Source organism: Zea mays, chromosome 1 (assembly GCF_902167145.1).
Source record: "Zea mays cultivar B73 chromosome 1, Zm-B73-REFERENCE-NAM-5.0, whole genome shotgun sequence".
NCBI lineage: Eukaryota > Viridiplantae > Streptophyta > Magnoliopsida > Poales > Poaceae > Zea > Zea mays.
The window spans coordinates 181,927,823-182,072,001 of NC_050096.1; the positions used below are offsets into that span (position 1 = coordinate 181,927,823).

A 144,179-nucleotide genomic window follows, 5' to 3' on the forward strand; every position below is an offset into this window, starting at 1 on the left:
TTCCTGACCTATAAATTTTGTTCTTTGGCGGTTAATAAATAAAAGTGCGCGCGCGCCAGTAGAAATATAAAAAATACCAACAACAAATATGTTTTCTGTACTAGTATGCTGAAATTATTTTGACAAAATTAATTACCTCTAATATGAAGCTTCGTGCACAGACCAGATCCTCCAAATTAAGTTAGGCAATAACGCAACGGTAGGCGGCGTGATTGGCTGCCGTCGTATCCACAAAATTCTATATTAAACGCAGTGGTGGAATTCAGTACGTAGAATTCTACGCGACATGGAAATCAAATCCTAAGCTACAAGGCCAGACTGAAGGACAGCATTGGCAGCACATCAATATTAATTACACAAGTGCTTATTTGACTGTTAAGAGCCCTGAGCTTCTAATAACTAGAGGAAGCCCAGGTCAAACCGTGCAAACCGGTCGAGCCGAACCAGGTTCGGACGTATATAAAACAAGACCCGGAGTGCTAGGGTTCAGTTTTTCACGCCCTATCCTGATTCATTAGCGATAGCGCATGCGACGACGGCGGTTGCCCGAGAACGTGCGCTGCGATGGCCATGGCTCCCTGACCTCGACGCGCAGTGGTGGCGGTTTCTCGATCCGAAGTAGTGGCGGCGGTTCCCAGGTCGGTGGCGGTGGCTCCCCGATCCAGAGGGCGAGCGACGGCGGGGCCCTTGTGCGGGCAAGCGGCGGCGTCTCCGGGGCCTCGAGGCGGCGGCACTCGATGTGCGAGTAGCGACGGCGACGCACGAGGCGCGAGGTTCGAGTGGCGTCATGTAAGGCGCGAGGTGCACTCAACGATGATTTCGCGTGATATCCTCCGTTGCGGCGCAGTTTGGGCAATCCGAGTGACGACCTACATCTGTGCTTGTGTCGTCGATGACCTCTGACGACGACTACCTCCTCCGATTCGTGTTTTCTTTTCGATTATTGTGTTTTATGCCTAACACATTTATTATTTACGCTAAAAATTGTACGATTTTGTGCTTGAACACGGAGTTCGTATGTCAGTTTACTGCATGCATATTTTTTACATGCACATTGGAAAGACAATTCCTTGATTTATGTTGTTCATAATGGGGGCCTTCGTCTTTCGAAGGTCCTCAAAAACAAGACTAATATGTTTTCCATGTATAATACATGTACAGGTACCTTCGGACATAGGATGAAATCGTACATGATATGAAGAACGCGGTTCGGGAGAAGGATGAACTAGTGTCGAAGCTACCTGTGAAAAAGCTTCGACTCAGCGATGAAAAGTGAAACCGACTTAAAGGGGAAAAGGCTGTCTAGTCCTCGATAGATTATTCTTAAGTCAATAGCAAATGTCAAGGGCATGAATATAATTCTACACAGGCTGCGTCCTGTGCCTATAAATAGATGAACAGTGACACCGTACTGTTCACGCTGACTGACATTCATTCTCACGTCACGCTTGTACTTTTGCCTTCTGTCGAGACGAAGGTATAAATGTAATTCGATACCGTTCATGTTGACTTATAAAAATGTTCTGGTAATGTGATATGATCATTCATGTTATTTCCTATATTTCATATGTTTTTACCGGCTTTACTATATACTAAAATTATGAAGGTACGTTCTTCATGACCTTCGTCTGAAGATCATTATATCCTAAGGGAGATAATGCTTCAAAGGACGAAGGTCTTTAACCATTGACATTTTGTGTTGTCTTATTCTTAATTCATATCATTTGAGAACAAGTCCCCAACAATAATTACCATAAAAAATCAAATCATTTATGTTCATAAATGACAGATTTGTATGTCTGCCATAAAACTATCCCTAATTCCTGTATATTCGTAATTATTATAAAAAATCAAATCAAATCACTTATGTTCGTAAATGCCAGATTTTTATGCCTGCCATAAAACCGTTCCTAATTTCCGCTGTCGTTCTTAGTTGGACCGATATATTATGCTACACAGTGTAAGTATTTATGCGACTTTGTATAAGAATTTATGCACTATGTGACTCATGTCATCCAATTTTTTGCGCGCGTGAACTGGAAAGAAAAATATAATCCAAAATTTGTATGCATGCAATGGAAACTCCCATGATTTGACATAATTTTTGGATCTATATAAAAATAGAAACCGCGTGCATGCGACTGTCATATTTTTTGGATCTGCCATAAAAATAGGATCGTAATAACAACCTACTAGAACTATCAACCTCTCACATTGGCTCGATATTTACGGTTATAACTGAGGGGTTTTATGCTCAAAATTTAAGGTTTTTACGCTCGAACCTGGAGATGCGTCCACCAGTGAACAACATGTCAGATTTTTTACACAATATACCGCATTGTATAAATACTTACATCGTGCAACATAATTTATATAAGTATATATCATAAACTAGTCTAACGTGCCTAATTGCATGGTTGTTGGAGCGATCCTATATTTATGGAGAAAATAAAGCATTTAAATAAGTTTTTTTGTTTCCATGCATGCCAATCGATTTCATTTCATCGCAAATCTTGCCATTCTAAATTTGTGCGCATGCAGCAGGAAACAAATTTTTACGCAGTGTACCGAATTGCATAAATATCTACACCGTGTAGTATAATTAGTATCAGTATATATCATAAATTAGTTCTAACGAGTTTAGTTGAATGGCTGTTGGAGGGATCCTATATTTATGGAGAAAATAAAACATTAAATACGATTTTTTTTTATTTCTATGCATGATAATTCATTTCCTTTCACTGCACATTCTTTCTATCACAAGTTTGTGCGCATGCAGTGGCTAACAGATTTTTACACAATATAGCGAATTGCATAATTATCTACACAGTGTAGCATATTTAGTATCGGTATATATCATAAAATGGTCCTTACGAGCCTAGCTGCATGACTGTTGCAGCGATCCTATATTTATGTAGAAAATAAAACATTTAAAAATAGAAACTGCCACACATCTCTTTCCTAAATTTACGTGTATGCAAGGGAATGTGTTTGACTCATGCATGCATTCTTTTTTTTGCACGCACAGACGTGGGACGGGTGGCGCACCCGACAGCCTGCTTGAGTCAGCGCGTCGGGTTGAACCAGGTTGCAGATAGATGGATATAAAATAGCATGTCTAGTAGTTGATTTAATATGGTATTACTACATAGTGTATATATACACTACTAGAACTAGCATTATTATTGTTGACTTATCCCATTATTCTATTACACATCAATATAATACTTACAAAACTACTAGAACTAGCATTATTATCACTGAACTTTTGTTAGCTTCAGGTTATATTATATTACCCGTTGATTTTTTTCTAAAACTTTGACCACTTATCTTATTTAAAATATTTATTTGAAAATATAAAATTTCAAGTCACACTAAAACAATCTTAAGTGATAAAACAAACCACAATAAAATAAATGATAACTCATTAAATTTTTAGAAAAAGATGAATGGCCAAAGTTTTAGAAAAAAAGTTAACGACGTCATATATTTATATGAATGGAGGTAGTATTTTTTATATATTTTTTGAAATATACATTTATGCACATGACAAAATAGCCTTCAATTTCAGCTTGTGGTCGTTCTGTAGTCTTCGTGATAAGATGTCTAATATATGTAGAACATGTGTAGAAAAAACTGACCTAATTGTGGAGAAATACATGGCAATCGGACCTAACATGCATACACTAGTCAAATAACCCCCAAAAGTTTAAGTTGACAAAAAACAAGGTCATATCTCTACCGGCTTCTACTTTTTCTACAGTGTTTTTGTCTCTATGGATTACAGATGCATCAATCCAAACAACCTCTACTAATATCAAACTCCTTGGAGGATAGACTGATAGATCTATGAACTTGCTACTAGATTTACTTAATGATGCACTCCCTAAGGGTTCAACATTACCTAAGAGATTTTATGAAGCTAATAAATTGGTGAAATCTATAGGAATTGGATACAATTGTATTTATTCATGTGAAAATGATTGCATTCTTTATTCGAAGGATTATGCAAAATTAAATTCATGTCCAAATTGTACGGTTTCGTGTTGGAAATCAATAAGGAGTCTAGATGGGAAACATATATACAAGGTTCCTAGAAAGGTTCTCAGCTACATTCCGATAACAAAAATGCTCCAAAGGCCATTCATGACCCCTAAAGTAGCAGGTCTAGCAAGATGGCATGATGAAGACCGGATAAAAGATGGTTTGCTAAGGCATCCTGTAGATTCACCTTTATGGCAAGACTTTGATACAAAACATCCAGAGTTTGCAGCAGATAGCCGAAATATTCGTCTAGCATTTGCAACTGATGGCTTTAATCCATTTAGGAGCATGAATGTTAGCTATAGTGTTTGGCCCAGCATTTGTATTCCATATAATTTCCCCCCTTCAATGTGCATGAAGCAATCAAATTTTATCCTTTCTTTGTTGATTCCTGGCCGAAATAGTCCTGGTAGTGACATGGATGTCTATTACCAGCCACTTGTTGATGATTTGTTAGATATGTTTGTTAATGGAGTAAGAACCTATGATGCTTCAAAGGGTGAGTTTTTCCAGCTTTAAGCTACAGTAATATGGACTATTACAGATTTCCTTAGCCTAGGATATGCATATGGATTTGTCACATTAGGTGAAGTAGCATGTCCTAATTGCCATTACTACACAATTTCACTTAGGCTTGGAAATGGTAGCAAGAATTGCTATATGGACCATCGCAGATTTTTGGATGAAAACCACCCATTTAGAATTGATGTTGACAAATTTGGTTGTACAGAGTTTAGGCCAGGACCTAGTCCACTATCTGGAGAGAAAATATTGGAGTGCATTAAACATCTTAATCCAATTGTTAGCAAGGACCCATCTAGGAAAAAACCAACAAGCAAGAGACCCAAGAAAGGGGAACCATTAGTCATTTTCAAAAGGAGATCTTTTGGTTCCACTACCATATTGGAAAGATTTAATGTGGCGACATAATTTTGACTTCATGCACATAGGGAAGGAATGTGAGCAAAAGCTTAGTTAATACATTCATGGGCATCGATGGGAAATCAAAGGATAACTTGAATTCTCGGTTGGACCTTCAAGCTTTAGGTATTAGAAGTGATCTTCATCCTATTAAAGTTGAAGACCAATTTTATTTACCACCTGCACCTTACTCAATGAGTTCCGACGAGAGGAAATTATTTTGTCAAGACTTAACGGTGTGAAGTTTTCTGAGGGTTATGCATCTGATATACGTCATAATGTACATGTTAATGAGAAAAGGATAATTGGGTTGAAGATTTATGAGAACCATATTATTCTACAACACTTGTTCATCGTTCGCCGGTGCTCATCACGTGCAGAAGGTGACCTGGTAGTTGTTGTTGTCGTTGCAAGCATGGGTCTTGGTATTGTCGCTCGGATACTGGTAAGCGCCGGGGCACTGGTGGGCGTACGTGCACAAGATCTCAACGCCATGGGCAAGTTATAGCCGCTGACCACCGAGATGTCGTAGTAGTCATGTGCATCGCCGCCATCAAGCGTGTACTCTGCCAGTGTCGTCGGTGGATCCCCGGAGAGAGTGTGCAGGAGAGCACACCAGCGCAGTCGTCAGTGTCACAGTGGCCACTCTCGCCGTTGAATGAACAACCTGTGTGTCCCCAGAACCTGCCACTAGTGCCGGCCGGGCACGTCGACGGTCCATGTCTGGCCTACAGTTGGTCCAGCTGCGTGCCGCCGCCGATGGGAATGCCCGCTGGCCACACCATACGTGTAGTCACAGTTGTTCGTTATGGTGAAAGTGCCTACGCTTGCACCAGCATAGAACGCGCCGAGGAGGAGGACCCAGAGGACGGGCATGGCTGCCTTATGTCTTAGAGACTTCGATCTAGCGCATTTACACCTGAGGCGAGGACGTGTTCTTGCGTGCAGGGGCAAAAGACGGTGTGGCTGTCGCGTCGTGAAGGGTGCGGCGTGGCATGCCCGCCGCCAAGCGCATCTATTATGGGGCGGGGAACCAGAGCAGGAAGCCCTACAATGCTGGTCGACCTTCGAAGGTGAGTTCTTCCGATTGTGTTGCAGGTGGGTCAATGTTTCTATCGAAGTCTAAGCCGTGGAAAGGGCCTTTGCCTCGGCCGCCACCTCAATGGACGATCAATGATGTGTTTGATTTTATTTTGGGGTCTTCCGGTGATGATTGCAGCGAGCGACCACCTAGCTCCCCCAGATCCGATTTTTTCACCAGATTTGTTGTCAGTGCTGAATTCAAATTCATTTGGATTGGAACCGGTCCAGTGCAGGCCCATGTCCTTTTCTCGGGACGGGCTACCTCTTTTCTCCAAGGGTCGGTCTCTGGAATCATTCAGAAGCCGCAACGTAGGTCTCAGACTCCTTTCTCACCGTCTCTTCGTCAGACCTATTCGCAAACCAAGATTGCCCCTGCTCACGCTGCCTCCACAAGCCACCGAGATCCCTAGGCACTCATACGCTGAGGTGCTTATGGATGGTGTAAGTGATGGGGGAAACGGAGGCGCACATTCCCCAGTTTGGAGGCAGGCGGACCGTCGTAGTCAAGTTAATCCAAACTGCGGTCCAAATCGCGTCCACGCTAGGGGAACACCCTTTCTTTAGTGGTCGGGGGCCTAGGCAAGACCGAGGTCGTGGAGTATGGTGTGGCCGTGGTGGCCGTTCTTGTTGGCACTCATCTCAGGATTCGAACAGAGCAGCTGATCGAGAGGTGCCTGAAACAAGCAAGGCTCGTTCGTTCGAAGATGCTGAAAAGAAGCGATTGACTGACACAACCATCATTCGCTTGGCTGATGACACAGGCAAGAGACGACGGGAGGAGCTCTGCTGTGAGATTTGTGAGGATGATCACATGCCGATGGACTGCCCGGTATATAATGGCCCTAAACCTCATGCTATTCTTTGCGGTTTTGCGGGTGGGGACTCCGGATTCTTTTAGATTTCATCTTTTGGCTCAAAGGGATTGATCCCAAAGAAAGAAACTTCAACGGCATTTATCACAGCAAAGGAAGGTACCATCACTTTGGAATTAGTTAAATCTGAATTGGCTCGCCTCATTCCGGTGAGATGGACTTGGTCTGTCTAGAGCCATTCAAATGGTTTTGTGGTACCTTTCCCATCCAAAGTTGAACTGCAGCGGATGGTGGCCATGAAATAAGTTCATACAACAGATGGTAATAGTATAATGTTTATTCAAGAATTAGACCAGAAGATAGAGCCTGCTCATCATCTGCAGAAGGCATGGGTGAACATTTATGGGGTGTCATTTGAGATACGTTCTTTTCTTCCTTTGTGGGCTATGGGCACTATTATTGGAGCTACTCAAAAAGTTGTTCTGAGATATACAAAAAGGATGGGTGTTGTTAGGTTGCCGATAGGCGTAACAAACGTTGATAAGATACCAGAATCGATGGACATTGTGGTGGGCGACGGCTTATATGAAATTTTCTTTAAAGTTGATAAGGTGTGCAAAGATGGAGTCTAGTTAGATTTTAATGATCCCTCTGATAAGAATGACGAAGAAGAAAATGACTCCAAGGGCGAAGAGTATGATGGGCTCGATGACTTTCAGAATAATCGTGAGGCTACCGGTGAAGATGCATTAATGGATGATGTATCTGGTAACAATGTTGACAATCCTTCTAATGTCATACAGGCCTCACAGCAGGTCCAGGAATTTTCTAAGACCGATTTGACACTTGACAACTTAGATGCTGTTGTGCTCTCCCAGACTACGACTCCTGTTTTTTTCTATAATCAGGGTTCGAATTTAGCCTTGGGATATGCAGCTTCAAAAGGTGATGAACTTGATGCAGGGGCTATTGATGCCCATGTGGAGATAGAGAACGTTAATGTTAGTGCCCTTGAGAGTGCGTGTGTTGGTGTGGCTGATAAAATGACAGTGGCTTTGGCGCACATGCAGGCTGCTACTCCCAATGCGTTAGAGTTGGGGAGTGATCAAACTTTGGCTCAGCATTCTTACAGGCTGCTGCAAATGTGTGTGTGGGTTTGGTCAATTTTTCCATGGGTCCTGACCACACATCTGTTGAAGGTGATGATTTTGTTAATCCTTCTCTAGGGCCCACTAAACATACTTATTCTCGTTCACTCATAAACGTGGAAGCTGATCCATTTATTCCTGAATTAAATATTTCAGGGCAGGGATACTTAAATACAATGCCATTTTCTCTGGTCCAAAGTGGTGGCACCTCAGATATCTCATTTTCTTTTTCAGAGGTACCTCGAGCTACATTACAACATTTATGCAAGCTGTTCAAAATTAAAGCTAAAATGAAAAATGATGAAATGGTACAGGCTCTACAACATTTGTAAGAGATAGACAATCACGTCTTGGTTGCTCTTCAAGACTGGTTTACATCAAACTCTCTTTCTCAAAGACCGACTGCTGTAGAAGCAGTTACTCGTGCCTCCAGCAAGAGAGTGGCTTCTGATGAGGATACTATGAGCAAGGCTCAGCGCCTAGCAGCAAAGCACAATATGGAAATAAGTGAGTGCTCCTTTGTATCTTTTAAGCCAAAAATTATTACTACCAATTTAAATAATGTTGGGATTCGCTTAAGCAGAAATGATAATGAGGTTCTTAAATCGGTCGAAGCAATTAAGAATATGGAGGTTGATAGACTTATTATTTCTACCAATTCATCTTCTTCTGTTCATTGTATTGACTTAGATAAAGAAGAAGAGGATGAAATTGATACTCACATTTCAAATGCTTCTAAAAGATGGGATGATAACTCTGACCAAGACGGTCTAGAGTGGGGCTATGATCTTAGTGTTGTTTCACGTCGTAAAAAGGCGAATCATTTTACTTCGGTAAGGAGGGCTTCTCGTCCTTCTCAAAAACCAGTCACCCTGTCTAAAGATAGTTTAAAATGAAGGGTATTTTTTGGAATAACAGAGGTCTTGCAGACTTGGCTAAACATAATTATCTTTCGACCTTAGCTAAAGATCATCGTCTCGACTTCTTAGCGATATTTGAGACGGACAGGGACATTTTCTCAGGCTCCACTTTGCGGCATATAAATGGTGGGATTGATTTTCTCTGGCACACTGTGCCACCAAGAGGTAGATCCGGAGGAATGATTTTAGGAATAATTCCGGCAGTTTTTTGACATTGGAGCTATTGATGAGGGGAATTTTTACATGAAATTTCTTCTTAGAAATAAATCAGATGATTTTAAATGGGCCCTGTATGCGGTATATGGCCCAGCTCAGGATGACCTTAAGAATGTCTTCGTAGCAGAAATGGCTAGTGTAGTTGGTGCAGAGTCCCACCCTTTTATTATCGGGGGGATTTCAATATAATGAGAAGGGCCGAGGATAAAAACAAAAATAACTTCAATTTTCGTTGGCCTAATTTATTTAATGCCGTCATAGAGAGCCTTGAGATGAAAGAGATTTACCTAAAGGGTTGTCATTTTACTTGGTCCAATAATTTAGATCCACCAACCTTTGAAAAACTTGACAGAGTTTTTATGAGTATCGATTGGGAATTAGAATTCCCTAATGTCTCTGTCATAGCACTTCGTAGATCTCGCTCGGACCACACACCGTTACTGCTCAACGCCATGGTTACCTCTCAGCTCAGCACCCACACCCAGTTTAAATTTGAGTTAGGATGGCTTATTAGTGATGGGTTCCATGATATGGTTGCCACGATCACTACTACAGTAAACCTCTGTACAGGCGGTCCGGTTAGCCTCTACACAGGCGGTTCCAGGAACCGCTTGTGGTGCACCGACTGTGATGTAAAACAACATCACAGGCGGTCAATCAAAAACCGCTTGTGATAGACACACATCACAGGAGGTCCGGTTTAAAAGAACCGCCTGTGATAGACACACATCCCAGGCGGTCCAGTTTAAAAGAACCGCCTGTGATAGACACACATCACAGGCGGTTTCTAATCCTAGCCGCTTGTGTTAGCCACACATCACAGGCGGTTTCAAATATAAGTCCGACTGTATTTCAATATACAGATTCCAGATTCATATTTAGATTCCAGATTCATATACAGAATTAATAACAGAATCAAACACAGATTCAAACACATATTCCATACACAGATTCCATACACAGATTTATACCTATCAAGTTCCATAACAGGTTCCATACACAGATTCATCCACATATCAAGTTCCATCATACACAGATTTATACACATATCAAGTTGCATAACAACTCAACATCTCAAAGTTCCATAGACAACTAAACATCTAAAGTTCCTAACTAAAGATCTAAACACTGTGTGATATCGTGTACAAATTTAGTTCTGGGAATTGTTGCAAATTTCCATTTGTATTGTAGAATAGCCCTTGTTGATGAAGAACTTCACGGCGCATAAAGTAAAGCAAGTCTTTTACAACCTTAGCCACGCCGACGGAAACCATATCTCTTTCTAACCATTCAGCATTGATCTTGGATTTAGGAACCTGCAATGAAAGCAAAAAGCAAGCAGTGCTAAGAGTAATGTGATGAGCAACAATATAACATAAAAATTGCAACATAGACAATGATAGCGAACTTACATCCTCACGATTGACCATGTAATGAAAGGTGACACGACACCATTCGCATACATAATAACCGCACAGGACAGTACCCGGAGGTTGTTTGTCACCATATGGAAATAATGATATTGACAAATTAGGCTTGTCCTCTGGATGTTCGCCGCCAAGACCTTTCCAATAAAAACGGTATGCACTGCATATAAGAATAGCATTGTGAGATTAAGAATACATTTGTTAAGTTGTAATAAGTACAAGTGTGCAATAATAATCATACTTATCTAAAATCTTCAAGAAGTCATTATACGTAGCCTTTTCCATTCTCAGTGAGTCGAAGACCACGACTTTACCATGCTTTGGAAAGATCATGATACAAATGTAGTGGTCACTATATAGACATAGACGAAAACACATGTTAAGATCACGATTGCCATAATTTATAGTTCAAAACCATGTCGAGAACTTACTTAAAGTGGTGCGGAGCTATTATTAAGTCCTTGCCATGTTGTACATGATTATACATGGCTCGTCCAATGTATGCAGCCATTACCTTCATTTTCTTTCTCTGATTCTGTTTGACGGCTTTCTCCAATTCAGCATCATCCAAGTCTTTGTATTCTTCTCCATGTCTCCGATCAACTTCTTTGTAGCGAGCTTGGGATATCATCAACGGGTCAAGAAACCCTGTCTTAAGTTGTTTCTTCTTATCATCCATGTATTGCATCCTACGTGTAAAAGTGTTAATCGTTAGACTCTCGTTTATGTGTGCGTGTACAAAACCAACAAATATGAAAGTTTAGAGGTACTTACAAGCAAAAGAGGGTTAAGTAGTTGGTTTCCATCCTTTGTCGGTGGTACAACGACTAGAGATCGTCAAAGAATAAATGCCGCATAGGATCTATATTATCATTGCTCCAAAATGCATCTTCTGGCACAACAAATGTGAAGTCCTCGAGTTTGTATTTGTTGCTAGCCACCATGTACCACTCATGCATTCTAATCTCAGGAGTCGACAACTTAGAAACTTGCACCGTCGTCAAGAACGGCCTCCCATTCACAAATTTAGGAGGAACATCCTCCTTCTTGTATATCGAGATATTGGTTTTAAGACGTAATGATTCTCGAGTATGAATCATTCCATCTTCTTCCCATACTTCGAAATTGTCTATTTGGGACCGTGTGCGTACTCCATGAGATGCTAATTCCGCTTTTGATTGATTTGTCATAACTCTCCGCAATTTATGCAGGTAGCGTGCCACTGATTCTGACGGTTTCTTGACATCGTCAGTGGCGATTCGCTGATGAATTTTCTTTGAAATAGTTGGCCCTTCAACATTGGTGTCAATCTTTGCTTCCTTTTTGATGTTTGCGTTGACATTCTGAGGAACAATTTTGTCTACGTCCCCCTCGTCCAGTTCCTTAGCAAGAGGTGATATGATTGTTTCAACGATTTTTGTGGAGGTCGGTGTCATATTTTCTTGCACCATGGGGTATGGAATGATCGAACTATCTTTCTGTTGCATTGGTGTTGAATTCGGCGTTGGTGACTTATGACGCGATACACGACTTAAGATCGGCTCATCACCCAACTTGATGTCGCGTCGATGCCAAAGGACCAACTCGTTCATTGCCTCCTGCAAAGTTATGATCCCCTCATCTGGAAAGTCTATCTCCCAATCTTCACAACCAATGTCTGTGATCTCTAGAACTTGGACCACATCATAGTATGGCGGGACAGGATTATCCTTGTAGTTAACAAGTCCTGGTTTTACCAAACCAGTAGCAGCTTGTTTTGTTTTTGTCCCAGATCGATTGATTGGAATATGAAGAAAGCAAGGCTTGTCCTCAACAATATCGTCTACAGGGTACTTGGTGAAGTCTTGCATAGATCCTACGCTGCTAGGGACTATAGGTGGACTCATGTGGCCTGGCTTGAGTTCAAATGATATGCATTCTGTTTTCTTCATTTTGTTCATCACGTTATTAATAGTCTTTTGTACCCTTTCATCAATAGTCTCTTCAAGGGCCCTTTTCGACTTCTCGTGTTTCCTATATGACGACGCATACTCTGGAAACGCCTCTCTCCAGGAAATCTTAGAAGAGATTCCCCGAGCCCGTCCAGTGTGTTCAGGATTGCCTAGTGCTGCAGTTAGTATGTCATTCTCCCTTCGAGGCTTAAATTCGCCCTTCTTTCTCTTATCTGCATATTCTTGAATTTTTGTCGAAACTTCGCCTACCAATTCTGGATGCAAAAGTTTGCCGTCCTCACTCAAACCTGCCCGACCTAAGATCCAACGAATAGCTCGCTCATCGATATCTTTTAATATTGGGTCCAAAGTGCCATTAGCTATAGCTTCCTCGATTATCCTGTTCCACTGCACAACTTTATGGTGATATCCGGTTGACCCCATGCGATGGGGGTGTTTGTTCATCTTCACTCTCTGAGAATTAGTTTCGCCCAGTTCTTTGGCCTTCAGTTCGGTCTTCTGACGAACAAATTCCTCCCACTGAGCTTGAGTGATTTTCCCCATTTTCTTGGGCGGAGGAACCTTATTCTTCTTAACAAATTCCCTATTCATCTCGGCCTTCCACCCACGAAACATCTTGGCCATAGCAGAGAGCATCGACTTCCTTACTGCATCCTCTATGCCTTTTGGGACCTTGAATGACTCAGACAACTTAGCCCATAGCTTATTGCGGGTGTCTTCATCTAAATCCTTCCATTTTTGAAGTGTGATTGGCACTATATATCTAACAGTAGACCCGCAGGAATTTTGAAACTTTGTAACCACGTCAAGTGGTTCTTCAGGAAACCCCTCTGCATTTAGTTGTGTTACGTACATAACTGCACCTTCTTTCATCTGATTGGGACCTCGTCGCCCTCGTTTCCGCTTATGTGAAACGGATGATTCAGGCATCGGAGCATCCTCCGTGTTTCGTATAGAACATGCATACTCTTTCTTCTCTTCATTTGAAATCTATATATTGAAACAAATATTGGCCTTTCATATATGAACATTATTTTAGAATATAGTCGGCATATTTCTATTTACCTCTTCATCGTTGGGAATATAGTCGGCATCAAGCTCATCTGATGTTTTTTTCTTCCTTGGAGGTATAGGAGGACAAGGATTGTCGTTACTAGAACTATCCTCCCCGCTCCCTTCACCGGAGCTGCTCGTTGTCTGCCATTCAAGTTTGGTCGCGTCTTCATCAACTTTGTTAGACGCACCGGTGCAGACCACATCCATCCTAGTAGGTACCTAGTGCACAGCTGGTTCCATCAATAAAGGGATATATTGTTAGTCTGATATACTGGTTCCATCAATAAGGGAACTTGGAGAAAAGGTGATTCAAAAGAAATCGAGCCCAAACCCGCCTCCATGTCCCTCCTTTCCTCCCCAAACAGAAAGCCTAAACCCGCCTCCGGAGCAGGATCGGGCCGGGAAGCACGGAGCAGATAGAAGTGCACTTTCCAATGCAGTTAGACAGAGAAGGAATGGCTGTGATGTTATAATGCTGAAGGACCCCAAGAAGAGATTATGGCCTATTGTCCACCACCACTGCCCGTTATTTGTGGGCTTCACCGAGGGCTGGAAACATTTGGTGACAGCAAACGACCTTCAGACTGGGGACGTCTGCGAGATTGTTAAGGGGCCAGACGATGGTGAGCCTATGTACTCTGTCCGGATGTGTGGTCACAAAATTTAAAGCCGCCCCGGCTTCATCTGTGCACTTCTCTTCTCTTATGTCGGCTACTAAGATCACTTAGCAGCCCACCTAAGAGAAGAGAAGCACACACATGAAGCCGGGGCGGCTTTAAATTTTGTGACCACACATCCGGACATAGTACACCGGCTCACCATCGTCTGGCCCCTTAACAAGCTTGCAGACGTCCCCAGCCCGAAGGTCGTTTGCTGTCACCAAATGTTTCCAGCCCTCGGTGAAGCCCACAAATAACGGGCAGTGGTGGTGGATGACAGGCCATAATCTCTTCTTGGTGTCCTTCAGCATTATAACATCACAGCCATGCCTTCTTTGTCTAACTGCATTGGAAAGTGCACTTCTATCTGCTCCGTGCTTCCCGACCCGATTCAGGCATTCAGCCGATGCCATTCTCCATATAAGTCCCAAACAGAGAATAGGGATGAGGTAGTCAAGATTGTACGCGCTAGTGCTCAACTACTAGCATCTATAGATATGGACACAAGTCCAAATTTGGTGCTACTCGGCACCATCGATATCACTAGGGAAAACAAATACATCAAAGAGATCCACTTCCCAATAGTACTCGAAGATAGTTCATTGACTTGACACTCTCTAAGAGGTTCATACAAAATACATTATCTCAAAGAGTGAAACCTACGATACTCATATCGTGTTGTTTAGGACTAAACATCAACAACCCCTTGACTGGTCGCTATCATACTCAATTCCAAAATATTTTTCCAATATGTCGGCTTGAGTAAGGAGATCTGGGCTTGGGAGTTCCTCCAAATCATCTGCAGCTTCATCATCTTCAGCATATTGCAGGGCTTCATCTTGAATAATTTTAGCCCTCTTGGAGTCAGCATACTTTTTGATGGACAGAGCACACTTCTCAAGCATGTCGCATACATCTCCAATTTGAAACAAAGTGTCTTAAGTGTGTACACTGATTCCGGTTCACTAGTATCCACAACCCCATCAGTCACTAGACTGCGAATGATGTAAACATGTGTCTCGATGACTCGAACTGAGCTCTCAACCATGTCAAGTGGCTCTTTTTCCATCTCTGAAACTAAAAATGACCAAGTCTCACAATCAAAATTGAGATCGCAACAAAGGCAGGGATCAGAGGGAAAACAAGGATGTGGCTTATAGGGCAAAAGAGGGGTCCAAATAACATTGTCATGGCTATGAACAAGTCAAAGATGGGAGATAAGAACAAGTCTTATAACATAGGGTTGGGAAGCAAAGATAGGTAGTCAAAAAACAAAGAAGGGAGATAAGGACAAGTCTTATAACATAGGGAGATAATAACATTGTCATGGCTATGTACTTCCATGATGTATGTGGCCATAAGCACATTTGCCCTAATGATTATCAAACAAAGATAGGTAGTCAAAAAACACTAAAAATAGACTTGTTGCCCCAATCACTATGAAGATTTTCTACCAAGAAGGGGTCCTAGTAGTTGCATCAACTATCCATGACAAGATCAAACAACTGACATCGATGGAGGGACACAAAATTCTTCATTCGAAGGATACTAACACCTTAATGGTATACAAACATTTAATCAGAAGGGATAAAAGAAATAAAAAAACTGATACCTGAGAAGTAATTGACAACCAAGCAATAAGCATACACAGCTAGAAGTATCTTATAACTGACTGGCAACAAGCTACTAAAGCAAAAATGGTGACCTTAACAAAATATGTAAGTGAAAACACCAACAGTAATTAATCTAAGCACTAATAATCAGGGATAGCCATTGATTAACCTAAGCATTTGATTAACCATTTCTTTTCTGGATAACCATTTTATCCACGAGTCATAGTGGCCAAACCAGGGATGTTGTTTAGACGAATAATTAATCTAAGCACTGATAATCAGGGGAACAATACAGTAACAACACAAAGTCTGTAACAAGTAATCTGCCATCAATTAACTTCTGAAATTTGGAAAGCTATGATTCAAACACATATATATCCAACTGTGTATTCAAACACATATATGATTCAAACACAAGTAATCTGCCATCAATTAACATATATGATTCAAACACATATATGATTCAAACACATATAGGAAATTCGAGCCATGAACTTAGAAGAAATGGAACCTGAACTTCGACCTTACTACGAGAGGAAGAAGAAAGAGCTTATTGAGTACCTCACGAGCCTAATGACCAACAGTTCTTGAGTACCTCAGGGATGGCGGCGCTTCGGGCTCGGGGACGGGGACGGCGGCGCTTGGGCTCAGGGACGGCGGCGCACTCGGTGCTCGGGCTCGGGGACTCGGCGCTCGAGCTCGGGGACGGGGACGGCGGCGCTTGGGCTTAGGGACGGCGGCGCTCGGGCTCGGGGACGGCGGCGCTCGGGCTCGGGGACGGCGGCGCTCGGGCTCGGGGACGGGGACGGCGGCGCTTAGGCTCGGGGACGGGGACGACGGCGCTCGGGCTCGGGCTCGGGGACGAGGACAGCGGCAGCCTGGCGGCACAACTGTGTCAGCTCGGGCGGGACGAGTTAGGGTTCCTGCCGGAACCAACAAGCCTTTTATATTGTAAACAATCACAGACGGATATTTAGAAAAACCGCCTGTGATAGATAACATCACAGGCGGTTTTTTATTCCGACCGCCTGTGATAGATTAACTTCACAGGCGGTCGGAATAAAAAACCGCTTGTGATGTTATCTATCACATGCGGTTTTTTCTAAATATCCGCCTGTGATGTGTGTACACTATAAAAGGACTAGCCCACGGGTTCCAGAACCCTATCTCCCAGAACATTCACAGCACTGTAGCGGCGGCGGGTATTTTTTGAGATCTACAGGGAGAAGGTTTTGTTTTTGAGTTTATTGATTGATTTCAATAGTTTATGCATATATATGATCTCCATTTGTTTTCTTTCTCATTTTGATGCGATTTTTTGCCTCAATTTTGTAATATAGACCGGATTTGAAGAAAAACTTAGGAATTCCAAGATTTGGACTTGTAGTAGTTGATCTAGTTTAAAGATTCTTTAGAAACACAGTTGTCTCACCTCAAGGTACCTATTGCTGCAATGTTTGTTTCATTTTCATGCACATCAATTCGTTTCATGTTTTATGGATGAATTCAATTAATTAATGATTTTATTGATGTTAATCAATATAGGGATATGTAATGGACCGAGGTTGGATGTACAATGTGCCAAGACCACATCCGTCGTACATTCGAAATTTGAGAAGCTTTATTGAAGCGGCCAACAAGCACACGAATTTGCGAAAGAGCAAGGAGATATTATGTCTGTGCATCGATTGTGATAATAAGATAGCTTGGAGAGATACAGGAGTAATCCAATCACATCTGCTAAAAAGAGGGTTTAAAAACAATTACACGATATGGTCAGAACATGGTGAGTTGGATCCGTGTGAAGTGCCTGGTAATGACGAGAGAGTTGCCGGAATTTTAGATCTTAAAGTTGATGGTAAAGTGGATAATGTGGATGCTAATCAAGATTTTGAAGAATTTGATTGTGAAGAGATGTTGCGCCATATGGAACCAGAAATGTTGAGTTCTGTGGGATCGCAGAAAGGGCTATCTAAAATGGAGGGACTGGAAAGTGCCTCAAAAGAACCTTTATATGATGAATCAAAGGGTTGTGACAAAGAGTTTACTACACTGCGTACAGTTCTAGAACTTCTTAAGTTGAAGGCTAGCGCCGGATGGTCTGATACTAGCTTCACAGATCTTTTGAATTTTCTGTCCCAATTACTACCAAAACCCAACAAACTACCAACAAGCACTTATAAAGCGAAGAAGCTTATATTTCCCATAGCTCTGGGTGTGCAAAAAATTCATGCATGTCCGAACCATTGTATTCTGTATCGTGGCGATTTTGAGAACGCATCAAGATGCCCAGTTTGCAATGTCAGTCGATACAAGAAGAGCTACAATCAAGACTGTGTAAAAAAATTCCCGAAGAAAAATAAAAACAAGAAATCCACTATTGGGCCTGAAAGTGACAATGACACTTTTGATGACATGGATGGGAAAAGGAAGTCAAAGATCCCAGCTTTGGTGATGTGGTATCTTCCAGTAATTGATCGCTTAAAACGTTTGTTCTCAAATCCTAGGGAGGCTGAGCTTATGTGTTGGCATGCTGAAAATCACAAGCAGAATAACAAACAGATTCGACACCCTGCTGATGCATCACAATGGAAAAATTTCGATCTTATCTATCTTGAGTTTGCCAAAGAAACCAGAAATGTAAGATTTGCTTTGGGTATAGACGGAATGAATCCATTTGGTGAAAAAAGAAGTGTACATAGCACCTGGCCCGTGACTTTAACGATGTACAACCTTCCATCATGGCTGTGTCACAAAAAAGTACATTATGTTGACTATTCTTATTCAAGGTCCAAAAAATCAGCTGGTGTTGATATTGATGTGTTCCTAGAACCTCTTATGGAAGATATGACAAAGCTCTGGAATGAAGGAGTTAGAATATGGGATGAGTATTGCCATGAGTATTTCAACTTAAGAGCAATTATATTTGTTACCATCCATGATTCTCCCGGTGGCACCACACTATCAGGGCAAAAGACTAAAGGAAAGAATGGTTGTGTAGTGTGCGTCGATGGAACTGCTTCCATGTACCTTAAATCATCCAAGAAGTTGGTGTTCATGGGACACAAACGGTTCTTGATGAAGCAGCATAAGTACCGAAAGATGAAAGAGGAATTTAACAATGAACTGGAAAGTGAAGGTGCACCAAAGCCTTATAGTGGGAAACTTGTTTTTGAAATTGTAAAGAACATTCATGTTGTATTCGGAAAGGGAAAAAACAAAGGAGAAAAGAGAAAGAGAACTGACCCTTCAACTTACACAACTTTCAAGAAGCAATCAATTTTTTTCAAGTACCTCCCATACTGGAAGGATATGGAAATTTGCCACAGCATTGATTTGATGCATGTAACAAAAAATGTTTTTGACAGCATCATTGGAACCTTGCTGGGCATGCCGAGTAAGACAAAGGACGGACTTAAATCACGCAATGATCTAGTAGATCTTCAAATCAGACCGGAACTTCATCCAGTGGATAGTGGCAAAGGGAAGCCTTACCTCCCCCCAGCTAGCTACAACTTGTCAATTGAGGAGAGAACAAAGATTTGCAAATGTTTGCATGGGGTCAAAGTGCCCACAGGTTTCTCATCCAATATTAGCAAACTAGTCAGGATGAAGGACTTGTCTCTATTTGGCTACAACTCTCATGACTGCCATGTGATGTTGATGGTGTTCCTCCCAATTGCGGTAAGAGCCCTCGAAACAAAGCATGTCAAAGTTGTCATCACACGCTTGTGTTACTTTTTCAATACGGTTTCACAAAAAGTAATAGCTTTAGAAGACTTGGACTATCTAAAGGCATACATCATCGAGACTATGTGCAAGCTTGAAATGTGTTTTCCTCCATCATTTTTTGATATGCAAGTACACCTAATCATACATCTCGTGGATCAGATAAAAATATTAGGGCCACTATATTTACATCATATTTTCAGTTGGAGCGATACCTGGGAGTATTAAAAGGTTATGTGCGAAATCGCGCTCACCCAGAGGGTAAACTATGTGGGAGAGGGAGAATGGGCAAGAAAACTTTTCGCGTTGAGGATTACAAGCTAGTACATTGTGCTCATGGTAGTGTACTACAACATCTCACGATAGCCGAGCCTTACATAGAGGAACACCTCGATGAGCTTCGTAAAGAAAATTAGAACCGCACAGAGGACTGGATCATGAGGGAGCACAAACATCGTTTCAGCGAATGGTTAATGGACAAAAACATCCCATTCGGAGACTCTTTGGAAGAGAAAACAATGAAGAATTTGGCTTCTGGGCCATCGTGTTTTGTGACATCATGGCAAGCATATGACATCAATGGGTACACATTCTACACTAAATCAAAAGACATGAAAAGTGTTGCACAAAATAGCGGTGTTCGTATCGATGCTTTTGACCTACATGGACAGAACACCACATATTTTGGATTCATAGAGGAAATATGAGAACTTGATTATGGCCCAAGCATGAAAATACCCTTATTTAAGTGCCAATGGGTACAACATCCCATGAGGGTGATAGTGGATAACTACGGACTCACACTGGTAGACTTAAAGAAAGTAGGATATAAAGATGACCCATGGGTTCTCGCCGAATGTGTTGCACAAGTGTTCTATGTACTCGATCCAGCAGAAGATGCATGTAGTTATTTTTGGAAAGCAAAAAATTGTTGGAGTTGAGAATGTGGGAGACCAAGATGAGGAATACAATAAGTATGAAGAGATGTTCGTCTTTAACAGTCCAGAGAGAATCAAGCGTGTGGAAAAGAAAATTGATAAGAACTTAAAGCCATACATGCGGAAAAATGGTAGTTCATGAAAAATTGTATGAATCAAATTGTATTTGTTATCATGTATGATCGACTATGCATTGTGGTTGCCAATTAATTTAAAATCTCTCTAGTTATCTATGTGTGCTATTAAAATTCATTTAAATTGTATTTGCATATTTATGTTAAAAATTAAATATTAATTCATTTAAATTGTATTTGCATATTTCTGTTAAAAATTAAAATATTAATTCATTTAAATTGTATTTTCATATTTCTGTTAAAAATTAAAATATTAATATGGTAATCAAATCACAATCACAGGCGGTTTTTTATTAGGGTCCGTTTGTGAAAAGAATAGAGCACCACAGGCGGTCCTAAACAAAAACCGCTTGTGATACTAATACATCATAGGCGGTTCGAGTAGCCTGGGACATCCCAGGCGGTTTTCTAACCGAACCGCATGTGATGTAAAAAGCCTACCGCTTGTATAGAGCCAAATTGTACTAGTGGATCTGGCAGCAACAAACAAGGGGAATCACGGCAATACTGTCGGCGTTTCGAGACCGGGGGGTCCCTGAGCCGACGAGTGAGTGTGCCGCGTGCCCCAGCCCAGATGGGTCGAGCGCGTGGGCGAGCGCGAAGGGGGGAGAAGCGAGGTGGCCGGAGACGGGCGTGAGAGAGGTGGAGATCCCGCGGCCTTCGTGTTCGTCCCGCGCCCAGGTCGGGTGCGCTTGCAGTAGGGGGTTACAAGCGTCCACGCGGGTGAGGGAAGCGAGCGGCCCCGAGAGAGCGCCTGTCCCGTCCTCGTCCCCGCGCGGCCAACCTTCTCTATGAAGGCCCTGGTCCTTCCTTTTATAGGCGTAAGGAGAGGATCCAGGTGTACAATGGGGGTGTAGCAGAGTGCTACGTGTCTAGCGGAGGGAGAGCTAGCGCCCTAAGTACAAGCCAATGTGGCAGCCGGAGAGATCTTGGCACCCTGCTGGCGTGATGTCGTGGCTGTCGGAGGAGCAACGAAGCCTGGCGGAGGGACAGCTGTCGGAGCGGTCGAGTCCTTGCTGACGTCCCCCTGCTTCCGTAAGAGAGCTGAGAGCCGCCGTCGTCACAGAGCTTGTGGGGCGCCATCATTGCCCATCTGGCGGAGCTAGCCAGATGGGACACCGGTCTTGTTCTCTTTGACCCGAGTCGGCTCGGGGTAGGATGATGATGGCTCTTTCCGTTGACGTGGCGGGCCTGTGCCCTAGGTCGGGCGACGTGGGGGCTCCTCCGAAGCCGAGGTCGAGTCTGTCTTCCGTGGCCGAGGCCGAGCCCGAGCCCCTGGGTCGAGCGAGGCGGAGATCGTTCGGCAGAGGCCAGAGCGGAGTCCGAGCCCTGGGGTCGGGCGAGGCGGAGTTCGTCGTCTTCCGGGGCCGAGCCCGAGTCCGAGCCCTGGGTCGGGCGGAGCGGAGTTCGCCGTCTTCCGGGTCTTAGCCCGAGTCCGAGCCCTGGGTCGGGCGGAACGGTGCTCGCCGTCTTCCGGGTCTTAGCCCGAGTCCGAGCCCTGGGTCGGGCGGAGCGGAGTTCGCCGTCTTCCGGGTCTTAGCCCGAGTCCGAGCCCTGGGTCGGGCGGAGCGGAGTTCGCCGTCTTCCGGGTCTTAGCCCGAGTCCGAGCCCTGGGTCGGGCGGAGCGGAGTTCGCCGTCTTCCGGGGCTTAGCCCGAGTCCGAGCCCTGGGTCGGGCGGAGCGGAGCTTCCTATGGCGCCTTTGGCAAGGCCTGACTGCCTGTCAGACTCACTCTGTCGAGTGGCACTGCAGTCGGAGTGGCGCAGGCGGCGCTGTCCTTCTGTCAGACCGGTCAGTGGAGCGGCGGAGTGACGGCGGTCACTTCGGCTCTGCCGGGGGGCGCGCGTCAGGATAGAGGTGTCAGGCCACCTTTGCGTTAAATGCTCCTGCAACTCGGTCAGTCGGTGCGGCGATTTAGTCAGGGTTGCTTCTTAGCGAAGCCAAGGCCTCGGGCGAGCCGGAGATGTGTCCGCCGTTAAAAGGGGGGCCTCGGGCGAGACGGAAGTCCCTCGAGGTCGGCTGCCCTTGTCCGAGGCTAGGCTCGGGTGAAGCGTGATTGAGTCACTCGTATGGACTGATCCCTGACTTAATCGCACCCATCAGGCCTCTGCAGCTTTATGCTGATGGGGGTTACCAGCTGAGAATTAGGCGTCTTGAGGGTACCCCTAATTATGGTCCCCGATAGTAGCCCCGAGCCTCGAAGGGAGTGTTAGCACTCGCTTGGAGGCTTTCGTCGCACTTTTTTGCAAGGGGACGAGCCTTTCTCGGTTGCATTTTGTTCCGGTGGGTGCGCGCGAGCGCACCCGACGGGTGTAGCCCCCGAGGCCTCGGAGGAGTGGTTTCACTCCTTCGAGGTCTTAATGCCTTGCGTAATGCTTCGGCTGGTTTGGTTGTTCCCTCATGCGAACTGGTCGTAGCCCGGGTGCACGGTCGGGGCCCAAGCTCTCGGGCTGGTATGTTGACGCTGTCAACGGTTTGGCTGGAGCCGGGTTTGCGAGAGCAGCCCCCGAGCCTCCGCACAGGGCGAGAGGACGATCAGGGACAGACTCGGCTTTTTTATATACGCCCCTGCGTCGCCTTTTCGCAAGGAGGAGGGGAGAGAGCGCCATGTTACCCTCGATGGGCACCGAACATGGTGTCTCCGGTGAGCTGCAAGCGGGTGATCCGAGTGGACGTCCGTGCCCCGTTCGTTGGGGGTCGGCTAGGGGCCCAAAGGCACGCCCAAAAGTACCTGCGGGTGATCTGCTGGACCCGGTCCCCTGGCGACGGGGTCCGAGGGCTTGATGCCTCCCTCCGATGGGATTCCGTTACAAGATCGTTCCCGCTGGTCTCGGAAATGTCCTAGGGTACCTCGGGAGCGCAGCCCGAGCCTCGGTTATGTATCGAACGTACCCCTGGTCATCCCTCGCTCGGCGTCTGAGGCGACTGTGAACCCTTCGGGGGCCAGCCTTCGAACCCCTGATCAGTAATGGGCACGGAGCCCGAGTAGCCTGAGGCGGCCATGGAGCCCTTCGGGGGGCTGGCCTTCGAACCCCTGACCAGTAGTGGGTGTCGGGCCCACGCGATCTGAGGCGACTGTTGAACCCTTCGGAGGGCCAGCCTTCGAACCTCTGATCAGTAGGGGGGGCTCGGAGCCCGGTTCCTTCACAGAGAAGGATCCTTTTCGGGGTATCCCCCTTTCCCGGTCCCTGTTGCAAGAGATAGAGAAAGAGGAAAAAGGAAAAGGATACGAAAATCGGCTCGGGGTACCTTTTTTGGCGCGGTTATTACGGCGAAGGCGAAGCGTCGCCCGCTTCTCCTGCCAGAGGCGCCGCCTGTCCCGCCGCGGAGTTAATGCGACGGGGCGAGCGGTTGGCGGGGCGGCCGTTGCGCGTGCGCGAGCCGTTCGAGGAACGGATCACGGGCGCACCGTCTTCACGCCGTGGGAGGAGGCTCTCTTGCTGTCCCTGGAGGGGACGTGAGCCTGGCTGACGACGTGACTGCTGCTCCCGCTCGCCTGCCACCGTCATTACTGCCGGCCCACTTTCGGCCGCATTGACCGTCGCGCCAGACTGGCGCTGCTGGGTCGTGCGCTGGGTCGCCTCGAGTCGCGGCATAGGTTCCGCAACCGAAGAGGTGCGACGGTGGCGCAAGTGGCGGTGCGGTTGCTTGCATGCAGCAACTGGCGCGCTGGTTGCGTGACGCGTGGGCCTGGGCCTCCAAGCTGGTGTGTCAGAAGTCGGAGAAGCGCGTCCACCTGGCGCGGTTGCATGCCGCCTGCATGGCTGCCCGCCCCTTCCGCCCGTTGGTCTGGGCAAAAGTGGGGGGTCGCTTGTAACCGCTGGGCGGTTGTGTGCACCACGCGCGGCGGTTTGGCTTCTTCTGCTCTGAGCCGGTTTGCATGACATGCGGGACCCAGCCCCCGAGCCGCCGAGGAGGGCCTTGGAGCGTGTTGGAGAAGACTCAGCCCGTGGCATTTGGGGGCGCACGTAGGGAGAGTTGCCTTTAAAAGGAGGGCGACCCCTTTCGGAAGGCAACCATGTCTTCTTCCTCCCTTATGCGTCGTGTCTTTCCATCTTCCAAGCCCCCGGATGGGGGGTATCCACCGTCTTTCCGCCTCCTCGCTGGAGGAACGCAACTCCGTGGGAGTTGGTACCTTTCAGCCATCGTTCGGATTCAAGGATTTTCATCAGCCGGCCCGGCTGCACCCCCACGCCGGCGGTCACCCAAGATGGTGACCACCAGTTCCTGGGTGGGGAGGAGCAAGCCGGGCTGCGATCTTGGTCCCACCCTCAGCTTCAAGGATGTTCATCATCCTCGCTGGGATGGGGACCGGGCTGAGCCGGCGCTCTACCTCCCGTGCGGGTCCGCGGGTCACCCTCTCCCGCGGCGTTCGAGGGAGAAGGCGCTCACTGGCCCTGCGGGCGGCGCGGACTTAGACAACGTGGGGCTGATCGACGGCGGGCGTCGTCACCTCCAGCGTGTTGGAGTCGTCGGCTTGGCTCCCGGCGGTCCCTCCTGCCGGAGGGCGGCTGCCGCGCCGTGTGCACGGGAGGACCACCCACGATGCCGCGCGCTGCTAGGGCGGCGTTCGTGTTCTGGGGTGGCCCTGCTTTTGCACCGGGATGGCGCCCTCGCGCAGAGGCCGGTGCCCCACTCGTTTGGGAGGATTTGAGTGGGGATCTGCCGGGGGGCTGGTGGCCCCCGCCATCAGCGCCGAGGCGGAGGCGGCTCGAGAAGTCCCCGTCGCCGACGGGATCACTGCCACCATCCGCGCCCCGGGCCTCCGGTTCTTCGTACTTGTCCTCGCCCCTCGAGCGTCAGCGTGGGCGAGGGCAAGATTGCAGCAGCGCCCACCCTGAGGCCTGCACTGCTGCGGCTCGGCCATCCGGAGCGGGGGTCGTTGTCGTCGTAGTCAGAGCGGGCGGCGGCGAGCCGCTCATCAGTCTTCTGTTGCTCCGCAGGCCTTCCCCATGGAGTGGGGTTGTTCGTACCTGCGGAGGGGGAACCGGAGTTCCGTTTGTAATGGCACTTCGAATGCCAGTGTTTTTGTTCATTGTGGCTGTCGAGGCCTGAACATGTATGTAATTTCGGCACGGAGCCGTGTTTTTTCCTCATTTTCGAGCACTAAGTCTCGCCTGTTGATTATCTGAACCGCTTCACCAAGCATGAGTCGCCCCGTGTCAAGGTGACGAGTGAGGTATCCGTATCCCGGAGGCGTAGGAGTCCCTCGGCTCGATCGGCCTTGTTGTCTGAGGCTTCTCTAGCTTAGTTAAGGGGACCCCTTGGCCGCTCTTCGATGAGCCGAGGCCAGGGGTAGCGATATCAGTACGAACAGAGGCGGAGTTGGCTCGAAAATGGGAACCTGGTTGGCCGGAGCCTAGCCGGGTTGCCCGTCAGCGGGGCCGACGTCGGAGTCGATCAGCCGAGGCCTCGGGTCGGGCTGGCGCCCTTGGAAGATGGTTGGCCGAGGCCCCAGGGGTAACCGGCCGAGCCGCCTGCTCGGGCCGGATTCCCGGAGAAGTCCCTGGATCGTGTCGCCGTCCGAGGCTGGGTCGGACCTCGCTGAAGGCGTCGTCGATGCCGAGGGTGCTACAGCCCCCTTCAGCGTGAAGACCCGAGCCTGCAGGATCAGATTGTCTTGTAGCGTGTGCCTTCTGCGGCCGCCGAGGCCAGAAAACACACCCTCGCTGCGTTGTAAAGCCGCGTCTCCTTTCCTCTTATTTCGAGCATCTGGACTTTCCGTCGGTAACAGGGATGTTTGCGTGGGCGAGAGTTGCTTCTCGCGGAAGGTGATGAGTGAGGTATCCGTATCCCAGAGGCGTGGGAGTCCCTCGGCTCGGTCGGCCTTGCCGCTTACGCGTACTTTCGCCCGTCCATGAGGCCCTGTCACCGATTCAGTCGAGAAGGCTTGAAGGACCGCCTCGGCAGAAGAGCTTCCGAACGTGAAGACTTGTTCGGTCCGCGGAATCACTTTATCCGAACGCGAGTTACATATCGCAGAAGGTGATGAGTGAGGTATCCGTATCCCGGAGGCGTAGGAGTCCCTCGGCTCGGTCAGCCTTGGCTGCTTATGTGTACTCCGTCGTTTCCAGGATCCGCTTTTCGAAGTAGTCAAAAAGCACGAAAGAAATTCTGCTAAAAAGAGATCCTTTTTCGAGGAAAATTTCGACGCAGAGGGGGTCTCCCCCCTTTTAGCCCCCGAGGGAGGGTCGGGCTTTGCCGAGGCGAGGCCGACCCTTCCTTGATGACTAAACTTTGCGTGGGTGCGAGGTATATGAACAACTTGAAAATATCTTAAGGGTAGAAGCGACGTAGTTGTTTGATGTTCCAAGCGTTGTCGTAGATCTCGCCTTGATTGTTGGCCAGCTTGTATGTTCCGGGCTTCAGAACTTTGGCGATGACGAATGGCCCCTCCCAGGGGGGCATGAGTTTGTGCCTCCCTCGGGCGTCTTGCCGCAGCCGAAGCACCAGGTCGCCCACATGGAGGTCTCGGGGCCGGACCCCTCGGGCGTGGTAGCGTCGCAGGGTCTGCTGGTACCGCGCCGAGTGTAGTAAGGCCTTGTCCCGAGCCTCTTCCAGCTGGTCCAGCGATTCTTCTCGGCTAGCTTGGTTGCTTTGATCGTTGTAGGCCCTCGTCCTCGGGGAGCCGTATTCCAGGTCAGTGGGCAAGATGGCCTCGGCCCCGTAGACCAGGAAGAACGGCGTGAAACCCGTGGCTCGGCTCGGCGTCGTCCTCAGGCTCCAGACCACCGAGGGGAGTTCCTTCATCCATCGCTTGCCGAACTTGTTGAGGCCGTTGTGAATCCGGGGCTTGAGCCCTTGTAGAATCATGCCGTTGGCACGCTCTACTTGCCCATTCGACATGGGATGAGCCACGGTGGCCCAGTCCACCCGGATGTGGTGATCCTCGCAAAAATCCAAGAATTTTTTGTCGGTGAACTGGGTACCGTTGTCGGTGATGATGGAGTTTGGGACCCCGAAGCGATGGATGATGTTGGTGAAGAACGCCACCGCCTGCTCGGACCTGATGCTGTTCAGGGGTCGGACCTCGATCCACTTGGAGAATTTGTCGATGGCGACCAGCAGGTGCGTGTAGCCCCCGGGCGCCTTCTGCAAGGGACCGACGAGGTCCAGACCCCATACAGTAAAGGGCCAGGTGATGGGTATCGTCTACAGAGCCTGAGTGGGCAGGTGGGTCTGCTTCGCATAGAATTGGCACCCTTCGCAGGTGCGGACAATTCTAGTGGCGTCAGCCACCGCCGTTGGCCAGTAGAAGCCTTGCCGGAAAGCATTCCCGACAAGGGCTCGAGGCGCTGCATGATGGCCGCAAGCCCCCGAGTGTATTTCTTGCAGGAGTTCCTGACCTTCGGCGATGGAGATGCATCGCTGGAGGATGCCCGAGGGGCTCCGGTGGTAGAGCTCCTCCTCATCGCCCAGCAAGACGAACGACTTGGCGCGTCGAGCTACCCGCCGAGCCTCGGCTTGGTCGAGGGGTAGCTCTCCCTGGCGGAGATATCGCAGGTACGGGGCCTGCCAATTTCGATCAGGCGTGGCCCCGCTCTGCTCCTCCTCGACGTTCAGTGCCTCGGCTTCGGGGGCCGAGGGTACCTTGGGCTGAACCGAGGACGCCCCGGGCCGAGCCGAGGGTGCCTCGGGCCGTGCCGAGGTTGCCTCGGGCTCGGGCGAGTCGTCGATCTTGACGGAGGGTTGATGCAGATCCCGGGAGAAGACGTCCGGGGGAACCGTTGTTCGCCCCGAGGCTATTTCAGCCAGCTCGTCCGCAGTCTCGTTGTAGCGCCGAGCGATGTGGTTGAGCTCGAGCCCGAAGAACTTGTCTTCCAGGCGCCGAACCTCATCGCAGTAGGCCTCCATCTTCGGGTCGCGGCAGTGGGAGTTCTTCATGACTTGGTCGATGACGAGCTGCGAGTCACCGCGGGCGTCGAGGCGTCTGACCCCTAGCTCGATGGCGATCCGCAACCCGTTGACCAGAGCCTCGTACTCAGCCACATTGTTGGACGCCGGGAAATGGAGGCGTAGCACGTAGCGTAGGTGCTTCCCGAGGGGCGAGATGAAGAGCAGGCCCGCGCCGGCTCCCGTCTTCATCAGCGACCCGTCGAAAAACATGGTCCAGAGCTCCGGTTGGATCGGAGCCGTCGGTAGCTGGGTGTCGACCCATTCGGCTACGAAGTCCGCCAACACCTGGGACTTGATGGCCTTCCGAGGGGCGAACGAGATTGTTTCGCCCATGATTTCCACCGCCCACTTTGCGATCCTGCCCGAGGCCTCTCGGCACTGGATGATCTCCCCCAGGGGGAAGGATGACACCATAGTTACCGGATGAGACTCGAAGTAGTGTCGTAACTTCCGCCTCGTCAGGATCACAGCATACAGCAGCTTCTGAACTTGTGGGTAGCGGATCTTGGTCTCGGACAGTACCTCGCTGACGAAGTAGATTGGCCTCTGAACGGGCAATGCATGCCCTTCCTCTTGCCTCTCGACCACAATCGCGGCGCTAACCACCTGAGTGGTAGCGGCGACGTAGACCAAGAGGGCTTCTCCATCAGCTGGGGGCACCAAGACAGGCGCCTTTGTAAGGAGCGCCTTCAGGTTCCCGAGGGCTTCCTCGGCCTCAGGGGTCCAAGCGAAACACTCGGTCTTCCTTAAGAGGCGGTACAGAGGTAGACCTCTTTTGCCGAGGCGTGAGATGAAGCGGCTCAGGGCCGCGAGACATCCCATGACCCTCTGTACGCCTTTTAAGTCCTTGATGGGTCCCATGCTGGTGATAGCTGCGATCTTCTCTGGGTTGGCTTCGATGCCTCGCTCTGAGACGATGAACCCCAGGAGCATGCCCCGGGGCACCCCGAAGACACACTTCTCAGGATTGAGCTTGACTCCTTTCGCCTTGAGACATCGGAATGTCACTTCAAGGTCGAAGAGGAGGTCGGAAGCCTTCCTTGTCTTGACTACGATGTCATCGACGTAGGCCTCGACTGTGCGACCGATGTGTTCGTCGAACACATGGTTCATGCACCGCTGGTACGTCGCGCCCGCATTCCTCAAACCGAACGGCATGGTGACATAGCAGTACATGCCGAACGGCGTGATGAAAGAAGTCGCGAGTTGGTCGGACTCTTTCATCCGGATCTGGTGATACCCTGAGTAGGCATCGAGGAAGGACAGGGTTTCGCACCCAGCAGTGGAATCCACGATTTGATCGATGCGAGGCAGAGGGTAGGGAACCTTCGGACATGCTTTGTTGAGACCGGTGTAGTCTACACACATCCGCCATTTCCCCCCTTTCTTCCTTACAAGCACAGGGTTGGCAAGCCATTCGGGATGGAATACCTCTTTGATGAACCCTACTGCCATTAGCTTGTGGATCTCCTCGCCTATCACTCTGCGCTTCTCCTCGTCGAATCGGCGCAGAGGCTGCCTGACGGGTCGGGCTCCGGCCCGAATATCCAGCGAGTGCTCGGCGACATCCCTCGGTATGCCGGGCATGTCCGAGGGACTCCACGCAAAGACGTCGGCGTTTGCGCGGAGAAAGTCGACGAGCACTGCTTCCTATTTGGGGTCGAGCCCGGAACCAATCCGGATCTGCTTGGAGGTGTCGCCACTGGGGTCGAGAGGGACGGCCTTAACCGTCTCCGCTGGCTCGAAGTTGCTGGCATGACGCTTCACGTCCGGCACCTCTTTGGAGGGGTTCTTCAGGTCGGCGATGAGGGCCTCGGACTCAGCGAGGGCCTCGGCGCACTCCACGCACTCCACGTCGCATTCGAACGCGTGTTTGTACGTGGGGCCAACGGTGATGACCCCGTTGGGGCCCGGCATCTTGAGCTTCAGGTAGGTGTAGTTGGGGACGGCCATGAACTTCGCGTAGCATGGCCTCCCCAGTACAGCGTGGTAGGTTCCTCGGAACCCGACCACCTCGAACGTCAAGGTCTCCCTTTGGAAGTTGGTGGGCGTTCCGAAGCAAACGGGAAGGTCAAGCCGTCCGAGGGGCTGGACGCGCTTCCCAGGGATGATCCCGTGGAAGGGCGCAGCGCCTGCCCGGACGGAGGACAGATCGACGCGCAGGAGCCTGAGGGTCTCGGCGTAGATGATGTTGAGGCAGCTGCCCCCATCCATCAGGACCTTGGTGAGCCTGACATTGCCGATGATGGGGTCGACGACGAGCGGGTATTTCCCCGGGCTCGGCACGTGGTCGGGGTGGTCGGCCTGGTCGAAGGTGATGGGCTTGTCGGACCAGTCTAGGTAGACTGGCGCCGCCACCTTCACCGAGCAGACCTCCCGGCGCTCTTGCTTGCGATGCCGAGCCGAGGCATTCGCCGTATGCCCACCGTAGATCATGAAGCAGTCGCGGACCTCGGGGAACTCTCCTGCTTGGTGATCTTCGTTCTTGTCGTCGTCGCGGGCCCTGCCACCCTCTGCGGGTGGCCCGGCCCTGTGGAAGTGGCGCCGAAGCATGACGCACTCCTCAAGGGTGTGCTTGACGGGCCCCTGATGGTAGGGGCACGGCTCCTTGAGCATCTTGTCGAAGAGGTTAGCACCTCCGGGGGGCTTCCGAGGGTTCTTGTACTCGGCGGCGGCGACAAGGTCCGTGTCAGCGGCGTCGCGTTTCGATTGCGACTTCTTCTTGCCCTTCTTCTTGGCGCCGCGCGGAGTAGACGCCTCGGGAGCCTCTTCCGATGGGCGGCCCTGGGGCTGCTTGTCCTTTCGGAAGATAGCCTCAACCGCGTCCTGGCCAGAGGCGAACTTGGTGGCGATGTCCATCAGCTCGCTCGCCCTGGTGGGGGTCTTGCGACCCAACTTACTCACCAGGTCGCGGCAGGTGGTGCCGGCAAGGAACGCGCCGATGACATCCGAGTCGGTGATGTTGGGCAGCTCGGTGCGCTGCTTCGAGAATCGCCAGATGTAGTCCCGGAGAGACTCTCCCGGCTGTTGCCGGCAGCTCCGGAGGTCCCAGGAATTCCCGGGGCGCACGTACGTGCCCTGGAAATTGCCGGCGAAGGCTTGGACCAAGTCGTCCCAGTTGGAGACCTGTCCCGGAGGCAGGTGCTCCAACCAGGCGCGAGCAGTGTCGGAGAGGAACAGGGGAAGGTTGCGGATGATGAGGTTGTCGTCGTCCGTTCCTCCCAGTTGGCAGGCCAGGCGGTAGTCCGCGAGCCACAGTTCCGGCCTCGTTTCCCCCGAGTACTTTGTGATAGTAGTCGGGGGTCGGAACCGGGTCGGGAACGGCGCCCGTCGGATGGCCCGACTGAAGGCCTGCGGACCGGGTGGTTCGGGCGAGGGACTCTGATCCTCCCCGCTGTCGTAGCGCCCCCCACGCCTGGGGTGGTAGCCTCGGCGCACCCTTTCGTCGAGGTGGGCCCGACGGTCGCGACGGTGGTGCTCGTTGCCGAGGCGGCCCGGGGCCGCAGGCGCGGTGTTGCGCGTGCGCCCGGTGTAGACCGAGGCTTCCCACATGAATCGGGAAGTCGCGGCGTGAGGTTCCGAGGGGTATCCCTGCCTCCGGGAGGCAGTGCTCTCGGCCCGTCGGGCCGCAGCGCCTTCCAGGAGATTCTTGAGCTCTCCCTGGATTCGCCGACCCTCGGTGATTGATGACTCCGGCATCGCGCGGAGGAGCATCGCTGCGGCTGCCAGGTTCTGACCAACCCCGCTGGATGCGGGCGGCGGCCTGACCCTGACATCGTTGGCGACGCGGTGCTGGAGACCCTGGGGCAGGTGACGTATTTCTCTGGCCGGGGGTTGGCCCGCCCGTACCTGCCCGACGTCCCGGCGGATCGTCTCAAGCGCCCCTGTTCCCTCGTCGAGCCTGGCCTGCGCCCCGCGGACTTGCTCGAGCTGTGGGTCGTGACCCCCCGCCGGAACGGGGACCACAGCTAGCTCCCGCGGGATGTCGGCGCGAGGCACCGGCCTAGGAAAATCACCATCCTCTGGCATGCCAAGATGGTTTCCTTTGGAGGGATCCCCTAGCTCGACGTGGAAACATTCGTGGCTTGGGCCGCAGTCCTCGTCGTCAAGGCTGCGGCTTCCGTCGGAACAGTCGGAGAGGCAGTAGTCACATGCGGTCATGAAGTCCCGCATGGTACTGGGGTTGCCAAATCCAGAGAAATCCCAACAGATGCTGGGATCGTCATCTTCCTCGGACCCAGAGGGCCCGTAGGTCGAGACGTCCGTCAATCGGTCCCAAGGCGACCGCATACGAAACCCCAGTGGGGTTGCACTCGCCTCAATGAGAGCGCCCGCCAAAGCGTGGTCGCTTGGCGGGTTGAGGCCGAGTCGAAAAGACGTAGGATGGGAATTAGTCAGTACCTTTTGGTCGACGCGGAGCAACGTAGTCACATCGGGGACTGGTTGCACCGTCATCTCAGGTACGAGGGCGACGTCCTGCAAGCTCTCCGCGAGTGCGCCGGCGTCGTCCACTTGCTCGGGATTGGCGTGTCGCGGGGGGACGGCGCTCGCCTTCGTCCCGAACGCGAGGTCGACGCCCGGCGTGCCTTCCGTCGGGGCGCTGGGGACGTCGATTCGCTCGACAGCCGATGAAGCGCGGCCTCCCGCTTGGCCTTGGTTGCCCCGCCTCCTCCTCCGTTGGCGGGGGAGAGGACGGGGCGAGCTCGAATGTTGTTCTTCCATCGCGCGGGGAAGATGTCGTCGGTTCCGCCGCCGGCGGGCGGGATGTCGGCCGCCATTGTCGTTGTCGCGTGGCGGTGGAAGGAGTATCATGTCGTAGCTGCCGTCGAAGGACATGAACTCAAGACTCCCGAAACGGAGCACCGTCCCGGGCCGGAGAGGATGCTGGAGATTGCCCATCTGGAGCTTGACAGGAAGCTGTTCGTCAGCACGCAGCAGGCCCCTACCTGGCGCGCCAACTGTCGGCGTTTCGAGACCGGGGGGTCCCTGAGCCGACGAGTGAGTGTGCCGCGTGCCCCCAGCCCAGATGGGTCGAGCGCGTGGGCGAGCGCGAAGGGGGGAGAAGCGAGGTGGCCGGAGACGGGCGTGAGAGAGGTGGAGATCCCGCGGCCTTCGTGTTCGTCCCGCGCCCAGGTCGGGTGCGCTTGCAGTAGGGGGTTGCAAGCGTCCACGCGGGTGAGGGAAGCGAGCGGCCCCGAGAGAGCGCCTGTCCCGTCCTCGTCCCCGCGCGGCCAACCTTCTCTAAGAAGGCCCTGGTCCTTCCTTTTATAGGCGTAAGGAGAGGATCCAGGTGTACAATGGGGGTGTAGCTGAGTGCTACGTGTCTAGCGGAGGGAGAGCTAGCGCCCTAAGTACATGCCAATGTGGCAGCCGGAGAGATCTTGGCACCCTGCTGGCGTGATGTCGTGGCTGTCGGAGGAGCAACGGAGCCTGGCGGAGGGACAGCTGTCGGAGCGGTCGAGTCCTTGCTGACGTCCCCCTGCTTCCGTAAGAGAGCTGAGAGCCGCCGTCGTCACAGAGCTTGTGGGGCGCCATCATTGCCCATCTGGCGGAGCTAGCCAGATGGGACACCGGTCTTGTTCTCTGTGACCCGAGTCGGCTCGGGGTAGGATGATGATGGCGCTTTCCGTTGACGTGGCGGGCCTGTGCCCTAGGTCGGGCGACGTGGGGGCTCCTCCGAAGCCGAGGTCGAGTCTGTCTTCCGTGGCCGAGGCCGAGGCCGAGCCCCTTGGTCGGGCGAGGCGGAGATCGTTCGGCAGAGGCCAGAGCGGAGTCCGAGCCCTGGGGTCGGGCGAGGCGGAGTTCGTCGTCTTCCGGGGCCGAGCCCGAGTCTGAGCCCTGGGTCGGGCGGAGCGGAGTTCGCCGTCTTCCGGGTCTTAGCCCAAGTCCGAGCCCTGGGTCGGGCGGAACGGTGCTCGCCGTCTTCCGGGTCTTAGCCCGAGTCCGAGCCCTGGGTTGGGCGGAGCGGAGTTCGCCGTCTTCCGGGTCTTAGCCCGAGTCCGAGCCCTGGGTCGGGCGGAGCGGAGTTCGCCGTCTTCCGGGGCTTAGCCCGAGTCCGAGCCCTGGGTCGGGCGGAGCGGAGTTCGCCGTCTTCCGGGTCTTAGCCTGAGTCCGAGCCCTGGGTCGTGCGGAGCGGAGTTCGCCGTCTTCCGGGACTTAGCCCGAGTCCGAGCCCTGGGTCGGGCGGAGCGGAGCTTCCTATGGCGCCTTTGGCAAGGCCTGACTGCCTGTCAGACTCACTCTGTCGAGTGGCACTGCAGTCGGAGTGGCGCAGGCGGCGCTGTCCTTCTGTCAGACCGGTCAGTGGAGCGGCGGAGTGACGACGGTCACTTCGGCTCTGCCGGGGGGCGCGCGTCAGGATAGAGGTGTCAGGCCACCTTTGCGTTAAATGCTCCTGCAACTCGGTCAGTCGGTGCGGCGATTTAGTCAGGGTTGCTTCTTAATGAAGCCAAGGCCTCGGGCGAGCCGGAGATGTGTCCGCCGTTAAAAGGGGGGCCTCGGGCGAGACGGAAGTCCCTCGAGGTCGGCTGCCCTTGTCCGAGGCTAGGCTCGGGCGAAGCGTGATCGAGTCACTCGTATGGACTGATCCCTGACTTAATCGCACCCATCAGGCCTCTGCAGCTTTATGCTGATGGGGGTTACCAGCTGAGAATTAGGCGTCTTGAGGGTACCCCTAATTATGGTCCCCGACAAATACAGAAATGACAATGTAAGATAAGAGCCTTGCGTCAACACCTTCGAGGTTGGGCCAAGAACACAGATGGATCACGTCGAAGGGAGAAGTCTCGACTCACTCAAAAACTTGACGAGTTAGATAAAAAGGCAGAGACATCTCAACTTTCGCCAAATGAGCTAGCACTAAAAATATATATATTGATGAAAGACTTGCTACTATCTTAAGAGAAGAGGAAATTTGTTTCTTTCAGTGAGTGAAAGTTAAACATCTTCTTGAAGGGGACAATAACACTAAATACTTTCAGTCAGTTGTCAATAGCAAACATCAAAAACAAAGAATTTATAGCCTTGAGGACAATGACGGGACTCGTATTGAAGAGGTTGACCTCAAAAGCCATATCACTAATTTCTATAAAGGCATGTTTGGGAAGCCGAATCAAAACTCAATATCGCTGGAGGAATCGATTACTCACAATATCTCCCAGGTTTCAGATATCGAAAATGCAATTTTGATGGCGCCCTTCATTGTTGATGAGGTCCGTGAGGCTATTTTTCACATGGAACATAATAAAGCTCCTCGACCATATGGTTTTTCGGCTGAGTTTTACCAGGTGTTTTAGGAAATAATAAAAGATGATTTACTAGCCTTGTTCATGGAATTTCACAATGGCACTCTCCCTGTCTATAGTCTTAATTTTGGGATTATTACTCTTTTACCTAAGAAATGTAATGCCTAAAAAAAACAAGATTATCGGCACATTTGCTTCTTAATGTTAGTTTTAACATAATTACTAAAGTCCTGACGAACAGAATTGGAGTGGTTGCAGACAAGATTATTAATCCCTCGCAAACTGCTTTTATGCCTGGTCGCAATATTCTTGAAGGCGTAATTGTACTTCACAAGACTATTCATGAAATTCATAGGAAAAAATGAATGGAGTGATTCTAAAGTTGGATTTGGAAAAAGCTTATGATAAGGTAAAATTGTCCTTCCTCCAACAAGCTATGCGAATGAAAGGTTTCTCGCAGAAATGGTGTGATTGGGTTCAGTCAATTGTCTCTGGCGGACATGTGGGGGTTAAAGTTAATGATGAAATTGGCCCTTTCTTTTCTACTCATAAGGGTCTCCGTAAAGGTGATCCTCTCTCTCCAATCCTCTTTAATATAGTTGCGGACATGTTGCCAATTCTATTTTTAAGCAAAGGAAAATAACCAATTCACGGATGTGGTTCCTCATCTAGTGGATGGTGGACTTTCTATCCTCCAGTATGCGGATGATACTGTTGTTTTTTTGGATCATAACTTGGATCAAGCACGAAATGTGAAACTTCTCCTAACGGCTTTTGAGTAGATGTAAGGTTTGAAAATCAACTTTTACAAAAGTGAGCTTTTTTTGCTATGGGTTAGCTAAGGATCATGAAATGGATTATTCTTGTCTTTTTGGTTGTGGGATTGGTTCTTTTCCTCTCAAATACCTTGGAATTCCTATGACCCATCGCAGGTTACGAAATAGTGAGTGGCAGTGTGTTATTGATAGATTCGAAAAATGATTAGCTATGTGGAAAGGTAAATTACTTTCTTCCGACGGTCGTCTAGTGCTCATTAATTCAGTCTTAAGCAGCCTCCCTATTTTCATGATGTCCTTTTTTGAGGTGCCTATCGGGGTGTTAAAAAAACTAGATGCCACCCGCTCTCGGTTCTATTGGCAAAATGGCCAATTTAAAAAGAAATATAGACTTGCAAAATGGAATATTATTTGTCAACCTAAGGAGGTTGGTAGCTTGGGGGTAGCTAATCTAGCCACTAAGAACATTTGTTTACTCAGCAAGTGGCTCTTTAAGTTATTGAATCAAGACGGTACATGGCAACACCTTCTAAAAATAAATATTTAGGATCCAAATCACTTACTCAAGCTGTGAGAAAATCAGGAGACTCTCATTTCTTGGCCGGTCTCATGAATATTAAGCAAGAATTCTTGAGGTGGGGGAGGTTTCGAGTAGGTGACGGTCACACAATTAGGTTCTGGGATGACAGATGGATACTAGATAGACCGCTTAAGGTCATTTATCCAAACCTTTTTTAATATCGTGCGAAAAAGAAAGGTTTTAGTCAAAGATGTTATGAATGGAAATTTACCCAACCTTTCTTTTCGCAGAGCTATTGTAGGGGTGAAGCGGGTCGAGTGGCATAATTTATCAATTTTACTCGCATCTGTTCCTTTGGGACATTCGAAGGACAAATTCTTATGGGGACCTCACCGAAATGGAGTTTTCTCAGTCCAATCAATGTACCGCCTTTTAATGAATACTCCCACTTTAACCCATAATATGTTGCTTTGGAAACTAAAACTCCCTCTCAAAATTAAAAAACTCTTGTGGTACTTAGTGAGAGGAGTTATTCTCAATAAAGTAAATTTAGCTAAACGTGGGTGGACAGGGAGTATGAAATGCTGCTTTTGTAATCAGAATGAGACTATTCAACATATTTTTTGGATTGTTATCTTATCAGGAACATTTGGAGTATTATTTACTTTGCTTTCAACATAGAGAGACCCATCAATATTAATCATATAATTAAGAATTGGGCTACTAACAAGGGAATAGCTCATTGGAAAAAACTTTTAATTGGAGTGGCGGCAATGTTTTGGTCTATTTGGTTGTGCCGCAATGATGTGGCCTTTAATTTTAAACCAATACCATCAATTTTGCAGGTTCTTTTCAGGGGGACGTATTGCTCAGACTCTAGAGATTATTGCAGAAACAAGATGCTCACCAAGAGATTCTTGTGGTATGTCAATCCTTAGAGATGGTGGCAATGGAGATCCTTGCAAAACATGGTTGGAGTTCTAATGCTAGATTAAAGGACGCTTGATTCGAGAACAGGTTCTTGTCAAGAATGTTATTTTTTTAATGATGCATGTTTTATTAATTTTCATTCTGCAATGCCGTATGTAGGAAACTACAAAAGGCTGGAACATTTTTGTTTCCATTATCAAAAAAATGTCTAAGAGACTTGCAGTGCGGTATTGGAGCTAAATCTCTATCTCTACTACTTATTAAGGCTGCAAGAGTAGTCTGTCATTCTGTGTTCTGCCACCATTCCCATTCCTTGTTCTGCGTTTTTCATTCCCATGTTCTGTCATTCTCATTCTTTGTTTTGCCTTTCTCATTCCTCCCTCCCCGCAAAGCCCATTCCCCCGTACAGCCCACATCTATGTAAAATTAAAAAACACAAATGTCCTCAATGGGATTTGAACCCGTGACCTCTCAAGAAAAGGCCAAGAGTAGCTACCGTTATACCACATGTGTGTTTATGTCTGCATCTATGACAAGAAACACATCTACTACATCTCTCACCAAGCCCACTTGCTACCCTTACACAATGCGTAGTAGTAGATAAGTATCACCGAGATTCTTGAATTATATTTTTGGATGGAGGTAATATTATTTAAAGAAGAGCTTTGCATGCAATTTTTTTTGAACAATGTTTTATACTGTCGGGGACCATAATTAGGGGTACCCTCAAGACGCCTAATTCTCAGCTGGTAACCCCCATCAGCATAAAGCTGCAGAGGCCTGATGGGTGCGATTAAGTCAGGGATCAGTCCATACGAGTGACTCGATCACGCTTCACCCGAGCCTAGCCTCGGACAAGGGCAGCCGACCTCGAGGGACTTCCGTCTCGCCCGAGGCCCCCCTTTTAACGGCGGACACATCTCCGGCTCGCCCGAGCCCTTGGCTTCGCTAAGAAGCAACCCTGACTAAATCGCCGCACCGACTGACCGAGTTGCAGGAGCATTTAACGCAAAGGTGGCCTGACACCTCTATCCTGACGCGCGCCCCCCGGCAGAGCCGAAGTGACTGCCGTCACTCCGCCGCTCCACTGACCGGTCTGACAGAAGGACAGCGCCGCCTGCGCCACTCCGACTGCAGTGCCACTCGACAGAGTGAGTCTGACAGGCAGTCAGGCCTTGCCAAAGGCGCCATAGGAAGCTCCGCTCCGCCCGACCCAGGGCTCGGACTCGGGCTAAGCCCCGGAAGACGGCGAACTCCGCTCCGCCCGACCCAGGGCTCGGACTCGGGCTAAGACCCGGAAGACGAAAGAACTCCGCTCCGCCCGACCCAGGGCTCGGACTCGGGCTAAGCCCCGGAAGACGGCGAACTCCGCTCCGCCCGACCCAAGGCTCGGACTCGGGCTAAGACCAGGAAGACGGCGAACTCCGCTCCGCCCGACCCAGGGCTCGGACTCGGGCTAAGACCCGGAAGACGGCGAGCATCGTTCCGCCCGACCCAGGGCTCGGACTCGGGCTAAGACCCGGAAGACGGCGAACTACGCTCCGCCCGACCCAGGGCTCGGACTCGGGCTCGGCCCCGGAAGACGACGAACTCCGCCTCGCCCGACCCCAGGGCTCGGACTCCGCTCTGGCCTCTGCCGAACGATCTCCGCCTCGCCCGACCCAGGGGCTCAGGCTCGGCCTCGGCCACGGAAGACAGACTCGACCTCGGCTTCGGAGGAGCCCCCACGTCGCCCGACCTAGGGCACAGGCCCGCCACGTCAACGGAAAGTGCCATCATCATCCTACCCCGAGCCGACTCGGGTCACAGAGAACAAGACCGGTGTCCCATCTGGCTAGCTCCGCCAGATGGGCAATGATGGCGCCCCACAAGCTCTGTGACGACGGCGGCTCTCAGCTCTCTTACGGAAGCAGGGGGACGTCAGCAAGGACTCGACCGCTCCGACAGCTGTCCCTCCGCCAGGCTCCGTTGCTCCTCCGACAGCCACGACATCACGCCAGCAGGGTGCCAAGATCTCTCCGGCTGCCACATTGGCATGTACTTAGGGCGCTAGCTCTCCCTCCGCTAGACACGTAGCACTCTGCTACACCCCCATTGTACACCTGGATCCTCTCCTTACGCCTATAAAAGGAAGGACCAGGGCCTTCTTAGAAGAGGTTGGCCGCGCGGGGACGAGGACGGGACAGGCGCTCTCTCGGGGCCGCTCGCTTCCCTCACCCACGTGGACGCTTGTAACCCCCTACTGCAAGCGCACCCGACCTGGGCGCGGGATGAACACGAAGGCCGCGGGATCTCCACCTCTCTCACGCCCGTCTCCGGCCACCTCGCTTCTCCCCCCTTCGCGCTCGCCCACGCGCTCGACCCATCTGGGCTGGGGCACGCGGCACACTCACTCGTCGGCTCAGGGACCCCCCGGTCTCGAAACGCCGACAGTTGGCGCGCCAGGTAGGGGCACGCTGCGTGCTGACGAACAGCTTCCCGTCAAGCTCCAGATGGGCAGTCTCCAACAACCTCTCCGGCCCGGGACGGTGCTCCGTTTCGGGAGTCTTGAGTTCATGTCCTTCGACGGCAGCTACGACATGATACTCCTTCCACCGCCGCGCGACAACGACAATGGCGGCCGACATCCCGCCCGCCGGCGGCGGAACCGACGACATCTTCCCCGCGCGGTGGAAGAACAACATTCGAGCTCGCCCCGTCCTCTCCCCCGCCAACGGAGGAGGAGGCGGGGCAACCAAGGCCAAGCGGGAGGCCGCGCTTCGTCGGCTGTCGAGCGAATCGACATCCCCAGCGCCCCGACGGAAGGCACGCCGGGCGTCGACCTCGCGTTCGAGACGAAGGCGAGCGCCGTCCCCCCGCGACACGCCAATCCCGAGCAAGTGGACGACGCCGGCGCACTCGCGGAGAGCTTGCAGGACGTCGCCCTCGTACCTGAGATGACGGTGCAACCAGTCCCCGATGTGACTACGTCGCTCCGCGTCGACCAAAAGGTACTGACTAATTCCCATCCTACGTCTTTTCGACTCGGCCTCAACCCGCCAAGCGACCACGCTTTGGCGGGCGCTCTCATTGAGGCGAGTGCAACCGCACTGGGGTTTCGTATGCGGTCGCCTTGGGACCGATTGACGGACGTCTCGACCTACGGGCCCTCTGGGTCCAAGGAAGATGACGATCCCAGCATATGTTGGGATTTCTCTGGATTTGGCAACCCCAGTGCCATGCGGGACTTCATGACCGCATGTGACTACTGCCTCTCCGACTGCTCCGACGGAAGCCGCAACCTTGACGACGAGGACTGCGGCCCAAGCCGCGAATGTTTCCACGTCGAGCTAGGGGATCCCTCCGAAGGCAACCATCTTGGCATGCCGGAGGATGGTGATTTTCCTAGGCCGGTGCCTCGCGCCGACATCCCGCGGGAGCTAGCTGTGGTCCCCGTTCCGGCGGGGGGTCACGACCCACAGCTCGAGCAAGTCCGCGGGGCGCAGGCCAAGCTCGACGAGGGAACAGGGGCGCTTGAGACGATCCGCCGGGACGTCGGGCAGGTATGGGCGGGCCAACCCTCGGCCGGAGAAATACGTCACCTGCCCCAGGGTCTCCAGCACCGCGTCGCCAACGATGTCAGGGTCAGGCCGCCGCCCGCATCCAGCGGGGTTGGTCAGAACCTGGCAGCCGCAGCGATGCTCCTCCGCGCGATGCCGGAGTCATCAACCACCGAGGGTCGGCGAATCCAGGGAGAGCTCAAGAATCTCCTGGAAGGCGCTGTGGCCCGACGGGCCGAGAGCACTGCCTCCGGGAGGCAGGGATACCCCTCGGAACCTCACGCCGCGACTTCCCGATTCATGCGGGGAGCCTCGATCTACACCGGGCGCACGCGCAACACCGCGCCTGCGGCCCCGGGCCACCTCGGCAACGAGCACCACCGTCGCGACCGTCGGGCCCACCTCGACGAAAAGGGTGCGCCGAGGCTACCACCCCAGGCGTGGGGGGCGCTACGACAGCGGGGAGGATCGGAGTCCCTCGCCCGAACCACCCGGTGCGCAGGCCTTCAGTCGGGCCATCCGGCGGGCGCCGTTCCCGACCAGGTTCCGACCCCCGACTACTATCACAAAGTACTCGGGGGAAACAAGGCCGGAACTGTGGCTCGCGGACTACCGCCTGGCCTGCCAACTGGGAGGAACGGACGACGACAACCTCATCATCCGCAACCTTCCCCTGTTCCTCTCCGACACTGCTCACGCCTGGTTGGAGCACCTACCTCCGGGACGGGTCTCCAACTGGGACGACTTGGTCCGAGCCTTCGCCGGCAATTTCCAGGGCACGTACGTGCGCCCCGGGAATTCCTGGGACCTCCGGAGCTGCCGGCAACAGCCGGGAGAGTCTCTCCGGGACTACATCCGGCGATTCTCGAAGCAGCGCACCGAGCTGCCCAACATCACCGACTCGGATGTCATCGGCGCGTTCCTTGCCGGCACCACCTGCCGCGACCTGGTGAGTAAGTTGGGTCGCAAGACCCCCACCAGGGCGAGCGAGCTGATGGACATCGCCACCAAGTTCGCCTCTGGCCAGGAGGCGGTTGAGGCTATCTTCCGAAAGGACAAGCAGCCCCAGGGCCACCCATCGGAAGAGGCTCCTGAGGCGTCTACTCCGCGCGGCACCAAGAAGAAGAGCAAGAAGAAGTCGCAATCGAAACGCGACGCCGCTGACGCGGACCTTGTCGCCGCCGCCGAGTACAAGAACCCTCGGAAGCCCCCCGGAGGTGCTAACCTCTTCGACAAGATGCTCAAGGAGCCGTGCCCCTACCATCAGGGGCCCGTCAAGCACACCCTCGAGGAGTGCGTCATGCTTCGGCGCCACTTCCACAGGGCTGGGCCACCCGCAGAGGGTGGCAGGGCCCGCGACGACGACAAGAACGAAGATCACCAAGCAGGAGAGTTCCCCGAGGTCCGCGACTACTTCATGATCTACGATGGGCATACGACGAATGCCTCTGCTCGGCATCGCAAGCAAGAGCGCCGGGAGGTCTGCTCGGTGAAGGTGGCGGCGCCAGTCTACCTAGACTGGTCCGACAAGCCCATCACCTTCGACCAGGCCGACCACCCCGACCACGTGCCGAGCCCGGGGAAATACCCGCTCGTCGTCGACCCCATCATCGGCGACGTCAGGCTCACCAAGGTCCTGATGGATGGGGGCAGCTGCCTCAACATCATCTACGCCGAGACCCTCAGGCTCCTGCGCGTCGATCTGTCCTCCGTCTGGGCAGGCGCTGCGCCCTTCCACGGGATCATCCCTGGGAAGCGCGTCCAGCCCCTCGGACGGCTCGACCTTCCCGTCTGCTTCGGAACGCCCTCCAACTTCCGAAGGGAGACCTTGACGTTCGAGGTGGTCGGGTTCCGAGGAACCTACCACGCGGTACTGGGGAGGCCATGCTACGCGAAGTTCATGGCCGTCCCCAACTACACCTACCTGAAGCTCAAGATGCCGGGCCCCAACGGGGTCATCACCATCGGCCCCACGTACAAACACGCGTTCGAATGCGACGTGGAGTGCGTGGAGTGCGCCGAGGCCCTCGCCGAGTCCGAGGCCCTCATTGCCGACCTGGAGAACCTCTCCAAAGAGGTGCTAGATGTGAAGCGTCATGCCGGCAACTTCGAGCCAGCGGAGACGGTTAAGGTCGTCCCTCTCAGCCCCGGTGGTGACGCCTCCAAGCAGATCCGGATCGGTTCCGGGCTCGACCCCAAATAGAAAGCAGTGCTCGCCGACTTTCTCCGCGCAAACGCCGACGTCTTTGCGTGGAGTCCCTCGGACATGCCCGGCATACCGAGGGACGCCGCCGAGCACTCGCTGGATATTCGGGCCTGAGTCCGACCCGTCAGGCAGCCTCTGCGCCTCGGTCATCAAGGAAGGGTCGGCCTCGCCTCGGCAGAGCCCGACCCTCCCTCGGGGGCTAAAAAGGGGGAACCCCTCTGCGTCGAAATTGGGTGTACTTCTCCGCATCAAAAATTTTCAATCAAAAAAGGGGCCTTTTGCGTTCTCCCGGCTATGTCAAAAGCAGGGTCCCGAGGAGCGAACGTGGGTACATGTAAATGGCGAGGCCGACTGAGCCGAGGAACTCCTGTGCCTCCGGGTTAGGGATACCTCACTCATCACCTGCCACGAAGAATGACCCAACTCGGGAAGCCACCCTATTATTGACAAGCTAGGACGGACACGCAAATGGAAAGAAAGGAGAGTACGACTTCATGCAAGAAAGACAAAGTGTTCAGGCCTCAGCGGCCGCGGTGAGACGCACATCCAACAAGAAATTGTTCCAACAAGAATTAGGCGCCGCCTTGGGAAGGAGCCGCGCCCTCAGCTCCGTCCCCGCCGTCGGTAAGGTCCATCTCGGCCTCCGGTGACGGCGCAGGGGGAAGGATCTCCGCCTCAAAGGTGGTCGCCAGCGTCGCGCTCGGACCCGCGGCGACCGCGTCGAGCCGCTGGACTTCTGCCAGGGCAGCTTCGTCTTCGTCAGGAAGACAGTACCCCTCACTAACCCGTTCCAGGTCCACAACGTAGTGGGAAGCGAGCACGGCGAAGGCCCGCCTGACGCCGTGGTGTAGCGCCTCGCGGACTCTGCCGCGCGCGTGATCACCCAAGGCTTGAAGGCGGCTTTGAGGGGAGCTTCCTGAAGGGACGTCGCCGGAGCCGAGGATACGATAAATGTCCGAGACGGCCTCGGACATGGCCGCGAGGTCAGCTTCCCTCTGCTCGGCAGCTCCGGCAAGCGCCTCGGCGAGCGCCTTGGCGGACTCGTCAAGGGCGGACTCGAGCTTTGCGAACAACCAGGAGAAAGACCTCAAGCACAAGCAGAGGAAACAGACAAGAACAAGAACCGGAGAGGGCCAAGGCGTACCTCCGGCTCGGGCACGCTGCCCCGAGGCCGCGACCTGGGCCGCGGCTAGGTCGGCCGCGAGGGTCTCAGCTCGGCTTTCGGCCTCGGCAGCCCGGCCCCGAGATTGGTCCCGCTCCTCGACGACCTGGACGAACTCCGATCGCTGCCATTGCGCCTCCGCACGCGCTGCCGCCGCCTCGGCTCTCAGGTCAGCGCAGAGCAACTGAAGGTCCGCTACCTTGGCATCCTGCTGAGAGAGGCGCGCAGTAGCCCCGGCGAGCGAGGTCCTCAGGGATCACAGCGAGCCCCAGACATCGACCTCGCGGCGGATTAACGACGACTTGGCGGCGCTCCGGTCCGTCAGATCCTAGGGGAAGGAAACAGGGCGTCACGGCGAATGTCTCGCTCACAGAAGGAAAAAGGTATGCCTGAAACCGCTACCTGGAGGATTTTGGGGACGTCTCTGCAGAAAACCTCCAGCGACGACCGGAGCGACCCCACCGTTGCTTCAGCACGCTCGCGGAGCTCGTCCCAGGACTGGTCCTCCTGTTCATCGTCGAGAACGAAGACAGGGTCCGAGGCCTCGCGGGTCCGGAATCGGAGCAACGGGCGCCGGGCCTCGGGGCTCCGCCGCACAGCGATGAGGCTGCCACCCGGCTGGACGGATCGCGCGTCCACGCCCACCTCTTCTGAGGCACTGGGCGCCGACGCATCAGCCATCCCGACGCTGGCAACAACCGGTCGCTCCCCGACAGGGACAGCGGCAACTTCGGCGGTGGCGGGCGCCAGCATGGCCGGCACGACAGGCGGGCTCGGGACCACGTCGGCGTCAGCCGCCTCCCCAACCACGATGGCCGCCTCGGCAGAAGAGCCGGCCTCGGGAGCCCGCTCCCCAGAGACAGGCGACGCCCGAGCCCCCTGCGGTGAAATACCCCGCGAAAGGGTCGGCTGAACGACAAGGCCCGGGGCAGCACTGGCCGCACAGTCCAGCGCCGTCTTAAGGGCCTTCCGGGGTGCCAGGTCGGTCTGGCCATGGCTTCGCTTGCTGGATATAAAAAAAGGGAGAGAAAAGGAAAATCACGGCCAAGACATATGGATGGGAAGCCAAGACGAAGACATTCCGAGATACTCACCCACTCCGGGCCATTATCCACCGCGCCTGGGGGGAGGTCTCTTGGATCCTGGCTCCCAAAACAGCCGCCGAGGTCCGCCTCGCTGGCAACTTCGGCGCCACCCTTGCTTTAGGCGCCCGGGGAGCAGATTGCCCGGGCGCAGTCGCGATGACCTGAGGGTCACCCCCATGCGCTGCCGGTACGAGCGGCGGCCCCTGGGGAGCAGACGCCCTGACCTGGCCCTCCGGAGCCACCTCAGCTCCTCCGGCCGAGGGGTCAGGTGACCTCTCGGGTCGCCCCCGTGCCTCGGGCCGGGACCCCGACACCCCAACTCCGGGGACTGATGGTGTCGGCCCGCTCGGGGGCTGGCTCGACGGCTCCTGGCCACACCCCAAGCCGGGGCTGAGGCCGAGACGGGCGGCCATGTCGTCCTCCTCCTCATCATCATCGTCATCGTCGTCGTCGGGCGTCTCCAGCGACAGCTCCCTCGGGAGTCCTTCCCTCTCCTGCTGGCGACGACGCTTCTCCAAGGTGTCCCGAGCCCGCCTCCGCTCGCGGGCCCAGGCCTTCTCCGCGTCCTTCTTCTTCTTCTTCTCCTCCGCGGTGACCCGCCGCGCTGCACGGTCCACCACGTCCTCCGGGACCCGTGGCAGGGAGGGCTTGTGCCACCCCACCTCCTAAAAGAAGGGGAGAAAGAAACCCGATCATAAGAACCCGGAGCAACCCGATGTATGAAGAAGGAAGGAGCGAACACTCACCAAAGTTACACACCCCTGGTCGGGGCGCATCCGAAGCTGGGAGTAGGCGTGGGGGTCCGGCTTCCCCATCGCAGCCGACACCCGCCATTGGAGGGCGTCGAAGGGAAGAGGATCAGGGGACATTCGCGAGCCCTCCCAGTCAGCCTCCGAGGTCATCTCCCAAAGCGGCAGCCGCCGCTCCGCCAAGGGAAGCACCCTCCGACGGTGGATGGCGGCAACCACTCCCGCAGCGGTGAGTCCCCCCTCCCGCGACGCCTTTAGAGCCTGGAGAAGGGGTTCGAGGTTCTTCTGTCTCTCGTGGGGGGTCCCGTGACACCAGGCGTCGGTGGCGGCGGTGACTACACGCTGGGAGAACGGCGGGAGCAACTCACCGTCATTCCGGAGGTAGAACCACCGGCGCTGCCACCCCTTGTTCGAGGACGCGAGGATGGCAGGAATGTACTGTGACGCCCGCGACTGCCTCAGCAAGAGAGTGCAGCCGCCGGCCCGCACCGCCGCACGGACCCTCCTCTCTCCCGTCGGCAAGGCAAAAGGCTCGGCGAGGAAGAGATGAGTCCACAAATCCCAATGGGGGGCGATCCCCAAATACCCTTCGCACACCGCTACGAAGATAGCGGCCTGCGAGATGGAGTTGGGGGTGAGGTTATGCAACTCCACCCCATAGTGGAACAGGATCGCCCGCATAAAGCGGCCCGTCGGCACGCCGAATCCCCGCTAGTGGAAGGAAGCGAAGCTCACAACGTACCCCGGCGGTGGGGATGGAGTGACTCCGCCCACGGGAGGAATCCACTCTGGTCGCTGCTTATCGGTGAGAGGGCGAAGCAAACCCTCGCCGACCAGCTCCTCCAGATCGCTCGCCGTCACCGTGGAAAAGGGCCACGGATCGCGCGGGGAGATTATGGTCACCCGATCAGCCATCACCAAAATGGAAGGGATGGCGGCGCAAGGGGCAGGAAGGGCGGTTTTTTTCTCTTCTCCGACTAAAGTTTCTCGGGTTGCGAAAACCTAAAGGAAGAGGCAGGAAGCGGAGCGAAGAACCGTCACCGGACCCCCTCTCGAGTATATGAAGGCCAGGGCGAAACCGTTTCCAGCGCTCCGCCCGGACCGGACGCGGGATTCAAAAAACGCGAAGCGGAACAGCCGTTCCTCGAACGGCTCGCGCACGCGCAACGGCCGCCCCGCCAACCACTCGCCCCGTCGCATTAACTCCGCGGCGGGACAGGCGGCGCCTCTGGTAGGAGAAGCGGGCGACGCTTCGCCTTCGCCGTAATAACCGCGCCAAAAAGGTACGCCGCGTCATTCGATTTCGTATCCTTTTCCTTTTTCCTCTTTCTCTATCTCTTGCAACAGGGACCGGGAAAGGGGGATACCCCGAAAAGGATCCTTCTCTGTGAAGGAACCGGGCTCCGAGCCCCCCTACTGATCAGAGGTTCGAAGGCTGGCCCTCCGAAGGGTTCAACAGTCGCCTCAGATCGCGTGGGCCCGACACCCACTACTGGTCAGGGGTTCGAAGGCCAGCCCCCCGAAGGGCTCCATGGCCGCCTCAGGCTACTCGGGCTCCGCGCCCATTACTGATCAGGGGTTCGAAGGCTGGCCCCCGAAGGGTTCACAGTCGCCTCAGACGCCGAGCGAGGGATGACCAGGGGTACGTTCGATACATAACCGAGGCTCAGGCTGCGCTCCCGAGGTACCCTAGGACATTTCCGAGACCAGCGGGAACGATCTTGTAACGGAATCCCATCGGAGGGAGGCATCGAGCCCTCGGACCCCGTCGCCAGGGGACCGGGTCCGGCAGATCACCCGCAGGTACTTTTGGGCGTGCCTCTGGGCCCCTAGCCGACCCCCAACGAACGGGGCACGGACGTCCACTCGGATCACCCGCTTGCAGCTCACCGGAGACACCATGTTCGGTGCCCATCGAGGGTAACATGGCGCTCTCCCCCCCTCCTCCTTGCGAAAAGTCAACGCAGGGGCGTATGTAAAAAAGCCAAGTCTGTCCCTGATCGTCCTCTCGCCCTGTGCGGAGGCTCGGGGGCTGCTCTCGCAAACCCGGCTCCGGCCAAACCGTTGACAGCGTCAACATACCAGCCCGAGAGCTTGGGCCCCGACCGTGCACCCGAGCTACGACCAGTTCGCATGAGGGAACAACCAGACCAGCCGAAGCATTACGCAAGGTATTAAGACCTCGAAGGAGTGAAACCACTCCTCCGAGGCCTCGGGGGCTACACCCGGCGGGTGCGCTCGCGCGCACCCACCGGAACAAAATGCAACCGAGAAAGGCTGGTCCCCTTGCAAAAAAGTGCGACGAAAGCCTCCAAGCGAGTGCTAACACTCCCTTCGAGGCTCGGGGGCTACTGTCGGGGACCATAATTAGGGGTACCCTCAAGACGCCTAATTCTCAGCTGGTAACCCCCATCAGCATAAAGCTGCAGAGGCCTGATGGGTGCGATTAAGTCAGGGATCAGTCCATACGAGTGACTTGATCAAGCTTCGCTCGAGCCTAGCCTCGGACAAGGGCAGCCGACCTCGAGGGACTTCCGTCTCGCCCGAGGCCCCCCTTTTAACGGCGGACACATCTCCGGCTCGCCCGAGGCCTTGGCTTCGCTAAGAAGCAACCCTGACTAAATCGCCGCACCGACTGACCGAGTTGCAGGAGCATTTAACGCAAAGGTGGCCTGACACCTCTATCCTGACGCGCGCCCACCGGCAGAGCCGAAGTGACCGCCGTCACTCCACCTCTCCACTGACCGGTCTGACAGAAGGACAGCGCCGCCTGCGCCACTCCGACTGCAGTGCCACTCGACAGAGTGAGTCTGACAGGCAGTCAGGCCTTGCCAAAGGCGCCATAGGAAGCTCCGCTCCGCCTGACCCAGGGCTCGGACTCGGGCTAAGCCCCGGAAGACGGCGAACTCCGCTCCGCCCGACCTAGGGCTCGGACTCGGGCTAAGACCCGGAAGACGAAAGAACTCCGCTCCGCCCGACCCAGGGCTCGGACTCGGGCTAAGCCCCGGAAGACGGCGAACTCCGCTCCGCCCGACCCAGGGCTCGGACTCGGGCTAAGACCCGGAAGACGGTGAACTCCGCTCCGCCCGACCCAGGGCTCGGACTCGGGCTAAGACCCGGAAGACGGCGAGCACCGTTCCGCCCGACCCAGGGCTTGGACTCGGGCTAAGACCCGGAAGACGGCGAAATCCGCTCCGCCCGACCCAGGGCTCGGACTCGGGCTCGGCCCCGGAAGACGACGAACTCCGCCTCGCCCGACCCCAGGGCTCGGACTCCGCTCTGGCCTCTGCCGAACGATCTCTGCCTCGCCCGACCCAGGGGCTCGGGCTCGGCCTCGGCCACGGAAGACAGACTCGACCTCGGCTTCGGAGGAGCCCCCACGTCGCCCGACCTAGGGCACAGGCCCGCCATGTCAACGGAAAGCGCCATCATCATCCTACCCCGAGCCGACTCGGGTCACAGAGAACAAGACCGGTGTCCCATCAGGCTAGCTCCGCCAGATGGGCAATGATGGCGCCCCACAAGCTCTGTGACGACGGCGGCTCTCAGCTCTCTTACGGAAGCAGGGGGACGTCAGCAAGGACTCGACCGCTCCGACAGCTGTCCCTCCGCCAGGCTCCGTTGCTCCTCCGACAGCCACGACATCACGCCAGCAGGGTGCCAAGATCTCTCCGGCTGCCACATTGGCATGTACTTAGGGCGCTAGCTCTCCCTCCGCTAGACACGTAGCACTCTGCTACACCCCCATTGTACACCTGGATCCTCTCCTTACGCCTATAAAAGGAAGGACCAGGGCCTTCTTAGAGGAGGTTGGCCGCGCGGGGACGAGGACGGGACAGGCGCTCTCTCGGGGCCGCTCGCTTCCCTCACCCGCGTGGACGCTTGTAACCCCCTACTGCAAGCGCACCCGACCTGGGCGCGGGACGAACACGAAGGCCACGGGATCTCCACCTCTCTCACGCCCGTCTCCGGCCACCTCGCTTCTCCCCCCTTCGCGCTCGCCCACGCGCTCGACCCATCTAGGCTGGGGCACGTGGCACACTCACTCGTCGGCTCAGGGACCCCCCGGTCTCGAAACGCCGACATATACTTAAATTCCTTTTTTGCATGTGTGACATTTATTCTTCTTAATATTTTTTCAATGGATCAGACTTGTGAGTCATTTTCATAAACCAACGTCAAGCATGAATCCATGTTTCTTACTTGAAACCCTGAACAAACACCATTAGCAGGAGGCACTCGCATTGGTGTCGCTCATCGATGACGAGAAGAAGCTTAGCGACTGCCAGTTCGACCTCTAGAAGCAGTCCTACGTGGTCGCATGCGCTGCTGTGTACGACAAGCTCCCACGAAGCCACCGCTTGGATGCGGTCCAGAGCAGCTGCACCGCACTATCCATTATTAAGCAGGTTGGGCCTCAATGTTAAGCACACGGTCTAGAGCAGCTGCACGACTCTCGGGTTGTTCTAGACACCGCATCTGACGACGACGCCATCACGCCGTCCAGCTCATCGTCCACCTGAAGCCCAACCTGCCATGTAAGTCGCTACTGACCGAACATGAATTCTTGTGCGCTGGGATGATGGCCGTTGCTGACGTTGTGTGAGTGTCCTCGAACATGATGTATGTAGTGGAGTAAAGCATCCTGTGGTGCAACGGCCAGACGTACTACCTCGCTGATGAGCCCGGGGTGCACTTCGTTTGACAGTCCAACCAAGAGTCATCGGTACTCGTCATATCGCGCGCGTTCGACGACTACTATATCGAGGACTATGACGTCATCTTGGTGCCGAAGGTGACGCAGAGGTGGATCGACAACAGTGACCAGTTCGTCATCGTCGCCACCGTCAGGATAGCTTTTGTGCCGGCCTACCTTTAATTTTCTTCGCAAACACACACACTTGCCTTTTTGTTTAAGGAAGAGCGTATGGTGGTGCGTGTCTGATGACTAACGATGTATGAGGGAATTTTTTCTGGCATGTGTAGAACATGCTCTCTAATGATGAGACCATACAAATCGTGGCATATATCGAAGTCTGCATCACTACCGGAATCCGGGCCTTTGCCGAGTGTCTGACTCTTTGCCGAGTGCATTTTATCGGGCACTCGGCAAATCAGGCTTTGCCGAGTGCCGCACTCGGCAAAGTCCTGCTCTCGGTAAAGAGCTCGTGTACCGAGTGCGGAACACTCGGTACAGAAAGACACTCGTCAAAGACGGATTTGCCGAGTGGCAACACTCGGCAAAGGCTGCGCTCGGCAAAGGGCCGTCAGCGACCGTCTAAAGCTGACGGCCGTCAGCCTTTGCCGAGGGCCGAAGGCCGGCACTCGGCAAAAAGGATTCTTTGCCGAGTGCCATATATCTGGCACTCGGCAAATAAGGTCTTTAACGAGTGTCTTCTTTGGACACTCGGCAAAGCATATTTTTATTGTTTTCAATTTTGGCCACCAAACTTTTTGTGGTATGTTCCTACACTATGTAGACCTACATGTATCATTTTGGGACAATTCTAACAGTGTTTTCAATAGCTAGTAGATTTAGTTCGTTTATTTGAATTTCTTCAGAACATTTAGATTTGAACTGTAAGTCACTCGAAACTTGGATAATCGTGCATGCAAAAATGATACACATGCTATTTAGCACAAGTTACGACTGATTTCAGGAGCGGACCAGAAACTTCGAGCAACATGCTCACTAAACATGGTCGTGCACTTGCCATCCACATGTTTAAAAATTGTATAAAACACAAACAAAGTCAAAAAATCATGAAACTTGTCCACATGTCATGATATCATATGTAGAGGCTGTGATAAAAATTTGAAAAAGTTTCGAGAAAACTGTGACACACTATGTGTAGAAACCTAATTGAACTACACATGAAATCATAGAGTTTCAATGTAGTTCTCCTAGGTTTCTACACATAGTACGTCACAACTTTCTCAAAACATTCTCAAATTTTTATCACAGCCTCTACATATGATATCATGACACGTGGACAAGTTTCATGATTTTTTGACTTTGTTTGTGTTTTATACAATTTTTAAACTGCTGGATGGCAAGTTCACAGCCATGTTGAATGAGCATGGTGCTCGAAGTTTCCGGTCCGCTCATGAAATCGGTCGTAACTTATGCTAAATAGCATGTGTATTATTTTTGCATGCACGATTTTCCAAGTTTTGAGTGACTTGCAGTTCAAATGTGAATTTTCCGAAGAAATTCAAATAAACGAACTAAATCTACTAGCTATAGAAAACACTTTTCTAATTGTCCTAAAATGGTACATGTAGGTCTACATAGTGTAGGAGCATATCACAAAAAGTTTGGTTGGGAAAATAAAAAAAATGTAATTTGCCGAGTGTCAGAGGGTGACACTCGGCAAAGTAAGCTTTACCGAGTGTCAGACGGCAGACACTCGATAAAGTATTTTCGAAAACCCTAAATCCGACCTTTGTCGAGTGCCTGTCAGATGGCACTCGACAAAGAACATTTTAAAATTTAAAAAAAACTTTGCCGAGTGCTAGATGGCAGGCACTCGGCAAAGAGGGTGAAATTAACAGACCGCGACCGCCGCTCCTTCTCCTTCTATTCTCATTCTCCTTTCACTCACCGCCACCGCCTCCTCCTCCCTCACCCGCCGCCGCCGCCTCCTCCCTCATCCGCCGCCGCTGAGCATGCCTCCCTCGCGCGCCTGTCTGTCCTCCACCGCTCTCCACCGCAACCCTTCTGTCCTCCACCGCTCTCCACCGCCGCCCGCTCTCCACCGCCGCAAGCGGCCTCCTCCGCCGGTCGTGCCCTCCGTCGGCCACCCTCTGTCACCAGTAATTAAGGTAATAAACTTATTGAATTGTACTTATTGAATTTAGGTAATAAACTTATTTAATGTACTTATTGAATTGCAAGCTTTGTTGATTGACCAGCAAAAGAATTTAGTGAGACTATTGTTTTAGCCCATCAAGTCCATAACTATGTTCAGGTTATTGAAAAGAAGGTGCTTACTTCTAGAACAACTCTGCTAATATTATTGAAAAGAAATTAGTTGCACTATTGTTTTAATAAAAATGTAGTTTGCATGTAATATTACAAATGTAGTTTGCATGTAGTCGGCCACCCTCTGTCGCTGGTAATATTATAGTTTCCATGTAGTATATATAATAAAAATGTATTTTTCATATAGTTATGTAGTTTTGTTGTACTATCTCTCATGGATTGAATATATGTAGATGTGATTGTCGGCCATTGTGCCGTTGAATTATGCGTGGATGTCAGCCATCGTGCTGTTACTTATATTTGCAGGCTTTGGAAACCTCCCCGTGCATGGGAGGTGCTACCAAATTTTTTGGTTGACATACTTCTTTATATCTGTTAGAGGATGGAGGACCGTGAGTGGATGTACACGGGCCGTAGCGGAAGGAACGATGTCACCACTGAATGGATTAGAAAGACCGATGATTTCGTGGAACGAGCATATGACGAAGCTGCTAAAGGAGCGAGTCTAGTCCCATTCCCATGCAGCAAATGTGCCAACCGAAAAAGAAAACTAAAGAAGGCCATGGTAGAACATATTTGGAAGAATGGATTTACGCCGGGCTATACTCGGTGGATCTTTCATGGTGAAGCGCATCGTACAAGAGAGGAGGTGCTGAGACAACGTGTCGAGGATTATGACGCGGATGCGGGGGTAGCGGATATGTTGAACGACTATCAGGAGGCAAAGTACATGGGAGGATGTATGGATGACGAGCCAGAGCCAACTTCAAAGGCGTTCTACGACATGATTGACGCGGCACAGAAGCCCCTTCATGACCAGACAAAGGTTTCTCAACTGGAAGCCATTGGGCGTATAATGGCGTTCAAGTCGCAGTACAACATGAGTAGAGACGCATTCGATGGCTTGTTGACGGTTATTGGGAGCCTGCTTCTGGATGATCACGTTCTGCCAAAGAGCATGTACGAGGCACAGAAACTCCTTCGTGCACTCAAGATGACGTATGAGTAGATTCATGCTTGTTCGAAGGGCTGTGTGCTATTTAGGAAGGAATACGCAGAGGCAAAGTACTGTCCCAAGTGTAAATCGTCTAGGTTAATGGAGGTAGACTATGGTGATGGACAGAAGAGGGAGCTCGACATCCCCTTGACAATCCTACGGCACCTTCCGTTCATACTGAGGATCCAGCGTCTGTACATGACAGAGGAATCCGCAAAACAGATGACATGGCACAAAAATGGAAAATGATACAGTCCTGACAAGATGGTGCACGCATCCGATGGTGAAGCATGGAAACACTTTGATGCCATTCACCGTGAGAAAGCCGAAGAGGCTCGTAATGTACGTGTTGCGTTGGCCACAGATGGGTTCAATCCCTATGGAATGAGCGCTGTCCCATACACATGTTGGCCCGTGTTTGTTATCCCAATCAATCTCCCCCCTGGTGTGTGCTTTCAAAGGCAGAATATATTCGTGTCGTTGATAATCCCGGACACCCGGGGAATAAAATGGGTGTGTACATGGAGCCTTTGATCAATGAACTGGTACATGCCTAGGAGGAAGGGGTATGGACGTATGACCGAGGTACGAAGACAAACTTCAGAATGCATGTTTGGTACCAGTACTCCATGCATGACTTACCGGCGTATGGGCTATTCTGCACCTAGTGTGTTCACGACAAGTTCCCATGCCCAGTTTGCAAGAAAGCTCTCAGGTTCATTTGGTTGAAAAAGGGTGGCAAATATTCGTCCTTTGATAAACATCGACAATTTCTCCCTCCTGACCATCCATTCCGCCTAGACATCAAGAACTTTATGAAAGGTGTCGTAGTGACAGACCACCCACCTGCAACGATGACTGGCGCCGAAATTCGTCAACAGATAGATGGGCTCGTGGCCAATACAGAAGGTGGTTTTGTGGGATATGGTGAGCAGCATATGTGGACACATAAGTCTGGCTTGACTTGGCTCCCCTATTATGACGACCTGCTCCTTCCACACAACATTGACGTGATGCACACTGAAAAGAATGTTGTTGAGGCACTATGGGCAACAAATATGGACATTCCTGATAAGTCAAAGTATAACGTAAAGGCAAGAGTGGATCTGGCAATGTTATGTGATAGACCAAACCAAGAGATGAAGCCGCCAAGTGGTGGAAAGACATGGAGAAGGCCTAAGGCCGATTTCGTCCTAAGCAGGGCCTAGAGGAAGGAAGTACTTCAGTGGATCAAGATGTTGATGTTCCCTGATGGGTATGCAGCTAACCTGAGTAGGGGGGTGAACTTATCTACTATGCGAGTCTTAGGGATGAAGAGTCATGACTTCCACATATGCATTGAACGGATTCTTCCTGCGATGGTTTAAGGCTATGTCCCAGAGCATGTCTGGCTAGCGCTTTCAGAGTTGAGCTATTTCTTCCGTCAGCTTTGTGCAAAAGAGTTATCTCGGACCGTGGTTGCAGACATGGAAAGATTGGCACCCGTGTTACTGCGTAAGCTTGAGAAGATATTTCTACCTGGCTTCTTCAATCCAATGCAGCATTTGATTCTTCATCTCCCCTATGAGGCACGAATGGGGGGCCCGTGCAGGGACGTTGGTGCTATCCAATCGAGAAATGTCTAAAGACTATTCGAAAGAAATGTAGAAATAAATGCAAAATCGAGGCTTCCATTGCAGAGGCATACATTCTAGAGGAGGTGTCAAACTTCACAACAACTTATTATGGTGACAAACTGCCGAGCGTGCATAATCCACCCCCTCGTTACAATGATGGCGACAATGAATCGAACCTTAGCATATTTCGAGGCCAACTCGGTAGCGCAAGTGGCTCGACCACCAAGATCCTGACACATGAAGAGTGGCGGCATATCATGCTATATGTATTGACCAACCTTGAAGAGGTGACGCCATACATGGAACAATTTCTTCATGAATTCTGGCGTCGATCAAGGGACCCCACTCCACAGGAATATGACACTCTTCTTAGAAAGGGTGCGAGAAATGGGTTGCCCGATTTCATTTCCTGGTTCAAATGTAAGGTACATGTTTAGTTTGTCAAAGAGATCCGTCTATGAACTCAATTTAATGTCTTTTAACTTGCGAATACTTGCAGGGCCAAAGAGATCCGTTTATGAGTGCCGAGTTGAGACAAGTAGCCAACGGCTTTGCTTATAGGGTCAAGAAATATTCTGGGTATGACGTCAATGGATACCGTTTTTGCACAACAAACTACGACAAAAGTTGGCCCAATCGGAAAACAACGTGTTTTGGAGTCTTTACGCCCGGCCTTGACGATGTCGATTATTTTGGATGAATCGAAGAAATATGTAACACAACTGGTGTTACTGCCACTAAAACTTGAGCATAACATCATAAGCATTGGCATATCATGTGTTTGTCACACCTAGAGTGCATTCACTAGGTAAAAATTTCAAATAAGTTGTATTGATGTGACATCTCATGAGGGAAACCCTAGGGTACAGTGCTTGACCCTAAACTGGGCTCAGAAGAATAAACAAAGCCTAATAAGAGAAAACTTCAAATCTCATTATAAATGGTCATAAAATATCACCATGTGTGGACTTAAGTAGCATCAAAACCCTAGAAGTACCAGAAACCCTAAATAGACCCCTGTAAAACCCTGGAATGAAACCCTAGGGGTTATCTGTAAAAGTGTGCACATTTTGGACCTAAGTGCAAAAATCAAGGCATTAGGGTACCTTAAGTCATATGGTTCACATAATTGGGGATTCCCAAGTCAAAAGATGTGAATTGGACTTATTTGTAAAAAGCCCTATTTGAACCCTATGGGGTTAAGTCTGATTTTCAGTACATTTGGCTCAACTTTGGGGCCATATATCTTCCAAATTATGAAGATTTTGCCCTAGGTCACCACATCAAGTTTGTAGGGCTTTAATAGGGGAACAACTTCGCTATAGAGATTAAGCCCTGGTACTATGAAAGGTTTTGAGAAAATTGGACCCAAAGATGGGCTGTCAGACTGTCTTAGGTCTGAATTCAGGCTGACAGTGTGATTGGACAATCTTTGGACTTTAATTCGACTATAATCCAGTCAGAGTTTGGCTATGGTTGCTATTGTAAGTTTGTAGCTGAATCATTAGGCTACAACTTTGCTGCAGAATGTTGGTCTAGTTGCCATATGAAATCAGGAGAAAATTCGTCCCCAACTTGGTCTGTCAGGCCGACTGAATGAACTTCGCGATGGTACAGTGACCGGATTGGGCCGCTAGCGCAGAGACCTCGCCGTCGGCAATCTCCGCGGTTGGATTCACGCCGCCGTTAGGATTCGTGCTCACCGGTACCGGATAGCGCTCCCAGGTGAAAGATCCTGGCAACGGATAAACTTGGACCCGATCGACGGGGAGTTCACCGCACCCGCTCGGATTACAGTCGGCCGGATTGGTCCTCGCCAGCGTTAGCCGTTTACCGACCATGCGCCACGTGCCCGAGCATCTTACCATGTCGCAGTTAGTCGTGTTAAGCGTATCCGGTGATCACCAGAGAGCTTGCCACGGTAATAGACACCAATCACGCGCGCTAGTGACCTCCTATTCCTCCGACCGCCGCGCGTCTTCGTCCAATTCCCTGGCCACCGCTCATGCCTACTATAAATTGAGCACGTCGTGAGCTCCATTGGGTAATCACCCATCCATAGCACCAACGCTTGTCTTCAATTGTCCACCAGAGACCGCGAATCGCTCATTCCCCCAATTATGTTTCCGCCGCCGTGGTAGAACCCTTGTCGTGGCCAGCGCATCTCAGGTCCATTCATACCCTCTGAGTTCTCGTTTCAGTGTTCTTGGATGCTCCGGATACTCTCTGACCCATCCAATTGAGCTAGAGTCCCTAGGATCGTCGGGAACACGTTTGAATGTCCGCGATGCCCGCTGTCACCGTGGACAGAGTAGGTTAGATCGCCGTTCGTGAAATTAGTTGAGGGGAAACGATGGTTAGGACTTGAATTCGGTTTCGGCCAAAGCAGAGCACCAGTCCTCAAGTAATCTAGCCGGTACAAGCTCGCCGGAGCGCGGCCCAGCGCCGTTCGCCGTCGTGGGCTTCAGACTGTGAAGAAATAGAAGTGTAGGGATCTTTTCGCAAGTGTCAGTGACCTAGTTAAATAGTGCACATGAATCTTCCTTAGTTATTCAAACCGATGGGGGGATTTCTGCAAAAATGGTAGAGCGGCGTGCGCGCGGGCGCTTTCCTCCAGTGATGGGCCGACTTGGGCCGGTTGCGGTCCAGAACTGTTCATTATTTTTCTTTTTCCTTTTCTACCAGAGCTAAAAAAATTCTAGAAAATTACAGAAAAATGCTAAAAATACCAAATCAATTTTTCTAGGCTTCTAATTTTCTATAGTATTTAATTAAAATAGTTTTATGATTTTTAGTTCCAATAGGGAATTTTGGGACATTTAAAATAGCCAAAAACCATGCTTCTGGATTTTTAGGGAATAAATAATAAATCCAAAATTCACTAAACTTTTAGAGTAAACTCTAAATAATATTTTGAAGCCTTAGGTAAAGTTTGGTATGATTTGGACCATGTTTGATACTTAGAACCCAAAACCCTAGCCTCTACCCTATGAACTTCACTATAGACTCCGAAAACCCTAGTTTCTTGGAGATCCGTGAAGGAAAGTTGTATTCAAGACTTTAGATAATAAACTTTTATTATCTTTGCATCCTCATGAGCATTACATGAACATTCATGTGGCTATATTTAGAAAACAAGGAGGAAGTAGAGGTCGAAGAAGCGAGGACTTCACCACCACCACCTGAAGAACATCAGGCAGGAAACTGTTTTTATTTTGATATCTGCAAAGCAGAGCCTGATTCACCAGTAACACAAGGCAAGCCCCGGTGCATTTGCCACCTCCTTGTTATTTTGAAATCTTTCTCACTTACTTGATGCATTAAGTGATAGGAGTTGTGTGCTAAACCAATTGTTGCATTTCCTTCCTTGAAGTTGATTACCTTAGTCCCCTGTTTTACTAAAAGGTTTTTCTTATGCTTAGCATTGCTTTAGAAAAACAAAATGTTTTGTTTTCACAAAAGATGATGCTTCAAAGTGGGTGGGATGTTTTCGAAAATAAAACCTGATGGTGAATCCATCATGGCCATGATGGGTTCAACATCGAAAAAGATGTACCTCTGCTAGGTACTAAACTTTGGGTTGAAATGATAAAGTTGAGACCGGGCGGGTGACTTGCACGAGAAGAGGGTCTCGATGTAGTGTCTCCGTCTGAGTCGATTAAGGACCTTCTCGATGTAGGCTTGCTGATCGAGGACCCTTTAACTGGTCACATGCCTCATCATGGGTAAGCTTTGCCTCGGGCAGACTAATACCAGAATAAGATAACACGCAATGGGAGTGGAGAGATGGCGAGAGTAGCGTGTACCCTCCGTGGCAAGAGGCTGGACGGTGGTGTATCTATGCTCTCGGTTGGCGTGAACCTGATCTGGTCTTAAGAACCCCGGTGGCGAGTTGACATATGCAAGGGTTAAGTGCTACATATGTCGTGTGATCGGAGATCCTCAGCTGAGTATAATCGATTCGGATCGCCATAACTTCGCGGATATGAAGACTTGGTCACTGCCCTACATGTAGCAATCCAGTGAAGATAAAGGGGTGATAAGAAATTGGCTAGTTTAGATCAAGCGATTAAACTAGGGTAGAAATAACTCTAGTTGTAGGTAACTTCACTTAACATGACAAGTAAAATTTGATTTTTAAGGACCCACTGTTAGTAAGCATTTCTGCAAATAGAGTCTTTGATTATTGACAAGCCATACCTTGACTCCCAAAGACCAGCATATCCTTGAGAGTCTTTTATGTTGACGGGTAAGTCTTGCGAAAGTACACTTCGTACTCAGGGCTTTGTCCCATGATGTTTTAGGTGAGGAAGCAGCAAACTTTTGCTGCTTTTGTTCAAAGATGGTGCCCAAAGAAGAAAACGAGGAGTAAAGCTTCGGGAGGAAAGGTTCCTCCATTAAAACTTTTGTTTGATATTTATCGGGAGGGGTTTTTGGCTCCCAGTAATGTAATAATAATACTTCAACACTCTTATCTTTTAGCCCTGGTCTATAATAAATACTACTCTTTCTTACTTTTCAATAAAGTAAACTGTTGTAACTGCTTCCGCATTGTCGTACCTCCAATGTATTGTAATGTCTGCGTGATGGGTGAAACGCTCTTGGGAAAGGTAAGGAATGCAGATATCGAACTTATCAAGTGATTCAGGGGCACCTGCAGGGTTGTCTGAGGTCCGTTGGACAAGTACAACTGTAGGTGGGCCTAATGACTTGGGAGGTTCCGTCACAAAATATATGAGCTCAATTTTTATGGTTCCAAACCTCTTACTCCAGTGATATTCAAATGTCATTGGTTTGACCCTCAAGTGATGAGACGGATACATTCTAATCTTGGGATAGTCAAAATTCGACAAGATTCCGCCTTACCAGGAGACGATGTCTATATCTTTGCCCAACAGGCCACACAAGTGTATTATCTCCCATATGTGTGCCAAACGAAAGAACATCTTAAGGGTTGGGATGTTGTGTATAAGGTATCGCCGCACGGGAGGTTACCTGTTCCTAACGATGAAGATTATAACTTAGACTCGGATACATATGATGAAGAGTTCTTCCAAGAAGATGGGCTAGAAGGGCGATTTGATATAGATTTAACCGAAGCTATCAGAATGGACGTAGATATTGAAATGGCTGTTGATGAGGAGGATGATGAGGTGCAAAATGATAATGACTTAGTAATCCTTGAAGGTAATGACATTAATGACGAACTTGCGTCTTCCGATGGTGTTGAGATTGAAATGGTTGATAGTGATGATGAGAGTTATGATCCGGCTAACCCCGACACATATGAAGATTATTTTTAACGTAATGCTATATGACTTTTTATTCCGCACCTGTTTTTAAATATATCTTTTTATATGTGCTTATTTGTTTACTCTTAATTGCAGTTTTTTGGAAAAAAATGGTGGGCGGTTGGCTGAGGAGGAGGAGGGGGAGGAGGAGCAGGACGGCGGACGAGGCAGAGCAGGACGAGGCACAGCAGGCGGCGCAGCAGGATGACCTTGTCCAGCAGCAGGCGGCGCAGCAGGACGACGACGACCAGCAGCAGACCGCCTCAGGTTCTGGCGCCTCAGGTTCGAGGAGCATCTACCTGTGAGGTCCCGCGAGTCTCCCTCAGCATCCCATACTTCGGGACAGGCGGCCGCTGATTCGGCCGGATGGGGAGAGGCATGTAACTTTATGTTCTTCATTCTTGTTCATATTATGTGTTCAAAATCATAATATAAACTAATACTTTTTATTTATCACTTGGACAGTTCTTGGACGGTTGTGGATTATGTTGGGGGTCATCGTCGCCTCCCCAATGGCATCCTCGGCCTGCTGTGCAGGGAACACTTCCCTGGACTGGTTGAGTACGCTGGAGTGACGAGTCCAGCCTACAGCTTCGACCACTACGCCGTCGCCCTCGATGCAGTAGACCGGGACGACCGGGAATTCAATAACAAGGCGGAGCGGGTGAAGCAAAAGCTGTGGGTAAGTCTTAGTATAATATAAAATATGTCGCATTCGTTGCAAATTCTTGAAATAATGTATGGATACATCGTTTTGGTATGCAGGATTTCTTCATATGCTAGGCTGGATACGAGGCTAGGGTGGATGTGGTGTCCACCACGAGCTGTAAGAAGCTCGTCATAGACATGCAGTATGAGGCCCGAATCCAGGCCATCGTCACCTACCATGGCTCCGTCCTTGGGGAGAAGGTGACCAAGCAGCAAGCCCGAACCATGTTGTTGACCAGGGACCAGTACCTGCAGGTAAAGTCATCCATGTTTGGTACCAGTACTCCATGCATGAATTTTATTTTATCTTCTGATATGCACTTTACATGTTTACTTTGTAGATGATTCCGCATTGGTGCGCCGCACATCCTCTGTGCTGAGAGCAGATGGTGGATAGGTGGTGTTCGACTGAGTGGGACGAGGCGCACAACGCTAGCCAGGAACGGCGTATGATGATGCAAGGTCCCTCCCACCACCAAGGCAGCCGGAGCCTGGGCCCAGAAGCATGGGTAAGCCCTCTTTTTTATTTAGGTATATAACACTGGATTAGATATTATTTCTAACTATCTCGTTGGTTTTCTTGCAGTCGGCGTCACATGGTGGCTGGCCTTGCTCCATCTTCTCGGCCTATGCTATGGCCTACAAGGGCAAGGCGACGTCCGACGTCACCTATAACCCGGATGATGGGCCCGAGGCCTACACCAACCCCACCGTCTACAACCGCCTTCATGACTACACCGCCGTGGCGCAGGAGGTCCATGGCCCAAAATATGATCCGAGCACCAAGCAGATCGACCCCGATGTGCTCATGAGGGTCGGAGGAGGCAAGAGACATGGGCGGTACTGGATTGCCGATGGGGCAATTGACTCGTCCTCCACTCCCACTCTGTCTCAGGTGCGAGCAAGGAGAATGGGCTCGAGTCCAGCCATACGACCTCAGCACGACTGCTCACAGCATCGCATACAACAACTCGAGGTTAGTGCTTCTGTAACTCGTCCTTCCTTGAGTTATATACCTTCTTTTTGAGTTACTATAGCGTTGGCTTGTAATATTACAGACCCAACTAGAAGAAGAGAGGAGGGAACGTCAAGAGATGGAGGCGAGGATAATGGCGGAGCAGGAGGCTTGCCTGGCGGCTGATCAAAGGATGGCAGAGATGTTCCAGTACATGCAGAGTCTTGGCGCCGCACAGGGTTTCGCTCTGCCACCTCCATTGTTCCCTGCAGTTGACCCTGCTCTGTTCCATACTCCTATGAGTATCAAAATTGTAGTTACATGTTGGTAATGCATCTGGTATAACACATGCAATCTCTTCTCTGTGCAGGGCCAATCTGGGGCAGCATCCAACAACCCTCATGAAGGGTACAGCCCAACGCAGCACCAGTCCAACTGCCCACCTCCATGAGAGTTATGTTTTTAGTGTTTCGAACACAAAACTTATGTTGAATACTTGTCAGAGCTTGTGAACTTGTGTTGATACTTCTGAATTTCTGTTAATATTGTTTGTGTTGAGAACCTCACAACTTATGTTGAATACTTATGTCAGAATTTGTGTTAATACTGTTTGTGTTGGCTATATATGTCTGTGATGATCTATGATGTATATATGTGATATCTATGAAATATCTTTTGTTTGTTTGGATGGAATAGGGAAAACAAATAAAAAAGGTGTGTACTGGTCACTTTGCCGAGTGTAACACTCGGCAAAGCACCTCTTTGCCGAGTATAATGGCTCTGGCACTCGACAAAGAAGCACGCTTTGCCGAGTGCCATACCAAGCACTCGGCAAAGTACCTGACATGGGACCCCTCTGGCAGATTCTTTGCCGAGTGCTGCCAGGCAGACACTCGGCAAAGGTAACTCCTTTGCCAAGTGTCACCTAGGACACTCGACAAAGACGCCGTCTCCGTCACCCGGTGCCGTAACGACTGCTTTTCTTTGCCGAGTGTTCTCTAGCACTCGGCAAACCACTTTACTGAGTGCCCAAGAAAAAGTACTCGCCAAAGAAGGCTTTGCTGATGCACTGTGTGCCGAGCCCTCTTTGCCGAGTGCGACACTCGGCAAAGTCTTTGCCGAGTGTTTTTAAGGCTTTGCCGAGTGCTTCAGACACTCGGCAAAGCCGTCGATTCCGGTAGTGTATGATACTAATGGTTGCAATGTGGTGGTAAAACAACTAGATTAAAATAACAAAATTTATGTATGGCTAGGATCACAAATTGATTATGAAACCTTTTCTCATAACAGTATAACACACATTTTGTATATAAGTAGTATACTGGTATTATATATTCCTGTTGCAACGCACGGGCACTCAGCTAGTGAGTTATAAAGATTGCAGTGGGGTGAGTTGGGAGGAAGGGGCATTTGTATTTATAGGCGCGCATCCAGGGTTGAGAGCATGCGTCTTCTAGAGAAATCAATGGCCTCGACATATTTGAAGGGTACACACACTACAGTAAATGAAGTTACTTCCGACGGCCCAAGCCGTCGGACATAAGCCTTAAACCGTCGGACATAAATTATGTCCGACGGTTTCTGGTTATGTCTGACGGTTTCTAGCCACCGGACTTAACGCGTCGGAAATAAGGTTATGTCCGACGGCCGCCACCCACCGTCGGAGCTAACGTTTCACAACCGTTTTACCTGTCGTCTATGGGACCCACAGCAGTTATGTCCGACGGCTCGCGCTAGACCGTCGGACATAACAAACCCTTATGTCCGACGGCCTAGTAAACCGTCGGACATAACAAACACTTATGTTCGACGGCTTACTCTAGGCCGTCGGAAATAACAAATTCCAGAAATTGCACAAAATACTATATTTTAAAAAATCTGACATTTGCAAAATCAAAATAGATTTCATGCACATATACACATTCACAATCACAAATATACTCACATAAGTATTCACAATCACAAATATACTCACATGTATAGTATTCACATTCACAAATTTAACATAACGACATATATAGTTCCAAATGGTTGCAACAAGTGTTTAAAATCAACATATAGGTCCAAAATCCAAACTGACATAGTGTTCGACGGATAGTCTTTCACATGAAAGGTTGCAACAAGTGTTTTGCATCACTATCACTCACAATCACAAATATACTCACATATATAGTGTTTTGCAACAAGTGTTTTAAAATCAACAAGGTTTCAAGTTTGCATACCAAAATCGGTATTTGTTGCTCAAGCTTCTCCATCATCTCTTTCTTTATTTCTTTAGCACATAGATGTCTATAAAAGTAGCTTAGCTCCGCTAAAGCTTTCCAGACATCATTTTTTACAAAACCTCGAAACATAACAGGAAGGAGTCTTTCCATTATTATGTGGTAGTCATGACTCTTCAACCCAGAAAACTTTCCCGTCTTCAAATTCACAGACCTTCTAAAGCCCGCGGCGTAACCATCTGGGAAGTTTAAGTTTTTCAACCATTTCATCAATTGTTTCTTCCTTTTAGGTTTAATACTGAAAGGAGCACGTGGCTTCTTCTAGTTCTCTCCTATCTCCATAGTTGGTCTTATACAAATTAAGGCCAAGTCTTTTCTAGCCTTAGGGTTGTCTTTTGTTTTGTCAGTGATATTCATGCAAGTGCTGATAATGCTTTCACCCATATTTCGTTCCTGGTGCATCACATCAATGTTATGCATTAGAATCAAGGCTTTCATATAAGGGAGTTCCCATAGACCACATTTGTGAGTCCAATTATGCTCAGTTCCATAACCTTCAAAACGATTTCCATGTTCGTTTAGTTTCAAATCATTAAGTCTCGCGAGAATCTCTAGACCACTATGACGCTTGGGTGGTCCCCTCGTCACAATCGTGTCCTTTTTAAAAGCGTTCCTATCGAACCTGAACGAGTGATCCTCTGGCAAAAAACATCTATGGCAATCGAAGTAACATATCTTTCCACCAAACTTTAGTCGAAAGCATAAAGTGTCTTCAACGCATATCGGACATGTCAAAATCCCATGGCAACTCCATCCAGCAAAGATACCGTAAGCCATAAAATCATGAATAGACCACAAAAACGCGGCTCTCAGGTTGAACTTTTGTTTCTTGTAACAATCGTACGCCTCGACTCCTTCCCATAAAATTTTCAATTCTTCAATCAGGGGTCTCATCATCACATCGATCTTTGTTCCAGGATGATCTGGACCAGGTATTACAAGACACAAGAAAATAAATTCATATTTCATGCAAAGAGCTAGTGGAAGGTTGTATGGAACAGCAAAGACGGGCCAACATGAGTAGGACGTTGCAGTTAGATTGAAAGGCGAGAAACCATCTGTTGCCAAACCGAAGCGGACATTGCGCACTTCATCAGCAAAGCTGGAATCAAAAGCATCTAGTGCCTTCCATGCATCTGTATCAGCTGGGTGCGCCATGACATTTGGATTCTCACGTACCCCTTCTTTGTGCCACCTCATGTGTCTGGCTGTATTCTTGGAGATAAACAAACGTTTCAACCGAGGTATAAGAGGCATGTAACGAAGCTGCTTACGTGCAATATTCGTCGTAACGGTCAAACCATCGTCGTTTTCAACCTCAACGAATCTACGCTCACCACATACAGTACACTTCTTCTCACCCGCGGTCTCCTTCCAAAAAAACATACAATTATTATCACAGACATCGATTTTTTCGTAGTCCATACCGAGCCCAGAGAGCAACTTTTTGGACTGATACATGTCCTTTGGCATCTTGTGATTCTCCGGAAGTACATCACTGATCAAGTTCAAAAGCTCCTTGTAGCAGTTGTTTGAGAATGGAAACTTAGACTTAATAGCCATAAGTCGAGTCACAAATACAAGGACGGTCACTTTCGTGTGCTTATGCAATGGCTCTTCGGCAGCTTTAAGGAGCTCAAAGAACTTCTGAACCTCAGGTGTAGCTGGATCCTCATAATCGGTGGGTTGATCGGGGTTCTCCGAATCGACGGTTAGAAGCTCATGGCGTACATCGTCAAGCATCTCTTCCATCCTATCATAGTCCCCCTCTTCATGTGACTGAACTTCCGACACAATACGAGGAGGTGGGTCCTCACCGTGGTGCACCCACACCTCATAGCCTGGCATATAACCGTTCTTGCAAAGATCTATCGACATAGTCCTCCTGTCAAGGAAATAAATGTTCCGACACTTGCTACAAGGGCACCTTACATCGGTTCCAGTCTCTGACCGAGCAAAAGCACGGTCGAGAAAAGCATCAGTCTTGGCAACCCACTCACTTGATAGAGCACCTCTTTTCTTTCAACCTTCATACATCCATCGACGATCCTCCTCCATACTAGATACGAGATTTTAACTTGATTAGTTAAGTAAATCACGCCCCTAATCTAATAAACCACACTAATACAAGGAAAATCATTTCACGAGACCCTAAATCATATAAAATGACCTTATTTCCGAGGGCATTATAATTACCCTCGGAATTTAAAGTTTAAATCATATAGGAACCACTACATAACATTGTCACGGGTGACAAATCATATAAAATGATCTTATTTCCGAGGGCATTATAATTACCCTCGGAAATTAAAAGTTTAAATTATCTAAACACCACTAAGTAGACGAAAACAAATTAAATTAATTACATAATCAAATTTCGGCCATCACACACAATAAATTAAACAATATTTAACATAATAATTATTTAACAACAAAAATTGTAACTACAAAACAATATTAACATATACAAAATAATACTTTAACTACTCACTTGAGAGTGCGGGGCGGGGCGGGCGGGACTCCGGCGTGGGCGGGGCTGCGATCGGCGGCGACGGGGCAGCACGGCGGTGACGGAGATGACTGCGCGGGCGACCGGCGTGGGTGTGGCAGCACGACGGTGGCTGTGGCGGTGTGGCTACACGACAGCGGGCAGCACAGCGGGCGGGGCGGGCAGCGCGACGATTGTAATACGGGCAGCGCGACGGGCGGGGCGGCCGCGGGCTGCATGGCGGGCGGGGTGGGCAGCGCGGCGGCGTGTGTGGCGACGGGCGGGGCAGGCAGCGCGGGCAGCACGGCGGGGCGCAGCATGGTGGCCGGTAGGGCCGTGGCGGTGGCGGGCAGCACGGGGACGACGGTGGCGCGGGCTGGGAAGATGGAAAATGAAATAGTGTTCCCTGGCCGCGCGGTTAAATCGCTTTATCTCCGATGGCTATAATACGGGCCGTCGGAGATAACCTTATGTTCGACGGCCCTCTGACAGCCGTCGGAGATAGGGCGTTATGTCCGACGGCCAGCTCAGGCGCTCGGACATAAGGCTACCTCCGACGGTCTCCTGCGTGGGCGTTGGAGATGTTTGTTTTTACTGTAGTGACATCGGACGTGCATGCATCTAGTTAAATTAGCTCATTGAAAAGTTTGAGGTAAGAAATTTAGACAATATTGTTTAGGGAGACTATATGCATGTGGGCCGGGTCCCCATAGAAACTTATACAATATTGTTTAGGGCGACAATATTGTTTAGTGCGACTATATTCAAGTTTTAGTTAGTCTCCGAACTTGGTATGCTATGTTGTTTGGATCCTCCAAACTTGATATATTTTAAATAGTAAAATAGTAATTTCCATATATATGTTTAAGTTACATATTTTAAATCAGTAAAATAAATATATTATTAATATAATATAGAAAATAGATTACTCTTGTGTAGTAATCTCACACAACATAAACGAATCAAATAGTCATCTATTTGATATTGACACTACATGCTAATTAGAATTTTATATAATAACAAATTATTATTAAATTGAGCCACGAGCCAGCTCGTAAGCGGGACCGTTGGCGCGTTCTAAGCATTGAGCCATGCTGACCCACAGCGAGACCGAGCCAGCTCGTCAAGTTTGAGCTTTTTTTACAGGCCTACATGCATAAACGGAAAGTTCTCAGACACATACACATCCTCTATGTTTTGCAAGCACATATATATAGATCAAACTCATCGAAGTTACATAATCTATGGGGTGAACATCATCGTCTTATTCGATTGTCTACTTTTTTAATTTCTCCACTAATAACAAACTAGGACAAACAACATACTTATTATTTGCAAAGAAAGAAGTTGGCTGGAGCATGCATTGCATATTGCATCGTCGTCCGGCCACACTGCCGCCTGCCTCGCACGCGCGATCTCACGGGCAGAAGGTGACCTGGTAGTTGCTGTTGCCGCTGCAGGCATGGGTCTTGGTGTTGTCGCTGGGAAACAGGTAGGCGTCTGGGCAGCTGGGCCCGCCGCAGTTGAGGGTCACGCCGGTGCTGCACGAGAAGAGCATGGCCAGGTTGTAGCCGTCGATCACCGAGATGTCGTAGAAGTCCTGGCTGCCGCCGCCGCCGATGGTGAACTCGGCCAGCGTCATGGGAGGCTGCCCCGAGAGCGTGCAGGAGAGTGCGCCGCCGCAGTCGCCCGTCTGGCAGCTCCCGCTGCCGCCGTTGAAGGAGCACCCCGTGCGCCCCCACACCCTGCCGGACTGGGTCCCCGCCGGCACGTCCACGGTCCACGTCTGCCCGGGGTCAAGCTGCGTGCCGCCGCCCACCGGGGTGGCCGCCGGCCACACCGTCGAGCCGCAGTTGTTGGTGATGGTGAATGTGGCCGCCCTCGCACTGGTGGCCACCAAGGCCGCGACGAGGAGCAAGAGGGCCGAGGAAGCAGCAGCCCCGGACGCCATGGATGCTATTCCTAGCTAATTGCGTTGTCTACGATGTGTGGGTACGTGGCTAGGGCTAGCTAAGAGCTTAATGCGTTTGTAGTGTGGAGGAGTTTAGGGAGGATGCATGCGATATTTATAGCTGCCGGGAGAAGAAAAGTATACGGCCAATACGGGGATGAAGGAATGACAAAATTACCCTTGAATCGATCATATCGCCAGTTTTGGGTGACATTGAGATTGGGCTGTTCCTTTCTTTCCTTTCCCGACCTATTTCAGACAGTTAATTTCCTGTGTAGGATGCAACAGTAAAATTAAAAATATTTCCTGACCTATAAATTTTGTTCTTTGGCGGTTAATAAATAAAAGCGCGCGCGCGCCAGTAGAAATATAAAAAAAATACCAACAACAAATATGTTTTCTGTACTAGTATGCTGAAATTATTATGACAAAATTAATTACCTCTAATATGAAGCTTCGTGCACAAACCAACCATGTCCTCCAAATTAAGTTAGGCAGTAACGCAACGGTAGGCGGCGTGATTGGCTGCGGTATCATCCACAAAATTCTATACGTACGTAGAATTCTACGCGCCGTGGAAATCCAAATCCTACGCTACAAGGCCAGACTAAACGACAGCATTGGCAGCACATCAATATTAATTACACAAGTGCTTATTCGACTGCTAATATATATATATATATATATATATATATATATATATATATATATTTATTTATTTATTTATTTATTTATAACGGAAGCTCTGGCCTTCCGATAGTCATGGGAAGCCTTAGTGGTCACGCACATCAGGATGGTGGTCACGCACGTGGTTAGATTGGGCCAGTGGGTTGCGTGTGTTCGCGCGATTGTGGGGCACGTTTATGCATGTGTAAACATGTGTTATGTTTTGCGTAAACAGAAAGTGCACACGTAGTGGGGTCGAGTTGGGATGGACGAAAGTGGGCCAGCGTCGTGTTTGCTGGTCGGGTAGTTGGTTCCTACTCGTGTTTATGCTAGCATATTTAATGGTTCAGACTTGCATAACTGGAGAGCGGCAACAAACTTTTCATTGGTTCGTTTATGTGGGTCCACACACCACCGTAATTAGCGCGCCAACGAAGCCGGAAGTAACCGTATATATGGGAACAGAAAATATGGAGCCAATCGTGCGTAGGAGCTCAGACGGATTTTAGCGTAAAACGTGAACCAAAACAGCGTAAATGGGTATGAATTTTTGTGTAAATCATCGATCTATTTCATACCGAAAACATGCATGGAAACAAAAAAAATCTGATTTAAATGCTTTATTTTATCCATAAATATAGGATCTCTCCAACATCCATGCATCAAGGCTCGTTACAACCAGTTTATGATATATACTGATACTAATTATACTACACGATGAAGTTATTTATGCACTATAGTAGACTGCGTAAAAATATATTTTATACTGCATGTGCACAAATTTAGTATGACAAGAATGTGAGTTGAAAAGGAAATGGATCGGCATACGCGAGATTTATGGAATCGTGGCAAATGACCTCATTTCTTATAGCAGTTACCTTTTTCTAAATTTCTATTTTGTTGCGTAAATGTGTGGGTCGTAAATATATCTTATACATATGGCATAAATGGTAGGAACCCAATACACATTGGATTAAGTAAATGAGATAATGCATAAAATCAATAAATCATTTGCATAAAATGTGAATAGAAATATCATAAATAGGCAAAAAGATGGAAGCGGAGCCATAACTGAATTATAGGTCGTAAAAAACTATTGACATTGACAAAAATATGTATACAAAATAGTATAAAAATAGGACCGCCGCCCTACGGAACCGTCGCCTCGCATCTCGGATGCGCCACCACTTCGTGCCTAGGGGAGGCTGCCGTATTCGCTCGCGCCTAGGGAAGTCCGCCATCGCCGCTCCCACCTCACCGTCGTACGCAACTCAAGGGGTCGCTGCCACGTGCATCGCAGGGAGACCCTGTCGCGCTCGTGCCCCCCAGGATCCACCGTCGCGGTCGATGCCACCTCACCGTCGTGCACATCTCATGGGGCAACCGTCGCGTGCGTGCCCTCGGGATCCGATGCCGCAACCGCTCCCACCTCGCCACCGTGCGCGCCTCAGGAGGGCCATCGTCGTGCGCTAGCCTCAGGGATCCGCCGTCGCGAGCGTGTCCCCCCAGATCAGCCGCATATGCCTCTCGGGGGTGGGGGCGTAACTATCGACGTCGCTAAAACTAAACCCTAGAGATATGGAGCTTCTTTTATAGACGCTTCGGACCTGGTGCGATTGAACCGGCTGACAACATCAGGTCAGAGCTTTCGCCAAGTTATTAGAAGCACAGGGCTTCATATATATATATATATATATATATATATATATATATATATTACTACATAGTGTATATATACACTACTAGAACTAGCATTATTGTCGCTGAACTTTTGTTAGCTTCACGTTATATTATATTACCCGTTGATTTTTTCTAAAACTTTACCCACTTGTCTTATTCAAAATATTTATTTGAAAATATAAAATTTCAAGTCACACTAAAACAATCTTAAGTGATAAAACAAACCACAATAAAATAAATGATAACACATTAAATTTTTTGAATAAGATGAATGGCCAAAGTTTTAGAAAAAAAGTTAACGGTGTCATATATTTATATGAATGGAGGTAGTAATTTTATTAATTTTTTGAAATATACATTTATACACATGACAAAATAGCCTTCAATTTCAGCTTGTGGTCGTTCTGTAGTCTTCGTGATAAGATATCTAATATATGTAGAACATGTGTAGAAAAAACTGACCTAATTGTGGAGAAATACATGGCAATCGTACCTAACATGCATACAGTATTCAAATAACCCCCAAAAGTTTAAGTTGACAAAAAAGCATGGTCATATCTCTATCGACTTCTACTTTTTCTAAAGTGTTTTTTTTTTGTCTTTATGGATTGCAGCTGCATCAATCCAAACAACCTCTACTAATATAAAGCGGGAGTTTCTCTCTTCGTGTGTTGCTACTTTCCTATCCCGCGCGGAATATAAAAAAGTGGTGTGTGTGTGTGTGTTTGGGGGAGGGAGGATTCGAAAATAGCTCGCTCAGTATAAAACACTCAGTTTCTACCATTGCAACTCATGTCTATTTGTGTTATCGTCTAAATTGTTGTCGCACCCTTTTTGGGCCAGGCCACTTTCTTAGTAGTCCTGTCCTAGTTTTTATTTCTAGGTAGTGGCGATACCTATCGTCCAGTGTACATGTAGCGACGTGGACCCATTGTTTAGCAAAGATCCATGACACGTTGTTTAGCAAAAAATGACACACATTTAGACAACAACTTAAATGGGTTCGGGCAAACATTTCTTGTAGTCGTATCTATGTCATGGATTATTAGCAAGGTTTTAAATAGCCAGTTGTAGCGGTCGATATATATTATGATATAGCCTTTTTAGCAGCAAAAACTTAAGCTATATCCTGATATATCCCGCTATATCTTGATATATCCGATACTTACACTTTTAAGAAGCCTGAGGATAGATTACGTATCCCGCTATTTAAAACATTGATTATTAGGCTTCCACTCAATCTCCGGTCACCGTTTCAGTCGTTGAGGAGGTCGTCCTCAAGCGACGGACTCATGGTAGTTGTTGACGTGTTTGGCTTCCATGCATGGTCGTAGAAGATTTATGCGAAAGTAATTCCAACGTGCTAGTAGTAAGGTTGCCTCCAACAGATCACAAATACCCAAAATGAGTAAACACAACTATTCATCCATCCAGCAGGACTATCTCCAGCAGACTCCCTATCCCACTCCATATTTAAAACTCCACTCTGCAAATAGTCCAAAACAGTACTTTGCACGACCGTTTACACGGTCTGCTGGAGATGGCCGAACCACACCAGCCGTTCGCAGCCCGCTCATCGCACTATTGACACTGATCTGGGCGCCAAACACCGGAGATGAACTGTTGGTTGTGCTCTTTGTGGAGGCACGAATGGTCCACGACCTAGGCATAGGAGCAGCTCCTTCTCTGTGTACATCTGGACGGTCCGTGCCTGTGGCTCGGATGGTCCATGATGGCGCAGAGGATTGTCTTCTTTGCAGCAGACCTAGATCTCGCCTCCCGGGATGGACTCCATCGGAGAGGAGAGATACTAGGGTGTGTCTTGGCATCGGCAGGCCATCCAAAACGCCTCTAGTCGATGTAGAGCCGAGGAGAGGTGAAGATTTAAGGTAGAATAAGGCTAAACTAGGGCTACTCCTAATGCATAAGGTAAAAATGATAAGTAGAATTGATTGAATCGATTTTGGGGGAGGGGTCCAATCGGCCATAACCCTTCATCTATATAAAGTGAGGAGGTCTGGACCCGTTACAAGTTGGTTCCCGTGTTAATCCTGTAGGTTTTTCTAATAAATCCCGCTAGAAATTTGCAACACGAACCAATTCTGCGCACACACGGACCATTCGCATTGCCGAACCGTCCGGACCACGGACTGTCCGCCCTATAGGACTAGACCGTTCGGTAGAACTTTTAGTGCTCAACATATTCCCCTCCCTTTTGGTGGAAGTTGACGATGCATATTCACTGCCAGCACCCTTTAGGAAACAATTGATCTCACCAGTCATTTTGTTCCCAAAGTAAGAACTAAGCATGATGCAAGTCACTGGCTTTTCAATCCAATAGGGTGCATTCAATAGAGCTCTAATGCATAAAGGCCATTTCAGATTGCATCTTTCTTAGCCATGACCATCTGTTCAATGGATCAAAAGGTATAGAATGAAGGTGCCCCAACCTAAATAGGCAAAAGGACTATGCATATACCATGGGTTCATCATCATACCATTCCACATTTGAACAAGAGAGACGGGTGGAAAATATCCTGGCATCACAGGATGAATAGACAATGCTTGTTGTGTCGCCTTTTGGGCCATTTTTATTCAGATGTATTGCCTTTGTGGGTGACCGAAGCTGCTTTGTTGGTCGATTGCAAGGTACGACCTTTTCAAAAGCAGGGATGACTTTCACTAGCCAACCAGAAGTTCTAGATGATTTTCTTCGACATACCTGTCTATGGTCCTCGATGCTTGAAAGCGTGTGGACGTTGTGACCTCTAGTTGCTCTCGGACCATTTGGTTGAGTTAGCCGGACTGCCAACATTGGCTCCAGACTATCTGGGCATAGACGTCGGACCGTCCGCGATGCATGAGACATGGAGCTTTGATCGGCTATCCGATCACCCTTGCCCTCGGTGCCTCTGGTCTTATTAGTCTTCTTGCCCAGAGCCTTTTGAGCGACCACTCCTCGTGACAGATTTGTCATGCGAGGATCACTAATGATGATTCCATTGCCTTTGTCCTTATCAGCTACTTCAAGCCGAACTAAGACTTTTTTATTTGTTAGTTCTATTATATTGACATGAAATTGCTATGTGTCCATTTGCATCTCCTGAAAACTCAACCTACCATCATTTATGGTCGATAGTATCTATCGACAAAAAACATTACAATCATTGGTAGCATGGGAAAAAGATTTATGTCACTTGCAGTAAGCATGTCTCTTTAATTCATCTAGAGGAGGAAGAGTATGGGTTACTTTAATGTTGCCACTTTTTACTAGTTCGTAAAATATTTTATCACACTTGGCAACATTAAAGTAAATTTAACTTCTTCTTGTCAATTCTCTTGAACCGACTGTAAAGAAGAACAAGGTGAAGATTTGGCCTTTGTTGGCCAAACAAGTTCAACGGTACATATTTCTGCGGATTCGTCATCCGAATTATCATATTCCACTAGACGTATAGTATGGCCAACCGATTTTGATGTCTCTTCACATCGGCTTTCACAGGCCAAAGCCTGCTAATGTAGCTACGCTATCGAGAAGAACTGGATGCCACCTAATTTTTCTCTTAAGTAGGATCGCAACCCATTAAAAGTCAGCCTTGCTAACTATTTGTTCGCGACATGGATTTGGAAGCATCAGTTTCTAGTGTCACGGAACCTCTGGACATAGTCATTAACCGATTCCCCATTCCCCTATCGGACTGAAGCCAGATCAGCTAATGATTGAAAGGGAAATGTACCTTTGGGCCATTTATATAAATGTTTTGGTGATTAGATGCTCAACACATATTGTTTTGTGCTAAGTGTCAAAGAGATGCAAATGGAAAAGCAAGGTATGACTCTAGCCTTAGTAAATTATTTTTGGTACTAACATATTCTTCTAAGTGGTAGGAACCTTGTCAAATCAAAAGAAATCGGATTGGAGAAGTCTGGCTACGCCCAGCCAAACTTGCACCAGCCCGCGGTGCACCGGACAGTCTGGTGTGCAGTCCGGTGTGCACCGGATAGTGTCTGGTGCCTAGGCTGGTGTGCCCGACGAACAGGCCGCTCTCGGGAAAAACTCAGCGCGTCGTGACTATAATTCATCGGATTGTCCGGTGTGCGACCAGACTGTCCGTTGTGCCACGGGGCCGGTGGCTGCAATGGTCAGCTTCGCCAGAAAAGGAAGGAAATCACGCACTGTTCACTGTCCGGTGGTGCACCGAACTGTCCGGTGCGCCCACGGACAGAAAGCAACTATGGCTTTCCAAATGGAGTTCCAACGGCTCCTAGCTGCCTTGGGGCTATAAAAGGGACCCCTAGGCGCATGGAGCAATACACTAAGCACCCATTGAACATCCTAAGACGCCGAGACTTCGCATACACACATTTGATTCATCATGTTAGAGATTCGAGCACTTTTCTGAGCTGTAACTCTGTTGTGCTATTTTGTGTGCTCGTTCTTGTCTTGCGTGCGTGTTGTTGCTATAACTCTCGTGCTCTTGTGTGTGTTTATATCCCCCCTTACTCTTGTGCTTATTCAAGATCATCTTTATAAGGCATGAGAGACTCCAAAGTGTGGAGATTCCTCACAAAGGGATATACTTGAGATAAAGAGAACCGTGGTATTCAAGTTGAACTTTGGATCACTTGAAATGGGTTGAGTGCAACCCTCGACCGTTGGGACGCCACAATGTGGAGTAGGCAAGTATTCTACTTGGCCGAACCACGGGATAAAAATCACTGTGTCACTTGTCTTTATTCTTGTGCGATTCTCTCTACCTCTATTCACTTCACTTACCTAATTGCTCTAAGTTTAATACTCACTTTGTGAAGAGAAATTAAGTGAAGAAGTTTACTCCGCTAGCACTTCTCTCTCGAACTTGGTTTTCACTAATCTAATATTAGTCCAAGTTTTTTTTGTTAAGCTATTTTTATAGGATCACCTATTCACCCCCCCTCTAGGTGCTCTCAATAATAACTCATGCTCTCCGGAGAAAAAGTGTTCATGGAATTTCTACTCTAATTCTTCCCAAGAGTTGATAGAGTTAGGCGATAGCGCCGCGCACCATACGAATGTGGTACCAGTAAGGGACAATGAGAATAAACGGAGACGGTAGGCTTTCTTATCAGCCAATTCTCCTAGGTGTGCTAAGAACTAGCTTAGGTGCTTGTTCGTGCTTTTCCCGCTTTCACTGGAAAATTTAGAGAAATCTGGTATCTTGGTACCTTGCGGATATGGCATGGTGTCGAATTGGTGATTATAAGGTTTCCGATATGAAAGCATCTAGGCCCCTGGTTGGTTTTAGTTATTAATGACAACATAATGTTATATGTGACTAACGTGTGTTTTGCAGAGACAAATGGTAAGTTAGGTCGCATTATAGGTAGAAGTACTACAACGGTGAAAACAATCCCGGAGATAAGAACTCGAAGCGACGGCTAAAACGATGAAACAAAAGGTGAAGGACTACGGAGTCCGAGTGTCAAGGAGATGTGGACACTCGTGATTTAGTTAGGTCTTTTATTCTCTTTTAGTCGTACTATAAAGAGGGGTTGTCGCTGAGTAGTTTGACCAAGAGAGTTCTAGTGTAGTGTTGGTGCACATTCACACTCACATATAGTGCTAGGTGTCACTCTAGAACTCACTCACACGTTAGAACGAAAACCGATTTGAAAAACAACATATAAAAGAAAATAGGGTTTTTGGTCATGGGGCACCGGACTGTCCGGTGTGCACCGGACTGTCCGGTGTGCACCATCTGCCAGGTGGGGCCAAGCTGGCCCTAGGGAAGAGTTTTCCCCCGAAGAAACCTGAGAGCGTCAGTTTCAGAAATGAATTTTAGTGGCGCACCGGACAGTGCACCGGACTGTCCGGTGTGCACCGGACAGTGACTGTTCACTGTCCGGTGTGCCATCAGCCCAACGGCTAACTGTCAGAACTAGCCGTTGGAGTCGACCGTTGGCGCACCGGTGGCGCACCGGACTGTCCGGTGCGCCCATGCACAGAAGAATGCTGGTAACAGCTAGTTGGTGGGTGTGGGCTATTTATACCCCTCTACCCACCATATTCAATGTCTTGCTGCCCTAATTAATTCCAGCACATTGCTAGAGCATTGCAAGCAACAAAAGCCTAGTGAGGAGATTAGAGAATCTTAATCTCGCATTTGTTCCTCATCAGCGCTAGCGAGAGCCACCTAGAGCACACACCACTTGCATTAGGCTTCTCTTGGTCAAGCGAAAGTCTACGGCTTGTTACTCTTGGTGATCGACATCACCTAGACGTCTTGGTGGCGTTGGGAGATCGGTGATCACCGTGAAGATCTTGTTGGTGACCCGACTCAAGTTTGTAAGCGGTCTCGAGGGATCCACCGCGCCGGAGTGGCAAAGGATCATCTCGTAGTGAGCACTTGGTTCTTGCGAGAACCAAGGGGGAGCGATACCCTTGCGCGGGTGCTCCAACGAGGACTAGTGGAGAGTGCCGACTCTTCGATACCTCGGGATAAATTGGAGGAGTCTTCTAAACCTTGCTTTACATTCCGCACTTAATTCAAGCACTTTACATTGTGTATTTGTTTAGCAAGTATTTGAAGTATTGTCTTAGCATTGTTGTATTTCTAGTATTATTATCTTAGTGCTATTTGTTGGGGTGAAGTTGGGCTCTTGCTTAGGTTTTAATTAGTGTTGATTTTTAGAAAAGCCCAATTCACCCCCCTCTTGGGCATCGTGATCCTTTCAATTGGTATCAGAGCCTTGTTGCTCTTAGATTAGCTTAACCGCTAGAGTTACGATGTCCGGTGGGGATGGACCTCCTCCCATTTTTGATGGTGACGATTTTCCATATTGGAAAATTCGTATGGAAGCATATTTAGAGGCTATAGACATTGGTGTCTATAAAGCCGCCACACAAGGATTCCCTGAACCTAGAGATCCCACAAATCTTGTAGGTGATGAGTTTAATTATGAGAAATGGAATGCTAAGGCCAAAAACACCCTTTTTAGAGGCCTTTGCAAAGATGTGTGGATGGACATTTGTGCTCATAAAAATGCTCATGATTTGTGGATGGACATTTGTGCTGTACATGAAGGAACTAGAAGTGAGCGTGAGGAAGATATCACATTGCTATGAGAAAGTTAAATTCTTTTGAAATGCTTGCTAATGAAAATGCAAATGCTATGTACTCACGTCTCAATATTCTTGTAGAGGAAGTAAATGGATTGGGGCTTACTCAAATCTCACAACCGGATGTTGTGAGGAAGATTCTCAGTGTCCTCCCAATAGACAAATATGGACACATTGTCACTATGCTACATCAAATGGATCTTTCAGTTACCACACCTACACAGATATTGGGAAAGATCAATGCTCATGAGATGTACATGCACATCAATGACAAAGATGAGTCATCTTCCAAGAGAAAGGATTTGGCTCTCAAAGCAAATCAAGAAAGAAAAGGAAAAGCTAAAATACAAATTGAGGAAGAATCCTCAAGTGATGATGACCTTGATGCTAACATTGCCTTGATGGTAAGGAAGACCACCAAGATGTTAAAGAAGCTCAATAGAGAAGGCATCAAATTTGATTCAAGAAAGAAGAAATTCTTTTCCAACAAAAGAAAGCCCATTTCTGAGATGGATTGCTACAACTGTGGAGAGCTTGGTCATCTTGCTCATCAATGTAACAAGCCCAAGAAGAACAAGTTCAAGGGCAAGAAAGAAGATGACAACGATGATGAGAAGAAGGAAAGAGATTCTTCAAAAGGAAGGATGGGAAGCAAAAGAGGTTCCACAAAAAGAAAAATGGAAAGGCATATATTGTTGGTGACTGGCTCACTGACATTGAGTCATCAAGTGGATCTTCTTCAAGTGAATAAGAGAATGATGAAAAAGTTGCCGCGATCGTCGGGGACTTCTCTTCACCACCACCATCGCCATCATCGACTTTCTCACCTATGCCTCATGGCTAGAGGTGAACGAAAGGTACAAAATGATATTGATATTACTGATGATAGTGATAGTGATGAGGAATTTGCTTCACTTCATATGATGAACTAGCTGACTTGCTTAAAGAATATACTTGTCGGGGACCATAATTAGGGGTACCCTCAAGGCTCCTAATTCTCAGCTGGTAACCCCCATCAGCATAAAGCTGCAAAGGCCTGATGGGTGCGATTAATTCAGCGATCAGTCCATTCGAGGGACTCGATCACGCCACGTCCGAGCCTAGCCTCGGACAAGGGCAGCCGACCCCGGAGGATCTCCGTCTTGCCCGAGGCCCCCCTCCAGCGGCGAACATATTTTCGGCTCGCCTGAGGCCCTGTCTTCGCCAAGAAGCAACCCTGAACAAATCGCCGCACCGACCGACCAAATCGTAGGAGCATTTAATGCAAAGGTGGCCTGACACCTTTTGTAATACCCAAAAGTGTAAATAAAGAAAATAGAGATGATTTCCTTATATGATTTGCCTCTATTATTTTGAACATGGGAATAACCACATTTTAAAAAATGAATAATTAAAAAAAATGACATATAAATAACCTGTGCATCATGCTGGAGTTTAAATGTTTGTGCATTCACTCATAGTGATAATGATAATAGAAATATGCTAATGATGAAAGAGGCTTTTAACCTAATTTAGAAATTAAGATGTAGAGAAAAGAAGCAAAAATACCCTACAAAATAAAGAGAATAAATATACAAACAAATATATATATACTTTTATTACAAGATTTGAAGTGGTACATTTGATACATGTGCAAGTTCACAACTAAATTTAAATTTAAAATTCAAAATCAACAAATTGAGAAAAGAAAATAAAAAGAAAAATGCACCACCTGCGCATTGGGCCCAAAACCACCTCTTCGGCCCATTTCCAAACTTCACCCCGCCAGCCCATACTCCTATGCGCTCGCAACCCCTCTCTGCTTTCACTACGTGGCTCGCCTGACTACAACCACCGTTCAATGCCGACAAGTGGGCTCCACTCGTCATATTCACGCGGACGTCTTCGTGGTCATCTGCGCGCCGGGTTGCCACTGGCATGTGGCCCCCCGCAGATCGGGCTTCTCCTCTCATTTCGGGTCACTTACCTGTGGGCCACCATGTCAGGCCCATCTCCCACGCGAGCTCCAACTGAGCTCCGCTGGTTTGTCGCCCGCGGGTGCGCCGCGCAAATCGCCGCGCCGCTCGGAGATCCACAACCGAATGCATGGCGGAATTGCGGGGGTTGTTGGCTCTAACCCTAGGTATAAGATCCGGCCCCACAGCTCTCCCCTCTGGGACCGACCGAAGTGATTGCGTTGAGCCGCCATGAATCCTAGGAGGAAAGGATCCGGTCCGCCACCCTCCCACACCCCCGATTGGCGATAAAGTAAGAGCCGTAGTAGTAACTTGTATGTTGGGGTTCGCCCGGACCTGCCAATTGGAGACAAAGAACTTTCGGGCGCGTGAATTCATCGATCGGAACTTCGCCGTGGACTCTGTGCTGCTAACGGGCCACCGCTCCCATCGCCGTGGAGCTCTGTGCGTCGATTTCCGGTAAGAAACACCCCATTGAGTTCGTCTGATGCTTCTCTGCGCACAACATTGATACGGTGTGGTTTGGGGCGCCTGGCGAGGCTTTGGTGCGCTCCGGTGAGCCTTGCCGCCATGGGCGAAATCCATGGTAGGTGTCGTTCGGGGTCGGTAATGGGGCCGAGTAGTTTCGCAGTGTCGCAAGGAATGATGTGTTCCTCCTCACCCGACGGAATCGGAGGTTTGGGTGGGCCAATTTCTCGCCGCCGTAGAGATTCCGCCGTGAAGTCATTCGTGCCGTGGTCAAGCATTTCGGCCACACCATTATCGGATAGGTCTTCTCCGTTTGGTTCGCCTTATCTCGCTGTGCATTGAAGTTAAAGTAATTTGGGTGTGGTGCTCCGGCGTTCGGGCGCGGCCCTCACCGGCAGGGCGCCACCGCGCCCATGCATGCGCCGTGGTCTGGACTTAGAGCTGTGCGATTCCCGGTATTACACCCACCATTTCGCTCGCCTGGTTATCCACTTCGTATAGCGCCGGCCGAATTGAGAGCTTGAGGCTAGAACAGGGCGGCGGGGTTCCCTGGCAATGGCTCGGCCGTGGGATTGGGGCTGCGCCGCCGCGGCGTGTTGTTGGGGAAGAAGGTAGCGCCCTTGCTGTCCGAACTGTTGATCGGTTGGGGAAGGGCTGCGATTTGATCTTAGTACGGATTCAGCTAGGGCTCCTCACGACCGTAGATTCAATGATGAACGGGTAATCGGGTGTGTGGGATACTTTTGATCCCGACCCTAGGATTAGGATCTAGCGGTCAGTAACACGTACTGGTTTATCATGTGAGCTGATCAAATCATAGCCATCAGATATAATCCAACGGCTCATCTCCACCGATACCCCTTCGCGGGCACAGATTTGCACATAGGCCCCTAAAGTATTTAGGTATTAACCCGCGGTCCTGGCTACTGGGTCTGAGTCTTGGACCCCTTTTGCGCTCTAGCCCCTGGAGTTTCTGTTAATAATACGCCAAGTCCAGAGACCAATAAAAATAGAAAATTAAGTATAGAAAATGATTTTTAATACAAAAACAATACTAGAAACTTGTATAATTCATATATAATTCATTTTAGCTCCAAATTGAGTCATTCCAGTTGGAATAATTTTGTATTAATATTTTCTACCAACTAGTAATACTGTCTAGCAGTGAAACTTGAATTAAAATTATTCATTTGGATTAATCTATTCTAAGCACTAAATGATTTCTGAAATTCATAACTTGGTAACCACAACTCCGAATTTAGTGGTTCTTGTTTCTACGATATCATAACGTCACATAGATTATTTTATTTTAGTTTGTTCTTATGTTTGGTGTAATGTTAATTTTTCATATACCATGTTTGTCTGTATTGCTACGACTAGCAGCGAGGTCACGAGTCACTTGAAGAGCAAGTTGGTACCTGGAATCTCAAGTCCCAGGAAAGTTGTGCCCTTGATCACTTCTTTTTACCCACTCATGTTCTAATTAATCATAATGATCTGCATAGGTTAATTTTGATGGGACCCAATAGGTTACCCTAGTTTGATTATCTTTATACCTTGTTTACCACTGAACTTTTTGGGTAGTACTTGCTAGTGCTTTATGTGGTTTTGGGTATGAAGATACATTATTCATGATTATACTTTTGTTACCCGTTGTTATTTACTGTTCATGATAAGATCATTATGTTAATTGGAACATGGAGCGACCACCCGGGAAAACAGTGCTACCACAAGGGTTTATGGACGCCCTTGGCTGATTAATTAGGAAAGCTAGTGGAGGACTACCTTACCCGAAAGGGGCAAGGGCAGTAGGGGAGTGGTCAGTGTAGGGAGGTCCTTGGTTGATTTTGCTGCGATGGCGGTCAGGCAAGAACCCTGCATTGGAGCTTCCCATAAACTGTAGCGGGTTTTCTGAAGCTAGTGGAATTTCTAAAGGCCTCGTAGTGTTACCCTGCCTCGCCTCCTCGGTAGAGGTGTATGGGAAGTCGCGATCCCTTGGCAGATGGGTAACATGACTTGTGGGTAAAGATGCGCCACCTCTGCAGAGTGTAAAACTGGTATACTAGCCGTGCTCACGGTCATGAGCAGCTCGGACCCTCACATGATTAATTTATGGAACTAAATTCAATTTGTCATATGCATTGCATCGCAGGTGATGTTGTTACTTCTGTTCTACTATTTAATTGGGTTGGTATTTACTTATACTTAGTAATTGCTAATAAAATTTTGACCAACTTTAAAAGCAATGCTCAGCTTCAACCATCCTCTTTGGTAAGCCTTACACTTCATGAGCTCCCACCTTTGGCGGGTTCATGCACATTATTCCCCACAACTTGTTGAGCGATGAACGTATGTGAGCTCACTCTTGCTGTCTCACACCCCCCACAGGTCATGAACAGGTACCTCAGGATAAGGCGCATGGAGGATGCTGTGCGAGTTCGCGAGAGGTCTAGGTCGTCGTCTCCCAGTCAACTTTGGGTTGCTGGACCGTTGTCTCCTTATAATGTAATTATTTATTTATTTTGTATAGAACTCCTATTATATAGTAAAGTTGTGACATTCGATCCTGTGCCATGATTCATCATATGTGTGAGACTTGGTCCCAGCACACCTGGTGATTATGTTTGCGCCCGGGTCTTGGTGCCCCGAAACCCGGGTGTGACACCTTTATCCTGACGCGCGCCCCCCAGCTGACAGAGCCGAAGTGACCGCCGTCACTTCGCCGCTCCACTGACCGGTCTGACAGAAAGACAGCGTCGCCTGCGCCGCTCCAACTGCGGTGCCACTTGACAGAGTGAGGCTGACAGGCAGTCAGGCCCGGCCGCAGGCACCATAGGAAGCTCCGCTTCGCCCGACCCAGGGCTCGGACTCGGGCTAAGCCTCGGAAGACGGCGAACTCCGCTCCGCCCGACCCAGGGCTCGGACTCGGGCTAAGCCCCGGAAGACGGTGAACTCCGCTCCGCCCGACCCAGGGCTCGGACTCGGGCTAAGCCCCGGAAGACGGCGAACTCCGCTCCGCCCGACCCAGGGCTCGGACTCGGGCTAAGCCCCGAAAGACGGCGAACTCCGCTCCGCCCGACCCAGGGCTTGAACTTGGGCTCAGCCCCAGAAGACGACGAACTCCGCTCCGCCCAACCCCAGGGCTCGGACTCCGCCCTGGCCTCAGCCGACGGTCTCCGCCTCGCCCGAACCAGGGGCTCGGACTCGACCTCGGCCACGGAAGACAGACTCGACCTCGGCTTTGGAGGAGCTTCCACATCGCCCAACCTAGGGCACAGACCTGCCACGTCAACAGGAGGCGCCATCATCACCCTACCCCAAGCTAACTCGGGCCACGGGGAACAAGACCGGCGTCCCATCTGGCTCGCTCCGCCAGATAGGCAATGATGGCGCCCCGCATACTCTGTGACGACGGCGGCTCTCAGCCCCCTTACGGAAGCAAGAGGACGTCAGCAAGGACTCAACAGCTCCGACAGCTGTCCCTCCGCCAGGCTCTAGCGCTCCTCCGACGGCCACGACATCACACCAGCAGGGTGCCAAAATCTCTCCGGCTGCCACAACGGCATGTACTTAGGGCGCTAGCTCGCCCCCGCTAGACACGTAGCACTCCGCTACACCCCCCATTGTACACCTGGATCCTCTCCTTACGCCTATAAAAGGAAGGACCAGGGCCCTCTTAGAGAGGGTTGGCCGCGCGGGGACGAGGACGAGACAGGCGCTCGCGTGAGGCCGCTCGCTCCCTCTCCCGCGTGGACGCTTGTAACCCCCTACTGCAAGCGCACCCGACCTGGGCGCGGGACGAACACGAAGGCCGAGGGATTTCCACCTCTCTCACGCCCATCTCCGGCCACCTCACTTCCCCCCTTCGCGCTCGGCCTCGCGCCGACCCACCTGGGCTGGGGCACGCGGCGACATTTCACTCGTCGGCTTAGGGACCCCCCGGTCTCGGAACGCCGACAGTTGGCGCGCCAGGTAGGGGCCTGCTGCGTGTTGACGAACAGCTTCCCGTCAAGCTCCAGATGGGCAGTCTCCAGCAACCTCTCCAACCCGGGACGGTGCTCCGTTTCGGGAGCCTTGAGTTCATGTCCCTCGACGGCGGCTACGACATGATACTCATTCCACCGCTGGGCGACAGCAGCAATGGCGGCCGACAGTCCGCCCGTCGGCGGCGGAATCGACGACGCCTTCCCCGCGTGGTGGAAAAACATCCTTCGAGCTCGCCCCGCCCTCTTCCCCGCCGACGGAGGGGAAGGCGGGGCAACCAAGGCCAAGCAGGAGGCAGCGCCTTGTCGGCTGTCGAGCGAGTCGACAGCGCCAGCACCTCAACGGGGGGCGCGCCGGGCATCGACCTCGCTCTTGAGATGAAGACGAGCGCTATCTCTCCGTGACACGCCAATCCCGAGCAAGCGGACGACGCCAGCACGCTCGCGGAAGGCTTGCTGGGTGTCACCCTCGTACCTGAGACGACGGTGCAGTCAGTCCCCGATGTGACTTCATCACCGCCCGTCGACCAAGAGGTATCGACCGATTCCCATCCCACGTCTTTCGGATTCAGCCTCGACCCGCCTAGCGGCTTCGCTTTGGCGGGCGCTCTCGTAGAGGCGAGTCCAAACCCTCTGGGGTTTTGTATGCGGTCACCTTGGGACCGGCTGACGGACGTCACGACCTACGGGCCCTCTGGGTCCGAGGAAGACGACGAGCCCAGCTTCTGTTGGGATTTCTCTGGACTTGGCAACCCCAGTGCCATGCGGGACTTCATGACCGCATGCGACTACTGCCTTTTCGACTGTTCCGACGGTAGCCGTAGCCTCGGCGACGAGGACTGCGGCCCAAGCCGCGAATGTTTCCACGTCGATCTAGGGGCTCCCTCCGAAGGCAACCATCTCGGCATGCCGGAGGACGGTGATCTCCCTAGGCCGGCGCCTCGCGTTGACATCCAACGGGAGCTAGCTGTGGTCCCCGTTCAGGCGGGGGGCCGTGACCCACAGCTCGAGCAAATCCGCGGGGTGCAGGCCAGGCTCGACGAGGGAGCAGGAGCGCTTGAGCCAATCCGCCGGGACGTCGGGCAGGCATGGGCGGCCCAACCTCTAGCCGGAGAAATACGTCATCTGCCCCAGGGCTTCCAGCACCGCATCGCTGACGATGTCAGGGTCAGGCCGCCACCCGCATCCAGTGGGGTTGGCCAGAACCTGGCTGCTGCAGCAATGCTCCTCCGCGCGATGCCGGAGCCATCAACCACCGAGGGGCGGCGAATCCAGGGAGAGCTCAAGAATCTCCTGGAAGGCGCCGCGGTCCGACGGGCCGAGAGCTCCGCCTCCCGAAGGCAGGGGTACCCCTCAGAACCTCATGCCGCGACTTCCCGATTCATGCGGGAAGCCTCGGTCTACACCGGGCGCACGCGCAACACAGCGCCTGCGGCCCCGGGTCGCCTCGGCAACGAGCACCATCACCGCGACCGTCGGGCCCACCTCGACGAGAGGGTGCGCCGAGGCTACCACCCCAGGCGTGGGGGACGCTACAACAGCGGGGAGGATCGGAGTCCCTCGCCCGAACCACCCGGTCTGCAGGCCTTCAGCCGGGCCATATGACGAGCGTCGTTCCCGACCCGGTTCCGACCCCCGACTACTATCACAAAGTACTCGAGGGAGACGAGACCGGAACTGTGGCTCGCGGACTACCGTCTGGCCTGCCAACTGGGTGGAACGGACGATGACAACCTCATCATCCGCAACCTCCCCCTGTTTCTCTCCGACACCGCCCGCGCCTGGTTGGAGCACCTGCCTCCGGGGCAGATCTCCAACTGGGACGACCTAGTCCAAGCTTTCGCCAGCAACTTCCAGGGCACGTACGTGCGCCCCGGGAATTCCTGGGACCTCCGAGGCTGCCGACAGCAGCCGGGAGAGTCTCTCCGGGACTACATCCGGCGATTCTCGAAGCAGCGCACCGAGCTGCCCAACATCACCGACTCGGATGTCATCGGCGCGTTCCTCGCTGGCACCACCTGCCGCGACCTGGTGAGCAAGCTGGGTCGCAAGACCCCCACCAGGGCGAGCGAGCTGATGGACATCGCCACCAAGTTCGCCTCCGGCCAGGAGGCGGTCGAGGCTATCTTCCGGAAGGACAAGCAGCCCAGGGCCGCCCATCGGAAGATGCCCCCGAGGCGTCAACTCAGCGTGGCGCCAAGAAGAAGGGCAAGAAGAAGTCGCAAGCGAAACGCGACGCCGTCGACGCGGACCTTGTCGCCGCCGCCGAGTACAAGAACCCTCAGAAACCCCCAGGAGGTGCCAACCTCTTCGACAAGATGCTCAAGGAGTCGTGCCCCTATCACCAGGGGCCCGTCAAGCACACCCTTGAGGAGTGCGTCATACTTCGGCGCCACATCCACAGGGCCGGGCCACCCGCGGAGGGTGGCAGGGCCCGCGACGACGACAAGAAGGAAGATCACCAAGCAGGAGAGTTCCCCGAGGTCCGCGACTGCTTCATGATCTACGGTGGGAAAGCGGCGAACGCCTCGGCTCGGCACCGCAAGCAAGAGCACCGGGAGGTCTGTTCGGTGAAGGTGGCGGCGCCAGTCTACCTAGACTGGTCCGACAAGCCCATCACCTTCGACCACGCTGACCACCCCGACCATGTGCCGAGCCCGGGGAAATACCCGCTCGTCGTCGACCCCGTCATCGGCGACGTCAGGCTCACCAAGGTCCTCATGGACGGAGGCAGCAGCCTCAACATCATCTACGTCGAGACCCTCGGGCTCCTGCGTGTCGATATGTCCTCCGTCCGGGCAGGCGCTGCGCCCTTCCATGGGATCATTCCTGGGAAGCGCGTCCAGCCCCTCGGACAACTTGACCTTCTCGTCTGCTTCGGAACGCCCTCCAACTTCCGAAGGGAGACCCTGACGTTCGAGGTGGTCGGGTTCCGAGGAACCTACCACGCGGTACTGGGAAGACCATGCTACGCGAAGTTCATGGCCGTCCCCAACTACACCTACCTGAAGCTCAAGATGCCGGGCCCCAACGGGGTCATCATCGTCGGCCCCACGTACAAACACGCGTTCGAATGCGACGTGGAGTGCATGGAGTACGCCGAGGCCCTCGCCAAGTTCGAGGCCCTCATCGCCGACCTGGAGAGCCTCTCTAAGGAGGTGCCAAACGTGAAGCGTCATGCCGGCAACTTTGAGCCAGCGGAGATGGTAACGGCCGTCCCCCTCGACCCCAGCAGCGACGCCTCCAAGCAGATCCGGATCAGCTCCGGGCTCGATCCCAAATAGGAAGCAGTGCTCGTCGACTTTCTCCGTGCGAACGCCGACGTCTTCGCGTGGAGTCCCTCGGACATGCCCGACATATTGAGGGATGTCGCCGAGCACTCGCTGGACATCCGAGCCGGAGCCCGACCCGTCAAGCAGCCTCTGCGCCGATTCGATGAGGAGAAGCGCAGAGCCATAGGCGAGGAGATCCACAAGCTAATGGCGGCAGGGTTCATCAAAGAGGTATTCCATCCCGAATGGCTTGCCAACCCTGTGCTTGTGAGAAAGAAAGGGGGGAAATGGCGGATGTGTGTAGACTACACTGGTCTGAACAAAGCATGTCCGAAGGTTCCCTACCCTCTGCCTCGCATCGATCAAATCGTGGATTCCATTGCTGGGTGCGAAACCCTGTCTTTCCTCGATACCTACTCAGGGTATCACCAAATCAGGATGAAAGAGTCCGACCAGCTCGCGACTTCTTTCATCACACCCTTCGGCATGTACTGCTATGTCACCATGCCGTTCGGCTTAAGGAATGCGGGCGCGACGTACCAGCGGTGCATGAACCATGTGTTCGGCGAACACATTGGCCGCACGGTCGAGGCCTACGTCGATGACATCGTAGTCAAGACGAGGAAAGCCTCCGACCTCCTTTCCGACCTTGAAGTGACATTCCGATGTCTCAAGGCGAAAGGCGTCAAGCTCAATCCCGAAAAGTGTGTCTTCGGGGTGCCCCGAGGCATGCTCTTGGGGTTCATCGTCTTCGAGCGGGGCATCGAAGCCAACCCGGAGAAGATCGCAGCCATCACCAGCATGGGGCCCATCAAGGACTTGAAAGGCGTACAGAGGGTCATGGGATGTCTCGCGGCTCTGAGCCGCTTCATCTCATGCCTCGGCGAAAGAGGTCTACCTCTGTACCGCCTCTTGAGGAAGGCCGAGTGCTTCACTTGGACCCCTGAGGCCGAGGAAGCCCTCGGGAACCTGAAGGCGCTCCTCACGAAGGCGCCTATCTTGGTGCCCCCAGCTGCCGGAGAAGCCCTCTTGGTCTACGTCGCCGCAACCACTTAGGTGGTTAGTGCCGCGATTGTGGTCGAGAGGCAAGAAGAGGGGCATGCATTGCCCGTTCAGAGGCCAGTCTACTTCGTCAGCGAGGTACTGTCCGAAACCAAGATCCGCTACCCACAAGTTCAGAAGCTGCTGTATGCGGTGATCCTGACACGGCGGAAGTTGCGACACTACTTCGAGTCTCATCCGGTAACTGTGGTGTCATCCTTCCCCCTGGGGGAGATCATCCAGTGCCGGGAGGCCTCGGGGAGGATTGCGAAGTGGGCGGTGGAAATCATGGGTGAGACAATCTCGTTCACCCCTCGGAAGGCCATCAAGTCCCAGGTCTTGGCGGACTTCGTGGCCGAATGGGTCGACACCCAGCTACCAACGGCTCCGATCCAACCGGAGCTCTGGACCATGTTCTTCGACGGGTCGTTGATGAAGACAGGAGTCGGCGCAGGCCTACTCTTCATCTCGCCCCTCGATAAGCACATACGCTATGCGCTACGCCTCCATTTCCCGGCGTCCAACAATGTGGCCGAGTATGAGGCTCTGGTCAACGGGTTGTGAATCGCTATCGAGCTAGGGGTCCGACACCTCGACGCTCGCGGTGACTCGCAGCTCGTCATCGACCAAGTCATGAAGAACTCCCACTGCCGTGACCCGAAGATGGAGGCCTACTGCGATGAGGTTCTGCGCCTGGAAGACAAGTTCTACGGGCTCGAGCTCAACCACATCGCTCGGCGCTACAACGAGACTGTGGACGAGCTGGCTAAAATAGCCTCGGGGCGAACAACAGTTCCCCCGGACGTCTTCTCCCGAGATCTGCATCAACCCTCCGTCAAGATCGACGACACGCCCGAGCCTGAGGCACCCTCGGCACAGTCCGAGGCACCCTCGGCTCGGCCCGAGGCACCCTCGGTTCGGCCCGAGGTACCCTCGGCCCCCGAGGGCGAGACGTTGCGCGTCGAGGGGGAGCAAAGTGGGGTCATGCCTGATCAAAACTGGCAGACCCTGTACCTGCAATATCTCCACCAAGGAGAACTACCCCTCGACCGAGCCGAAGCTCAGCGGTTGGCGCGGCCGCCAAGTCGTTCGTCTTGCTGGGAGATGGGAAGGAGCTCTACCACCGCAGCCCCTCTGGCATCCTCCAGCGATGCATCTCCATCACCGAAGGTCAGGAACTCCTTCGGGAGATACACTCGGGGGCTTGCGGCCATCACACAGCACCTCGAGCCCTTGTCGGAAATGCTTTCCGACAAGGTTTCTACTGGCCGACGACGGTGGCCGATGCCACTAGAATTGTCCGCACCTGCGAAGGGTGTCAGTTCTACGCAAGGCAGACCCACCTGCCCGCTCAGGCTCTGCAGACGATACCCATCACCTGGCCTTTTGCTGTGTGGGGTCTGGACCTCGTCGGCCCCTTGCAGAAGGCACCCGGGGGCTACACGCACCTGTTGGTCGCCATCGACAAATTCTCCAAGTGGATCGAGGTCCGACCCCTAAACAGCATCAGGTCCGAGCAGGCGGTGGCGTTCTTCACCAACATCATCCATCGTTTCGGGGTCCCGAACTCCATCATCACCGACAACGGCACCCAGTTCACCGGCAGAAAGTTCCTGAACTTCTGCGAGGATCACCACATCCGGGTGGGCTGGGCCGCCGTGGCTCACCCCATGTCAAATGGGCAAGTAGAGCGTGCCAACGACATGATTCTACAAGGGCTCAAGCCTCAGATCTACAACGACCTCAACAAGTTCGGCAAGCGATGGATGAAGGAACTCCCCTCGGTGGTCTGGAGTCTGAGGACAACACCGAGCCGAGCCACGGGCTTCACGCCGTTCTTTCTAGTCTATGGGGCCGAGGCCATCTTGCCCACAGACTTATAATACGGTTCCCCGAGGACGAGGGCCTACACCGACCAAAGCAACCAAGCTAGTCGAGAGGACTCGTTGGACCAGCTGGAGGAGGCTCGGGACAAGGCCTTACTACACTCGGCGCGGTACCAGTAGTCCCTGCGACGCTACCACGCCCGAGGGGTCCGGTCCCGAGACCTCCAGGTGGGCGACCTGGTGCTTCGGCTGCGACAAGACGCCCGAGGGCGGCACAAGCTCACGCCCCCCTGGGAGGGGCCATTCGTCATCGCCAAAGTTCTGAAGCCCGGAACGTACAAGCTAGCCAACTGTCAAGGCGAGGTCTACGACAACGCTTGGAACATCCAACAGCTACGTCGCTTCTACCCTTAAGATGTTTTCAAGTTGTTCATATACCTCGCTCCCACGCAAAGTTTAGTCATCAAGGAAGGGTCGGCCTCGCCTCGGCAAAGCCCGACCCTCCCTCGGGGGCTAAAAGGGGGGAACCCCCTCTGCGTCGAATTTTTTCCTCGAAAAAAGATCCTTTCTGCCAGAATGTCTTTCGTGCCTTTTGACTACTTCGAAAGTGGATCCTGAAAACGACGGAGTACACGTAAGCAGCAAAGGCTGACCGAGCCGAGGGACTCCTACGCCTCCAGGATATGGATACCTCACTCATCACCTTCTGCGATAAGTAACTCACGTTCGGATAAGTGATTCCGCGGACCGAACAAGTCTTCACGTTCGGAAGCTCTTCTGCCGAAGCGATTCTTCGAGCCTTCTCAACTGCGTCCGTGACAGAACCCCATGGACGGGTAAGAGTGCACGTAAGCGGCAAGGCCGACTGAGCCGAGGAACTCCTACGCCTCCGGGATACGGATACCTCACTCATCACCTTCCGCGAGAAGCAACTCTCGCTCGCACAAACATTTCTGTTACCGACAAAAAGGTCCAGATACTCGGAATAAGAGGAAAAGAGACACAACTTTACAACACGGCGAGGGTGTGTGTTGGCCTCGGCGGCCGCAGAAAACACACGCTACAAGATGATCCGATCCTGCAGGCTCGGATCTTGACGCTTGAAGGGAGCAGCAGCACCCTCAGCGTTGACAACACCTTCGGCGAGGTCCGACCTGGCCTCGGACGGCGACACGGTCCAAGGGTCTCCGCTCTGAAGGACAACATCATCGCCACGCCCGGGCCATCGCCGCCAGGGTCTTCTCCGAGAATCCGGCTCGGGCAGGCGGCTCGGCTGGCCACCCCGAGGCCTCGGCCAGCTGTCCCCCGAGGACACCAGCCCGACCCGAGGCCTCGGCAGGTCAATTCCGGCGTCGGTCCCGCTAACGGACGACCCGGCTAGGATCCGGCCGACCAGATCTTCTTTTCGAGCCAACTCCGCCTCTGTTCGTGCTGACACCGCTACCCCTGGCCTCGGCTCATCGAAGAGCGGCCGAGGGGTTCCTCTAACTAAGCAAGGGAAGCCTCGGACAACAAGGCTGACCGAGCCGAGGGACTCCTATGCCTCTGGGATACGGATACCTCACTCGTCACCTTCACACGGGGCGACCCACGCTTGGTGAAGCGGTTCAGACAACCAACAGGCGAGTCTTAGTGCCCGAAAATGAGGAAAAACACGGCTCCGTGCCGAAATTACATACATGTTCAGGCCTCGACAGCCACAATGAACAAAAACACTGGCATTCGAAGTGCCATTACAGACGGAACTCCGGTTCCACCTCCGCAGGTGCGAACAACCCCACTCGACGGGGGGGCCCGCGGAGCAACAGAAGACTGACGGGCGGCTCTCCGTCGCCCGCTCCGGCAGCAGCAACAACGACTCCCGCTCCGGGTGGCCAAACTACAACAGCGAGGGCCTCAGGGCGGATGCTGCTGCAATCTTGCCCTCGCCCACGCCGATGCTCGAGGGGCGAGGACAAGTACAAAGAGCCGGAGGCCCGAAGCGCGGATGGTGGCGGTGATCCCGTCGGCAACAGGGACTTCTCGAGCCGCCTCCACCTCGACACCGACGACAGGGGCCGTCAGCCCTCCGGCAGATCCCCACTCAGATCCTCCCGGACGAGTGGGGCGCCGACCTCCGCGCGGAGGCGCCGTACCGGTGCAAAGGCAGGACCGCCCCAGAACACGAACGCCGCCCTAGCAGCTCGCGACATCTTGGGCGGTCCTCCCGTGCACACGGCGCGGCAGCCGCCTTCCGGCAGGAGGGGCACCGGGAGCCAAGCCGACGAGCCCAACGCGCTGAGGCTGACGACGCCCGCCGTCGACCAGCCCCGCGTTGTCGAAGTCCGGCCCGCCCGCAGGGCCAGTGAGCGCCCTCTCCCTCGAACACCGAAGGAGAGGCCGACCCACAAACCCGCGCGGGAGGTAGAGCTCCGGCTGAGCCTGGCCTCCACCCTAGCGAGGATGACGAACATCCTTGAAGCCGAGGGTGGGACCAAGATCGCAGCTCGGCTTGCTTCTCCCCACCCAGGGGCTGGTGGTCACCGTCTCGGGTGACCGCCGGCGGAGGGGTACAGCCGGGCTGGCTGATGAAAATCCTTGAAGCCAAACGATGGCTGAAAGGTACCAACTCCCACGGAGTTGCGTTCCCCCAACGACAAGGCGGAAAGACGGCGGGTATCCCCCATCCGGGGGCTTGGAAGGTGGAAAGACACGATGCATAAGGAAGCGCGAAGACATGGTCGCCTTCTAAGGGGGTCACCCTCCTTTTAAAGGCGACTTTCCTTACTTGCGTCCCCAGCCGTCGCGGGCTGAGTCTTCTCCAACACGCTCCAAGGCCCTCCTCCTACGGCGCGGGGGCTGGGTCCCACACGTCATGCAAGCCGGCTCAAAACAGAAGAAGCCAAACCGCCGTGCGCGATGCGTACAACCGCCCAGCGGTTACAAGCGGCTCTCCACTTTTGCCCAGACCAGCGGGCGAAAGGGCGGGCAGCCATGCAGGCGGCATCCAACCGCGCCAAGTGGGCACACTTCTCCGACTCCCAACACGCCCAGCATGGAGGCCCAGGCCCACGCGTCATGCAACCGGCGCGCCGAATGCTTCGTGCATGCAGCTACACCGCCACTTGCGCCACCGCCGCGCCTCCTCGACTGTGAGACCAATACCGCGACTCGGGGCGACCCAGCGCATGACCCAGCAGCGCCAGCCTGGCGCGACGGTCAATGCGGCCAAAAATGGGCCGGCAATAATGGCAGTGGCAGGCGGGCAGGAGCAGCGGTCACGTCGTCAGCCAAGCCCACGTCCCATCCGGGGGCAGCGAGGGAACCCTCTCTCGCGGCGTGAAGACAACACGCCCATGTTCCGTTCCTCGAACGGCTCGCGCACGCGCAACGGCCGCCCCGCGAACCACTCGCCCCGTCGCATTAACTCCGCGGCGGGACAGGCGGCGCCTCTGGCAGGAGAAGCGAGCGACGCTTCGCCTTCGCCATAATGACCGCGTCAAAAAAGGTACGCCGCGTCGTTCGATTTCGTATCCTTTTCCTTTTTTCCTCTTTCTCTCTCTTGCAACAGGGACCGGGAAAGGGGGATACCCTGAAAAGGATCCTTCCCCATGAAGGAACCAGGCTCCGAGCCTCCCTACTGATCAGAGGTTCGAAGGCTGGCCCCTCGGAAGGGTTCAACAGCCGCCTCAGAGCGCGTGGGCTCCACACCCACTACTGGTTAGAGGTTCGAAGGCCGGCCCCTCGGAAGGGTTCAACGGCCGCCTCAGGCTGCTCGGGCTCCGCGCCCACTACTGATCAGGGGTTCGAAGGCTGGCCCCCGAAGGGTTCACAGCCGCCTCAGACACAGAGCGAGGGATGACCATGGGTACGTTCGATACATAACCAAGGCTCGGGCTGCGCTCCCGAGGTACCCTAGGACATTTCCGAGACCAGCATGAACGATCTTGTAACGGAATCCCATCGGAGGGAGGCATCGAGCCCTCAGACCCCGTTGCCAGGGGACCAGGTCCGGCAGATCACCCGCAGGTACTTTTGGGCGCGCCTCCGGGCCTCTAGCTGACCCCTAACGAATGGGGCACGGACGTCCACTCAGATTACCCGCCTGCAGCTCACCGGAGACACCATGTTCGGCGCCCATCGAGGGCAACATGGCGCTTCCCCCCTCCTCCTTGCGGAAAGGCGACGCAGGGGCGTATGTAAAAAAGTCGAGTCTGTCCCTGATCGCCCTCTCGCCCTGTGCAGAGGCTCGGGGGCTGCTCTCGCAAACCCGGCTCCGGCCGAACCGTTGACAGCGTCAACATACCAGCCCGAGAACTTGGGACCCGACCGTACACCCGGGCTACGGCCAGCTCGCATGAGGGAACGACCAGACCAGCCGAAGCATTACGCGAGGCATTAAGACCTCGGAGGAGTGAAACCACTCCTCCGAGGCCTCGGGGGCTACACCCGGCGGGTGCGCTCGCGCGCACACACCGGAACAAAACGCAACCGAGAAAGGCTGGTCCCCTTGCAAAAAAGTGCGACGAAAGCCTCCAAGCGAGTGCTAACACTCCCTTCGAGGCTCGGGGGCTACTGTTGGGGACCATAATTAGGGGTACCCTCAAGGCTCCTAATTCTCAGCTGGTAACCCCCATCAGCATAAAGCTGCAAAGGCCTGATGGGTGCGATTAAGTCAGGGATCAGTCCATTCGAGGGACTCGATCACGCGACGCACGAGCCTAGCCTCGGACAAGGGCAGCCGACCCCGGAGGATCTCCGTCTCGCCCGAGGCCCCCCTCCAGCGACGAACATATTTCTGGCTCGCCCGAGGCCCTGTCTTCGCCAAGAAGCAACCCTGACCAAATCGCCGCACCGACCGACCAAATCGCAGGAGCATTTAATGCAAAGGTGGCCTGACACCTTTATCCTGACGTGCGCCCCCAGCCGACAGAGCCGAAGTGACCGCCGTCACTTCGCCGCTCCACTGACCGGTCTGAAAGAAAGACAGCGCCGCCTGCGCCGCTCCGACTGCAGTGCCACTTGACAGAGTGAGGCTGACAGGCAGTCAGGCCCGGCCGCAGGCACCATAGGAAGCTCCGCTTCGCCCGACCCAGGGCTCGGACTCGGGCTAAGCCCCGGAAGACGACGAACTCCGCTCCGCCCGACCCAGGGCTCGGACTCGGGCTAAGCCCCGGAAGACGGCAAACTCAGCTCCGCCCGACCCAGGGCTCGGACTCGGGCTAAGCCTCGGAAGACGGTGAACTCCGCTCCGCCCGACCCAGGGCTCGGACTCGGGCTATGCCTCGGAAGACGGCGAACTCCGCTCCGCTCGACCCAGGGCTCGGACTTGGGCTTAGCCCCAGAAGACGACGAACTCCGCTCCGCCCGACCCCAGGGCTCGGACTCCGCCCTGGCCTCAGCCGACGGTCTCCGCCTCGCCCGAACCAGGGGCTCGGACTCGACCTCGGCCACGGAAGATAGACTCGACCTCGGATTCGGAGGAGCTTCCACGTCGCCCAACCTAGGGCACAGACCTGCCACGTCAAAAGGAGGCGCCATCATCACCATACCCCAAGCTGACTCGGGCCACGGGGAACAAGACCGGCGTCCCATCTGGCTCGCTCCGCCAGATAGGCAATGATGGCGCCCCGCATACTCTGTGACGACGGTGGCTCTCAGCCCCCTTACGGAAGCAAGAGGACGTCAGCAAGGACTCAACAGCTCCGACAGCTGTCCCTCCGCCAGGCTCCAGTGCTCCTCCGACGGCCACGACATCACACCAGCAGGGTGCCAAAATCTCTCCGGCTGCCACAACGGCATGTACTTAGGGCGCTAGCTCTCCCCCGCTAGACACGTAGCACTCCACTACACCCCCCATTGTACATCTGGATCCTCTCCTTACGCCTATAAAAGGAAGGACCAGGGCCCTCTTAGAGAGGGTTGGCCGCGCGGGGACGAGGACGAGACAGGCGCTCGCGTGAGGCCGCTCGCTCCCTCTCCCGCGTGGACGCTTGTAACCCCCTACTGCAAGCGCACCCGACCTGGGCGCGGGACGAACACGAAGGCCGCGGGATTTCCACCTCTCTCACGCCCATCTCCGGCCACCTCACTTCCCCCCTTCGCGCTCGGCCTCGCGCCGACCCATCTGGGCTGGGGCACGCGACGACATTTCACTCGTCGTCTTAGGGACCCCCTGGTCTCGGAACGCCGACAATACTCAAATCATTAGGAAGTCAAAAGCTAAATGTGATAGGTTGAAAAATGAAAATGAATCTTTAAATGCCAAATATGACATAGTTATGAAAGCTAGTGATGAAATGAAAGAAGAGAACAAAACTATGTCATCAACTGTAAATGAGCTCACAACCTCCCTAAAAGATGCTAAGAATAAATGTGACAAGTTAAATGAAGCTAATAGGGAGTTGCAAGATAGATTAGTAAAAATCAAGGAAGACTATACTAAGATTAAATTTGATCATGATAATCTTCTTGTTGAGAATGAACTTTTATCTTGCAAAACACATGAGGCTATTAACCCTGTTGTTAAGATTGATGTAGCAACCTCATGTGATGATTTGAGTCAAGGAGAGCAAACTAGTCTACATGATGAATTGACCAAAAAAGTTGAAGTCTTTACTTTAGACAACCAAAAATTGAAGAGATACTTGACTGATGCAACTACTAGAGGAAAGGTTGCTATTGAGAACAATGATTTCAACAATGAGTTGGCAGTGGATAATGAAAGGCTTAAAAATGAGGTCAAGAAACTTAAGAGTGAAAATGAACATCTTGCAACAAGTGTGCAAAAGTTCAACAAGGGCCAATACCTCCAAAATGAGTTGCTTATGAACACTGTCATGAAAAACAACAAGAGTGGTATTGGATACAATGCTTTTGTGCAAAAGAAAGCTACTACTCAATACAAGCCAAAGCAGACTCACAAGCCTATCAAATGCTTTGAGTGTGGAAAAGAAGGTCACTTTGCCCACAACTGCAAAGCCAAACCACCAACTCCCTTGCCTAAGCACTCAAGACCATTTGCTTTCAATGCTCATTATGTTCTAAGAAAAGTTGCAAATGGAAAGGTCAAAGTTACATTCCTAGGTCCACCAAACAAGAGTAGACCTAGACAAATTTGGGTTGCAAAGTCCTTGATTGAGAGAGTCACTGGTCCTATGCAATATAGGGCCCTCAAAACTCAAGCTTGATTTGTCTGTGGATGTAGGTGAACTACAAGACCAATGAAAGCCATTGGGTTATTGACAGTGGATGCACACAACATATGACAGGCAACCCACGGATGTTCATCTCACTTGATGAGAATGTTGATGGACAAGACAAAATCACATTTGGAGACAATTCAAAATGGAAAGTGCAAGGACTTGGCAAGGTGGCAATTTCAAATGATTTATCAATTTCAAATGTTCTCTTGGTTGCACCTTTGAGCTTCAATTTATTATCAGTGGGTCAACTCTGTGATCTTGGACTTCAATGTTATTCACTCCAACAGAGGTTATTGTATCAAAGATGGATGATGAATCAATGGTGTTCAAGGGATTTAGATACAACAATCTCTACTTAGTAGATTTCACTTTAGAAGATGCAGACTTAAGAACTTGCCTCTTCACCAAAGCTTCACTTGGATGGCTTTGGCATAGGAGGCTTGCACATGTTGGGATGAGCACACTCAAGAAGGTATTAAAGAAGGACATGGTTAGAGGATTAAAGGATGTGGTATTTGAAAAGGACAAGCCTTGTAGTGCATGTCAAGCTGGGAAGCAAGTTGCTAATACACATCCTACTAAAGCTTTCATGTCAACATCAAGGCCACTGGAACTACTTCATATGGATTTATTTGGACCTACAAATTATGTAAGTGCTGGTGGCAACCTCTACTGTCTAGTGATTGTTGATGATTTCTCAAGATACACTTGGGTGTTCTTTCTCCATGACAAATCTGAAGTTGCATCTATATTCAAGAAGTTTGCCAAGAAAGCTCAAAATGAATTTGATTGCAATATCAAGAAGATTAGAAGTGATAATGGTAAAGAATTTGATAACACCAACATTCATGAGTACTGTGATGAAATTGGGATCAAGCATGAAGTATCTGCAATATATACACCTCAACAAAATGGAGTTGTCGAAAGGAAAAACAGGACCTTGATCACACTTGCAAGAACAATGATTGATGAGTATAACACACCGGAGAGGTTTTGGGCCAAAGCTGTCAACACTGCATGTTATGCATCAAACAGACTATTTCCTCACCGGCTGCTTGCGAAGACTCCCTATGAACTGCTAAATGGGAAAAAGCCAGACGTCTCCTTCTTCCGGGTGTTTGGATGCAAATGCTACATCTACAAGAAACACCATCACCTAGGGAAGTTTCAAAGACGTTGTGATATTGGTTTTCTATTGGGTTATTCATTAAAGTCCAAAGCATATCGAGTATTCAACCATGCACTGGCGTGGTAGAAGAAACATATGATGTGGAATTTGATGAGACTAATGGCTCCCAATGAGCACTTGAAAAACTTGATGTAGGTGATGAGCCACTTAGTGAAGCAATGAAGAACATGCCAATTGGAGCTATCAAACCAAAAGAAGATGAAGAAGAGGTGCAAAACATTGACAGGCCTTCTTCATCAAATGTACCACAAGATGATGAAAAAGATGAGAGGCATGCAAATGAAGATACATTTGTCTCTCATGAACAAGCAAGGGTACAAGCCGAAGATGTTGATGCTCCAGGATCTTCTTCCCAAGTGGTTAACAGGAGAAACTCATCACTACTTCAAGCTCATCCTCAAAACCAAATCATTGGGAGTCCTTCACAAGGGGTTATTACTCAATCACATAGACATGCTTCTTTTATTGAACATCACTCCTTTGTTTCTTGTGTTGAGCCTACTTGTATAGACGAGGCGCTATAGGATCCGGACTGGGTGAACGCTATGCATGAAGAACTTAACAACTTCACCCGTAACCAAGTTTGGACCCTGGAGAAGCCCCCACAAGATGCAAGAATCATTGGAACAAAGTGGGTGTTTAGAAATAAACAAGATGATCAAGGTGTGATTGTAAGGAACAAGGCAAGACTTGTTGCAAAAGGATTCTCTCAAGTTGAAGGCTTAGATTTTGGAGAGACCTTTGCACCGGTTGCTCGACTGGAAGCCATCCGTATCCTACTTGCATATGCATCATGCTATGATATAAAACTTTATCAAATGGATGTAAAAAGTGCATTTTTAAATGGCTTCATAAATGAACTTGTATAGTTGAGCAACCACCTGGATTTGAAGACCCTAGATATCCTAACCATGCTTACAGGTTGTCCAAGGCGCTATATGGACTAAAGCAAGCTCCAAGGGCTTGGTATGAGCGTCTTCACGACTTCCTCATCGAAAAGGGCTTCAAGATCGGGACCGTCGACACAACTCTATTCACAAAGAAACATAACGGTGATATTTTCATTTGTCAAGTATATGTTGATGATATAATCTTTGGCTCGACAAATGACTATCATTGCAAGGAATTTGGTGAGTTGATGTCGAAGGAGTTCGAGATGTCAATGATTGGTGAGCTGACGTACTTCCTCGGCTTTCAAGTCAAGCAAATGAAAGATGGTAACTTTCTCTCACAAGAGAAGTATACCAAAGACTTGTTGAAAAGGTTCAACATGGAGAAGTGCAAACCAATCAAGACACCTATGCCAACAAATGGACATCCCACCTAGATGAGGGAGGTAACCCGGTTAATCAAACTCTCTACCGTTCTATGATTGGTAGTTTATTGTACCTGACCGCATCTAGGCCCGATATCATGTTTAGTGTCTGCATGTGTGCTAGATTTCAATCTAATCCTAAGAAAGCTCATCTTCGCGCTGTTAAAAGAATTCTTAGGTATCTCAGGCACACCACAAGTGTTGGTCTGTGGTATCCCAAAGGAGCTACTTTTGATTTAATTGGCTATTCCGATTCGGATTATGCCGGTTGCAAAATTGATAGGAAAAGTACTTCTGGGGGATGCCATCTACTTGGTAGATCACTAGTTTCATGGACATCCAAAAAGCAAAATAGTGTTGTCTTGTCAACTGCCGAAGCGGAATACATTGTCGCGGGTGCTTGTTTCACACAAATTTTATATATGAAACAAACTCTTCTAGACTATGGCGTAGTTCTAGAAAAGGTACCTTTGTTGTGTGATAATGAGAGTGCTGTTAAAATTGCTAATAATCCTGTACAACAATCTCGCACCAAGCACATTGATATCCGTCATCACTTCCTTAGAGATCATGTTGCTAAAGGAGATATCATTTTAGGAGTGAGGTCGGAAGATCAATTAGCGGATATTTTCACTAAGCCACTTGATAAGACCCGCTTTTGCATGTTGAGAAATGAATTAAATATACTTGATCTTAGAAATTTTATTTAAGATGTCAAATGGTGTTGTCAAGCTTGCATTGCATATTTAAATTTCTTGTATTGCATCTAGGGCTTGTCTAACCTAGTTGAGATAACCGCCAACAAAGCGAGTGAAAAAGCTTAACTCGGATCAAACTTGACAAGTCTTAGTTTTAAGCTTTTAGCACTTAAATTCTTACTTTTTATGCAATTGTTGGTTCTTGAAATATGCATGAGGTTCTGCACTTAGGGGGAGTATTCAAAACTCAAATCACTCATGAAAACCCCTAGTGCAAGGCCAAAATGCAAATTTCACCATTTGCCTATTTTCTCTAAAATTATCTAGCCTATGGCAAAATATTTTGAAAATTATGAGAAAATATATGAGGGTGTCAATACCTGTCCCAACAAGTGTTATTTTGTGTGATTATAAGTTGGGATTTGGTTTGGTTGAAAACTAGATAGAAAAATTCAAAAATTTCAGAACTTCCCTCAGTCTGGGCTCACCCGACAGTCCGGTGTGCACCGGACACTGCACTGTGCACTATCCGGTGCACCGACCGCGCGCGCGCAAGAACTCCCTTTCCTGTGCGTTATCCGGTGGTTCACCGGACAGCTACTGTGCGCTGTCCGGTGTGCACCGGACAGGCACTGTAGACTGTCCGGTGCGCCCATATTCGGTTTTTAAAAAAACCTTTCCCCGCCCGAGCCCGGGGCAGAGAACATTTCCTCAGCTCCTCTTTGCCTCTCTGGCGATTTCCACTCCCTCGCCAGCGACCTCCCCTCACCGGTGGCCACCGTGCTCCGGCGACCTTGTGCTCCTGCCCTCACTCGGTGAGCAGCTCTGGCTCCCTCTCCCTCCTCTCTATTTCTATTGAGCAGTGCACCCGTTTTTCCACCTCCAGTGCTCAATTCAAACCAAATTCAAATCCTTTCAATTCCTGTGAATCCATGTGGTTGGAGATGTTCCTCTGTGTCCCTTGCATACCCTTGTAGGTTTTCAGCTCCTTAGGGAGGGTTTCACAGCCTCAAATGTCCTTTTCACCGAAAACTTAAACCTTCGCCTACCACATGCTCGGTGAAATGCCCAAACCAGCCAAAAATGCTCCGATTGAACCCAAATTTTTCAGGCACCTTCATAACACCTCCAGTAACATATTTGCCAAATTTCATGCCAATCCGATATACCAGGCTTCAATTTCACTCAAATCCTCGTTTAGAGCGATCGTTTCCGAGCTGAGTGCCCAAATTCCATTTTCTTCCCCTAAATTCAAACCAAGCACACACTTCACTCACATTCACCCATATAAACCTATTCGTGAAGTATCGGCTCCATTCCATGTCATTTCATACCTCAATTCGAATTCCAAACCTCCTATGGCACTATTTCTCGTTCAAACGCCGTTTTCACGTCGTTTGACATCTCGATCGCCATATCTCTCATTTTCTATGCCATATTTCTCTGTGTATGTATTTATTCACATTTCATATACTTATGACTATGTGACTAATACGTGCTCACCTCTTCTGTCATTTCAGTGACCTTGCCTGCCCGTGAGCCGTCTCCTGTCCTGCCTGGATTTCCACCTCTCGTGTGAGTCTTCCAGGTAGACATCTTCTCTTTTGATATTCTATCGACTATTATCGACTTGTGCTTAGCTTCTCTCTCTCATTTGCAGTCGTCAGGTCAGGATGCCGCGCACGAAGAATGTGTCGGCGCCAGAGGGAGGCAATGATGAAAATCCTCGTCGCCCCTTCAGGCAGGTCAAGGGAAAGACCGTGTACTTGGAGCAGCAGGAAGGCCGTAAGAAGAGGCGTATGGACAGGGCAGCCCGAGCAGCGGCAGCAGCGGCAGCAGCCGCTGAGCAGGCCGAGCTAGGAGATCAGCCATAGACTCCTTCAGATCAGATTGCGTATCGAGTTCGTCGCCTCGCCTCCCGGCCTCGCTCCTCCACTCCCACCACTGCTTCCACTCCACCACCCACTTTGCCTGCTCCCGTCACCCCTGCTGCACCATCCACCACCTCCACTACACCAACTTCCACTGCTCCTCCACCCGCTCTCGTTTCCGCTCCACCTATCCCACCTGCTCGCTTCCGGGAGCGCGATGAGACTGAGGTGCGACCTCTGGCTGCAGATCCCAGGTTGTTTGACCTTCAGCGTGCTACAGCGGCACGGGTACGTCGGTTCAGATACGTACCCGTGAAGTCTTGGTTACCGGCTCAGAGGGACCCTGCTGTAGTTGACCTCTTCAGCACCCGTATTCAGGAGTCCTTTTTCAGAGCTCAGTTGTCTGCACAGATTGCACTGCGAGTGCACCGGCTTTTGGACCTTCCCGCTTTTCTGCTAGCCACCGGTGCTGACTCTGAGGTGCACCTCTCCTATCTGCCTGGCCTTCTCACCCTTTTGACTACCAGTGGCAGGTATGTTGAGGAATGGGTCCGAGTCTTCTACACGACTGTATGGATCGACCCTGATCACCACTGGATGAGGTTTCGTTTTGAGCGAGAGGATGTCACTATTCATGCCAGCCAGATTCGCTAGCTCTTTGGATTTCACGAGTCATCGACTCCTCTTCACAGCTTATGCTATGTCACTTCTGACCCTCCTCGTCGCCCTCACCGCGGTGTTGCTCCTGGTACCGCTCACGTCGCGGCTATGTTCCGACCGCCCTTCTCAGATGGGTCGCGACGCTCTCCGGTAGACTTCACCACCGCAGCAAAGTTTCTATATCAGCTTATGAGATGGACACTTCTGCCGCGGATGGGGTACAGGGAGGCTACCACTCATATCCAGCTCTGGCTCCTTGGTGCCCTGGTCTCTCACTCTGAGTTTGATGTTGTGGATTTCCTTATTTGTGAGATCGAGGACACCGTATTGGATGGTCTGCGTGCACGTTGATAGCTGCCATATGCTCACTATCTATGTCATATTTTTGCTCAGCTGATTCGGCCTCCACAGTTCCAGGGCACACTTGAGGCCTCACGCCTCATCTTTGGGTCCTACCGTCCAGCGCCTGAGGATCCTGTGCCAGCACCTACTCCAGTATTTGACACTCAGGCCGAGGATACTGCTCTTCATCAATTCAAAGCTCAGGACGCATCAGTTGATGATGATGATGATGATGATGATTTTGGGATTCCGCCTCCTATGCCTCCACGCTCACATGATCATGAGGCTAGGAGTTCTCGTGCTACCCCTACTGCCCCTCCTGCCATTGACCCTGCTCTTGCTTCGATTCTCCAGACACTTAATCAGTAGCAGGCTCACTTGGCAGTCGAGCAGACTCGCCAGGCAGCAGCCCATCAGCAGTTGTCCAAGAGGATGCTCTCGATGTTTCAGACAATACAGGACATGCAGGATTCTCTTCAGCGACAGCTTCTTCAGGATCGGGCTGAGAGCAGGGCATTCATGACTCTTATGCTACAACATTCTAGTATATCGATTCCCCCAGTTCAGTCAGTCCCGCCTCCACCTCTTCAGGCTCCTGTTGTGCCAGCGATTCAGCCAGGACCCCCTGTTGGTCCTTCCTCCTCTCCGCTCCGGCCGGTCACCCTGGCTTTCATGTCACCGGTCTTCAGCTCCATCTACCCTCAGCCGTCAGTGCCACCAGCTTCTGTTGTTCCCACTAGTGTTGTGGCGGTGTCTATGACCACTTCAGATCTGGCAGCCCCTGCAGCGCAGCCTCAGTCCGAGTCAGTACCAGCTCCAGCTTCTACAGCAGATCCTGGATTCGAGACTGACTCTGACCCCCAGCTGGCATTCGCTCTGCTGCCTCGACCGCGACCGGATGCGCCCCCGCCGCCTCCTCCCACTTCTGATGTGTAGGTTTGGGTACCCTTTTGGTGTTTGACGCCAAAGGGGGAGAGATATGAGTTGTGAGAGCTAGGGGGAGTTAGGGAGTTAGTAGAGAGTCATTTTGATGTAATATATGTGCTTGTTACTCTCTGTATTAGCTTGGTGCTTTTGGCTCACAAACTCTATATATACTCTCGATGCTTATGTTGACTGTGTGTGTATAATGTTTTCACCTTATATGTTATCCCCAGTTTGTTAGTTCTTGTTCATCGATTTGATTTCACTTTTATATGAACAAGAAACTTACAATGTGTATGCGCTCATTCTTATCATTATTATGGTACACATTCTTTCTGTCAAAGATTACTGAGTATAACTATCCATCTTTTCTATTGACAGAAACTTAAAAACAAACTACTCTCACAAATCTTGTAGGGTTGTCATCAATCACAAAAAAGGGGGAGATTGAAAGCATCTAGGCCCCTGGTTGGTTTTAGTGATTAACGACAACGTAATTTTATATGTGACTAACGTGTGTTTTGCAGAGACAAATGGTAAGTTAGGTCGCATTACAGGTAGAAGTACTACAACGGTGAAAACAATCCCGGAGATAAGAACTCGAAGCGACGGCTAAAACGACGAAACAAAAGGTGAAGGACTACGGAGTCCGAGTGTCAAGGAGATGTGGACACTCGTGATTTAGTTAGGTCTTTTATTCTCTTTTAGCCGTACTATAAAGAGGGGTTGTCGCTGAGTAGTTTGACCAAGAGAGTTCTAGTGTAGTGTTGGTGCACATTCACACTCACATATAGTGCTAGGTGTCACTCTAGAACTCACTCACAAGTTAGAACGAAAACCGATTTGAAAAACAGCATATAAAAGAAAATAGGGTTTCTGGTCGTGGGGCACCGGACTGTCCGGTGTGCACCGGACTGTCCGGTGCACCATCTGCCAGGTGGGGCCAAGCTGGCCCTAGGGAAGAGTTTTCCCCCGAAGAAACCCGAGAGCGCCAGTTTCATAAATGAATTTTAGTGGCACACCGGACAGTGCACCGGACTGTCCGGTGTGCACCGGACAGTGACTCTTCACCGTCCGGTGTGCCATCAGCCCAACGGCTAACTGTCAGAACTAGCGATTGGAGTCGACCGTTGGCGCACCGGACTGTCCGGTGCGCCCATGCGCAGAAGAATGCTGGTAACAGCTAGTTGGTGGGTAAGCGGTCTCGAAGGATCCACCACACCGGAGTGGCAAAGGATTATCTCGTAGTGAGGACTTGGTTCTTGCGAGGACCAAGGGGGAGCGATACCCTTGCGCGGGTGCTCCAACGAGGACTAGTGGAGAGTGCCGACTCTTCGATACCTCGGGAAAAATTGGAGGAGTCTTCTAAACCGTGCTTTATATTCCGCACTTAATTCAAGCACTTTACATTGTGTATTTGTTTAGCAAGTATTTGAAGTATTGTCTTAGCATTGTTGTATTTCTAGTATTATTATCTTAGTGTTATTTGTTGGGGTGAAGTTGGGCTCTTGCTTAGCTCTTGCTTAGGTTTTAATTAGTGTTGATTTTTAGAAACGCCCAATTCACCCCCCCCCCCCCTCTTGGGCATCGTGATCATTTCACGATACGGCTATCCCGATATGGCTACACTTACGCTGAGCCTTTCTCGGAGTAGTTCATCCATTTATTCCCTAATTTTTTCCATAGCGCCTGGTAAACTTCTGGTGGCGATCCACCATGAAGTATGATAAGAATTTCTCCGTTGCCTCCTCCTCAGTCTTGGCGATTTGGCGGCGTGTGTCGTCCCTCACTTGTCTCATCAAGTCTTCATATATGTGTTGCTCATCGGTCGACAGGCTTCTGACAGCCGGCCTAAAAATATTGTCTAGGGAGATATCAGTGTGATCTTTAGAACCGACAATTTGAGGCCCTGATTTCAGTATATCTAGACACCAGGTCCCAAGCGGAGTCGCCAAAAAGAATGTTGGCACCGATCTGGGCGTCAAACATTGGATATGAACCGCTAGCGGTACTCTCTATGGAGGCGCGGATGGTCTTCGGCATAGGGCCGGACGGTCCGTGACCTAGGCGCAGGAGTGACTCCTCTACGTACATCCGGATGATCCGCGCCTGGAGCTCGGAAGGTCCGCATGGCACAGAGGGTCGTCTTGTTCGCAGGAGACCTAGGGAGAGACCTCGTTGGGAAGGAGAGATCCTAGGGTGTGTCTTGGTGTCGGCAGGCCACCCAAGACGCTTCTAGTCGACTTAAAGTCGAGTAGAGGTGAAGATTTGAGGTAGAAGAAGGATAAACTAGGACTACTCCTAATGTGTAAGGTAGAAATGATAAGTATTGTCGGCGTTTCGAGACCGGGGGGTCCCTGGGCCGACGAGTAAATTGTCGCCACGTGCCCCAGCCCAGATGGGTCGGCTCGAGACGGAGCGCGAAGGGGGGAAGGCAGCCGGAGGGAGACGGGCGTGAGAGGTGGAAATCCCGCAGCCTTCATGTTTGTCCCGCGCCCGGGTCGGGTGCGCTTGCAGTAGGGGGTTACAAGCGTCCACGCGAGAGGGAGCGAGCGGCCTAACGTGAGCGCCCGTCCCGTCCTTTCCCCGCGCGGCCAGCCTTCTGTAAGAGGGCCCTGGTCCTTCCTTTTATGGGCACAAGGAGAGGATCCAGGTGTACAGTGGGGGTGTAGCAGTGTGCTAACGTGTCTAGCGGAGGAGAGCTAGCGCCCTAAGTACATGCCATCGTGGCAGCCGGAGAGGTTTTGGCACCCGGTTCGTGTGGTGTCGTGGCCATCGGAGGAGCGCTGGAGCCTGGCGGAAGGACAGCTGTCGGGGCTGTCGAGTCCTTGCTGACGTCCTCTTGCTTCCGTAAGGGGGCTGAGAGCCGCCGTCGTCATAGAGCGTGCGGGGCGCCATCATTACTTGTCTGGCGGAGCGAGCCAGATGGGACGCCGGTCTTGTTCCCCGTAGCCTGAGTCAGCTTGGGGTAGGGTAATGATGGCGCCTCCTGTTGACGTGGTCGGTCCGTGCCCTGGGTTGGGCGATGTGGAGGCTCCTCCGAGGTCGAGGTTGAGTCTGTCTTCCGAGGCCGAGGTCGAGTCCGAGCCCCTGGGTCGGGCGAGGCGGAGACCGTCGGCTGAGGCCAGGGCTGAGTCCGAGCCCTGGGGTCGGGCGAAGCGGAGTTCGTCGTCTTCCGGGGCTGAGCTCGAGTCCGAGCCCTGGGGTCGGGCGAAGCGGAGTTCGTCGTCTTCCGGGGCTGAGCCCGAGTCCGAGCCCTGGGGTCGGGCGAAGCGGAGTTTGTCGTCTTCCGGGGCTGAGCCCGAGTCCGAGCCTTGGGGTCGGGCGAAGCGGAGTTCGTCGTCTTCCGGGGCTGAGCCCGAGTCCGAGCCCTGGGGTCGGGCGGAGTGGAGTTCGTCGTCTTCCGGGGCTGAGCCCGAGTCCGAGCCCTGGGGTCGGGCAAAGCAGAGTTTCCTATGGCGTCTGAGGCCGGGCCTGGCTGCTTGTCAGCCTCACTCTGTCGAGTGGCACAGCAGTCGGAGCGACGCAGGCGACGCTGTCCTCTTGTCAGACCGGTCAGTGGAGTGGCGAAGTGACTGCGGTCACTTTGGCTCTGTCGACTGGAGGGCGCGTGTCAGGATAAAGGTGTCAGGCCACCTTTGCATTAAATGCCCCTGCGATTTGGTCGGTTGGCGTGGCGATTTGGCCAAGGTTCCTTCTTGGTGAAGGCTGGGCCTCGGGCGAGACGTAGATCCTCCGGGGTCGGCTGCCCTTGCCCGAGGCTGGGCTCGGGCGAGGCGTCATCGCGTCCCTCGAATGGAACGATCCTTGGCTTAGTCGCACCCATCAGGCCTTTGCAGCTTTGTGCTGATGGGGTTACCAGCTGAGATTTAGGAGCCTTGAGGGTACCCCTAATTATGGTCCCCGACAGTAGCCCCCGAGCCTTGAAGGGAGTGTTAATACTCGCTTGGAGGCTTTTGTCGCACTTTTTTGCAAGGGGACCAGCCTTTCTCGGTTGCGTTTTGTTCCGGTGGGTGCGTGCGAGCGCACCCGCCGGGTGTAGCCCCCGAGGCCTCGGAGGAGTGGTTTGACTCCTCCGAGGTCTTAATGCCTCACGCAATGCTTCGGCTGGTCTGGTCGTTCCCTCATGCGAGCTGGCCGTAGCCCGGGTGCACGGTCGGGTCCCAAGTTCTCGGGCTGGTATGTTGACGCTGTCAACGGTTTGGCCGGAGCCGGGTTTGCGAGAGCAGCCCCCGAGCCTCTGCACAGGGCGAGAGGACGGTCGAGGACAGACTCGACTTTTTTTACATACGCCCCTGCATCGCCTTTCCGCAAGGAGGAGGGGGGAAATCGCCATGTTGCCCTCGGAGGGCGCCGAACATGGTGTCTCCGGTGAGCTGCTGGCGGGTAATCCGAGTGGACGCCCGTGCCCCATTTGTTAGGGGTCGGCTAGAGGCCCGGAGGCGCGCTCAAAAGTACCTGCGGGTGATCTACCGGACCCGGTCCCCTTTCGACGGGGTCCGAGGGCTTGATGCCTCCCTCTGATGGGATTCCGTTACAAGATCGTTCCCGCTGGTCTCGGAAATGTCCTAGGGTACCTCGGGAGCATAGCCCAAGCCTTGGTTATGTATCGAACGTACCCAGGGTCATCCCTCGCTCTGTGTCTGAGGCGGCTGTGAACCCTTCGAGGGCCAACCTACGAACCCCTGATCGGTAGTGGGCGCGGAGCCCGAGTGGCCTGAGGCGACCGTTGAACCCTTCCGAGGGGCCGGCCTTCGAACCTCTGACCAGTAGTGGGTGCGGGGCCCACGCGCTCTGAGGCGGCTGTTAAACCCCTCTGAGGGGCCAGCCTTTGAACCTCTGATCAGTAGGGGGGCTCGGAGCCTGTTTCCATCACGGAGAAGGATCCTTTTCGGGGTATCCCCCTTTCCCGGTCCCTGTTGTAAGAGAGAGAAAGAGGAAAAGGAAAAGGATACGAAATCGAATGACGTGGCGTACCTCTTTTTGACGCGGTCATTATGGCAAAGGCGAAGCGTCGCTTGCTTCCCCCGCCAGAGGCGCCGCCTGTCCCGCCGCGGAGTTAATGCGACGGGGCGAGTGGTTCACGGGGCGGCCGTTGCGCGTGCGCGAGCCGTTCGAGGAACGGCCGTTTCGCTTTGAGTTTTTGAATCCCGCGGCGGGTCCGGGCGAAACGTTGAACGGGTCTCGCCTTGGTCTTTACATACTCGGGGGAGGGTCTGGCGACGGTTCTTTGCTCCGCTTCTCACCTCCTTCTTAGGTTTTCGCAACCTGAGAGATTTAGCCAGAGAAAAGGAAACCACCTACCCAGTCCCTTCCGCCGCCACCCCTTTTGCTCGGTGATGGCCGACCGGGTGACCATCGTCTCGCCGCGCGACCAATGGCCTTTCTCCACAATCACGGCGGATGACCTGGAGGATCTTGTTGCTGAAGGTTTACTTCGCCCTCTCTCTGATGAGAGGCAGCCGGAGTGGATTCCCCCACGAGTGGAGCCGCTCCGTCCCCGCCGCCGGGGTACGTCGTGAGCTTCGTCTCTTTCCACGAGCGGGGATTCGGTGTGCCGGCAAGCCGCTTCATGTGGGCGATCCTGCACAACTATGGGGTGGAGTTGCACAACCTTAGCCCCAACTCCATCTCGCAAGCCGCCATCTTCGTAGCGGTGTGCGAAGGATACTTGGGGATCGCCCCCACTGGGACTTGTGGACTCATCTCTTTTCCGCGGAGCTTTTTGCTTCGCCAACGGGGGAGAGAAGGGTCCGCGCGGCAGTGCGGGCCGGCGGCTGCATCCTCCAGCTGAGGCAGTCGCGGGCGTCGCAGTATATTCCTGTCGTCCTTGCATCCTCGAATAAAGGGTGGCAGCGCCGATAGTTCTATCTCCGGAATGACGGCGAGATGCTCCCGCTGTTTTCTCAGCGAGTGGTTACCGTCGCCGCCGATGCTTGGCGCTACGGGACCCCGCACGACAGACAGAAGAACCTCGAGCCCCTTCTCAAGGCCCTGGAGGCATTGCGGAAAGGAGGGCTCACCGCCGCGGGAGTGATTGCCGCCATTCACCGCCGGAGGGTGCTTCCCTTGGCGGAGCGGCGGTTGCCGCTTTGGGAGATGACACCGGAGGCTAACTTGGTGGGCTCGCGGATGTCCTCGGATCCCCTTCCCATCGACGTTCTCCACGGGCAGGTGGCCGTCGTGTTGGGAAAACCGGACGCCAGCGCCTTCTCTCAGCCCTTGATGCGCCCCGACCACGGGTGTGTGACCCTGGTGAGTGTCCGCTCCTTCTTTCTCCCTGCGTCGGATTGCCCTTGGTCCTTACGATTGAGACTTTTCATCTGTCTCCAGGAGGTAGGGTGGCACAAGCCTTCTCGGCCACGGGTCCCGGAGGACGCGGTGGACCGAGCAGCGCGGCGGGTTGCCGCGGAGGAGGAGAAGAAGAAGAAGGACGCGGAGAAGGCTCGGGCCCGCGAGCGGACGCGGGCCTGAGATGCCTTGGAAAAGCTCAGTCGTCGGCAGGAGAGGGATGGACTCCCGAGGGAGCCGTCGCCAGAAACGCCTGACGATGACGACGATGATGAAGACGATGACGAGGATGATGACATGGCTGCCCGCCTCGGCCTCAGCCCGGGTTTGAGGCTAGGCCAGGAGTCGTCAAGCCAGCCCCCGAGCGGGCTGGCGCCGTCAGTTCTCGGAGTCGGGACGCCGAGGTCCCGGCCCGAAGAGCGGGGGCAGACCGAGGGGGTACTTGACCCCTCGGCCGAGGAAGTTGAGGTGACCCCGGGGAGTCAGGCCGAGGCGTCTGTTCCCCGAGAGCCGTCGCCCACGCCGGCAACGCAGGAGAGCGACCCTCAGGTCGTTGTGGCAGCGCTTGGGCAGTCCGTCTCCCGGGGGTCCAAGCTGCCCAAGGCGAGGATGGTACCGAAGCTGGCGGCGAGGCGGACCTCGGCGGTACCTTTGGGGGTCGCTCTCCTGCGCTGTTGATCATGGCCCAGAGCGGGTTGATCATGGCCCGGAGCGGGTAAGTACTTTGGAACGTCTTCGTCCTGGCTCCTCATTCGTATGTCCCGACCGTGACTTTCCTTTCCTCCTCAGCAAGCGAAGCCATGGCCTGACCGATTTGGCTCCCCGGAAAGCCCTTAAGACGGCGTCGGCTTCCACAGTCGGTGCCGCGCCGAGCCTCGCCGTTCAGCTGACCTTCTCGCAAGGCGCTCCACAGTGGGGGGCTCAGGCGACAACAGTCGCCGTGGAGCGAGTTCCCGAGGTCGGCTCTTCTGCCGAGGCGGCCGCCGCGCTCGGGGAGGCGGCTGGCGCGGACGTGGCCTCGGGCCCACCGGACATGCCACCGGTGCTGGCGCCAGCTGCTGCTGAAGCCGCTGCTGTCCCAGTCAGGGAGCGACCTGTCGCTGCCGACGCTGAGATGGCCGAGGTGTCGGCGCTCGGTGCCTCGGAGGAGGGGGGCGTGGAAACGCGATCCGTCCCGCCGAGCGGCAGCCTTGTCCCTGCGCGGTGGAGCTCCGAGAGGCGGCGCCAGTTGCTCCAGTTCCGGACCCGTGAGGCTTCGGATCCCTTCTTCGTTCTTGACGATGAGCGGGAGGAGCAGTCTTGGGACGAGCTCCACGAATGTGCCGAAGCAACGGTGGGGTCGCTCCGGTCATCCTTGGAGGTCTTTTGCAGGGACGTCCCCAAGATCCTCCAGGTAATGATTTCAGGCATACCTTTTTTGTGACCAAGGCATCTTTTCTGACGCCTCGCTTCCTTCCCTTAGGATCTGACAGATCTGAGCGCCGCCAAGTCGTCGTTCATCCACCACGAGGTCGATATCTGGGGCTTGCTGCGATCCCTGAAGACCTCACTCGCCGAGGCTACTGCGCGCCTCTCCCAGCAGGGCGCCGAGGTGGCGGACCTTCGGTTGCTCTGCGCCGATCTGAGAGCAGAGGCGGCAGCGGCACGCACAGAGGTGGCAGCGGCACGCGCAGAGGTGCAACGACGACAGTCGGAGTTCGACCAGGTCGCCGATGAGCGAGACCGATCTTGGGGCTGGGCTGCCGAGGCCGAAAGCCGGGCTGGAGCCCTTGCAGCAGACCTAGCCGTAGCCCAGGCCGCAGCCTCGGAGCAGCGTGCCCGAGCCGGAGGTATGTCTTGGCTGTTTTCGGTTTTTGTTTCAGCTTGTTTCCTCCGCTTGTGTTTGAGGCCTTGCGCTCTGGCTGTTCGCAGAGCTCGATTCTGCCCTTGATGAGTCCACCAGGGCGTTTGCCGGGGCGGTCGAGCAGAGGGAGGCCGACCACGCGGCCATGTTCGAGGCCATCTCGGACTTCTGCCGGGTCTTTGGCTTCGGCGATGTCCCCTCAAGAAGCTCCCCTCAAAGTCGCCTGCAGGCCTTGGGTGATCACGTGCGCGGCAGACTCTGCGAGGCGCTACACCACGGCGTCAGGCGGGCCTTCGCCGTGCTTGCTTCCCACTACGTCGTGGATCTGGAGCGGGTCAGCGAGGGGTATTGCCTTCCTGACGAAGATGAAGCTGCCCTGGCTGAAGTCCAGAGGCTCGACGCGGTCGCCGCGGGCCCGAGCGCAGTGCTGGCGACCACCTTCGAGGCAGAGATCCTCCCGCCTGCGCCGTCGTCCGAAGCCGGGGTGGACTTTGCCGAAGGCGGGGACGAAGCCGAAGACGCGGCTCCTTCCCCAGGCAACGCCTAACTCTGTCGGAGCAGTTTCCTTTGAATGCACGTGTGTCTTTTGCGGCCGCTGAGGCCCGAACACTTTATTATCGTAGTATAAAGTCGTGCCCCTTTTCCTTTCATTTTGCGTGTCTGGCCCCGCTCGTCAGTAGCAGGGTAGCTTGCCCAAGTAGGAGTCATTTTTCGTGGTGGGTGACGAGTGAGGTATCCGTAACCCAGAGGCGTAGGAGTCCCTCGGCTCAGTCAGCCTTGCCACTTACATGCACCCGCGTTCGCTTCTTGGGGTCCTGCTTCCGACATAGCCGGGGGAACGCGGAAGCCTTTTTGATTGAAAATTTTGACGCAGAGGGGGTTCCCCCCTTTTAGCCCCTGAGGGAGGGTCGGGCTTTGCCGAGGCAAGGCTGACCCTTCCTTGATGACAAAATTTTGCGTGGGAACGAGGCATACGAACAACTTGAAAACATCTTAAGGGTAGAAGCGACGTAGCTGTTGGATGTTCCAAGTGTTGGTGTAGACCTCGCCTTGACTGTCGGCCAGCTTGTTCGTTCCGGGCTTCAGAACTTTGGCGATGACGAACGGCCCTTCCCAGGGGTGCGTGTAGCCCCCGGGTGCTTTCTGCAAGGGGCCGACGAGGTCTAGAACCCATACAACAAAAGGCCAGGTGATGGGTATCGTCTACAGGGCCTGAGCGGGCAGGTGGGTCTGCCTTGCGTCGAACTGACACCCATCGCAGGTGCGGACAATTCTAGTGGCGTCGGCCACCGCCGACGGCCAGTAGAAACCTTGTCGGAAGGCGTTTCCAACAAGGGCTCGAGGTGCTGCGTGATGGCCGCAAGCCCCCGAGTGTATCTCTTGTAGGATCTCCTGGCCTTCGGCGATGGAAATGCATCGCTGGAGGATGCCTGAGGGGCTGCGGTGGTAGAGTTCCTTCCCGTCCCCCAGCAAGACAAACGACTTGGCGCGCCGCGCCAACCGTTGAGCTTCGGCTCGGTCGAGGGGTAGCTCTCGTCGGTGGAGATATTGCAGGTACGAGGTCTGCCAGTTTCGATTAGGCGTGACCCCGCTCCGCTCCTCCTCGATGCGCAGTGCCTCGCTCTCGGGGGCCGAGGGTGCCTCGGGCTGAGCCGAGGACGCCTCGAGTTGGGCCGAGGGTGCCTCGGGCCGAACCGAGGGTGCCTCGGACTGAGCCGAGGGTACCTCGGGCTGAGCCAAGGGTGACTCAGGCTCGGCCGAGGCCTTCTCGGGCTCGGGCGTGTCGCCGGTCTTGACGGAGGGTTGATGCAGGTCTCGGGAGAAGATGTCCGGGGGAACCATTGTTCGCCCCGAGGCTATTTTAGCCAGCTCGTCCGCAGTCTCGTTGTAGCGTCGGTCGATGTGGTTGAGCTCGAGCCCGTAGAACTTGTCTTCCAGGCGCCGAACCTCATCGCAGTAGGCTTCCATCTTCGGGTCGCGGTAGTGAGAGTTCTTCATGACTTGGTCGATGACGAGTTGCGAGTCACCGCGAGCGTCGAGGCGTCGGACCCCTAGCTCAGTGGCGATGCGCAACCCGTTGACCAGAGCCTCGTACTCAGCCACATTGTTGGACGCCGGGAAGTGGAGGCGTAGCACGTAGCGTAGGTGCTTCCCGAGGGGCGAGATGAAGAGCAGGCCTGCGCCTGCTCCTGTCTTCATCAGCGACCCGTCGAAGAACATGGTCCAGAGTTCCGGTTGGATCGGAACTGTTGGGAGCTGGGTGTCGACCTATTCAGCCACGAAGTCCGCCAGGACCTGGGACTTGATGACACCACAGTTACCGGATGAGACTCGAAGTAGTGTCGCAACTTCCGCCGCGTCAGGATCACCGCGTATAGCAGCTTCTGAATTTGTGGGTAGCAGATCTTGGTCTCGGACAGTACCTCGCTGATGAAGTAGACTGGCCTCTGGATAGGCAATGCATGCCCCTCTTCTCGTCTCTCAACCACAATCGCGGGGCTAACCACCTGAGTGGTCGCGGCGACGTAGATCAAGAGGGCTTCTCCGGCGGCGGGGGGCACCAAGATGGGCGCGTTTGTAAGGAGCGCCTCCAGGTTCCCGAGGGCTTCCTCGGCCTCAGGGGTCCAAGTGAAGCACTCGGTCTTCCTTAAGAGGCGGTACAGAGGCAGGCCTCTTTCGCCGAGGTGCGAGATGAAGCGGCTCAGAGCCGCAAGGCATCCCGTGACTCTCTGTACGCCTTTCAAGTCCTTGATGGGCCCCATGCCGGTGATGGCCGCGATCTTCTCCGGGTTGGCCTCGATGCCCCGCTCGGAGACGATGAACCCCAAGAGCATGCCTCGGGGAACCCCGAAGACACACTTCTCAGGATTAAGCTTCACACCTTTCGCCTTGAGACATCGGAATGTAACTTCAAGGTCGGAAAGGAGGTCGAAGGCTTTCCTCATCTTGACTACGATGTCATCGACGTAGGCCTCGACCGTCCGGCCAATGTGTTCGCCGAACACATGGTTCATGCACCGTTGGTATGTCGCACCCGCATTCCTCAGGCCGAACGGCATGGTGACATAGCAGTACATGCCGAAGGGTGTGATGAAAGAAGTCGCGAGCTGGTCGGACTCTTTCATCCTGATTTGGTGATACCCTGAGTAGGCATCGAGGAAAGACATGGTTTCGCACCCAGAAGTGGAATCCACGATTTGGTCGATGCGAGGCAGAGGGTAGGGAAAGACATGCTTTGTTTAGACCAGTGTAGTCTACACACATCCGCCATTTCCCTCCTTTCTTTCTCACAAGCACAGGGTTGGCAAGCCATTCGGGATGGAATACCTCTTTGATGAACCCTGTCGCCATTAGCTTGTGGATCTCCTCGCCTATGGCTCTGCGCTTTTCTTCGTCGAATCGGCGTAGAGGCTGCTTCACGGGTCGGGCTCCAGCTCGGATATCCAGCGAGTGCTCGGCGACATCCCTCGGTATGTCGGGCATGTCCGAGGGACTCCACGCGAAAACGTCGGCGTTTGCGCGGAGAAAGTCGACGAGCACTGCTTCCTATTTGGGATCGAGCTTGGAGCCGATCCGGATCTGCTTGGAGGCGTCGCTGCTGGGGTCGAGGGGGACGGATTTAACCGTCTCCGCTGGCTCGAAGTTGCCGGCGTGGCGCTTCACGTCTAGCACCTCCTTAGAGAGGCTCTCCAGGTCGGCGATGAGGGCCTCGAATTCGGCGAGGGCCTCGGTGTACTCCACGCACTCGACGTCGCATTCGAACGCATGTCGGTACGTGGGGCCGACGGTGATGACCCCGTTGGGGCCCGACATCTTGAGCTTGAGGTAGGTGTAGTTGGGGACGGCCATGAACTTTGCGTAGCATGGCCTCCCCAGTACTGCGTGGTAGGTCCCTCGGAACCCGACCACCTCGAACGCGAGGGTCTCCCTTCGGAAGTTGGAGGGTGTCCCAAAGCAGACGAGAAGATCGAGTTGTCCGAGGGGCTGGACGTGCTTCCCGGGGATGATCCCGTGGAAAGGCGCAGCGCCTGCCCGGACCGAGGACAGATCAACACGCAGGAGCCCGAGGGTCTCGGCGTAGATGATGTTGAGGCTGCTGCCTCCGTCCATGAGGACCTTGGTGAGCCTGACGTCGCCGATGATGGGGTCGACAACGAGCGGGTATTTCCCCGGGCTCGGCACGCGGTCGGGGTGGTCGACTTGGTCAAAGGTGATGGGCTTGTCGGACCAGTCTAGGTAGACTGGCGCCGCCACCTTTACCGAACAGACCTCCCGACGCTCTTGCTTGCGGTGCCGAGCCGAGGCGTTCGCCGCTTGCCCACCGTAGATCATGAAGCAGTCGCAGACCTCGGGGAACTCTCCTGCCTGGTGATCTTCCTTCTTATCGTCGTCACGAGCCCTGCCACCCTCCGCGGGTGGCCCGGCCTTGTGAAAGTGGCGCCGAAGCATGGCGCACTCCTCAAGGGTGTGCTTGACGGGCCCCTGATGATAGGGGCACGGCTCCTTGAGCTTCTTGTCGAAGAGGTTGGCACCTCCGGGGGTTTCCGAGGGTTCTTGTACTCGGCGGCGGCGACAAGGTCCGCGTTGGCGGCGTCGCGTTTCACTTGCGACTTCTTCTTGCCTTTCTTCTTGGCGCCATGCTGAGTTGACGCCTCGGGGGCATCTTCCAGTGGGCGGCCCTGGGGCTGCTTGTCCTTCTGGAAGGTAGCCTCAACCGCCTTCTAGCCAGAGGCGAACTTGGTGGCGATGTCCATCAGCTCGCTCGCCCTGGTGGGGGTCTTGCAACCCAGCTTGCTCACCAGGTCGCGGCAGGTGGTGCCGGCGAGGAACACGCCGATGACATCTGAATCGGTGACGATGGGCAGCTCGGTGCGCTGCTTCGAGAATCGCCGGATGTAGTCGCGGAGAGACTCTCCCGGCTGCTGTCGGCAGCTTCGGAGGTCCCAGGAGTTTCCAAGGCGCACGTACGTGCCCTAGAAATTGCCGGCGAAGGCTTGGACCAGGTCGTCCCAGTTGGAGATCTACCCCGGAGGCAGGTGCTCCAACCAGGCGCGAGCGGTGTCGGAGAGGAACAGGGGGAGGTTGCGGATGATGAGGTTATCATCGTCCGTTCCACCCAGTAGGCAGGCCAGCCGGTAGTCCGCGAGCCACAGTTCCGGTCTCGTCTCCCCCGAGTACTTTGTGATAGTAGTCGGGGTTCGGAACCGGGTCGGGAACGGCGCCCGTCGTATGGCGCGGCTGAAAGCCTGCGGACCGGGTGGTTCGGGCGAGGGACTCCGATCCTCCCCGCTGTCGTAGTGTCCCCCACGTCTGGGGTGGTAGCCTCGGCGCACCCTCTCATCGAGGTGGGCCCGACGGTTGCGGTGATGGTGCTCGTTGCCGAGGTGGCCCGGGGCCGCAGCCGCTGTGTTGCGCGTGCGCCCGGTGTGGACCGAGGCTTCCCGCATAAATCGGGAAGTCGCGGCGCGATGTTCTAAGGGGTACCCCTGCCTTCGATAGGCGGAGCTTTCGGCCCGTCGGACCGCGGCGTCCTCCAGGAGATGCTTGAGCTCTCCCTGAATTCGCCGCCCCTCGGTGGTTGATGGCTCTGGCATCACGCGGAGGAGCATTGCCGCTGCAGCCAGGTTCTGGCCGACCCCACTGGAAGTGGGTGGCGGCCTTACCCTGACATCGTCGGCGATGCGGTGCTGGATACCCTAGGGTAGATGACGCACTTCTCCGGCCGGAGGTTGGCCCGCCCATTCCTGCCCGACGTCCCGGCGGATCGGCTCAAGTGTTCCTGCTCCCTCGTCGAGCCTGGCCTGCACCCCGCGGATTTGCTCGAGCTAGCTCAAGTAGGATGTCAACGCGAGGCACATTCCTAGGGAGATCACCGTTCTCCGGCATACCAAGATGGTTGCCTTCGGAGGGACCCCCTAGATCGACGTGAAAACATTCACGACTTGGGCCGCAGTCCTCGTTGCCGAGGCTGCGGCTACCGTCGGAACAGTCGGAAAGGCAGTAGTCACACACGGTCATAAAGTCCCGCATGGCACTGGGGTTACCAAGTCCGGAGAAATCCCAACAGAAGTCGGGCTCGTCATCTTCCTCAGACCCCGAGGGCCCGTAGGTCGAGACATCCGTCAGCCGGTCCCAGGGTGACCGCATACGATACCCCAGAGGGTTTGGACTCGCCTCTACGAGAGCGTCCACCAAAGCAAAGTCGCTTGGCGGGTCGAGGCTGAATCCAAAAGGCGTGAGATGAGAATCGGTTGGTACCTCTCGGTCAACGGGCGGTGACGAAGTCACGTCAGGGACTGACTGCACCGTCGTCTCAGGTACGAGGGTGACGCCCAGCAAGTCCTTCGCGAGCGTACTGGCGTCGTCCGTTTGCTTGGGATTGGCGTGTTGCGGGGAGACGGCGCTCGTCTTCGTCTCAGACGCGAGGTCAATGCCCGACGTGCCCCCCGTTGGGGCGCCAGCGCCGTCGACTCGCTCGACATCCGACGAGGTGCCGCCTCCTGCTTGGCCTTGGTTGCCCCGCCTCCTCCTCCGTCGGCGGGGGAGGGGACGGGGTGAGCTCGAATGTCGTTCTTCCACCACGCGGGGAAAACGTCGTCGATTCCGCCGCCGGCGGGCGGGCTGTCGGCCGCCATTGTTGTTGTCGCACGGCGGGGGAAGGAGTATCATGTCGTAGCTACCGTCGAGGGACATGAACTCAAGACTCCCGAAACGGAGCACCGTCCCGGGCTGGAAAGGTTGCTGGAGACTGCTCATCTGGAGTTTGACGGGAAGCTGTTCGTCAACACGCAGCAGGCCCCTACCTGGCGCACCAACTGTCGGCGTTTCGAGACCGGGGGGCCCCTGGGCCGATGAGTAAATTGTCGCCGCGTGCCCCAGCCCAGATGGGTCGGCGCGAGACAGAGCGCGAAGGGGGGAAGGCAGCCGGAGGGAGACGGGCGTGAGAGGTGGAAATCCCGCGGCCTTCGTGTTTGTCCCGCGCCCGGGTCGGGTGCGCTTGCAGTAGGGGGTTACAAGCGTCCACGCGGGAGGGAGCGAGCGGCCTCACGCGAGCGCCTGTCTCGTCCTTTCCCCGCGCGGCCAGCCTTCTGTAAGAGGGCCCTGGTCCTTCCTTTTATAGGCACAAGGAGAGGATCCAGGTGTACAGTGGGGGGTGTAGCAGTGTGCTAACGTGTCTAGCGGAGGAGAGCTAGCGCTGTAAGTACATGTCATCGTGGCAGCCGAAGAGGTTTTGGCACCCGGTTCGTGTGGTGTTGTGGCCGTCGGAGGAGCGCTGGAGCCTGGCGGAAGGACAGCTGTCGGGGCTGTCGAGTCCTTGCTGACGTCCTCTTGCTTCCGTAAGGGGGCTAAGAGCCACCATCGTCATAGAGCGTGCGGGGCGCCATCATTACTTGTCTGGCGGAGTGAGCCAGATGGGACGCCGGTCTTGTTCCCCGTAGCCTGAGTCAGCTTGGGGTAGGGTAATGATGGCGCCTCCTGTTGACGTTGTCGGTCCGTGCCCTGGGTTGGGCGATGTGGAGGCTCCTCTGAGGTCGAGGTCGAGTCTGTCTTCCGAGGCCGAGGTCGAGTCCGAGCCCCTGGGTCGGGCGAGGCGGAGACCGTCGGCTGAGGCTAGGGCTGAGTCCGAGCCCTAGGGTCGGGCGAAGCGGAGTTCGTCGTCTTCTGGGGCTGAGCCCGAGTCCGAGCCCTGGGGTCGGGCGAAGTGGAGTTCGTCGTCTTCCGGGGCTGAGCCCGAGTCCGAGCCCTGGGGTCGGGCGAAGCGGAGTTCGTCGTCTTCCGGGGCTAAGCCCGAGTCCGAGCCCTGGGGTCGGGCGAAGCGGAGTTCGTCGTCTTCCGGGGCTGAGCCCGAGTCCGAGCCCTGGGGTCGGGCGAAGCGGAGTTCGTCGTCTTCCGGGGCTGAGCCCGAGTCCGAGCCCTGGGGTCGGGCGGAGCGGAGTTCGTCGTCTTCCGGGGCTGAGCCCGAGTCCGAGCCCTGGGGTCGGGCAAAGCGGAGTTTCCTATGGCGCCTGAGGCCGGACCTGGCTGCTTGTCAGCCTCACTCTGTCGAGTGGCACAGCAGTCGGAGCGGCGCAGGCGGCGCTGTCCTCTTGTCAGACCGGTCAGTGGAGTGGCGAAGTGACTGCGGTCACTTCGGCTCTGTCAACTAGAGGGCGCGTGTCAGGATAAAGGTGTCAGGCCACCTTTGCATTAAATGCCCCTGCGATTTGGTCGGTTGGCGTGGCGATTTGGCCAAGGTTGCTTCTTGGTGAAGGCTGGGCCTCGGGCGAGCCGAAAGTATGTCCGTTGCTGGAGGGGGCCTCGGGCGAGACATAGATCCTCCGGGGTTGGCTGCCCTTGCCCGAGGCTGGGCTCGGGCGAGGCGTGATCGCGTCCCTCGAATGGACCGATCCTTGGCTTAGTCGCACCCATCAGGCCTTTGCAGCTTTGTGCTGATGGGGGTTACCAGCTGAGATTTAGGAGCCTTGAGGGTACCCCTAATTATGGTCCCCGACAAGTATAATTGATTGAATTGATTGTGGGGGTCCAATCGGCCGTAACCCTTCATCTATATAAAGGGAGGAGGTCTGGACCCGTTACAATTCAGTTCCCGAGTTAATTCCGCAGGTTTTGCTAACAAACCCCGCTTGAAATCCGGAACCCTAACTGATTCTGCGCATGCGCGGACCGTCTGTGTTGCCACCGCGTACCTTCTGGACAGTCCAGCCTAGGTGGCACTTTTAGTGCTCAACACTCACAAAGCTGGCTGAACCCGCGTACTCGTCTGTAATCTTAAGGTGTGTTTGGTTTGCAATGACGGAATGGAATGGGATGAGATGATGCCTTAGATAAGATTGTTGTTTGGTTTAGTATTAGGAGTTGGGACAAAAATTTTCTAGTGTTATTCGTAGCTAACCTCAAAATTGAAGGGACAAGACAGAACGTAGGGACCGAGACGTGGCTAGCCTAGGCTGGCATGAGCTGTACCATGACCAAAGGCACGCGCAAGATAGCCTAACTTGCCTAGGAGCAGTTCCAATAGTCTCGTTAAAGCACAAGTGCTCGGTAAAAAAATGAAAATGTCCCTGAAAATCGGATCCAAAAGTGTCGCCATCAACCTCGCTACTCCATCTCCCTCGCCATCACCCGCCCGCGCACCCTCTCGTGGGATCTCCCGCGCATTCTTCCGCCCTCCCACGGAATCCAAGCTCGCTGTCGTGCTCTCCTACCCTCCCCGCACTCTTGCGCCCTCCCGCGCGCCTTCCCACTCTCGTGCCCTCTCGCTCCTGCGCCCGCGATATTCTGAAACCAACACCGTGTTCAGCCCCGCCACCGCACGCTTTCGTTGCCGACATTCGTCCATGTTCAGACTGTAGCAAGCCCGTCCAACAGTGAGTGGAGACATTGGGACGTCGACTGTACCCTGCAGAGATGTGTCGTGTTCATCAATTCTCCCAGGTAGGGTGGAACAAGAGGCAGTCAGGCAGATAACTCGATTGGAAGTTACCAGATTTCTCTGTTACCAGAATTTGCTGCGCATACGTGCGTAATCTGACTGCCAACAGGCCGAGTCTGCTAGTTTCTTTTGTGCAGTGCAGTTACATGCATGTTCATATATATGTTTGAACTACTTTGCAGTGCATATACGTTTGACGTATTATATTGCTGTCCAAAGATGGCAAATTGTCCACTGGTACTCCTAGTCGATCAACTTTTGCCAAGGTTATCTGGAAGTGGATGCATCTGGTTACACAATGATACTTGTGATGGTTACACAGGGATCTGCGTATCTTTCCAGATAAGCGCGTCGTCTGCTCCATTGCTAGGATCAATGGGAAAAAACACTAGTAGAAAAGAGCTCAAAGCCTGCGGCACCCATAAATTATCACTAGCGGTTTCAGTTACCGCGCGCCAGTAAAAAAACCAGGTGAGCCCGGCTTGGGAACCGCCAGTGGAAACATATTTCCACTGGTGGTTCTCTTAACACAACCGCCAATGGAAATAGGATATTTACACTGGCGGTTGGTGTAACAGAACCGCCAGTGAAAATCTAATTTCCACTGGCGGTTCTGTTACACCAACCGCCAGTGGAAATATCCTATTTCCATTGGCGGTTGTGTTAAGATAACCGCTAGTGGAAATAGGTTTCCACTGGCGGTTTTTCAAGCCAACCGCCAGTGAACTATGTGTTATAAATACCACTCTTCCTCCCCGACAGGAGCTGTAGCTGAGAACACCTAGAGGGGGGGGTGGATAGGTGATCCTGTAAAAACTTGAACTTAATGCCACAAAAACTTGATTAAGCGTTAGCACAGTAATGCCATGTGGCTAGAGAAGAGTCTTAGCGAAACACAATAACCACAAGAGAATCAACACAGATAGACGCAGTGGTTTATCCCGTGGTTCGGCCAAGTACAACACTTGCCTACTTCCACGTTATTGTTACATATCCCGTTCGCGAGGAATCTCCACAACTTGGAGCCTCTCGCCCTTACACTTTGATGTTCACAAAGAAGCGCGGAGTAAGGGAGGGATGAGCAACTCACACACGACACAAAGATCACAGCAAATACGCACACACAAGACCCAGACTTGAGCTCAAGAGACTATCACAAGTTTCACACTAGAACGGAGCTCAAATCACTAAGAATGTCAAACAAGTGCGCAAGAATGGAGTGTGAGTGATCAACAATGCTCAAAGGATGCTTGAGTTGCTCCTCCATGCGCCTAGGGGTCCCTTTTATAGCTCCAAGGCAGCTAGGAGCCGTTGAGTGCATTCCAGGAAGGCAATTCTTGCCTTCTATCGCCTGGCGCACCGGACAGTCCGGTGCACCACCGGACACTGTCCGGTGCGGATCTCTTTCCTTATTTGGCGAAGCCGACCGTTGGCGCATTGGAGCCGTTGGCACACCGGACACTGTCCGGTGCACACCGGACTGTCCGGTGCCCCCTTCTAGCTGTTGGCTCGGCCACGCGTCGCGCCCGGATTAAGCGGCCGACCGTTGCCCGACGACCGTTGGCTCACCGGACAATGTCCGGTGCACACCGGACAGTCCGGTGAATTATAGCCGTACGCCGTTTATTTCTTCCCGAGAGTAGCAAGTTCACTTGAGCCAGCCTGGCGCACCGGACACTGTCCGGTGCACCACCGGACACTGTCTGGTGCACCCAGACAGAGCTGGCTTTGGCTGAACAAGGCCATCTCTTCTCCAATTCGATTTCTCCTGTTTCCAGCACTTAGACACAATACATTAGTCTCTAAAACAATGTACTAAGTCTGAGAAACATACCTTTATACTTGATTTGTACTTTGTCCACCATTTGACACTTAGGCACTTGTGTTGTACACTAAATCACCAAAACACTTAGAAATGGCCCAAGGGCACATTTCCCTTTCAATCTCCCCCTTTTTGGTGATTTATGCCAACACAACATAAAACAAGTAGAGCAAGTACAAAATCAATTCAAATAAGAACTCAAATTTGTTTTGAATCAAATTTGGCATATATGGATCATTCTTTGCCACCACTTGGTTTGTTTTTGCAAATCAAACTCAATTTCCTATCTCTAAGTCAAACACACATGTTGAAACCTAAAGAGAGATATTTCACGAGAAATTGATCAAGGATTCAAAAACTCCCCCTTTTTCCCATAATTAAACCTTCTCCCCACAGGAGACCAACTCTTGACAATAAGAGCAAATAAGAGTACTACTATTTTCAAAATTCACAAGTTTCAAAATTCACAAGTGGTAGCTGATCCATTTATTGCTTTGGCCTTATTTTCTCCCCCTTTGGCATCAAGCACCAAAACGGGATCAATTTTGGCCCTCTAACCCCATTGCCTCACCAAAATCTTCAACTAAGAGTAAAAAGGCAATAAGAGTATTAAGATGAACTTGGAAGAAGTTACTCTTTCATCGGAGTGCAGTGGAAGTCTTGCATGGTCCAAGTCCACCTTTTCCCTTTCAAACCACCTTTGAGACTAAATTAAGCAAACTCAAGCACACAGTTAGTCTCAAAAGGTCAAGTTGTAGCACATCTCCCCCTAAATTTGTGCATCACTTGCAAATGGACTTGCAAGGTCCGGGGAGTGCTTGTACAACTTGAGCACCATAAGTAAACAACAAAATGCATAAGGAACATGATCAAAGGCATAAACACATGTATGTTATAAATCAATCCAAGTTCCGCGAATCTAGGACATTTAGCTCACTACGCAACTTGCAAAAGGTCTGCTCATCTAAAGGCTTGGTAAAGATATCGGCTAGCTGGTTCTCAGAGCTAACATGAAACACTTCGATATCTCCCTTTTGCTAGTGGTCTCTCAAAAAGTGATGCCGGATGTCTATGTGCTTTGTGCGGCTGTGTTCAACAAGATTATCCGCCATGCGGATAGCACTCTCATTATCACATAGGAGTGGGACTTTGCTCAAATTGTAGCCAATGTCCCTGAGGGTTTGCCTCATCCAAAGTAGTTGCGCGCAACACTGTCCTGCGGCAACGTACTCGGCCTCAGCGGTGGATAGGGCAACGGAGGTTTGTTTCTTAGAACTCCAAGACACCAGGGACCTTCCTAAGAATCGGCACGTCCCCGATGTACTCTTCCTATCGACCTTACATCCAGCATAGTCGGAGTCTGAATATCCAATCAAGTCAAAGGTAGACCCCTTTGGATACCAGATCCCGAAGCAAGGCGTAGCGACTAAATATCTAAGAATTCGCTTCACCGCCACTAAGTGACATTCCCTTGGATCAGATTGAAATCTAGCACACATGCATACGCTAAGCATAATATCCGGTCTACTAGCACATAAATAAAGTAGAGATCCTATCATAGACCGGTATGCCTTTTGATCAACGGACTTACCTCCTTTGTTGAGGTCAGTGTGTCCGTCAGTTCCGATTGGAGTCTTTGCGGGCTTGGCGTCCTTCATCCCAAACCGCTTGATCAAGTCTTGTGTGTACTTCGTTTGGGAGATGAAGGTCCCGACCTTGAGTTGCCTCACTTGGAACCCAAGGAAATAGCTTAACTCGCCCATCATCGACATCTCAAACTTTTGAGTCATCACCCTGCTAAACTCTTCACAAGACTTTTGATTAGTAGAACCAAATATTATGTCATCGACATAAATTTGGCACACAAAAAGATCACCATCACAAGTCTTAGTAAAAAGAGTTGGATCGGCTTTCCCAACCTTGAAAGCGTTAGCAATTAAAAAGTCTCTAAGGCATTCATACCATGCTCTTGGGGCTTGATTAAGTCCATAGAGCGCCTTAGAGAGCTTACACACGTGGTCGGGGTACCGTTCATCCTCAAAGCCAGGGGGTTGCTCCACGTACACCTCCTCCTTGATTGGCCCGTTGAGGAAAGCGCTCTTCACATCCATTTGGAACAGCCTGAAAGAATGGTGAGCGGCATATGCTAGCAAAATACGAATGGACTCTAGCCTAGCCACAGGAGCAAAAGTCTCCTCAAAGTCCAAACCTGTGACTTGGGCATAACCTTTTGCCACAAGTCGTGCCTTGTTCCTTGTCACCACTCCGTGCTCGTCTTGTTTGTTGCGGAACACCCACTTGGTTCCCACAACATTTTGCTTGGTACGAGGCACCAGTGTCCAAACTTCATTTCTCTTGAAGTTGTTGAGCTCCTCTTGCATGGCCAACACCCAGTCCGGATCTAGCAAGGCCTCCTCTACCCTGAAAGGCTCAATAGAAGAGACAAAGGAGTAATGCTCACAAAAATTAACTAATCGAGACCGAGTAGTTACTCCCTTGCTAATGTCACCCAAAATCTGGTCGACGGGATGATCCCTTTGAATCATTGCTCGGACTTGAGTTGGAGGTGCCGGTTGTGCTTCTTCCTCCATTACATGTTCATCTTGTGCTCCCCCTTGATAACACGTCTCCTCTTGATGAACCTGTTCATCTTCTTGAGTTGGGGGATGCACCATTGTTGAGGAAGAAGGTTGATCTTGTTCATTTTGTTCCTGTGGCCGCACATCTCCAATCGCCATGGTTCGTATTGCGGCCGTCGGAACATCTTCTTCATCTACATCATCACGATCAACAACTTGCTCTCTTGGAGAGCCATTAGTCTCATCAAATACAACGTCGCTAGAGACTTCAACCAAACCCAATGATTTGTTGAAGACCCTATACGCCTTTGTATTTGAATCATAACCTAACAAAAACCCTTCTACAGCTTTGGGAGCAAATTTAGAATTCCTACCCTTCTTCACTAGAATGTAGCATTTACTCCCAAAAACTCGGAAATACGAAACATTGGGTTTGTTACTGATTAGTAGCTCGTATGACGTCTTCTTGAGGAGGCGATGAAGGTACACCCTGTTGATGGCGTGGCAAGCCGTGTTCACGGCTTCCGACCAAAAGCGCTCGGGGGTCTTGAACTCTCCAAGCATTGTCCTCTCCATGTCTATAAGCGTCCTGTTCTTCCTCTCTACCACACCATTTTGCTGTGGTGTGTAGGGAGCGGAGAACTCGTGCTTGATCCCTTCCTCCTCAAGGTACTCCTCCACTTGAAGGTTCTTGAACTCGGACCCATTGTCACTCCTTATCTTCTTCACCTTGAGCTCAAACTCGTTTTGAGCTCTCCTTAGGAAGCGCTTGAGGGTCCCTTGGGTTTCAGATTTATCCTGCAAAAAGAATACCCAAGTGAAGCGGGAAAAGTCATCAACAATAACTAGACCATACTTACTTCCTCCTATGCTTAGATAGGCGACGGGTCCGAAGAGGTCCATATGCAGCAGCTCCAGAGGTCTTGATGTGGTCATCACATTCTTGCTGTGATGCGCTCCTCCCACTTGTTTACCTGCTTGACAAGCTGCACAAGGTCTATCTTTTTCGAAAGTAACATTGGTTAGACCTATCACGTGTTCTCCCTTTAGAAGCTTGTGAAGGTTCTTCATCCCCACATGTGCTAAGCGGCGATGCCACAGCCAGCCCATGCTAGTCTTAGCAATTAAGCATGCATCTAGACCGGCATCCTCTTTTGCAAAATCAACTAAATAAAGTTTGTCGTCTAATATACCCTTAAAAGCTAATGAACCGTCACTTCTTCTAAAGACAGACACATCTACATTTGTGAATAGACAATTATATCCCATATTGCATAATTGACTAACAGATAACAAATTATATCCAAGAGACTCAACTAAGAACATGTTAGATATAGAGTGCTCGGATGAAATAGCAATTTTACCTAACCCTTTTACCTTGCCTTGATTCCCATCACCGAATATTATTGAATCTTGGGAATCCTTGTATTTGACGTAGGAGGTGAACATCTTCTTCTCCCCCGTCATATGGTTTGTGCATCCGCTGTCGATAATCCAGCTAGAGCCCCCGGTTGCATAAACCTGCAAGGCAAATTTAGGCTTGGGTCTTCGGTACCCAACTCATGTTGGGTCCTACAAGGTTAGTACAAATATCCTTAGGGACCCAAATGCAAGTTTTGTCTCCCTTGCATTTTGCCCCTAATTTTATAGCAACTATCTTCCTATCCTTTCTACAAATAGCAAAGGAAGCATTTAAAGCATGATAAATTGTAGAAGGTTCACTACTAGTTTTCCTAGAAACATGAACAACATTTCTTCTAGGCATGTGATTAACAACATCTCTCCTCGCTAAATTTCTATCATGCACAACATGGGAACTAGAAGCAGTCATAGCATATGAAACAACTTTATTGTAATGAACATTTCTAGAGTATTTCCTATCATTGTATAAGAAAGCATGGTTCTTTTGCACACTATTTGCCATAGGGGCCTTCCCTTTCTCCTTGATGGAGATGGGAGCCTTATGGCTTGTTAAGTCCTTGGCTTCCCTCTTGAAGCCAAGTCCATCCTTAATTGAGGGGTGTCTACCAATCGTGTAGGCATCCCTTGCAAATTTTAGCTTGTCAAATTCATTCTTGCTAGTCTTAAGTTGGGCATTAAGACTAGCCAATTCATCATTCAATTTGGAAATTGAAACTAGGTGTTCACTACAGGCATCAATGTCAAAATCTTTACACCTATTGCAAATCATAACATGTTCTACACAAGAGTTAGATTTACTAGCTATTTCTAGCTTAGCATTTAAATCATCATTTATGCTCCTTAAGCTAGAAATTGTCTCATGGCAAGAAGATAGTTCACAAGAAAGCATTTCATTTCTTTTAACTTCTAAAGCATGAGATTTTTGTGCCTCTATAAATTTGTCATGCTCTTCATATAAAAGGTCCTCTTGTTTCTCTACAAGTCTATCCTTTTCATTCAAGGCATCAATCAATTCATTAATCTTATCTATTTTAGTTCTATCCAATCCCTTGAACAAACTAGAGTAATCTATTTCTTCATCACTGGACTCATCATCACTAGAGGAATCATAAGTGGCATTGTTTCGAGTACATACCTTCTTCTCCTTCGCCATGAGGCATGTGTGGCGCTCGTTGGGGAAGAGGGATGACTTGTTGAAGGCGGTGGCGGCGAGTCCTTCATTGTCGGAGTCGGATGACGAACAATCCGAGTTCCACTCCTTGCCAAGGTGTGCCTCGCCCTTAGCCTTTTTGTATGCCTTCTTCTTCTCCCTCTTGTTCCCCTGTTCCTGGTCACTATCATTATCGGGGCAGTTAGCAATAAAATGACCAATCTTACCACACTTGAAGCATGAGCGCTTCTCCTTTGTCTTGGTTTTGCTTGGCTGCCCCTTGTGACCCTTTAGCGTCGTCTTGAAGCGCTTGATGATGAGAGCCATCTCTTCATCATTTAGCCCTGCCACCTCAACTTGTGCCATCTTGCTAGGTAGCGCCTCCTTGCTTCTTGTTGCCTTGAGAGCAAAGGGTTGAGGCTCATTGATTGGACCATTCAATGCGTTGTCCACGTATCTCGCCTCCTTGATCATCATTCGCCCGCTCATGAACTTCCCAAGAACTTCTACGGGCGACATCTTGGTGTACCTAGGATTTTCACGAATATTGTTCACCAGATGTGGATCAAGTACAGTAAAGGACCTTAGCATTAGGCGAACGACGTCATGGTCCGTCCATCGCGTGCTTCCGTAGCTCCTTATTTTGTTGATGAGGGTCTTGAGTCGGTTGTATGTTTGGGTTGGCTCCTCGCCCCTTATCATTGCAAATCTCCCGAGCTCGCCCTCTACCAACTCCATCTTGGTGAGCAAGGTGACGTCGTTCCCCTCATGAGAGATCTTGAGGGTGTCCCAGATCTGCTTGGCATTGTCCAAGCCGCTCACCTTATGATACTCGTCCCTGCACAAAGAGGCTAACAACACAGTAGTAGCTTGTGCATTTTTATGAATATGTTCATTAATACATACAGGACTATCCGAGCTATCAAATTTCATTCCATTCTCAACAATCTCCCATATACTTGGATGGAGAGAGAACAGGTGACTACGCATTTTGTTACTCCAAAATCCGTAGTCCTCCCCATCAAAGTGTGAAGGTTTGCCAAGAGGGATGGAAAGCAATTGTGCATTTGAGCTATGCGGAATACGAGAGTAATCGAAAGAAAAGTTCGAATTAACCGTCTTTCTTTTGTCGTAGTCGTTGTCGTCGTTGTCCTTTTGGGAAGAAGTGGACTCATCGCTGTCGTCGTAGTAGACGATCTCCTTGATGCGCCTTGTCTTCTTCTTCTTCCCATCTTTGCGTTTGTGGCCCGAGCCCGAGTCGGTAGGCTCATTGACGAAGGACTCCTTCTCCTTATCATTGATAACAATCCCCTTTCCCTTAGGATCCATCTCTTCGGGTGATTAGTCCCTTTCTTGAAGAGAACGGCTCTAATACCAATTGAGAGCACCTAGAGGGGGGGTGAATAGGTGATCCTGTAAAAACTTGAACTTAATGCCACAAAAACTTGATTAAGCGTTAGCACAGTAATGCCAAGTGGCTAGAGAAGAGTCTTAGCGAAACACAATAACCACAAGAGAATCAACACAGATAGACGCAGTGGTTTATCCCGTGGTTCGGCCAAGTACAACACTTGCCTACTTCCACGTTGGGGCGTCCCAATGGACGACCCACTTGAATACCACAGTGTTTTGCTTTTCTTTTCTATATCCCGTTCGCGAGGAATCTCCACAACTTGGAGCCTCTCGCCCTTACACTTTGATGTTCACAAAGAAGCACAAAGTAAGGGAGGGATGAGAAACTCACACACGACACAAAGATCACAGCAAATACGCACACACAAGACCCAGACTTGAGCTCAAGAGACTATCACAAGTTTCACACTAGAACGGAGCTCAAATCACTAAGAATGTCAAACAAGTGCGCAAGAATGGAGTGTGAGTGATCAACAATGCTCAAAGGATGCTTGAGTTGCTCCTCCATGCGCCTAGGGGTCCCTTTTATAGCCCCAAGGTAGCTAGGAGCCGTTGAGTGCATTCCAGGAAGGCAATTCTTGCCTTCTGTCGCCTGGCGCACCGGACAGTCCGGTGCACCACCGGACACTGTCCGGTGCGGATCTCTTTCCTTATTTGGCGAAGCCGACCGTTGGCGCCTTGGAGCCGTTGGCGCACCGGACACTGTCCGGTGCACACCGGACAGTCCGGTGCCCCCTTCTAGCCGTTGGCTCGGCCACGCGTCGCGCCCGGATTAAGCGGCCGACCGTTGGCCCGGCGACCGTTGGCTCACCGGACACTGTCCGGTGCACACCGGATAGTCCGGTGAATTATAGCCGTACGCTGTTTATTTCTTCCCGAGAGCAGCAAGTTCGCCTGAGCCAGCCTGGCACACCGGACACTGTCCGGTGCACCACCGGACAGTCCGGTGCACCCAAACAGAGCTGGCTTTGGCTGAACAAGGCCATCTCTTCTCCAATTCGATTTCTCCTGTTTCCAGCACTTAGACATAATACATTAGTCTCTAAAACAATGTACTAAGTCTGAGAAACATACCTTTATACTTTATTTGTACTTTGTCCACCATTTGACACTTAGGCACTTGTGTTGTACACTAAATCACCAAAACACTTAGAAATGGCCCAAGGGCACATTTCCCTTTCAGTAGCTCGCAGCCAACATCCATTGGAGGCGATTTTGGAGGTCCAGATTTCACAAAATACAAGGGGGGGGAGGTTTTGGTCTTCATTTTTTGGAAGAAGGTGAATAAGAAAGGTTGGTTTATGTTTCTTTGTCAATTTTTGTTCATTCTTGCTCAATTTTAGCCACAGTTTGGATCTAGGGTTTTACATGTGAGAGAGAAGAGTATAGCTAGGTTATTTTCTCTATTTCCTCAAATGAGGTTGCTTAAGATGGTTAGATTTTGTCTATTCCCTCTCCTTTTTCATGTTTAGTTCTCAAATCAGTTTATCCATGACACATATTTAGTTGCTTAATGAATGGTGAATGTGTTGTATGGAGAGGGAGGATGATAGGTTTGGTAATTAAGATTGTTTTTATTAATTGTTATGAAAGGTTGGTTTAATTATGTTTCAATTGCCAATTATTGTTCATTTTTGCTCAATTTTAACTAAAACTAAGCTTTCACCATGTGTTAGAGATAGGTTTGGGTATTAAGATTTTTTGTTTATTAGTTGCTAGGAAAGTTTGGCTTATGTTTCTTTTGCCAAATTTTGTTCATTTTTCCTCCATTTTAGCCACATTTTGGATCTAGGGTTTCACCATGTGTTAGAGATAAAGTAGTTAGGTTGCCTAATCCAACCGCCTATGACCTTTGTTGTATAAATACCCCTTCATCCTTCCCGACAAAAACTGTGTAGCTCGCGCGCAGCCCAACTTTCATTGGAAGGCCAGATTTCACAAAATACAAGGGGGAGGTTTTGATCTTTATTTTTTGGAAGAAGGTCGCTAAGAAAGGTTGTTCATGTTTTTTTTGCCAATTTTCTTTATCCATGATATATTTAGTTGTTAGGAAATATTGGTATATGTTTCTCTTGCCAATTTGTGTTCTTGTGTGTTTTATGTTACTTTTTTTACAGGTGATGATGGAGAGGATATCCTGGATGTATAACTTATCAAGGCTAGATCCATCATACATATATGAGGTCCATAGGTTTATTGTTGTCGCTACGAACCATGCTTGGAGAACAAAGACAAAGCACATATATTGTCCATGAATGGACTGCAAAAATGTTGTTGTATTTGATGACACAGAACAAATCATATCTCATCTGGTATGCCAAGGATTTGTGAAGTATTACATAATTTGGACAAAGCATGGAGAGGGTAGCTCTTCACCTTATACAGCTGGAAACCCTGTGAACATCGACGACAGCTTTCAGTTCGTTCACGAGACACAACAACCTCTTCCACAGAGCGAACATGTAGTGCCAAATGTTACTGATCATGGTTACGCTGGAGGAAATGAACGTGAAAGAACCCATGTTCTGCCAAATGTTATGGACGAGGAAGATGCAGAGTTGTTAGAGGCAATGTTGCGTCGTCATACAGATCCATCGATGTTCTTCATGAAACGTATGGAGTCCCTGAAGAAGGCAGCAGAAGAGCCTTTGTACGACGAGTCTAAGGGTTGTACCAAAGAGTTCACGACGCTCCGGTCCATGTTAAAGTTGTTGATGTTAAAAGCTAGATATGGTCTGTCTGATGCTGGCTTCGATGCGTTCTTGAGTATTGTCGCAGACATGCTTCCAAAGGAGAACAAAGTGCTTGCTAACACGTACTATGCAAAGAAACTAATCAGTCCACTCACTATGGGCGTGGAGAAGATCCACGCGTGTAGAAATCAGTGTATCCTTTATCGAGGTGATGATTATAAAGACTTGGAGAGCTGCCCAAAGTGTGGTGCAAGTAGGTACAAGACGAATAAAGACTATCGAGAGGAAGAGTGTGTTGCATCTGTGTCTAAAGGGAAGAAGCGAAAGAAAGCCAAAAAGAAGACTTCAAAATCCACGAGCAAAGAAAAAGAAGAAGTAGACTATTATGCGCTCAAAAAGATTTCATATCGCTAAGTGAGGCAAATTCAGAACTATCTAAGAAGAACAAATACCACCACCACCTTGGCACAGGTGGTTACTGAAAGGGAAATGTGCCCTTAGGCCATTTCTAAGTATTTTGGTGATTGAGTGCCAACACAAGTGGTCATGTGTTAATCTATGCCAAATGATGGACAAAGTGAAAATCAACATAAAGGTATGTTTCTAAGACTTAGTACTTTTGTTTTAAGGACTAATGTATTGTGTCTAAGTACTGGAAACAGGAGAAATCAATTTGGAAAAGAGATGGCTTTCTTCAGCCAAAGACAGTTCTGTCTGGGAGCACCGGACTGTCCGGTGGTGCACCGAACAGTGTCCGGTGCGCCAGTCTGGCTCTGGTGAAAAGGCTGCTCTCGGGAATTCGTCGGCGACGTACGACTATAATTCACCGGACTGTCCGGTGATGCACCGGACTGTCCGGTGAGCCAACGGTCAGCTGGACCAACGGTCGGCCGCGCAATCCGCGCGTGACGCGTGGCCGGGCCAACGGTCTGAAGGGGGCACCGGACTATCCGGTGTGCACCGGATAGTGTCCGGTGCGCCAACGGCTCCAAATCGCCAACGGTCGGCTGCGCCAAAACAGGAAAGAAATCCGCACCGGACTGTCCGGTGCGCCAGGCGACAGAAGACAAGAATTGCCTTCCTAGAATGCTCTCAACGGCTCCTAGCTGCCTTGGGGCTATAAAAGGGACCCCGAGGCGCATGGAGGAGCACACCAAGCATTCTCTAAGCATTCCTAAGCACCAAGACTCCAATTCCGCGCATTTGATTCTTTGTGATAGCAACTAGAGCTCCATTTGAGTAGAGAACTCTTCGGGTTGTGTTGTGAGCTCGAGTTGTGACTTGTGTGCGTGTTTGTGCTCTGATTTTGTGTCTTGTGTACGTTGCTCATCCCATCCTTACTTCTGTGCTTCTTTGTGAACATCAAATTGTAAGGGCGAGAGGCTCCAAGTTGTGGAGATTCCTCGCAAGCGGGATATAGTGAAACAAAGCAAAACACCATGGTATTCAAGTGGGTCTTTGGACCGCTTGAGAGGGGTTGAGTGCCACCCTCGTCCGTTGGGACGCCACAACATGGAGTAGGCAAGTGTTGGACTTGGCCGAACCACGGGATAAACCACTGTGCCTATCTGTGTTGATCTTCTTATGGTTATTGTGTTTTGCAAGAACTCCTTCTAGCCACTTGGCTTTATTGTGCTAACTCCTAATCAAGTTTTGTGGCATTAAGTTTCAAGTTTTTACAGGATCACCTATTCACCCCCCCTCTAGGTGCTCTCAATAGGTATCAGAGTCGTTCTCTTCAAGAAAGGCACTAATCGCCCGAAGAGATGGATCCTAAGGGAAAGGGGATAGTGATCAATGACAAGGAGAAGGAGTCCTTCATCAATGAGCCGAAAGACGACAAGCCTACTGACTCAGGATCAAGTCATAAGAAGAAGGACGGGAAGAAGAAGAGGCGCATTAAGAAGATCGTCTACTACAACGACAGCGACGAGTCCTCTTCTTCCCAAAAGGACAACGACGACAACGACTACGAGAAAAAGAAGACGGTTAACTCGAACTTTTCTTTTGATTACTCTCGTATGCCGCATAGTTCAAATGCACACTTGCTTTCCATTCCTCTTGGCAAACCTCCACACTTTGATGGAGAGGACTACGGATTTTGGAGTCACAAAATGCGTAGTCACTTGTTCTCTCTCCATCCAAGTATATGGGAGATAGTAGAAAATGGAATGCAATTTGATAGCACGGATAGTCCCTTATTCATCAATGAACAAATTCATAAAAATGCACAAGCTACTACTGTGTTGTTAGCCTCATTGTGCAGGGATGAGTACCATAAGGTGAGCGGCTTGGACAACGCCAAGCAGATTTGGGACACCCTCAAGATCTCACATGAGGGGAACGACGTCACCATGCTCACCAAGATGGAGTTGGTGGAAGGCGAACTAGGAAGGTTCGCAATGATCAGGGGGGAGGAGCCAACCCAAACATACAACAGGCTCAAGACCCTCGTCAACAAAATAAGGAGCTATGGAAGCACGCGATGGACGGACCACGACGTCGTCCGCCTAATGCTAAGGTCTTTCACTGTCCTTGATCCACATCTTATAAACAATATTCGTGAAAATCCTAGGTACACCAAGATGTCGCCCGAAGAAATACTTGGAAAGTTTGTAAGCGGGCGAATGATGATCAAGGAGGCAAGATACGTCGATGAGGCGTTGAATGGTCCAATTCATGAGCCTCAAGCCATTGCTCTCAAGGCAACAAATAGCAAGGAGGCGCTACCTAGCAAGGTGGCACAAGTTGAGGCGGCGGGGCTCAATGAGGAAGAAATGGCCCTCATCATCAAGCGCTTCAAGACGGCGCTAAAGGGTCGCAAGGAGCATCCCAAAAGGAGCAAGACGAAGGGAAAGCGCTCCTGCTTCAAGTGTGGTAAGATTGGTCACTTTATTGCTAACTGTCCCGATAATGATAGTGACCAGGAACAAGGAAAGAATGGGAAAAGAGAGAACAAGAAGGTTTACAAGAAGGCTAAAGGCGAGGCACACCTTGGAAAGGAGTGGGATTCGGATTGCTCTTCGTCCGACTCCGACGACGAAGGACTCGCCGCCACCGCCTTCAACAAATCGTCTCTCTTCACCAAAGAGCATCACACCTGCCTCATGGCAAAGGAGAAGAAGGTAAGTACTCGAAATGCTACTACATATGCTTCTTCAAGTGATGACGAATCTAGCGATGATGAAGTAGACTATGCTAGTTTATTCAAAGGATTAGATAGGACTAAAATTGATAAGATCAATGAATTAATTGATGCTTTGAATGAGAAAAATAGACTTTTAGAAAAGCAAGAAGATCTCTTATATGAAGAGCATGATAAATTTGTAAGTGCACAAGATTCTCTTGCTTTAGAAGTTAAAAGAAATGAAATGCTTTCATGTGAATTGTCTACATGCCATGAATCTATTTCTAGCTTAAAGAGTATCAATGATGATTTAAATGCTAAACTAGAAGTAGCTAATAAATCAACCTCTTGTGTAGAACATGTTGTGGTTTGCAATAGGTGTAAAGATTTTAATGTTGATGCTTGTAATGGACACCTAGTCTCCATTTCTAAATTGAAGGATGAAGTGGCTAGTCTTAATGCTCAACTTAAGACTAGCAAAAATGAATTCGATAAACTAAAATTTGCAAGGGATGCCTACACCATTGGTAGACACCCCTCAATTAAGGATGGGCTTGGCTTTAAGAGAGAAGCCAAGAACTTAACAAGTCATAAGGCTCCCATTCCCGCCAAGGAGAAAGGGAAGGCTCCTATGACTAATAGTGCTCAAAAGAATCATGCTTTCATGTACCATGATAGGAGATATTCTAGGAATGTTCATAGAAGTTATGATGCTTTTGATTCTCATGCCATGATTGCTTCAAGTTCTTCTATTATGCATGATAGAAATTTTGCTAGGAAAAATGTTGTTCATCATATGCCTAGAAGAAATGTTGTTCATGTACCTAGGAAAGTAAGTAATGAACATTCTACAATTTACCATGCTTGCAATGCTTCCTTTGCTATTTGTAGAAAGGATAAGAAAGTGATTGCTAGGAAATTAGGGGCAAAATGCAAGGGAGACAAAACATGCATTTGGGTTCCTAAGACTATTGTCACTAACCTTGTAGGACCCAACAAGAGTTAGGTACCTAAGACCCAAGCCTAATTTGCCTTGCAGGTTTATGCATCCACGGGATCAAGCTGGATTATCGACAGCTAATGCACAAACCACATGACGGGGGAGAAGAAGATGTTCACCTCCTACGTCAAGAATAAAGATTCCCAAGATTCAATCATATTCGGTGACGGGAATCAAGGCAAGGTTAAAGGCTTAGGCAAGATTGCCATCTCAAATGAGCACTCTATCTCCAATGTTTTTTTAGTAGAGTCGCTAGGTTATAATCTTTTGTCGGTTAGTCAATTATGTAATATGGGATATAATTGCTTATTCACAAATGTAGATGTGTCTGTCTTTAGAAGGAGTGACGGTTCATTAGCTTTTAAGGGTGTACTAGACGGCAAACTCTACTTAGTTGATTTTGCAAAAGAGGAGGCCGGTCTAGATGCATGCTTAATTGCTAAGACTAGCATGGGCTGGCTGTGGCATCGCCGTTTAGCACATGTGGGGATGAAGAACCTTCCCAAACTTCTAAGCGGAGAACATGTGATAAGTCTAATAAATGTAACCTTCGAAAAAGATAGACCTTGTGCAGCTTGTCAAGCAGGTAAACAGGTGAGAAGCTCTCATCATACCAAAAATGTGATGACCACATCATGACCTTTGGAGTTACTTCATATGGACCTCTTCGGACCCGTCGCCTATCTAAGCATAGGAGGAAGTAAGTATGGTCTTGTTATCTTTTTGCAGGATAAAACAGAAACCCAAGGGACCCTTAAGCGCTTCCTAAGGAGAGCTCAAAATGAGTTTGAGCTCAAGGTGAAGAAGATAAGGAGCGACAACGGGTCGGAGTTCAAGAACCTTCAAGTAGAAGAGGACCTTGAGGAGGAAGGAATCAAGCACGAGTTCTCCGCTCCCTACACACCACAACAAAATGGTGTGGTAGAGAGGAAGAACAGGACGCTCATCGATATGGCAAGGACGATGCTTGGAGAGTTCAAGACCCCCGAGCGGTTTTGGTCGGAAGCTGTGAACACGGCTTGCCGCGCCATAAACCGGGTCTACCTTCATCGCCTCCTCAAGAAGACGTCATACGAGCTACTAACCGGTAACAAGCCCAATGTTTCGTATTTCCGAGTTTTTGGGAGTAAATGCTACATTCTAGTATTGAAGGGTAGGAATTCCAAATTTGCTCCCAAAGCTGTAGAAGGGTTTTTGTTAGGCTATGACTCAAATACAAAGGCGTATAGGGTCTTCAGCAAATCATCGGGTTTGGTTGAAGTCTCTAGCAACGTTGTATTTGATGAGACTAATGGCTCTCCAAGAGAGCAAGTTGTTGATCTTGATGATGTAGATGAAGAAGACGTTCCAACGGTCGCAATACGCACCATGGCGATTGGAGATGTAAGGCCACAGGAACAAAAGGAGCAAGATCAACCTTCTTCCTCAACAACGGTGCACTCCCCAACCCAAGATGATGAACAGGTACCTCAAGAGGAGGCGTGTGATCAAGGGGGAGCACAAGATGTCCAAGTTGAAGAGGAAGAAGCACCACAGGCCCCTCCAACTCAAGTTCGAGCGATGATTCAAAGGAACCATCCCGTCGACCAGATTTTGGGTGACATTAGCAAGGGAGTAACCACTCGCTCTAGATTAGTTAATTTTTGTGAGAATTACTCTTTTGTCTCTTCTATTGAGCCTTTCAGGGTAGAAGAGGCCCTGCTAGATCCGGACTGGGTGTTGGCCATGCAGGAAGAGCTCAACAACTTCAAGCGTAATGAAGTTTGGACACTGGTGCCGCGTCCCAAGCAAAATGTTGTGGGAACCAAGTGGGTATTCCGCAACAAACAGGACGAGCATGGAGTGGTGACAAGGAACAAGGCTCGACTTGTGGCAAAAGGTTATGCCCAAGTCGCAGGTTTGGACTTTGAGGAGACCTTTGCTCCTGTGGCTAGACTAGAGTCGATTCGTATTTTGTTAGCCTATGCCGCTCACCATTCTTTTAGGTTGTACCAAATGGATGTTAAGAGCGCTTTCCTCAACGGGCCAATTAAGGAGGAGGTGTACGTGGAGCAACCCCCTGGCTTTGAGGATGAACGGTACCCCAACCACGTGTGTAAGCTCTCTAAGGCGCTCTATGGACTTAAGCAAGCCCCAAGAGCATGGTATGAATGCCTTAGAGACTTCTTAATTGCTAATGCTTTCATGGTTGGGAAAGCCGATCCAACTTTATTCACTAAGACTTGTGATGGTGACTTATTTGTGTGCCAAATTTATGTTGATGACATAATATTTGGTTCTACTAACCAAAAGTATTGTGAAGAGTTTAGCAGGGTGATGACGCAGAAATTCGAGATGTCGATGATGGGCGAGTTGAACTACTTCCTTGGGTTCCAAGTGAAGCAACTCAAGGACGGCACTTTCATCTCCCAAACGAAGTATACGCAAGACTTGCTCAAGCGGTTTGGGATGAAGGACGCCAAGCCCGTAAAGACTCCAATGGGAACTGACGGACACGTCGACCTCAACAAAGGAGGTAAGTCCGTTGATCAAAAAGCATACCGGTCCATGATAGGTTCCTTGCTTTATTTATGTGCTAGTAGACCGGATATTATGCTTAGTGTATGCATGTGTGCTAGATTTCAATCCGATCCAAGGGAGTGTCACTTAGTGGCTGTGAAGCGAATTCTTAGATATTTAGTCTCTACGCCTTGCTTCGGGATCTGGTATCCAAAGGGGTCTACCTTTGAATTAATTTGATATTTAGACTCCGACTATGCTGGATGTCAGGTCAATAGGAAGAGTACATCGGGGACGTGCCAATTCTTAGGAAGGTCCCTGGTGTCGTGGAGTTCTAAGAAACAAACTTTCGTTGCCCTATCCACCGCTGAGGCCGAGTATGTTGACGCAGGACAGTGTTGCGCGCAACTACTTTGGATGAGGCAAACCCTCAGGGACTTTGGCTACAATCTGAGCAAAGTCCCACTCCTATGTGATAATGAGAGTGCTATCCGCATAGCGGATAATCCTGTTGAGCACAGCCGCACAAAGCACATTGACATCCGGCATCACTTTTTGAGAGACCACCAGCAAAAGGGAGATATCGAAGTATTTTATGTTAGCACCAAGAATCAGCTAGCCGATATCTTTACCAAGCCTCTAGACGAGAAGACCTTTTGCAGGCTGCGTAGTGAGCTAAATGTCTTAGATTCGCGGACCTTGGATTGATTTATAGCATACATGTGTTTTATGCATTGATCATGTTCCTTATGCATATTGTTGTTTATTTATGGTGTTCAAGTTGTACAAACACTCCCCGGACTTCAAAAGTCCATGTGTGAGTAATGCACATATTTAGGGGGAGTTGTGCTACAACTTGATCCGTTGAGACTAACCATGTGCTTGAGTGTTCTTAATTTAGTCTCAAAGGTGGATTGAAAGGGAAAGATGGACTTGGACCATGAAAGACTTCCACTGCACTCCGACAAGAGGGTAACTTACTCCAAGTTCATCTCCGTGTCTCTTATTGCCTTTTGCTCTTAATTGACAATTTTGGTGAGGCAATAAGGTTTAAGGGCCAAAAATGATCTCGTTTTGGTGCTTGATGCCAAAGGGGGAGAAATTAAGGCCAAAGCAATAAATGGATCAGCTACCACTTGAGAATTTTGAAAATAGTAGAATAGAGCTTTTGGTTTGACAAAACTCTCTTATTGTCTCTCTTGTCAAAAGTTGGTGTGGGGAGAATGGTTGATTATGGGAAAAGGGGGAGTTTTTGAAATCTTTGATCAATTTCTATTGAAACAACTCTCTTTATGTCTCAACAAGTGTCTTTGACTTAGAGATAGGAAATTGAGGTTGATTTGCAAAAACAAAACCAAGTGGTTGCAAAGAATGATCCAAATATGCCAAATTTGATTCAAAACAAATTTGTCGTCTTATTTGCATTGATGTTGCACATCTTTGTATTGCTTTTTGTTGTGTTGGCATAAATCACCAAAAAGGGGGAGATTGAAAGGGTAATGTGCCCTTAGGCCATTTCTAAGTATTTTGGTGATTGAGTGCCAACACAAGTGGTCATGTGTTAATCTATGCCAAATGATGGACAAAGTGAAAATCAACATAAAGGTATGTTTCTAAGACTTAGTACTTTGTTTTAAGGACTAATGTATTGTGTCTAAGTACTGGAAACAGGAGAAATCAATTTGGAAAAGATATGGCTTTGTTCAGCCAAAGACAGTTCAGTCTGGGAGCACCGGACTGTCCAGTGGTGCACCGGACAGTGTCCGGTGCGCCAGTCTGGCTCTCGTGAAAAGGCTGCTCTCGGGAATTCGTCGGCGACGTACGACTATAATTCACCGGACTGTCCGGTGATGCACCAGACTGTCCGGTTAGCCAACGGTCAGTTGGACCAACGGTCGGCCGCGCAATCCGCGCGTGACGCATTGCCGGGCCAACGGTTTGAAGGGGGCACCGGACTGTCCGGTGTGCATCGGACAGTGTCCGGTGCGCCAACGGATCCAAATCGCCAACGGTCAGCTGCGCCAAAACAGGAAAGAAATCCGCACCGGACTGTCCGGTGCGCCAGGCGACAGAAGGCAAGAATTGCCTTCCTGGAATGCTCTCAACGGCTCCTAGCTGCCTTGGGGCTATAAAAGGGACCCCTAGGCGCCTGGAGGAGCACACCAAGCATTCTCTAAGCATTCCTAAGCACCAAGACTCCAATTCCGCGCATTTGATTCTTTGTGATAGCAACTAGAGCTCCATTTGAGTAGAGAACTCTTCGGGTTGTGTTGTGAGCTCGAGTTGTGACTTGTGTGCGTGTTTGTGCTCTGATTTTGTGTCTTGTGTGCATTGCTCATCCCATCCTTACTTCCGTGCTTCTTTGTGAACATCAAATTGTAAGGGCGAGAGGCTTCAAGTTGTGGAGATTCCTCGCAAGCGGGATATAGTGAAACAAAGCAAAACACTGTGGTATTCAAGTGGGTCATTGGACCGCTTGAGAGGGGTTGAGTGCAACCCTCGTCCGTTGGGAAGCCATAACGTGGAGTAGGCAAGTGTTGGACTTGGTCCAACCCCGGGATAAACCACTGTGCCTATCTGTGTTGATCTTCTTGTGGTTATTGTGTTTTGCAAGAACTCCTCTCTAGCCACTTGGCTTTATTGTGCTAACTCATAATCAAGTTTTGTGGCATTAAGTTTCAAGTTTTTACAGGATCACCTAT

At 51.3% G+C, this 144,179-nt stretch overlaps 1 protein-coding gene and 1 pseudogene across 1 annotated transcript; both read right to left on the reverse strand.

The window, feature by feature from the left end:
- Window positions 1-5,335: 5,335 nt before the first annotated feature.
- Window positions 5,336-68,401, reverse strand: LOC103645087 (thaumatin-like pathogenesis-related protein 4; annotated as a pseudogene).
- Window positions 68,402-69,272: 871 nt separating this feature from the next.
- LOC103640644 (thaumatin-like protein) lies at window positions 69,273-70,117 on the reverse strand. The gene has a single exon (XM_008664129.2). The coding sequence runs from the start codon at window positions 70,030-70,032 to the stop codon at window positions 69,499-69,501; it is 534 nt and encodes a 177-aa protein (XP_008662351.1). The 5' UTR covers window positions 70,033-70,117; the 3' UTR covers window positions 69,273-69,498.
- Window positions 70,118-144,179: the final 74,062 nt, after the last annotated feature.

Excerpts from the sequence above, each read along its gene's own strand:
- LOC103640644 (XM_008664129.2), bottom strand. The coding sequence starts at position 70,032 with ATGGCGTCCGGGGCTGCTGCTTCCTCGGCCCTCTTGCTCCTCGTCGCG.